Genomic DNA, 121,896 nt, shown 5'->3' on the forward strand with positions numbered 1-121,896 from the left:
GGAAGGGTTAAGGTGCACCCCTGAGCAATCCATTGCGGTGTGTTAGTATATTAATGCACATCCCGGCACGGGGTTCAAGAGCGTCACATTATTATATTATTATTATTATACAGGATTTTCACAGCGCCGACAGTTTACACAGAGCTTTACAATCTAAAAGGGAGACAATACAATAAAATACAAGAGGATTAAGAGGGTCCTGCTCAGAAGAGCTTACAATCAGATAAAGGCCGCCCATTCACACCGCGCGCTAGACATGTGCTCTGCCGAAAAAATTTGTTCGTTTTCATTTCATTCGTTTTGTTGGGTTTTTTTTTTTTCTTTTTTGGGTCATTTGAAACGATCGCAAATTCGAAAATCCGAAATAATAACTAAGTAACAAATAATAACTAACTATTAAATAAAATTATAGGTATCGAAATTTCCTTTCAAATTTGGCTGTTAGTGAACATAGCGAATACGAATTTATTCGAAGTTATGAATTATCCGAAATAACGAATGCCACATCTAAACGAATGGAACGTATCGAATTAATAATAATAAAAACAAAAACGTTTTATTATTGTTATTTATTACTATTAATTTGTTACGTTCCATTTGTTTAAGTGCGGCATTCGTTATTTCGGATAATTCGTAACTTCGGATAAATTTGTATTCGTTACGTTCACTGACAGCCAAATTTGAAAGGAAATTACAATACCTATAATTATTAGTTAGTTAGCTATTTCAGATTTTAAAATTTTCGGGTTTTTGGATTTTCGAATTTACAAATTTTTTAATTTACTAATTTTCCAATTTACGAATTCTCAAATTTTTGAAGTTTCGAATTTATGAATTTATGAATTTTCAAATATTAAAATTTACGAATATTCAAAAAAATTTGTTAAGCGGGTTTTCATTTATTCTGATGTTTCCCGAATTAACCAATTTGTCTAAATGAATTTGGAACGAAGCGAATTGCACATGTCGGCCGCACACCAGATGAAAAAATCTGCATGACCTGCGGTGTGACGCAACTCACGGTATGTGCGACGACTTGGCGTGCTGAAGTGCAGTTTGTTGGGCGACTCTACTGTGCAATGTGGAGCGTTACAACACACATATCTGTTTAAAATAGCCACATGTGCCTGTATTAGGTGTTGAGCCCCTCCCCCCCTCCAACAGGGCCATATAAACCATGAGCATAATCAATATCTAATCTAAACAATATTAAAATAATATATAAAAATTCACCAACAAGTATTAATCCACAGAAATAAATATTATAAAAAAAAAGAGAATATAATAGTTATATTAATAATATAAATAAATAATAATAATTTAAATGAATTAACAATTGTAATATTATATTAATAATACATTAATAATAATAATAATAATAATAATAATAATAATAATAATAATAATAATAATAATGTAAATTAATTAACAATTGTAATATTAATTGTAAATAAAAAATGAATTATAATTTAAAGCCTATTTGGTCTATTTAATGGAGGGTTTGTTTTTCTAGTATCAACTATATATATATATTTCCTATTATCTAAACAATAAAAAAAATTATAAGAATATTTATATAAGATTAGAAGAATCCCCCAACAAGGATAAACACATACACACAATATATATATATATATATACAGTGGGGACGGAAAGTATTCAGACCCCCTTAAATGTTTCACTCTGTTATATTGCAGCCATTTGCTAAAATCATTTAAGTTCATTTTTTCCTCATTATTGTACACACAGCCCCCCATATTGTACACACAGCACCCCATATTGTACACACAGCCCCCCATATTATACACACAGCCCCCCATATTGTACACACAGCACCCCATATTGTACACACAGCCCCCCATATTGTACACACAGCCCCCCATATTGTACACACAGCACCCCATATTGTACACACAGCACCCCATATTGTACACACAGCCCCCCATATTGTACACACAGCACCCCATATTGTACACACCGCACCTCATATTGTACACACAGCACCTCATATTGTACACACAGCACCCCCATATTGTACACACAGCCCCCCATATTGTACACACAGCACCTCATATTATACACACAGCACCCCATATTGTACACACAGCACCCCATATTGTACACACAGCACTCCATATTGTACACACAGCACCTCATATTGTACACACAGCACCCCATATTGTACACACAGCCCCCCATATTGTACACACAGCACCCCATATTGTACACACAGCCCCCCATATTGTACACACAGCACCCCATATTGTACACACAGCCCCCCATATTATACACACAGCACCCCATATTGTACACACAGCCCCCCATATTGTACACACAGCACCCCATATTATACACACAGCACCCCATATTGTACACACAGCCCCCATATTGTACACACAGCACCCCATATTGTACACACAGCACCCCCATATTGTACACACAGCACCCCATATTGTACACACAGCCCCCCATATTGTACACACCGCACCTCATATTGTACACACAACACCTCATATTGTACACACAGCACCCCATATTATACACACAGCACCCCATATTGTACACACAGCACCCCATATTGTACACACCGCACCTCATATTGTACACACAACACCTCATATTGTACACACAGCGCCCCATATTGTACACACAGCCCCCCATATTGTACACACAGCACCCCATATTGTACACACAGCCCCCCTTATTGTACACGCAGCACCCCATATTGTACACACAGCCCCCCATATTGTACACACAGCTCCCCATATTGTACACACAGCACCCCATATTGTACACACAGCACCCCATATTATACACACAGCCCCCCATATTGTACACACAGCACCCCATATTGTACACACAGCACCCCATATTATACACACAGCACCCCATATTGTACACACAGCTCCTCATATTGTACACACAGCACCCCATATTGTACACACAGCACCCCATATTATACACACAGCCCCCCATATTGTACACACAGCACCCCATATTGTACACACAGCACCCCATATTATACACACAGCACCCCATATTGTACACACAGCTCCTCATATTGTACACACAGCCCCCCATATTGTACACACAGCACCCCATATTGTACACACAGCACTCCATATTGTACACACAGCTCCTCATATTGTACACACAGCACCCCATATTGTACACACAGCACCCCATATTGTACACACAGCTCCTCATATTGTACACACAGCACCCCATATTGTACACACAGCTCCTCATATTGTACACACAGCACCCCATATTGTACACACAGCACCCCATATTGTACACACAGCACCCCATATTGTACACACAGCCCCCCATATTGTACACACAGCACCCATATTGTACACACAGCACCCCATATTGTACACACAGCACCCCATATTGTACACACAGCTCCTCATATTATACACACAGCCCCCCATATTGTACACACAGCACCCCATATTATACACACAGCACCTCATATTGTACACACAGCCCCCCTTAATGTACACACAGCACCTCATATTGTACACACAGCACCCCATATTGTACACACAGCCCCCCATATTGTACACACAGCCCCCCATATTATACACACAGCACCCCATATTATACACACAGCACCCCATATTGTACACACAGCCCCCCTTAATGTACACACAGCACCCCATATTGTACACACAGCCCCCCATATTGTACACACAGCACCCCATATTGTACACACAGCACCCCATATTGTACACACAACACCCCATATTGTACACACAGCCCCCCATATTGACAGAAAAACAAAGAATTGTTGACATTTTTGCAGATTTATTAAAAAAGAAAAACTGAAATATCACATGGTCCTAAGTATTCAGACCCTTTGCTGTGACACTCATATTTAACTCAGGTGCTGTCCATTTCTTCTGATCATCCTTGAGATGGTTCTACACCTTCATTTGAATCCAGCTGTGTTTGATTATACTGATTGGACTTGATTAGGAAAGCCACACACCTGTCTATATAAGACCTTACAGCTCACAGTGTATGTCAGAGCAAATGAGAATCATGAGGTCAAAGGAACTGACTGAAGAGCTCAGAGACAGGATTGTGGCAAGGCACAGATCTGGCCAAGGTTACAAAAACATTTCTGCTGCACTTAAGGTTCCTAAGAGCACAGTGGCCTCCATAATCCTTAAATGGAAGACGTTTGGGACGACCAGAACCCTTCCTAGAGCTGGCCGTCCGGCCAAACTGAGCTATCGGGGGAGAAGAGCTTTGGTGAGAGAGGTAAAGAAGAACCCAAAGATCACTGTGGCTGAGCTCCAGAGATGCAGTCAGGAGATGGGAGAAAGTTGTAAAAAGTCAACCATCACTGCAGCCCTCCACCAGTCGGGGCTTTATGGCAGAGTGGCCCGATGGAAGCCTCTCCTCAGTGCAAGACACATGAAAGCTCGCATGGAGTTTACTAAAAAACACCTGAAGGACTCCAAGATGGTGAGAAATAAGATTCTCTGGTCTGATGAGACCAAGATAGAACTTTTTGGTCTTAATTCTAAGTGGTATGTGTGGAGAAAACCAGGCACTGCTCATCACCTGTCCAATACAGTCCCAACAGTGAAGCATGGTGGTGGCAGCATCATGCTGTGGGGGTGTTTTTCAGCTGCAGGGACAGGACGACTGGTTGCAATCAAGGGAAAGATGAATGCGGCCAAGTACAAGGATATCCTGGATGAAAACCTTCTCCAGAGTACTCAGGACCTCAGACTGGGCCGAAGGTTTACCTTCCAACAAGACAATGACCCTAAGCACACAGCTAAAATAATGAAGGAGTGGCTTCACAACAACTCCGTGACTGTTCTTGAATGGTCCAGCCAGAGCCCTGACCTAAACCCAATTAAGCATCTCTGGAGAGACCTAAAAATGGCCGTCCATCAACGTTTACCATCCCCCCTGACAGAACTGGAGAGGATCTGCAAGGAGGAATGGCAGAGGATCCCCAAATCCAGGTGTGAAAAACTTGTTGTATCTTTCCCAAAAAGACTCATCAAAAGGGGCTTCTACTAAATACTGAGCAAAGGGTCTGAATACTTAGGACCATGTGATATTTCAGTTTTTCTTTTTTAATAAATCTGCAAAAATGTCAACAATTCTGTGTTTTTCTGTCAATATGGGGTGCTGTGTGTACAATATGGGGTGCTGTGTGTACAATATGGGGAGCTGTGTGTACAATATGGGGTGCTGTGTGTACAATATGGGTGCTGTGTGTACAATATGGGGGGCTGTGTGTACAATATGGAGTGCTGTGTGTACAATATGGAGTGCTGTGTGTACAATATGGGGAGCTGTGTGTACAATATGGGGTGCTGTGTGTACAATATGGGTGCTGTGTGTACAATATGGGGGGCTGTGTGTACAATATGGAGTGCTGTGTGTACAATATGGGGGGCTGTGTGTACAATATGGGGTGCTGTGTGTACAATATGAGGTGCTGTGTGTACAATATGGGGTGCTGTGTGTACAATATGGGGTGCTGTGTGTACAATATGGGGTGCTGTGTGTACAATATGGGGTGCTGTGTGTACAATATGGGGTGCTGTGTGTACAATATGGAGTGCTGTGTGTACAATATGGGGAGCTGTGTGTACAATATGGGGTGCTGTGTGTACAATATGGGTGCTGTGTGTACAATATGGGGGGCTGTGTGTACAATATGGAGTGCTGTGTGTACAATATGGGGAGCTGTGTGTACAATATGGGGTGCTGTGTGTACAATATGGGTGCTGTGTGTACAATATGGGGGGCTGTGTGTACAATATGGAGTGCTGTGTGTACAATATGGAGTGCTGTGTGTACAATATGAGGTGCTGTGTGTACAATATGGAGTGCTGTGTGTACAATATGGGTGCTGTGTGTACAATATGGGGAGCTGTGTGTACAATATGAGGTGCTGTGTGTATAATATGGGGTGCTGTGTGTACAATATGGGGTGCTGTGTGTACAATATGGGTGCTGTGTGTACAATATGAGGTGCTGTGTGTACAATATGGAGTGCTGTGTGTACAATATGGGTGCTGTGTGTACAATATGGGGAGCTGTGTGTACAATATGGGGTGCTGTGTGTACAATATGGGGAGCTGTGTGTACAATATGGGGGGCTGTGTATACAATATGGGTGCTGTGTGTACAATATGGGGAGCTGTGTGTACAATATGGGGTGCTGTGTGTACAATATGGGGGGCTGTGTATACAATATGGGGGGCTGTGTATACAATATGGGTGCTGTGTGTACAATATGAGGTGCTGTGTGTACAATATGAGGTGCTGTGTGTACAATATGAGGTGCTGTGTGTATAATATGGGGTGCTGTGTGTACAATATGGGGTGCTGTGTGTACAATATGAGGTGCTGTGTGTATAATATGGGTGCTGTGTGTACAATATGAGGTGCTGTGTGTACAATATGAGGTGCTGTGTGTATAATATGGGGTGCTGTGTGTACAATATGGGGTGCTGTGTGTACAATATGGGGAGCTGTGTGTACAATATGGGTGCTGTGTGTACAATATGGGGTGCTGTGTGTACAATATGGAGTGCTGTGTGTACAATATGGGGTGCTGTGTGTACAATATGGGGTGCTGTGTGTACAATATGGGGGGCTGTGTATACAATATGGGGGGCTGTGTATACAATATGGGTGCTGTGTGTACAATATGGGGGGCTGTGTATACAATATGGGGGGCTGTGTATACAATATGGGGTGCTGTGTATACAATATGGGGGGCTGTGTATACAATATGGGGGGCTGTGTATACAATATGGGGTGCTGTGTGTACAATATGGGTGCTGTGTGTACAATATGGGGGGCTGTGTGTACAATATGGAGTGCTGTGTGTACAATATGGAGTGCTGTGTGTACAATATGGGGAGCTGTGTGTACAATATGGGGTGCTGTGTGTACAATATGGGTGCTGTGTGTACAATATGGGGGGCTGTGTGTACAATATGGAGTGCTGTGTGTACAATATGGGGGGCTGTGTGTACAATATGGGGTGCTGTGTGTACAATATGAGGTGCTGTGTGTACAATATGGGGTGCTGTGTGTACAATATGGGGTGCTGTGTGTACAATATGGGGTGCTGTGTGTACAATATGGGGTGCTGTGTGTACAATATGGAGTGCTGTGTGTACAATATGGGGAGCTGTGTGTACAATATGGGGTGCTGTGTGTACAATATGGGTGCTGTGTGTACAATATGGGGGGCTGTGTGTACAATATGGAGTGCTGTGTGTACAATATGGGGAGCTGTGTGTACAATATGGGGTGCTGTGTGTACAATATGGGTGCTGTGTGTACAATATGGGGGGCTGTGTGTACAATATGGAGTGCTGTGTGTACAATATGGAGTGCTGTGTGTACAATATGAGGTGCTGTGTGTACAATATGGAGTGCTGTGTGTACAATATGGGTGCTGTGTGTACAATATGGGGAGCTGTGTGTACAATATGAGGTGCTGTGTGTATAATATGGGGTGCTGTGTGTACAATATGGGGTGCTGTGTGTACAATATGGGTGCTGTGTGTACAATATGAGGTGCTGTGTGTACAATATGGAGTGCTGTGTGTACAATATGGGTGCTGTGTGTACAATATGGGGAGCTGTGTGTACAATATGGGGTGCTGTGTGTACAATATGGGGAGCTGTGTGTACAATATGGGGGGCTGTGTATACAATATGGGTGCTGTGTGTACAATATGGGGAGCTGTGTGTACAATATGGGGTGCTGTGTGTACAATATGGGGGGCTGTGTATACAATATGGGGGGCTGTGTATACAATATGGGTGCTGTGTGTACAATATGAGGTGCTGTGTGTACAATATGAGGTGCTGTGTGTACAATATGAGGTGCTGTGTGTATAATATGGGGTGCTGTGTGTACAATATGGGGTGCTGTGTGTACAATATGAGGTGCTGTGTGTATAATATGGGGTGCTGTGTGTACAATATGGGGTGCTGTGTGTACAATATGAGGTGCTGTGTGTACAATATGAGGTGCTGTGTGTACAATATGAGGTGCTGTGTGTATAATATGGGGTGCTGTGTGTACAATATGGGGTGCTGTGTGTACAATATGGGGAGCTGTGTGTACAATATGGGTGCTGTGTGTACAATATGGGGTGCTGTGTGTACAATATGGAGTGCTGTGTGTACAATATGGGGTGCTGTGTGTACAATATGGGGTGCTGTGTGTACAATATGGGGGGCTGTGTATACAATATGGGGGGCTGTGTATACAATATGGGTGCTGTGTGTACAATATGGGGGGCTGTGTATACAATATGGGGGGCTGTGTATACAATATGGGGTGCTGTGTATACAATATGGGGGGCTGTGTATACAATATGGGGGGCTGTGTATACAATATGGGTGCTGTGTGTACAATATGGGGGGCTGTGTATACAATATGGGGTGCTGTGTATACAATATGGGGTGCTGTGTGTACAATATGAGGTGCTGTGTGTACAATATGGGGTGCTGTGTGTACAATATGGGGTGCTGTGTGTACAATATGAGGTGCTGTGTGTACAATATGGGGTGCTGTGTATACAATATGGGGTGCTGTGTATACAATATGGGGTGCTGTGTGTACAATATGAGGTGCTGTGTGTACAATATGAGGAGCTGTGTGTACAATATGAGGAGCTGTGTGTACAATATGGGGGGCTGTGTGTACAATATGGAGTGCTGTGTGTATAATATGGGGTGCTGTGTGTACATTATGGGGGCTGTGTGTATAATATGAGGTGCTGTGTGTACAATATGGGGTGCTGTGTGTACAATATGGGGTGCTGTGTGTACAATATGGGGTGCTGTGTGTATAATATGGAGTGCTGTGTGTATAATATGGGGTGCTGTGTGTACATTATGGGGGCTGTGTGTATAATATGAGGTGCTGTGTGTACAATATGGGGTGCTGTGTGTACAATATGGGGTGTTGTGTGTACAATATGGGGTGCTGTGTGTACATTATGGGGGCTGTGTGTATAATATGAGGTGCTGTGTGTACAATATGGGGTGCTGTGTGTACAATATGGGGTGTTGTGTGTACAATATGGGGTGCTGTGTGTATAATATGGGGTGCTGTGTGTACAATATGGGGGGCTGTGTGTACAATATGGGGGGCTGTGTGTACAATATGGGGCGCTGTGTGTACAATATGGGGCGCTGTGTGTACAATATGGGGTGCTGTGTGTACAATATGGGGCGCTGTGTGTACAATATGGGGGGTGCTGTGTGTACAATATGGGGAGCTGTGTGTACAATATGGGGTGCTGTGTGTACAATATGGGGTGCTGTGTGTACAATATGGGGTGCTGTGTGTACAATATGGGGCGCTGTGTGTACAATATGGGGTGCTGTGTGTACAATATGGGGTGCTGTGTGTACAATATGGGGTGCTGTGTGTATAATATGGGGTGCTGTGTGTACAATATGGGGTGCTGTGTGTACAATATGAGGTGCTGTGTGTACAATATGGGGGGCTGTGTGTACAATATGGGGGGCTGTGTGTATAATATGGGGTGCTGTGTGTATAATATGGGGTGCTGTGTGTACAATATGGGGTGCTGTGTGTATAATATGGGGTGCTGTGTGTATAATATGGGGTGCTGTGTGTATAATATGAGGTGCTGTGTGTACAATATGGGGCGCTGTGTGTACAATATGGGGTGCTGTGTGTACAATATGAGGTGCTGTGTGTACAATATGGGGCGCTGTGTGTACAATATGGGGTGCTGTGTGTATAATATGGGGTGCTGTGTGTATAATATGGGGTGCTGTGTGTATAATATGAGGTGCTGTGTGTACAATATGGGGCGCTGTGTGTACAATATGGGGTGCTGTGTGTATAATATGGGGTGCTGTGTGTATAATATGGGGTGCTGTGTGTACAATATGGGGGGCTATGTGTACAATATGGGGTGCTGTGTGTACAATATGAGGTGCAGTGTGTACAATATGGGGAGCTGTGTGTACAATATGGGGTGCTGTGTGTACAATATGGGGAGCTGTGTGTACAATATGGGGGGCTGTGTGTACAATATGGGTGCTGTGTGTACAATATGGGGAGCTGTGTGTACAATATGGGTGCTGTGTGTACAATATGGGGAGCTGTGTGTACAATATGAGGTGCTGTGTGTACAATATGGGGTGCTGTGTGTACAATATGGGGAGCTGTGTGTACAATATGGGGGGCTGTGTGTACAATATGGGGGGCTGTGTGTACAATATGGGGTGCTGTGTGTACAATATGGGGAGCTGTGTGTACAATATGGGGGGCTGTGTGTACAATATGAGGTGCTGTGTGTACAATATGGGGTGCTGTGTGTACAATATGGGGAGCTGTGTGTACAATATGAGGTGCTGTGTGTACAATATGGGTGCTGTGTGTACAATATGGGGGGCTGTGTATACAATATGGGGGGCTGTGTGTACAATATGGGGTGCTGTGTGTACAATATGGGGTGCTGTGTGTACAATATGGGGAGCTGTGTGTACAATATGGGGGGCTGTGTGTACAATATGGGTGCTGTGTGTACAATATGGGGAGCTGTGTGTACAATATGGGGAGCTGTGTGTACAATATGAGGTGCTGTGTGTACAATATGGGGTGCTGTGTGTACAATATGGGGAGCTGTGTGTACAATATGGGGGGCTGTGTGTATAATATGGGGTGCTGTGTGTACAATATGGGGAGCTGTGTGTACAATATGAGGTGCTGTGTGTACAATATGGGTGCTGTGTGTACAATATGGGGGGCTGTGTATACAATATGGGGGGCTGTGTATACAATATGGGTGCTGTGTGTATAATATGGGGTGCTGTGTGTACAATATGGGGAGCTGTGTGTACAATATGGGGGGCTGTGTATACAATATGGGGGGCTGTGTGTATAATATGGGGTGCTGTGTGTACAATATGGGGAGCTGTGTGTACAATATGGGTGCTGTGTGTACAATATGGGGAGCTGTGTGTACAATATGGGGGGCTGTGTGTACAATATGGGGTGCTGTGTGTACAATATGGGGTGCTGTGTGTACAATATGGGGTGCTGTGTGTATAATATGGGGTGCTGTGTGTACAATATGGGGAGCTGTGTGTACAATATGGGGGGCTGTGTGTACAATATGGGGTGCTGTGTGTACAATATGGGGGGCTGTGTGTACAATATGGGGGGCTGTGTATACAATATGGGGGGCTGTGTGTACAATATGGGGTGCTGTGTGTACAATATGGGGTGCTGTGTGTACAATATGGGGGGCTGTGTATACAATATGGGGGGCTGTGTATACAATATGGGTGCTGTGTGTATAATATGGGGTGCTGTGTGTACAATATGGGGAGCTGTGTGTACAATATGGGGGGCTGTGTATACAATATGGGGGGCTGTGTATACAATATGGGTGCTGTGTGTACAATATGGGGGGCTGTGTATACAATATGGGGGGCTGTGTGTATAATATGAGGAGCTGTGTGTACAATATGAGGAGCTGTGTGTACAATATGGGGGGCTGTGTGTACAATATGGAGTGCTGTGTGTATAATATGGGGTGCTGTGTGTACATTATGGGGGCTGTGTGTATAATATGAGGTGCTGTGTGTACAATATGGGGTGCTGTGTGTATAATATGGGGTGCTGTGTGTACAATATGGGGTGCTGTGTGTACAATATGGGGTGCTGTGTGTACAATATGGGGGGCTGTGTGTACAATATGGGGTGCTGTGTGTACAATATGGGGGGCTGTGTATACAATATGGGGGGCTGTGTATACAATATGGGTGCTGTGTGTACAATATGGGGGGCTGTGTATACAATATGGGGGGCTGTGTATACAATATGGGTGCTGTGTGTATAATATGGGGTGCTGTGTGTACAATATGGGGTGCTGTGTGTACAATATGGGGTGTTGTGTGTACAATATGGGGTGCTGTGTGTATAATATGGGGTGCTGTGTGTACAATATGGGGTGCTGTGTGTACAATATGAGGTGCTGTGTGTACAATATGGGGTGCTGTGTGTACAATATGAGGTGCTGTGTGTACAATATGGGGTGTTGTGTGTACAATATGGGGTGCTGTGTGTACAATATGAGGTGCTGTGTGTACAATATGGGGTGTTGTGTGTACAATATGGGGTGCTGTGTGTACAATATGGGGTGCTGTGTGTACAATATGGGGTGCTGTGTGTACAATATGGGGTGCTGTGTGTACAATATGAGGTGCTGTGTGTATAATATGGGGTGCTGTGTGTACAATATGGGGTGCTGTGTGTACAATATGGGGTGCAGTGTGTACAATATGGGGTGCTGTGTGTACAATATGGGGTGCTGTGTGTACAATATGGGGCGCTGTGTGTACAATATGGGGTGCTGTGTGTACAATATGGGTGCTGTGTGTACAATATGGGGGGTGCTGTGTGTACAATATGGGGAGCTGTGTGTACAATATGGGGTGCTGTGTGTACAATATGTGGGCTGTGTGTACAATATGGGGTGCTGTGTGTACAATATGGGGGGTGCTGTGTGTATAATATGGGGTGCTGTGTGTACAATATGGGGTGCTGTGTGTACAATATGGGGTGCTGTGTGTACAATATGGGGGGTGCTGTGTGTATAATATGGGGTGCTGTGTGTATAATATGGGGTGCTGTGTGTACAATATGGGGGGTGCTGTGTGTATAATATGGGGTGCTGTGTGTACAATATGGGGTGCTGTGTGTACAATATGGGGTGCTGTGTGTACAATATGGGGGGTGCTGTGTGTATAATATGGGGTGCTGTGTGTATAATATGGGGTGCTGTGTGTACAATATGAGGTGCTGTGTGTACAATATGGGGTGCTGTGTGTACAATATGGGGTGCTGTGTGTACAATATGGGGTGCTGTGTGTACAATATGGGGCGCTGTGTGTACAATATGGGGTGCTGTGTGTACAATATGGGGGGTGCTGTGTGTATAATATGAGGTGCTGTGTGTACAATATGAGGTGCTGTGTGTACAATATGGGGTGCTGTGTGTACAATATGGGGTGCTGTGTGTACAATATGGGGAGCTGTGTGTGTACAATATGGGGGGCTGTGTGTATAATATGGGGTGCTGTGTGTACAATATGGGTGCTGTGTGTACAATATGGGGAGCTGTGTGTACAATATGGGGTGCTGTGTGTACAATATGGGGTGCTGTGTGTACAATATGGGGAGCTGTGTGTACAATATGGGGTGCAGTGTGTACAATATGGGGTGCAGTGTGTACAATATGGGGTGTTGTGTGTACAATATGGGGTGCTGTGTGTACAATATGGGGTGCTGTGTGTACAATATGGGGTGCAGTGTGTACAATATGGGGTGTTGTGTGTACAATATGGGGTGCTGTGTGTACAATATGGGGTGCTGTGTGTACAATATGGGGAGCTGTGTGTACAATATGGGGTGCAGTGTGTACAATATGGGGTGTTGTGTGTACAATATGGGGTGCTGTGTGTACAATATGGGGTGCTGTGTGTACAATATGGGGTGCTGTGTGTACAATATGGGGTGCTGTGTGTACAATATGGGGTGCTGTGTGTACAATATGGGGTGCTGTGTGTACAATATGGGGTGCTGTGTGTACAATATGGGGTGCTGTGTGTACAATATGGGGTGCTGTGTGTACAATATGGGGTGCTGTGTGTACAATATGGGGTGCTGTGTGTACAATATGGGGTGCTGTGTGTACAATATGGGGTGCTGTGTGTACAATATGGGGTGCTGTGTGTACAATATGAGGTGCTGTGTGTACAATATGGGGTGCTGTGTGTATAATATGAGGTGCTGTGTGTACAATATGAGGTGCTGTGTGTACAATATGAGGTGCTGTGTGTACAATATGGGGGGCTGTGTGTACAATATGGGGGGCTGTGTGTACAATATGGGGTGCTGTGTGTACAATATGGGGTGCTGTGTGTACATTAATGAGGAAAAAAATGAACTTAAATGATTTTAGCAAATGGCTGCAATATAACAAAGAATGAAAAATTTAATGGGGTGTGAATACTTTCCGTTCCCACTCTATATATATATATATAGTTATTATAAAGAATTCATTATAAACAAAAAAATGCTGAATTCCAACTTTTTGGTCTAGTCAATAGGGGTCATTATTTCTAGTGCCATCCATATATATATATATATACATATTTCATTTCACATTTGTCAGACTTCTGTCTCTATAGAGTGGTGGGGGAGGGGGATTATAGTAGCAAAGTATCAGAAGACAAACAAAACAAATCAATAAATATGAATATATCAATAAATAGAATAATTGTATGGGAGGCACTGGTGAGGCACTGGTCTGGTGATAGGGACTCGCACAATCATCTGAACTCTTCCACTAGCTCTTATCAGCTAAATGAAAGCACCAATATGGTACCTGTTAAGTTGGGTGTACAAAGATGGCCGGACTCTTGTAGAACTCCAGTGTCCGCTCATGAGGAGCCATTTTTCTGGAGTCCATATGAAAGGCTACGCTTGACCGACAACAAGATGGCCGCCGATGAACAACGTCAGGGTACTCGTTCTCTAGTGAGCGGCAGGACCTTCTTCTGACACCGGAAGTGGATGTCTGATGACCCGGAGACGGAAGTGCGGTTTGAAGAGTGCAGTATTGATGGTGGAGAGAGCGGGGCAGACGAGGCAGAGGTAACCGGAGAGGTGAGAGAGGGGGCTGGAGGACTACAACTCCCAGCAGGTACTGTATACAGTACACCGAGGGGGGACTACAACTCCCAGCAGACACTGTATACAATACACTGAGAGGGGGGACTACAACTCCCAGCAGACTGTGCGTTTCCTTATATAAGGAGAACTACACATCCCAGCATTTCCTCCTTGTATCTCTATTGGGCGGACTATAATTCCCAGCAGGCACTGCTGCAGCTATGGGGGTCCTGTAGACCATGGCAGGGTGGGGGAGGGGGGGGGGTGGTCTGGTTGTCATCTCTGTTAATCTCCATTATATTACATACGTGGAGCGTCGTCCTCACTGGCTGGAGTGATATTTGGGTGCTGGGCTCCTCGCGGTGGAATCGGGGGGGGGGGGGGCTGGGCTCCTTGCGGTGGAATCGGGGTGGGGGCTGGGCTCCTTGCGGTGGAATCGGGGGGGGGCTGGGCTCCTTGCGGTGGAATCGGGGGGGGGGCTGGGCTCCTTGCGGTGGAATCGGGGGGGGGGGGCTGGGCTCCTTGCGGTGGAATCGGGGGGGGGGGGGCTGGGCTCCTCTCGGTGGAATCGGGGGGGGGGGGGCTGGGCTCCTCTCGGTGGAATCGGGGGGGGGCTGGGCTCCTTGCGGTGGTGTTTCGGGGGGGGGCTGGGCTCCTTGCGGTGGTGTCGGGGGGGGGGCTGGGCTCCTTGCGGTGGTGTCGGGGGGGGGGCTGGGCTCCTTGCGGTGGTGTCGGGGGGGGGGCTGGGCTCCTTGCGGTGGAATCGGGGGGGGGGGCTGGGCTCCTTGCGGTGGTGTCGGGGGGGCTGGGCTCCTTGCGGTGGTGTCGGGGGGGGGGGGGCTGGGCTCCTTGCGGTGGTGTCGGGGGGGGGGGCTGGGCTCCTTGCGGTGGAATCGGGGTGGGGGCTGGGCTCCTTGCGGTGGAATCGGGGTGGGGGCTGGGCTCCTTGCGGTGGAATCGGGGTGGGGGCTGGGCTCCTTGCGGTGGTATCGGGGTGGGGGCTGGGCTCCTTGCGGTGGTATCGGGGTGGGGGCTGGGCTCCTTGCGGTGGTATCGGGGGGGGGGCTGGGCTCCTTGCGGTGGTGTCGGGGGGGGCTGGGCTCCTTGCGGTGGTGTCGGGGGGGGGGCTGGGCTCCTCGCGGTGGTGTCGGGGGGGGCTGGGCTCCTTGCGGTGGTGTCGGGGGGGCTGGGCTCCTTGCGGTGGTGTGTGGGGGGGGGGCTGGGCTCCTTGCGGTGGTGTGTGGGGGGGGGGCTGGGCTCCTTGCGGTGGTGTGTGGGGGGGGGCTGGGCTCCTTGCGGTGGTGTGTGGGGGGGGGCTGGGCTCCTTGCGGTGGTGTGGGGGGGGGGGGCTGGGCTCCTTGCGGTGGTGTGGGGGGGGCTGGGCTCCTTGCGGTGGTGTGTGGGGGGGGGGGGCTGGGCTCCTTGGGGGGGGGGGGGGGGCTGGGCTCCTTGCGGTGGTGTGGGGGGGGGCTGGGCTCCTTGCGGTGGTGTCCGGGGGGGGGGGGCGGCTGTGCTCCTTGCGGTGGTGTCGGGGGGGCTGGGCTCCTTGCGGTGGTGTCGGGGGGGCTGGGCTCCTTGCGGTGGTGTGGGGGGGGGGCTGGGCTCCTTGCGGTGGTGTGGGGGGGGGGCTGGGCTCCTTGCGGTGGTGTGGGGGGGGGGCTGGGCTCCTTGCGGTGGTGTGGGGGGGGGCTGGGCTCCTTGCGGTGGTGTGGGGGGGGGGGCTGGGCTCCTTGCGGTGGTGTCGGGGGGGCTGGGCTCCTTGCGGTGGTGTGGGGGGGGGGCTGGGCTCCTTGCGGTGGTGTGGGGGGGGGGCTGGGCTCCTTGCGGTGGTGTGGGGGGGGGCTGGGCTCCTTGCGGTGGTGTCGGGGGGGCTGGGCTCCTTGCGGTGGTGTGGGGGGGGGCTGGGCTCCTTGCGGTGGTGTGGGGGGGGGGGGGGCTGGGCTCCTTGCGGTGGTGTCGGGGGGGCTGGGCTCCTTGCGGTGGTGTGGGGGGGGGGCTGGGCTCCTTGCGGTGGTGTGGGGGGGGGGGGGGCTGGGGCTCCTTGCGGTGGTGTCGGGGGGGCTGGGCTCCTTGCGGTGGTGTGGGGGGGGGCTGGGCTCCTTGCGGTGGTGTGGGGGGGGGGGGGGGCTGGGCTCCTTGCGGTGGTGTCGGGGGGGCTGGGCTCCTTGCGGTGGTGTGGGGGGGGGGCTGGGCTCCTTGCGGTGGTGTCGGGGGGGCTGGGCTCCTTGCGGTGGTGTGGGGGGGGGGGGCTGGGCTCCTTGCGGTGGTGTGTGTGGGGGGGGCTGGGCTCCTTGCGGTGGTGTGTGTGGGGGGGGGGGGGCTGGGCCCCTTGTGAATATATCAAACCATAAAGACATAAGTACATACTATACTTTTCATTTTATTCACACTTACATTGGCACTGTATAGGCTGACTTAGCATTCCAGAACGATTAAAAACAAAGGCACTGACACTGTCTGTCTATCCAACGTCTTCCTGATTGTGGTAAGTGGAGGTTTTTTAGCATATCCAAGATGTTATTACTTCATGCATGATAATGAAGATTTTCCTAGGTATGGGTATATATATAAGTAATTTGGTTCCTCAAAAATTGAAGGAAAACCCCAAAAATAAAGGGCATAAAAGAGTTTAGCACCTGAATCTCCACTGAGGCCGAAGGCGGGTCCTGCAAAATGTAATGATGTAATATGTGATGACCAATCATAGGCCAGAAACTATAAATGAATATAATTAAATTTGGAACATGTTCTCTAATAAGAGGTACAACATACCTGATAGGACTATTGTAGAGGGTAGCTGATCTAGGTTTGATACGTCTTGAATGGCTAGGAGTAATAAGAGAGGAGAGGGAGTATGGGGATACCATTAGGTAAATGGATGGTCTCTACAATAAGATAGGGGTATGCAAATATCTGAAAATATTACATTATAATGAAGGAAGTTACATTTCTGAGTCTCCGGATGTTTTCTTCTCCCACATCGCCATCTTTAATCCCAGGAATATCGGAATTTCCACAGAAGTGCCCCTCCCCCTATCCCTCCCCCTATCCCTCCCCCTCCCCCTCTCACTAGTGAGGCAGCACTACATTCCACACACAGAGATCCAGCTGGCGGTTCCCATATTTGCAGCACTTTCTGTCCGGCCGTCTTCTCGGATGTATAGAATGTTGTTGTCTGATAATTACTGTCACCTGAGCAAGAAATCAGAAAGTGACAGGAAATGAGGAGTTTACTAATAATAAAAAAACATTGATCTGTGATTATATAAAGGGGGGGAGGGGAAAGCTAATGAGAAAAAGTTTAAACAAATGTGAAAGTTCCTCTTTTTTTAACATTTCGTGATTTTCTTTTGATATTTCAGGTTATCCTTTTATTTTATTTCTCGGTGGGGAGGTAGAAGAACTCGGGAGCCATGGGGCGGAGATCCACGTCTTCCACCAAGAGTGGGAAGTTCATGAACCCCACCGATCAAGCCCGTGAGTATTCCACCAACCGCCATCACAGTCCGACACCGGGACAACCCTGGGACAGTCCAACACCGGGACGACACCGGGACATTCCTCCATCACAGTCCGACACCGGGACAACCCTGGGACAGTCCAACACCGGGACGACACCGGGACATTCCTCCATCACAGTCCGACACCGGGACAACCCTGGGACAGTCCAACACCGGGACGACACCGGGACATTCCTCCATCACAGTCCGACACCGGGACAACCCTGGGACAGTCCAACACCGGGACGACACCGGGACATTCCTCCATCACAGTCCAACACCGGGACATTCCTCCATCACAGTCCAACACCGGGACAGTCCTCCATCACAGTCCAACACCGGGACAGTCCTCCATCACAGTCCAACACCGGGACAGTCCTCCATCACAGTCCAACACCGGGACAGTCCTCCATCACAGTCCAACACCGGGACAGTCCTCCATCACAGTCCAACACCGGGACATTCCTCCATCACAGTCCAACACCGGGAGGGACATTCCTCCATCACAGTCCAACACCGGGACATTCCTCCATCACAGTCCAACACCGGACAGTCCCCATCACAGTCCAACACCGGGACAGTCCTCCATCACAGTCCAACACCGGGACAGTCCTCCATCACAGTCCAACACCGGGACATTCCTCCATCACAGTCCAACACCGGGACATTCCTCCATCACAGTCCAACACCGGGACAACCCTGGGACAGTCCAACACCGGGACGACACCGGGACATCCTCCATCACAGTCCAACACCGGGACAGTCCTCCATCACAGTCCAACACCGGGACATTCCTCCATCACAGTCCAACACCGGGACAACCCTGGGACAGTCCAACACCGGGACAACCCTGGGACAGTCCAACACCGGGACAGTCCTCCATCACAGTCCAACACCGGGACATTCCTCCATCACAGTCCAACACCGGGACATTCCTCCATCACAGTCCAACACCGGGACAGTCCTCCATCACAGTCCAACACCGGGACATTCCTCCATCACAGTCCAACACCGGGACAGTCCTCCATCACAGTCCAACACCGGGACAGTCCTCCATCACAGTCCAACACCGGGACAGTCCTCCATCACAGTCCAACACCGGGACAGTCCTCCATCACAGTCCAACACCGGGACATTCCTCCATCACAGTCCAACACCGGGACAGTCCTCCATCACAGTCCAACACCGGGACAGTCCTCCATCACAGTCCAACACCGGGACATTCCTCCATCACAGTCCAACACCGGGACAGTCCTCCATCACAGTCCAACACCGGGACAGTCCTCATCACAGTCCAACACCGGGACAGTCCTCCATCACAGTCCAACACCGGGACATTCCTCCATCACAGTCCAACACCGGGACAGTCCTCCATCACAGTCCAACACGGGACAGTCCTCCATCACAGTCAACACCGGGACAGTCCTCCATCACAGTCCAACACCGGGACAGTCCGCCATCACAGTCCAACACCGGGACAACCCTGGGACATTCCTCCATCAGAGTCCAACACCGGGACAGTCCTCTATTAGGGTCCAACACCAGGACAGTCCGCCATCACAGTCCAACACCGGGACAACCCCGGGACAATCCGCCATCATAGTCCAACACCGGGACAATCCCCATGTATCTTATAATAGCATAGGACATGGACACCTCTGGATGAGCAGAGATGCACTAATTAGCCCAGTGCTCTCTCTCTCCCCCCCGGGAGCGCACTGCACATGTGGGGGGTTTTTAACCTGACACTTAACACTCATACCTGCAGTGCTGGGGCCTCACACCTGACATACGGCACACTCTGACATCCAGGCAGGAGGAGAAGGGTGGGGGGAGGGGGGTCACACTTGGAGTTTTTTTGGCAGGCTTGGAGAAGGACGCACGCCCTACAGACATGACAGAGAAGGGATTTTTAATTTACTGGGGAGACTTGAATAACTGGGATTTTTTTAAAATTATTATATATGTTTATTGAGTTTTCACAATTCTACACAAAAAAAACCTCACCAAGTCCAAAAGAAAAAAAAAAAAAGAAAACAAAAATGCCATCAATGAACTTGGCAGGGGTAGATGGAAAGTTTTACTAGGAAGGTGAAGTCGGCCTTTAAAGCGGCAGATATAAAAGGACTGAAAATAACTTTGCAGAGACATAAAACACCGGGAATGTTTTTAGATTGGATGTAAATCTGATTTACAGAGGATGGGGGAGGGGGAGATTTCTGTGTGTCCTTTATATGATTCTCTATCTGTACTGACTGCTGTGTTGTGTTCTGTGCAGGAAAGGAGGCCAGGAAGAGAGAGCTGAAGAAGGTGAGACCTCCGACCTCCTGTATACTCTACGCTGCCCACCTCCCGTCTACGCTGCCCACCTCCCGTCTACTCTACGCTGCCCACCTCCCGTCTACTCCTACGCTGCCCACCTCCCCGTCTACTCCTACGCTGCCCACCTCCCGTCTACTCCTACGCTGCCCACCTCCCGTCTACTCCTACGCTGCCCACCTCCCGTCTACTCCTACGCTGCCCACCTCCCGTCTACTCTACGCTGCCCACCTCCCGTCTACTCTACGCTGCCCCACCTCCCGTCTACTCTACGCTGCCCACCTCCGCTACTCCTACGCTGCCCACCTCCCGTCTACTCCTACGCTGCCCACCTCCCGTCTACTCCTACGCTGCCCACCTCCCGTCTACTCCTACGCTGCCCACCTCCCGTCTACTCCTACGCTGCCCACCTCCCGTCTACTCCTACGCTGCCCTCACCTCCCGTCTACTCCTACGCTGCCCACCTCCCGTCTACTCCTACGCTGCCCACCTCCCGTCTACTCCTACGCTGCCCACCTCCGTCTACTCCTACGCTGCCCACCTCCCGTCTACTCCTACGCTGCCCACCTCCCGTCTACTCCTACGCTGCCCACCTCCCGTTCTACTCTACGCTGCCCACCTCCCGTCTACTCCTACGCTGCCCACCTCCCGTCTACTCCTACGCTGCCCACCTCCCGTCTACTCTACGCTGCCCACCTCCCGTCTACTCTACGCTGCCCACCTCCCGTCTACTCCTACGCTGCCCACCTCCCGTCTACTCCTACGCTGCCCCACCTCCCGTCTACTCCTACGCTGCCCACCTCCCGTCTACTCCTACGCTGCCCACCTCCCGTCTACTCCTACGCTGCCCACCTCCCGTCTACTCCTACGCTGCCCACCTCCCGTCTACTCCTACGCTGCCCACCTCCCGTCTACTCCTACGCTGCCCACCTCCCGTCTACTCCTACGCTGCCCACCTCCCGTCTACTCCTACGCTGCCCACCTCCCGTCTACTCCTACGCTGCCCACCTCCCGTCTACTCCTACGCTGCCCACCTCCCGTCTACTCCTACGCTGCCCACCTCCCGTCTACTCCTACGCTGCCCACCTCCCGTCTACTCCTACGCTGCCCACCTCCCGTCTACTCCTACGCTGCCCACCTCCCGTCTACTCCTACGCTGCCCACCTCCCGTCTACTCTACGCTGCCCACCTCCCGTCTACTGGAAACCTCCCCCCTCACCTTGTATGGGGATAATGGAGCCCCCTCCAGTATAGAGAATGTCCTTCTCTATACCCCTGGCTGTCCATTCTGGTGGAGATCGGCCTCTGGACTCCGGAGTCCCCGAGTTCTGCCTCACTGACCGGATCTCTATCAATGTTTTCCAGAACAAGAAGCAGAGGATGATGGTGAGGGCGGCCGTGCTGAAGATGAAAAGATCCCAAACAGATCATCCGAGACATGGAGAAGCTGGACGAGATGGGTGAGAATATAGAAGCTTCCAGTAATGGAGATCTATAGACCTCTGTGGAGCCAATGAAGATCTCATTCCTTTTATGTTTCTTCACTTCAATTACATAAACATTTCTTCATGAACTCCTCTTCCTGCAGGTCTACAGATGTACAGAGCTGACCTTTGTACTCACAGCTGATTGGATGCAGGAACTGTTCATCAAAAAATCCCCAAACAGAACCTGCTTCTAATCAGATCCAAACACTCTTCTGGTATTCTAAAAAAAAATCTATATGGTACCTGCCACGTACCTGGGCCAGGTGTGTGGGGAAGGGGACAGGGACAGGTAGGGGAAGGAACATACTAGGGCCATGTGGGGGGAGAGGACATAGTCAGGTGTGGGAGGTAACATACGTAGGCTAGGTGGGAGAAGAGACAGGGCCGGGTGGGGGAGGGGACATGGTCAGTTGTGGGAGGTAACATACCTAGGCTAGGTGGGGGAGGGGACAGGGCTGGGTGTGGGAGGGAACATACCTGAGATAGGTGAGGGAGGGGACAGGGCCGGGTGGGGGAGGGAACATGGTTAGGGGTGGGAAGTAACATACCTGAGATAGGTGGGGGAGGGGACATGGTCAGGTGTGGGAGGTAACATGCCTAGGCTAGGTGGGGGAGGGGACAGGGCCAGGTGGGGGGAGGTAACGTGGTCAGGTGTGGGAGGTAACATACCTAGGCTAGGTGGGGGAGGGGACAGGGCCGGGGGGGAGGGAACATGGTCAGGGGTGGGAGGTAACATACCTAGGCTAGGTGGGGGAGGGGACAGGGCTGGGGGGGGAGGGAACATGCCTAGGCTAGGTGGGGGGAGGGGACATACTAGGGCCATGTGGGGAAGGGCACATGGTCAGGTGTTGGGGGTAACATACCTAGACTAGGTGGGGGAGGGGGGCGGGGTGGGGGAGGGAACATGGTCAAGGGTGGGAGGTAACATACCTAGACTAGGTGGGGGAGGGGACAGGGCCGGGTGGGGAGGGGACATGGTCAGGTGTGGGAGGTAACATACCTAGGCTAGGTGGGGGAGGGGACAGGGCTGAGATAGGTGAGGGAGGGGACAGGGCCGGGTGGGGGAGGGAACATGGTTAGGGGTGGGAAGTAACATACCTGAGATAGGTGGGGGAGGGGACATGGTCAGGTGTGGGAGGTAACATGCCTAGGCTAGGTGGGGGAGGGGACAGGGCCAGGTGGGGGAGGGAACATGGTTAGGGGTGGAAAGTAACATGCCTAGGCTAGGTGGGGGAGGGGACAGGGCTGGGTGGGGGAGGGAACATGGTCAGGTGTGGGGAGGTAACATACCTAGGCTAGGTGGGGGAGGGGACAGGGCCAGGGGGAGGGGACATACTAGGGCCATGTGGGGAAGGGCACATGGTCAGGTGTTGGGGGTAACATACCTAGGCGGGGTGGGGGAAGGAACATGGTCAGGGGTGGGAGGGTAACATACCTAGACTAGGTGGGGGAGGGGACAGGGCCGGGTGGGGGAGGGCACATGGTCAGGGGTGGGGGGTAAAATACCTAGGCTAGGTGGGGGAGGGGACAGAAGCGAAGAAAAGCATGTAAACTGACACTGCACAATAATATAATACCTCCAGGGTTTGCACTGTGCTGTGTGATTGGTGGAAGGACCAAGCAATCAGCCTATGACGCTACCTGTAGAAGGCTCAGCCCATCCCCCCAGCCTACTGGCGGCTCAGCTACATCCTTGCAGCCATTTCTGTAAAAAAAATTGCATTGGAACTCCTTTGTTATTCTTGTGGTTTGTGGACTGAAATCTCCCGACTCGATCTTTCCGCAGAATTCAATCCCGTCCAGCAGCCGCAGCTGAACGAGAAAGTCCTTAAAGACAAGAGGAAGAAGCTGCGGGAGACATTCGAGCGGATTCTACGTCTGTATGAGAAGGAGAACCCCGAGACCTACAAAGAGCTCCGCAAGATAGAGCTGGAGTACGAGCACAAGAGGTCCCAACTCAGCCAATACTTCGATGCCGTCAAGGTAAGACCGGCCCAATCCTCTACCTATGTATATATAGGGGATGGTTTATATTTATAGAGTACTTTACATCTATATATTATACATTCACATCAGACCCCGCCCACGAGGAGCTCACAATCTAATGTCACTGACTCACATCCATATACTGGGCCCAATTTACACACTAGGAGTGTCCTTCACAGAGTCTGTGATTTAAGGCTGCCTAGGTGATCCACTTGACCTCTGGAAGGTTTTACCCCCCTTCGTGACCAGGCCATTTTTTTGCCATTCAGCACTGCGCTATTTTATATGGATTTTACGCGGTCATGTAACACCACGCAACTTTGTATCTTTTTTTTTTTTTAAGACAAATTGATATTTTTGGGTGGTATGTAAAGCGGAGGTCTGCCCAACACCCAGAGAAATGAAGTCAGCACCTACAAACACTGTGCTGCTGACTTTTAATATAAGGACACTTCCCTGTCCAGAGATCCCGAGGTGTCGGCACCCGCAACCGATCCTCACATGTTGGGTGCAGCAGCACCACCATTGTTGTTAAGGGTACCTGGTGAAGCCTTTTCAGCTTCACAGCCGGATTCCCAACCGCACTGCCGCTTTCTAATTTGCCCGGCGGCGGAGGAAGAAGGGGGGGGGGGCAGAACTTCCAAGAGACGGCCCCCCGGCTCCCTGTCTCCAGGAAGTGGGGAAGAAGGACCTGTCAAAAACAGGTCCCCCCTCCCCCCTGAAAGGTGCCAAATGTGGCATGGAGGAGACGAACAAGCGGAAGTTCCACTTTCGGGTGGAACGTCGCTTTAGGCCCCTTTCACACTGACGCAACTTAAAAGGTGTGCGATTTTACAGCCATAATTTTTGCCGTGATTTCAGGGAATGCCTGTGTAAACTGGAGGTCTATGGACCTCAACTCGCATGAAAATCTAAACCAAAGTAGTACAACAGGGGGAGGAAACCCGGGGCCCTCCAACTGTTGTGGAACTACATTTCCATGAGGCTTTGCAAGGCTGGCAGTTACAATTTCTCCCAGGAGGCATGATGGGACTTGTAGTTCTGCAACAGCTGGAGGGACCTCAGGTAGCCTCCCCCTAGTAGTACAGGGACTACTTTGAAGTCGGCCACAACCTTGAAGTCGCACAGATATGAATGGTTATCATTGGAAATCATGGAGGACAACTCGTCATGCAACTGTCACAGGACAAGTCACAGCATAAGTGTGAAAGGGGCCTAAATCACCACCGGGGTTTCTATTTTTTATTATATAAACAAAAAAAATCAAAAATGTTGAAAAAAAAACAAAAAAAAAAAAAAAACATTTTTTTTTACTTCTACAAAACAAATCCAATAATAAAAAAAAGAATCAAATTTCTTTCTTTTGGCCAAAACGTATTGTGCTACATGTCTTTGGTGAAAAAATTCACATAAGTGTATATTGATTGGTTTGTGTGAACGTTCCAGTGTCTACAAATTATGAGATTTTGCGCAGTACTTTACAACCCTGATCACTAGAGCTTACAATCTAATATATATATATAATTTTTTTTTTACTAGTGATGAGGGTGATCAATGACTTTTATAATGGGACTGTCATAGTGTAGATGTCACCCATGGTCCAGTCACGTGCCTCCTCTCCTCACTAATAGTGACCATCACCCCATAATCACAGTCCCCACCCTGAGCACCTAGATCAGTGATGGAGAACCTCGGCACCCCATATGTTTTGGAACTACATTTCCCATGATGCTCAACTACAATGCAGAGCGCATGAGCATCATGGGGAAACATCTGGGGCACCAAGGTTCTCCATCACCGAGTCCGCCATGTTGGATTGCGGCCCCTGCCCTGCCTGGCCGGTAATGTGATTTGTGTTGTGTGTTTGGTGCAGAACGCTCAGCATGTGGAGGTGGAGAGCATTCCTCTGCCGGACCTTCCTCACGCTCCTTCCAACATTCTCATCCAAGACATTCCTCTTCCCGGGACTCAGCCGCCCTCCATTCTGAAGAAGACCTCCGCTTATGGGTAAGATGAGACGTTTAATGTCCTATTGGGTCACAGGCTGCCCATCTCTACAGTACAAGCACCATTCCCCCCCCCCCCCCCCCATGTTTTATCCCTTCATACAATGCATCCAGGAAAGTTTTCACAGCGCTTCACTTAAAGCGCAACTTCACTCATTTTTTTTTTTTTCAACTTTCCATCTATTAAGTCTTCTGCCCTTCTTGTTTTATCTTTGGATAGTAAAACTTTTTTTTTCTGCCAGTAAATCCCTTATACAGCCCACTTCCTGTTTCCTGTCTGGTCATTATTCTAGGATTATGACATCATGCACAGCTCTCTCTCTCTCTTTCATGAGAGTTTGCCAGGAAGGGAGGGGGGATGAGTCATAAGAGGGCCAATGAGAGCTGGAGGTTTGCCTCTGTGTGTCTGTGTAAATCCAGGAAGTGAACAGGCAGGAGATTCAGCTGCCCACAGTTAAAATGGTTACAGCCAGACTCAGTGGAGGGAGATTTCTGCAGCATATTTGGCAAGTACAGAATCGCAGTATATATAAAATAATATGCAAAGTGGTTGGGAGGGAAGCTTCGGAATGGCAAAGATGTTTTTATTACAAATTATGTGAGCAGACTGCAATTCCTCTTTAAATGCATTATTGTCCTCAAAATTCTACAAACAATCCCCAATAATGACAACATGAAAGAAGTTTGTTTGAAATCTTTGCAAATTTATTGAAAGTAAAAAAGGAAACAATCCCATGTACATAAATATCACAAACTCCTCCCATGTATATAAACATCACAAACTCCTCCCATGTATATAAATATCACAGGCTCCTCCCATGTATATAAATATCACAGGCTCCTCCCATGTACATAAATATCACAAACTCCTCCCATGTATATAAATATCACAGACTCCTCCCATGTACATAAATATCACAAACTCCTCCCATGTATATAAATATCACAGGCTCCTCCCATGTACATAAATATCACAAACTCCTCCCATGTATATAAATATCACAGGCTCCTCCCATGTACATAAGTATATCACAGACTCCTCCCATGTACATAAATATCACAGGCTCCTCCCATGTACATAAGTATCACAGGCTCCTCCCATGTACATAAGTATCACAGGCTCCTCCCATGTACATAAGTATCACAGACTCCTCCCATGTACATAAGTATCACAGGCTCCTCCCATGTACATAAGTATCACAGGCTCCTCCCATGTACATAAGTATCACAAACTTCTCCCATGTACATAAGTATATCACAGGCTCCTCCCATGTACATAAGTATCACAGGCTCCTCCCATGTACATAAGCATATCACAGGCTCCTCCCATGTACATAAGCATATCACAGGCTCCTCCCATGTACATAAGTATCACAGGCTCCTCCCATGTACATAAGTATCACAGGCTCTTCCCATGTACATAAGTATCACAGGCTCCTCCCATGTACATAAGTATCGCAGGCTCCTCCCCTGTATATAAGCATCATAGCCTTTGCCATGACACTCAGAATTGAGCTCAGGTGCCTCCCGTTTCCACCGATCATCCTTGAAATGTTTCTACAACTTGATTGGAGCCCACCTGTGGTAAATTCAGGTGATTGGACATGATTTGGAAAGGCACACACCTGTCTATATAAAGGTCCCACAGGTAACAGTGCATGTCAGAGCACAAACCAAGCCATGAAGTCCAAGGAATTGTCTGTAGACCTCCGAGACAGGATTGTATGGAGGCACAGATCGGGGGAAGGGTACAGAATCATTTCTGCAGCATTGAAGGTCCCAATGAGCACAGTGACCTCCATCATCCATAAATGGAAGAAGTTTGGAACCACCAGAACCCTTCCTAGAGAGGGCCGCCCAGCCAAACTGAGCGATCGGGGGAGAAGGGCCTTAATCAGGGAGGTGACCAAGAACCCGATGGTCACCTTGACAGAGCTCCAGCATTTCTCTGTGTAGAGAGGAGAACCTTCCAGAAGAACAACCATCTCTTCACCACTCAGGCCTGTATGGTAGAGTGGCCAGAGGGAAGCCACTTCTCAGTAAAAGGCACATGACAGCCCACCTGGAGTTTGCCAAAAGTCACCTGAAGGACTCTCAGACCATGAGAAACAAAATCCTCTGGTCTGATGACACAAAGATTGAACTCTTTGGCCGGAATGGCAAGAGTCATGTCTGGAGGAAACCAGGCACAGCTCATCACCTGGCCAATACCATCCTTACTGTGAAGCATGGTGGTGGCAGCATCATGCTGTGGGGATGTTTTTCAGCGGCAAGAACTGGGAGACTAGTCAGGATCGAGGGAAAGATGAATGCAGCAATGTACAGAGACATCTTTGATGAAAACCTGCTCCAGAGCACTCTGGACCTCAGACTGGGGCGAAGGTTCATCTTCCAACAGGACAACGACCCTAATCACACAGCCGAGATAACAAAAGAGTGGCTCCGGGACAACTCTGTGAATGTCCTTGAGGGGTCCAGCCAGAACCCAGACTTGAACCCGATTGAACATCTCTGGAGAGATCTGAAAATGGCTGTACACCGACACTCCCCATCCAACCTGATGGAGCTTGAGAGGTCCTACAAAGAAGAAAATAGGTGTGCCAAGCTTGTAGCATCATACTCAAAAAGACTTGAGGCTGTAATTGGTGCCAAAGGAGCTTCACCAAAGTATTGAGCAAAGGCTGTGATACTTATGTACATGGGAGGAGCCTGTGATACTTGTGTACATGGGAGGAGCCTGTGATACTTATGTACATGGGAGGAGCCTGTGATACTTATGTACATGGGAGGAGTCTGTGATACTTGTGTACATGGGAGGAGCCTGTGATACTTATGTACATGGGAGGAGCCTGTGATACTTATGTACATGGGAGGAGCCTGTGATACTTATGTACATGGGAGGAGCCTGTGATACTTATGTACATGGGAGGAGCCTGTGATACTTATGTACATGGGAGGAGCCTGTGATACTTATGTACATGGGAGGAGTCTGTGATACTTATGTACATGGGAGGAGCCTGTGATACTTATGTACATGGGAGGAGTCTGTGATACTTATGTACATGGGAGGAGCCTGTGATACTTATGTACATGGGAGGAGCCTGTGATACTTATGTACATGGGAGGAGCCTGTGATACTTATGTACATGGGAGGAGTCTGTGATACTTATGTACATGGGAGGAGTCTGTGATACTTATGTACATGGGAGGAGCCTGTGATACTTATGTACATGGGAGGAGCCTGTGATACTTATGTACATGGGAGGAGCCTGTGATACTTATGTACATGGGAGGAGCCTGTGATACTTATGTACATGGGAGGAGCCTGTGATACTTATGTACATGGGAGGAGTCTGTGATACTTGTGTACATGGGAGGAGCCTGTGATACTTATGTACATGGGAGGAGTCTGTGATACTTATGTACATGGGAGGAGCCTGTGATACTTATGTACATGGGAGGAGCCTGTGATACTTATGTACATGGGAGGAGTCTGTGATACTTATGTACATGGGAGGAGCCTGTGATACTTATGTACATGGGAGGAGCCTGTGATACTTATGTACATGGGAGGAGCCTGTGATACTTATGTACATGGGAGGAGTCTGTGATACTTATGTACATGGGAGGAGCCTGTGATACTTGTGTACATGGGAGGAGCCTGTGATACTTGTGTACATGGGAGGAGCCTGTGATACTTGTGTACATGGGAGGAGCCTGTGATACTTGTGTACATGGGAGGAGCCTGTGATACTTGTGTACATGGGAGGAGCCTGTGATAATGTACATGGGATTTATTTCCTTTTTTATTTTTAATAATTTTTTGCAAAGAATTCAAACTTCTTTCACGTTGTCATTATGGGGGATTGTTTGTAGAATTTTGAGGAAATTTGAAAATATTCGGTGATCTGCCTGAAATCCATTGCGCTCCTAATTTTCTGTAATGAGCTAAAAACTTTGTACCTGCTACACTGAAATCCCAAGCTGTTTTATCACCCCCCCCCCCCCCATCTGAGTTCTCCTTAAACCCATTACAGTTTTTGCTTTTTGAATGACCATTAAATAGGACCCCAACAATAACGCCATAAATCATATCATTTCACTATCTATGCTCATCAAGCTTTTTTGCCTTTTTTTTCCCCCCTCCTTGCTCCTAGCTTGTAATGAAGCTCTAAGCCCGAGCATTAAATGAAAGAACATCCCTGGCATCCCTTTAGACATGCATGCTCCTCCCTGCTGGCTACTTGCTGGTGTAGACTTTTTTTCTGTATGATTTGCTGATCAGTTACTTGACTTGTACGATTATCAGATCCGCTTCTGGAACAGATTGCATAGCTCATGTATGCAACACCCAGTGGCCAGCAGGAAGTAACATGCACGTCTAAAGGAATGCCAGGGTTGTGTTCTTTTATATAACGCTTAGGCAGAGCTCAGCTTCATTCCAAGGGGAAATCTAGAACATGCACCACGATACAGTGCCTTGAAAAAGTATTCATACCCCTTGTGATCTTCCACATTTTTTCATGTTACAACCAAAAACATAAATGTATTTTATTGGGATTTTATGTGATAGACCAACACAAAGTGTCACATAATTGTGAAGTGGAAAGAAAATGATACAAATAAATATGTGAAAAGTGTGTGTGTGGGGGGGGGGCGGCATTTGTATTCAGCCCCCTTTACTCTGATACCCCTAACTAAAATTTAGTGGAACCAATTGTCTTCAGAAGTCACCTAATTAGTAAATAGAGTCCACCTGTGTGTTATTTAATCTCAGTATAAATACAGCTGTTCTGTGAAGCCCTCAGAGGTTTGTTAGAGAACCTTAGTGAATAAACAGTATCATGAAGGCCAAGGAACACACCAGACAGGTCAGGGATAAAGTTGTGGAGAAGTATAAAGCAGGGTTAGGTTATAAAAAAATCTCCCAAGCTTTGAACATCTCACGGAGCTCTGTTCAATCCATCATCCGAAAATGGAAAGAGTATGGCACAACTGCAAACCTACCAAGACATGGCCGTCCACCTAAACTGACCGGCCGGGCAAGGAGAGCATTCATCAGAGAAGAGCCAGGAGGTCCATGGTAACTCTGGAGGAGCTGCAGAGATCCACAGCTCAGGTGGGAGAATCTGTCCACAGGACAACTATTAGTCGTGTTCTCCACAAATCTGCCCTTTATGGAAGAGTGACAAGAAGAAAGACATTGGTGAAAGAAAGTCATAAGAAGTCCTGTTTGTAGTTTGTGAGAAGCCATGTGGAGGACACAGCAAACATGTGGAAGAAGGTGCTCTGGTCAGATGAGACCAAAATGGAACTTTTTGTCCTAAAAGCAAAACACTATGTGTGGGGGGAAAACTAACACTGCACATCACCCTGAACACACCATCCCCACCGTGAAACATGGTGGTGGCAGCATCATGTGGTGGGGATGCTTTTCTTCAGCAGGGACAGGGAAGCTGGTCAGAGTTGATGGGAAGATGGATGGAGACAAATACAGGACAATCCCAGAAGAAAACCTGTTAGAGTCTACAAAAGACTTGAGCCTGGGGCGGAGGTTCACCTTCCAGCAGGACAACGACCCGAAACATCCAGCCAGAGCTACAATGGAATGGTTTAGATCAAAGCATATTCATGTGTTAGAATGGCCCAGTCACAGTCCAGACCTAAATCACATTGAGAATCTGTGGCAAGACTTGAAAATTGCTGTTCACAGACGCTCTCCATCCAATCTGACAGAGCTTGAGATATTTTACAAAGAAGAAAAAATGTCCCTCTCTAGATGTGCAAAGCTGGAGAGACATCCCCAAAAAGACTTGCAGCTGGAGAGGGAGATGATGGGATAAACCAAGTACTTACTATCTAAAGATATAATAATGGAATAAACATTACAACAAACAATTCATTTTAGAGCCAACTGACACAAAGAAAAAAAGTTTGGGTTTAGTGTCAGTTTAGGAGGTCGGGTGTTCTCAGAAGTATCTTGACTTTTGAAGTGATAGGTCACCCTTTCCTTCACCCTGATTTTTATACCGTACCTTTTTTATATGTGTGAAATATTTAAGACAAACCTTTATATTTTTTTTCTCCAGACCTCAGGGGCGTGGCGTATCTGTGACCTATCCACCAGGGCACGGCGTTCCTCGCTTACCGCCTGGCAAGAAACCTCCTGGGCCACCCCTAGGTCCTCCCCCACCCCAGGTTCTGCAGATGTACGGGAGGAAAGTGGGCTTTGCTATGGACAACATTATGAGGAAGAAGGACGACGACGTGAGATACAGCCCTGATAGAGGTGAGGGGGGGTGGGGGGGGGGGGTATGGATCTTCCACAACATTGGAGGTCTATGGGGGATCATATCTACAGATCTTCCACAACATTGGAGGTCTATGGGGGATCATATCTATGGATCTTCCACAACATTGGAGGTCTATGGGGGATCATATCTATGGATCTTTCACAACATTGGAGGTCTATGGGGGATCATATCTATGGATCTTCCACAACATTGGAGGTCTATGGGGGATCATATCTATGGATCTTCCACAACATTGGAGGTCTATGGGGGATCATATCTATGGATCTTCCACAACATTGGAGGTCTATGAGGGATCATATCTATGGATCTTCCACTCTTCATACAAAAGCTTCTTCTGTTCATAAGAGATGATCTAACCGCTTGCCCCGTACAGTCTATAGTCAAATGACGGCCCGGGCGAGACCTTCGTCGTCTTGGGTGGATGTCCTATAATGTTCTCCCAGAACGATCTGTCACCAACCCAGCCAATGACTAATTAGTGCACCGGTCCCGCTGTAACCGATCACAGCAGGTGGGGGTCAGGGGAAGGGCCGGGATGGGGGTCGTGTCAGGGAAAGGGATGGGGGTCGTGTCATGTTAAGGTCTGGGCTGGGGGTCGGGTCCGGGGAAGGGATGGGGGTCGGGTCCGGGGAAGGGATGGGGGTCGGGTCCTGGTAAGGGATGGGGGTCGGGTCCTGGTAAGGGACGGGATGGGGGTCGTGTCAGGGGAAGGGACAGGTCTGGGGAAGGGCCGGGATAAGGGTCGGGTCTGGGAAAGGGCTGGGGGTCGGGTCAGGGGAAGGGTCGGGTCTGGGGAAGGGCTGGGGGTTGGGTCTGGGGAAGGGCTGGGGGTCGGGTCTGGGGAAGGGCTGGGGGTCGGGTCTGGGGAAGGGCTGGGGGTCGGGTCTGGGGAAGGGCTGGGGGTCGGGTCTGGGGAAGGGCTGGGGGTCGGGTCAGGGGATGGGCTGGGGGTCGGGTCAGGGGATGGGCTGGGATGGGGGTCAGGTCCAGGGAAGGGCTGGGGGTCGGGGAAGGGCTGGGCTGGGGGTCGGGTCTGGGGAAGGGCTGGGGATCGGGTATGGGGAAGGGCTGAGCTGGGGGTCGGGTCAGGGGAAGGGCTGGGCTGGGGGTCGGGTCAGGGAAAGGGCTGGGCTGGGGGTCGGGTCTGGGGAAGGGCTGGGCTGGGGGTCGGGTCTGGGGAAGGGCTGGGCTGGGGGTCGGGTCAGGGGAAGGGCTGAGCTGGGGGTCGGGTCAGGGGAAGGGCTGAGCTGGGGGTCGGGTCAGGGGAAGGGCTGAGCTGGGGGTCGGGTCAGGGGAAGGGCTGAGCTGGGGGTCGGGTCAGGGAAAGGGCTGGGCTGGGGGTCGGGTCAGGGAAAGGGCTGGGCTGGGGATCGGGTATGGGGAAGGGCTGAGCTGGGGGTCGGGTCAGGGGAAGGGCTGGGCTGGGGGTCGGGTCTGGGGAAGGGCTGAGCTGGGGGTCGGGTCAGGGGAAGGGCTGGGCTGGGGGTCGGGTCTTGGGAAGGGCTGAGCTGGGGGTCGGGTCTGGGGAAGGGCTGAGCTGGGGGTCGGGTCTGGGGAAGGGCTGAGCTGGGGGTCGGGTCTGGGGAAGGGCTGAGCTGGGGGTCGGGTCTGGGGAAGGGCTGAGCTGGGGGTCGGGTCAGGGGATGGGCTGGGGGTCGGGTCAGGGGATGGGCTGGGATGGGGGTCGGGTCCAGGGAAGGGCTGGGGGTCGGGTCAGGGGAAGGGCTGGGCTGGGGGTCTGGGGAAGGGCTGGGGATCGGGTATGGGGAAGGGCTGAGCTGGGGGTCGGGTCAGGGGAAGGGCTGGGCTGGGGGTCGGGTCTGGGGAAGGGCTGGGCTGGGGGTCGGGTCTGGGGAAGGGCTGGGCTGGGGGTCGGGTCTGGGGAAGGGCTGGACTGGGGGTCGGGTCAGGGGAAGGGCTGAGCTGGGGGTCGGGTCAGGGGAAGGGCTGAGCTGGGGGTCGGGTCAGGGGAAGGGCTGAGCTGGGGGTCGGGTCAGGGAAAGGGCTGGGCTGGGGGTCGGGTCAGGAAAGGGCTGGGCTGGGGATCGGGTATGGGGAAGGGCTGAGCTGGGGGTCGGGTCAGGGGAAGGGCTGAGCTGGGGGTCGGGTCAGGGAAAGGGCTGGGCTGGGGGTCGGGTCAGGGAAAGGGCTGGGCTGGGGATCGGGTATGGGGAAGGGCTGAGCTGGGGGTCGGGTCAGGGGAAGGGCTGGGCTGGGGGTCGGGTCTGGGGAAGGGCTGAGCTGGGGGTCGGGTCAGGGGAAGGGCTGGGCTGGGGGTCGGGTCTGGGGAAGGGCTGAGCTGGGGGTCGGTCTGGGGAAGGGCTGAGCTGGGGGTCGGGTCTGGGGAAGGGCTGAGCTGGGGGTCGGGTCTGGGGAAGGGCTGAGCTGGGGGTCGGGTCTGGGGAAGGGCTGAGCTGGGGGTCGGGTCAGGGAAAGGGCTGTTTGGGGTCAGGGGAAGGGGTGGGTGGGGTCAGGGGAAGGGGTGGGATCAGGGAAGAAGGGGTGGGGGGTTCAGTCAGGGAAAAGGGGAAAAACCATAATTGCACTTTGTTGTAAAATGCCCTCATCTTGTGATCTCCTTGTCTGAGTATAGATCCATGTTTGCCCCGAGCGTATCTAAATCTTGTTATTCTCCATATTGTCCGTGTTCCTTGCAGGTGACCGAGGTCGCCACGACGGCTCCAGTTCCAGCGAGGACGAGGGCTACCCCAACGAGATGGAGCAGGATAAGGAGGAGGAGGAGGAGGGGAGCAGCGACGAGGACAGCGACAGCCTTCAGTCGGATGGGCGGGACAGCGATGAAGGGGAGTACGCACAGCGGGACGATAAGAAGAAAGCTGCTGGCGGTGATAAGAAAGGAGGTGAGAAGAGGACCTGTCGTCTTCTTCTTCTATACAGATCTTTGGTGGTGTTTGTGGTCTCAGCTCTGTCTCCCTCTCCTCAGGACACAACGTACACTTCGCTGAGACTTCAGAGAAAACCCAGAGGAAGATGAAGAAGCCGGTGAAGGACATCACACCCCTTCAGGCCATGATGTTACGGATGGCAGGTAGGTGACCCTGATCTTTAGCAGTATTTCCAGTTTTGAGCAGAACAGGAGAGTTTTGATTGGTGGGGAAACCAAAAATTGTATTTAGACGATATCTGTGGAAGGATTCCTTCCGGCACCATAAGGGGTGTCACTGTCCACTCTCTGATGCACTCTGATTGGCTATGCATTGCGTTTTTGCATTGACGTCAACAAGGGTGGGTTGTTTTTGCACTAATGTCCACAGGGGGGTTGGGGGGGGGGGGGGGGGCGTTTTTGCAATGATGATCATTATCGGCACTTTTTTTTTTTATTGGCAAAACGCTGATAACCCTATTTTTGGCTGTCGATGTATCGGTGCATCCCTACTGCCACACATATATTATTTTATAATTAGCAGAGTTTCTCCTAGACTGCATTATGCAATACCTGAACATTCTCATGATGGGGGTCTGCAGGTCATGTGACTGGGGTCTCTCTCTCTTGCAGGTCAGGAGATGACTGAGGAGGACGATGAACACGAAGCTGAAGACTATTCATCTCCCTCGTCATCCGAGGACGAGTCTGAGCCGGAGAACGAGTCGCGTACTGAGGAGTCAAAAGGGGAGGGCACAGAATCCAGCTCCTCCTCTGCACAGGGGTCATCAGCACCGCCGCCCGTCACCGTCCCACCTCCACCCATGCAGATGCCGCCATCCATAATGTCAGGACCTCCTCCTCTTGGCCCACCACCTGTTCCACCACTACGGCCTCCTGGACCGCCTACAGGAATGCCGCCTGGACCGCCTCCAGGTAATACGTTGTGTCCGGTAATTGTAGGAACAGGTCATAGGTCTCTCTTCTTTTAAAGAGTACCTGTACTGCAGTCAGTGGAATGTCCTACTGTGAAGGAGGAGGGTAGGGAAGGTGCGAGGCAAGTGTCCTGGTTTTAAAGCGGTAAGCCATTGTGTGGCTTTTGATTTACTGAAGTTTCATGATTATACCTGTTTATCCAAATAGTGACTTCCTCTACTTGGTTAGTGGTGACACTGATTTGCCGGCCCATCTATCCTCTCCAACAATGCCAGCGCTTGTGCGCGTCCTCATGCCCGTCATTGTGCTCCACATAATAGAAAACTTCTTGTGTCTACTGCTCACTCTGCCTTCCTCTTTCATGATCTAAAGTAGAGTATGTGGATTCTGGTTGGGTGGCTGTCATTCTGGATTGGTAGGGGGTCCTTTTGGTTGGGTAGGGGGTCATTTTGGTTTGGAAAGATTTATGCCATAGCTTAGCTGATCAGTTGCTCGAAAATAAAGCAGTAAAAGGACAGCCAGCAAAGAAATTAGGTGGGTAGAGGTCCTTCTGGTTGGGTAGTGGGGTCATTCTGGTTGGGTAGGGTTTCCTTCTGCTTGGGTAGGGGTCATTCTGGTTGGGGTGGGGGTCATTCTGGTTGGGGTGGGGGTCATTCTGGTTGGGGTGGGGGTCATTCTGGTTGGGGTGGGGGTCATTCTGGTTGGGGTGGGGGTCATTCTGATTGGGTGGGGGTCCTTTTGGTTGGGTAGGAGTCCTTTTGGTTGGGTAGGAGTCCTTTTGGTTGGGTAGGAGTCCTTTTGGTTGGGTAGGAGTCCTTTTGGTTTTGGTTGGGTAGGAGTCCTTTTGGTTTTGGTTGGGTAGGAGTCCTTTTGGTTTTGGTTGGGTAGGAGTCCTTTGGTTTTGGTTGGGTAGGAGTCCTTTTGGTTTTGGTTGGGTAGGAGTCCTTTTGGTTTTGGTTGGGTAGGAGTCCTTTTGGTTTTGGTTGGGTAGGAGTCCTTTTGGTTTTGGTAGGAGTCCTTTTGGTTGGGTAGGAGTCCTTTTGGTTGGGTAGGAGTCCTTTTGGTTGGGTAGGAGTCCTTTTGGTTGGGTAGCAGTCCTTTTGGTTGGGTAGCAGTCCTTTTGGTTGGGTAGGAGTCCTTTTGGTTGGGTAGGAGTCCTTTTGGTTGGGTAGGAGTCCTTTTGGTTGGGTAGGAGTCCTTTTGGTTGGGTAGGAGTCCTTTTGGTTGGGTAGGAGTCCTTTTGGTTGGGTAGGAGTCCTTTTGGTTGGGTAGGAGTCCTTTTGGTTGGGTAGGAGTCCTTTTGGTTGGGTAGGAGTCCTTTTGGTTGGGTAGGAGTCCTTTTGGTTGGGTAGGAGGTCATTCTGGTTGGATGATGGTCATTCTGGTTGGGTAGGGGGTCATTCTAGTTAGATAAGGGTCATTTTGGTTGGGGAAGATTTATTCCATAGCTTAGCTCATCAGTTGCTAATAAAGCAGTGAAGGGACAGCCCACCAAGAAATTAATTTGATGGGTAGGGGTCCTTCTGGTTGGTTAAGGGTCCATCTGGTTATATAGGGGTTGTGAATAACTTATCTTTAGCAGTTGCTTAAAAATAGAGTGATCTGGCAGCCTGTCAAAAATTCATTGGTTAGGTAGGGGGCATTCTAGGTTGAATTGGGGCCGTTTTTCTTGGGTAGGGGTCATTTTGGTTGGGTAGGAGTTTTAAAGAATTTAATTCATAGTTTAACTCAGCAGTTGCTCAAAAATAGAGTGAAAAGGGACAGCCTGTAAAAAAAAAATGAATTGGTCGGATGGATAGGAGGTCATTCTGGTTGGGTGGGGGGTCATCATGGTTGGAAAGGGCATCATTTCAATTGGGTAGGGGGTCATTTTGTTTGGGTAGGGTTTATTCCATAGCCGGGTCTGTCAGCATTTGCTGGAAAATAAAGAGTGAAGGGACAGGTGGCCAGGAAATTAAGTGCATTTATTTCCCTCTTTTTCTTTTGTTTTTTTTTTTTTTCTCCTTTTTTTTTTTTCTCCTTTTTTTTTTTTCTTTTTTGTTTTTTATAATTACTATGGTTAATAATGCCTAATCCCTAATGCACATTTGTAAATGAATCCTAATATTTTCCATGGTAATCAATGTTAGCCCTGTGGGCTCTACTGTACATTTACATGCTGCTAATTGTTTGTTTTTTTTTTTCTCTTGTATATTTCTATAAATTTCTATGATGAAAATCTCAATAAAAATATATTAAGCCAAAAAAAAAAAAAAGAAATAAGGTGCATGAGCCATAAATGTTTTGCATATTTCCTGACCTCTTTATATGGAATAATAGTCTCTCACGGCTGTTGCTCTTTGTTTAATCCTTCCACTAAACGTCGTATTTGTGTTTTTTAGGAGCACCCCCGTTCTTGAGACCACCGGGTCTTCGTGGCCCACCACCACGTCTATTACCGCCAGGACCTCCACCGGGCCGACCTCCTGGCCCTCCCCCAGGGCCACCTCCAGGCTTACCACCAGGTCCTCCTCCTCGCGGCCCCCCACCCCGCCTGCCCCCACCGGCACCTCCAGGTAACTCCTCCTCTACTGGTTTCTTTATTTTTTTTATAGAATGTGGTCAGATACGTTTGATATGATGTAGTCGGGTTGCTCACTATCTCCCCTCGGTGGCTCTATAAGGATGTAATGCTGCGTCTAGCAATATATTTGCAGTAACTACTGGCAACCAGAATTTATCCGTCATGTTACAGCTGTATGGATGCTGCAGACTGTTGCAAAGAAAGTGAAAAACTGCATTGAAATAATTTACAGCTGAACCGCAGGCAGACATAAAAGACACAAATGAATGCAGTTCTGTAATCATTAAAGCCATTAATAAATGTAATTAGTATTAATACAAGCCGTGTAATTACCTGGATTTATCTGGTGTCAGCCTCTTGCAATCCCTGTACAGCAGAGCTCAGACTGGGAGATGCAGGGCAAAGACTGAAATGGAAATTGACGTGCCACACCACTGCTAAGAGTTCCAGAGACCACTTTATTCCAATGAAAGTTGGGACAATCCAAAGAGCAGCCAACATGTTTTAGGGGTCCAAAATGCCCCCTTCATTAGGGCTTGGTTGAAATCAATGTGAATCGACTAGGAACTAAATTAACCTTGTAATGTTATGGTTGGCTAGGGGCCCTTCTGGTTGGATAGGGGTCCTTCTGGTGTGATAGGGATCATTCTCGTTGGATAGTGGTTCCTTCCGGTTGGATAGGGGTTCCTTCCGGTTGGATAGGGGTTCCTTCCGGTTGGATAGGGGTTCCTTCCGGTTGGATAGGGGATAGGGGTCATTCTGGTTGGACAGTGATCCCTTCTGGTTGGACAGTGATCCCTTCTGGTTGGACAGTGATCCCTTCTGGTTGGACAGTGATCCCTTCTGGTTGGACAGTGATCCCTTCTGGTTGGACAGTGATCCCTTCTGGTTGGACAGTGATCCCTTCTGGTTGGATAGAGGGGTTCCTTCCGGTTGGATAGAGGGGTTCCTTCCGGTTGGCTAGGGGTTCCTTCCGGTTGGATAGGGGTTCCTTCCGGTTGGATAGGGGTTCCTTCCGGTTGGATAGGGGTTCCTTCCGGTTGGATAGGGGTCATTCTGGTTGGACAGTGATCCCTTCTGGTTGGACAGTGATCCCTTCTGGTTGGACAGTGATCCCTTCTGGTTGGACAGTGATCCCTTCTGGTTGGACAGTGATCCCTTCTGGTTGGATAGAGGGGTTCCTTCCGGTTGGATAGGGGTTCCTTCCGGTTGGATAGGGGTTCCTTCCGGTTGGATAGGGGTTCCTTCCGGTTGGATAGGGGTCATTCTGGTTGGACAGTGATCCCTTCTGGTTGGACAGTGATCCCTTCTGGTTGGACAGTGATCCCTTCTGGTTGGACAGGGATCCCTTCTGGTTGGATAGGGATCCCTTCTGGTTGGATAGTGATCCCTTCTGGTTGGATAGTGATCCCTTCTGGTTGGATAGGGATCCCTTCTGGTTGGATAAGGGTCATTCTGTTTGGATAAGGGTCATTCTGTTTGGATAAGGGGTCCTTTTGGTTGGGTAGGGGTTAGAGCTGCACGATTCTGGCTAAAATGGGAATCACAATTTTTTTTTTTTCTTTTTGCTTAGAATAAAGATGAAGATTCTCGTGGCGCAACATCAGCTTTCACATTATACAAAAAAATAGGGCTAACTTTACTGTTTAGTTTTATTCATTAAAGTGTAATTATTTCCAAAAAATTGCATTTGAAAGACCGCTGCGCAAATACAGTGTGACATAAAATATTGCAACAACCGCCATTTTATTCTCTAGGGTCTCTGCTAATTATATATATATATATATATAAATATATATGTGTTTGGGGGTTCCAAGTAATTTTCTAGCAAAAAATACTGATTTTAACTTGTATGCAACAAATGTCAGAAAAAGTTTTAGTCTTTAAATGGATAAACTGACCTCATTTAAAGACCAAAGTGTATTCATTTGATCCAAGAACGAAATGTTACAATGTTTATAGTTTATCTCCAATGTTGAGATAAACTTGGCAGGCTGCCTGGATTTCTTTTTTTTGTCAGCTTTCAGAAGTGAGCAGAGAACTCGCTTGTTACATAGAATCGGGAAAATGATGTTTTAAGATCGGGAGGGGAGTACAATCGCAATTTTGATTCTTTAACATTTAATCGTGCAGCTTTAGTAGGGCGCCATTCTGGTTGGGTAGGGCCCCATTCTGGTTGGGTAGGGCGCCATTCTGGTTGGGTAGGGCGCCATTCTGGTTGGGTAGGGCGCCATTCTGGCTGGGTAGGGTGCCATTCTGGTTGGATAGTGGTTGGTTCTGGGGTCATTCTGTTTGGTTCTGGGGTCATTCTGGTTGGTTCTGGGGTCATTCTGGTTGGATAGGGGTCCCTTCTGGTTGGATAGGGGTCCCTTCTGGTTGGATAGGGGTTCCTTCTGGTTGGATAGTGATCCCTTCTGGTTGGATAGTGATCCCTTCTGGTTGCCATTCTGGTTGGTTCGGGGTTCCTTCTGGTTGGATAGTGATCCCTTCTGGTTGGGTAGGGTTCCTTCTGGTTGGGTAGGGTTCCCTCTGGTTGGATAGGGGTTCCTTCTGGTTGGATAGGGGTTCCTTCTGGTTGGATAGGGGTTCCTTCTGGTTGGATAGGGGTTCCTTCTGGTTGGATAGGGGTTCCTTCTTGTTGGATAGGGGTCCCTTCTGGTTGGATAAGGGTTCCTTCTCTTCTCGTTGGATAGGGGGCCTTCTCTTCTCGTTGGATAGGGGGCCTTCCCTTCTCGTTGGATAGGGGGCCTTCTCTTCTCGTTGGATAGGGGGCCTTCTCTTCTCATTGGATAGGGGGCCTTCTCTTCTCGTTGGATAGGGGGCCTTCTCTTCTCGTTGGATAGGGGGCCTTCCCTTCTCGTTGGATAGGGGGCCTTCTCTTCTCGTTGGATAGGGGGCCTTCTCGTTGAATTGGGTAGGGGTTGGGAACAATTTTATTCCATAGCTTAATTTAGCAGTTGCTTGAAAATAAAGGGACAGCCTGCCAAGAAATGGTTGGGGGGGGCGGGGGGGGGGCGGTCATTCTGATTGAAAGGGTGGTAATTATGGTTCGGTAGGGGTCCATCTAATTTCTTCTATTTTGTTTACAAGCACAGGCTTTGTCAGCAACTGGTTTGGTCTGTGCTTGTAATCACACCTCCCCCCATTCAAGAGTCTTGTAGAAAAGAAAACATCCCCAGCATCCATTTAGATGTGCATGCTCCTTGCTGACCAGTTTAGCTCTGCAATCTGCTCATCAGTACACTTCCAAGTACAATCAAGCAACTGATCTGCAAATTGCATGACTAATCAGGAACATGCATGTCTAAAGGGATACTGAGGATGTGTTCTTTCTAGCTGTGATTGGGGGGGCAGGTTTGCTGGGAAATAAAAGTAATCTGTTTCTACACAGGATAGGACTTGCTACATGATAAGGTTATGACTTTATTAACATCTTTTGTCCTGTTACTTCTACAGGAATGCCCCCTCCTCCCCGGCCTATGATGCGCCCCCCAATGGTTCCTCCTCCTGGCACCGCTCCCCCCGGCATCTACCCACCAACCCCGCTGGCAAACCCGGGTGTGCTGAGTGCACCTCCCAGCTTGATACAGAGACCCAAATCAGACGAAAGCGGGGCCACCATTGAGAAGAAGGCCACCGCAACCATCAGCGCCAAACCCCAGATCACCAACCCCAAAGCTGAAGTTACGCGTTTCGTACCCACCGCCCTCCGCGTCCGCAGGGTGAACAAACCCACCACAGCCGGTGCTCAGTCCGTGAAGAGACACGAGGAGGAAGTGGTAATGCGGCCGGTGGCCAAACCCGGACCCAAGATGGGGTCACACGCGGTGGTAAAAACCAAGGACGATATGTACGATGCGTTCATGAAAGAGATGGAGGGGCTTCTGTAACGCGGATCTGTTGTAGTAAAATGTACTTTTATGTGGAAGTTTACCCGGTGACACGATACGCGGCGTCTGTTCCGAGGAGGCGAGACCCACGGAGAGCGTCTGTCTGCAGGCCGGGGTCCCGATGTAAAGATGATTCTTATATTTTGTCTGTTGACTACTGTGACTCCATGTTGTGTCCGGCCCGGGAATGCCATAAATCCATTTCATGTTTTCTTTTTTAATGTTCTGCGAGTAATAAAGTTATGTGACTTCCAGTATTTTCACCGGCGGTCTTTTTTATTTTTTGTCTTGTTTCCCCTTATGTGACATTTAATTGCCTTTGGTGCAGCGATAGGCAATCCTGGAGAGGTGCAAATCTACCAAGGCACGGTTCGGAGCCCAGTAGTAAGTAACTCAGGCTTCGGGGGTCAGGAGTAAGTAAGGCAGGGTTCGGAGGTCAAGAGTAAGTAAGGCAGGGTTCGGGGGTCAGGAGTAAGTAACGCAGGGTTCAGAAGTCAGGACTAAGGCAGGGTTTGGAGGTCAGGAGTAAGTAACGCAGAGTTCGGAGGTCAGGAGTAAGTAACGCAGGGTTCGGAGGTCAGGAGTAAGTAACACAGGGTTCGGAGGTCAAGAGTAAGTAACGCAGGGTTCAGAAGTCAGGACTAAGGCAGGGTTCGGAGGTCAGGAGTAAGTAACGCAGGGTTCGGAGGTCAGGAGTAAGTAACGCAGGGTTCGGAGGTCAGGAGTAAGTAACGCAGGGTTCGGAGGTCAGGAGTAAGTAACTCGGGGTTCGGGGGTCAGGAGTAAGTAAGGCAGGGTTCGGAGGTCAGGAGTAAGTAACGCAGGGTTCAGAAGTCAGGACTAAGGCAGGGTTTGGAGGTCAGGAGTAAGTAACGCAGGGTTCGGAGGTCAGGAGTAAGTAACGCAGGGTTCGGAGGTCAGGAGTAAGTAAGGCGGGGTTCGGGGGTAAGAAGTAAGTAATGCAGGGTTCGGGGGTCAGGAGTAACGTAGGGTTCAGAGGTCAGGAGTAAGTAACGCAGGGTTCGGGGGTCAGGAGTAACGCAGGGTTTGGGGGTCAAGAGTAACTAAGGCATGGTTCGGAGGTCAGGAGTAAGTAACGCAGGGTTCGGAGGTCAGGAGTAAGTAACGCAGGGTTCGGAGGTCAGGAGTAAGTAACGCAGGGTTTGGAGGTCAGGCCTAAGGCAGGGTTTGGAGGTCAGGCCTAAGGTAGGGTTCGAGGTCAGGAGTAAGTAATGCAGGGTTCGGGGGTCAGGAGTAAGTAATGCAGGGTTCAGAAGTCAGGAGTAAGTAAGGCAGGGTTCAGAGGTCAGGAGTAAATAAAGCAGGGTTCGGAGGTCAGGAGTAAGTAACGCAGGGTTCGGAGGTCAGGAGTAAGTAACGCAGGGTTCGGAGGTCAGGAGTAAGTAACGCAGGGTTCGGAGGTCAGGCCTAAGGCAGGGTTCGGAGGTCAGGAGTAAGTAATGCAGAGTTCGGGGGTCAGGAGTAAGTAAAGCAGGGTTCGGAGGTCAGGAGTAAGTAAGGCAGGGTTCGGAGGTCAGGAGTAAGTAATGCAGGGTCAGGAGTAAGTAAGGCAGGGTTCAGGGGTCAGGAGTAAGTAACGTAGGGTTCAGAGGTCAGTAGTAAGTAACACAGTTTAGAGGTCAGTAGTATTAGGGTTCAGAGGACAGTAGTAGGGAAATGCAGAGTTCACAGGTCTGTGATAAGGCAGGGTGCAGAGGTCAGTAATAAGTCATTCAGGGGTCAGTAGTAACCTAGGATTTACAGGTCACTAGTTGGGTAATTCGGAGTTCATTAGTATGTAATGCATGTTTAGATGTCAATAGAAAGGAACGTAGATAATAAAGGTGAGTAGTGTATGTAACCCAGAATGTAGAGGTCACTAGTAAGAAGTTCAGAGGTCAGTAGTAACACAGTGCAGAGGTCGGTAGTTTGTAACTTGGAGAATTTAGAATTATGTCATGCAGAGTTCAGAGGTCATTTAGTAACATGGGGTTCAGGCGCCAGTAATAATCATGTAGAATTCAGAGGTCAGTAGTAACAGAGTTTAGTAGTATGTAACTAAAAAGGCAGAATTAGTGAAGCAGAGTTCAGGGATCAGTAGTAGCGCCAAATTAAGGGGTCAGCAATATGTAATGCAGAGGTCAGTGGTAAGTAACACAGCATGCAGACGTCAGTAGTGAGTAACGTTCAGCTCAGGTGTCAGTAATAAGTAGCGCAGGGGTCGGTAGCATGAAACGCGTTGTAGTATGTCACTTGGAAGTCAGAAGTCATAGAGTTCAGAGGTCATTAGTAAGTAAAGTAACAGGATTCAGGCATCTGAAATACACTGTAAGCAACGCAAAGTTCAGATGTCAGTAGTACCACTGAATTCAGAGGCCAATAGTAAGTAACAGAGTTTAGAGGTCATTAGTAACTCAGTTTAAAGGTCATTATTATTTATTGCAGAGTTCAGGTGTCTAGTAAGTAGAGTACAAAGGTCAGTAATAAGAAACGCAGGGTTCAGATATCCTTAGTAACACACAGGTCATTAGTATGTAATGATGAGTATGTAGATGTCTGTAGTATATAATGCAGAGGTTAGTAGTATGTAATGTACAGTGCAGGGGTCAGACCAATCCTACTGACCACCCTGGTATGACCCTGGCTTTGGCTCCTGGCCACTCTTGTTACCTTCAATCCTTCTGACCACCCTGGTATGACCCTGGCCACTCTTGTTACCTTCAATCCTTCTGACCACCCCAGTATGACCCTGGCCACTCTTGTTACCTTCAATCCTTCTGACCACCCCGGTATGACCCTGGCTTTAGCTCCTGGCCACTCTTCTTACCTTCAGTCCTTCTGACCACCCTGGTATGACCCTGGCCACTCTTGTTACCTTCAATCCTACTGACCACCCCAGTATGACCCTGGCCACTCTTGTTACCTTCAATCCTTCTGACCACCCCGGTATGACCCTGGCTTTAGCTCCTGGCCACTCTTCTTACCTTCAGTCCTTCTGACCACCCTGGTATGACCCTGGCTTTAGCTCCTGGCCACTCTTGTTACCTTCAATCCTACTGACCACCCCAGTATGACCCTGGCCACTCTTGTTACCTTCAATCCTTCTGACCACCCTGGTATGACCCTGGCTTTGGCTCCTGGCCACTCTTCCATTCTACCAACCATCCATATAAGACCCCGGTTTGGCTCCTGATCTCAACGTCACCACTCCGGTTTTCCTGCTGGCCATATCCTGCATCACCTCTGTCTTCTGCGGGTGTCGGCATCTTCCCAGCTGCTGGGCCTGACCTGCTCTTCCACAGTGTCCCTTCTCAGACTCTCATCTTCCTGCCAGAGAGCTGACCTTCAGAAGCAGCCAGCAGAGAACAGGTCTATGGACATCGGTGCCCCCTTGTACCCTGCACTCCCTGTCCCCACCTCCAGGGACCACGGCCTTAAGGGAAGTCCCCTCTTCACTTCAGCCTCAAACCAGGTATAGGACACATGGGCTGTCCTGTTCTGAAAATGCTAGTTGCCTGGGTCTAATGCTGGCTCACACCTGTGTGATTACTTCGAGACCCTGGAACAAGTATACAGAGAGGAAAGTCTGACTTTTGAGTTCTAATCTCAGGTGAGTTAAAGCCGAAGTAGGGCTACTAAAGAGTAACTAAAGTAAAACATACACACACTTTATATTACCAAAAGTATTGGGACACCCGTAGGGTTCAATATTGAGTTGGCTCCGCCCTTTGCAGCTATAACAGCTCCACCTCTTCTGGGAAGGCTGTCCACAAGGTTTAGGAGGGTGTCTATGGGAATGTTTGACCATTCTTCCAGAAGAGCATTTGTGAGGTCAGGTCACTGATGTTGGACGAGAAGGTCTGGCTCACAGTCTCTGCTCTAATTTATTCCAAAGGTGTTCTATGGGGTTGAGGTCAGGACTCTGTGCAGGCCATTCAAGTTCCTCCACCCCAAACTCGCTCATCCATGTCTTTATGGACCTTGCTTTGTGCACTGGTGCTCAGTCATGTTGGAACAGGAAGGGGCCGTCCCCAAACTGTTCCCACAAAGTTGGGAGCATAAAATTGTCCAAAAGGTCTGATGCCTTAAGAGTTCCCTTTACTGGAACTAAGGGGCCAAACCCAACCCCTGAAGAACAACCCCACACCATAATCCCCCCTCCACCAAATGATTTGGACCAGTGCACAGAGCAAGGTCCATAAAGACATGGATGAGCGAGTTTGGGGTGGAGAAACTTGACTGGCCTGCACAGAGTCCTGACCTCAACCCCATAGAACACCTTTGGAATAAATTAGAGCAGAGACTGCGAGCCAGGCCTTCTCATCCAACATCAGTGCCTGACCTCACAAATGCTCTTCTGGAAGAATGGTCAAACATTCCCATAGACACCCTCCTAAACCTTGTGGACAACCTTCCCAGAAGAGTTGAAGCTGTTATAGCTGCAAAGGGCGGAGCCAATTCAATATTGAACCCTACGGACTAAGACTGGGATGTCATTAAAGTTCATGTGTGTGCGTGTAAAGGTAGGCGTCCCAATACTTTTGATAATATAGTGTATAAGCTTCAGGTTTCATCTTTCAGTTGTTTCTTTAAAGTTCTGTGTGCATTTTATCCCCATAAATAACTTCGTCCCAGAGATCCCCATCTCCATTCACTTCCTACAGTTCATTCTGCTCTCTCAATATCTCCCTTTGTAGTCACCCATTCAGATGAATTGAGAGCAGAGAATCAACATGATGAGTGATAAGCCTAAGTAAAAGAACGCATGCTTGGTATCCCTTTAGACAAGCATTTTCCTTCTTGCTGGTGCAGACTTTGTGAAAGAACACGTCCTTGGTATCCCTTTAGATGAGCATGTTCCTTCTTGCTGGTGCAGACTTTGTGAAAGAACACATCCTTGGTATCCCGTTAGATGAGCATGTTTCTCCCTGCTGAGCACTGAAGGGTGCAGACTTTATCTGAGCCCAAGTGAAAGAACACATCCTTGGTATCCCGTTAGATGAGCATGTTCCTCCCTGCTGGCCACTGGATGAAGCAGACTTGACCTGTGCTGATCAGTTGCTCTATTACATTTTATCAGACCTGCCTCTAGAACAGCAATCAAGCAACTGATGGGCAGACTGCACAGTTAAAGTCTACAGCAAAATGTACTAATGGAGATTAGGTCGTCCAGCACCAGCCAATTACCACCAAATCCCCCCCCCCCCCCAAATATATGAAAACATATCAAATTTTATTTATACACAAATAATACTTTATAAAAAAAAACTGGGAAAAGGATTTTTTTTTTTGTAGTGTTTAATACCAGAAGGTAAAAGTTCCACAGGAAAAAAAAATCTTGTGAAGGGCTTATCGAAACAGCCCAATTGGCTAATCATGTAGAACACTTTTTTTTTATCACTGAGGTTACAGCAATAACTAATATAATGACCACCTGCCTAATATTGGGTAGGTCCCCCTTCTGCAGCCAAAACAGCCCTGACCCGCCGAGGCATGGACTCCACTAGACCTCTGAAGGTATGCTGTGGTATCTGGCACCAAGCCGTCAGTAGCAGGTCCTTTAAGTCCTGTAGGTTGCGAGGTGGAGACTCCATGGATTGGACTTGTTTTTCCAGCACTTCCCACAGATGCTCCATTGGATTGAGATCTGGAGAATCAGGAGGCCAAGTCAACACCTTAAACTCGTCATTGTGTTCCTCAAACCATTCCTGAACCATTTTTGCAGTGTGGTAGGGTGCATTGGCCTGCTGAAAAAGGCCACTGCCATCAGGGAATACCGTTTCCATGAAGGGGTGTACTTGGTCAGCAACAATGTTTAGGTAGGTGGTACTTCCATCCACATGAATGGCAGGACCCAAAGTTTCCCAGCAGAACATTGCCCAAAGCATCACACTGCCTCCGCCGACTCCTGAAGCCATCTCTTCCCCAGGGACGGGACGCACACACGTCCGGTCATCCACATCATGTATAAAGAAACGCGATTCATCAGACCAGGCCACCTTCTTCCATTGCTCCATGGTCCAGTTCTCATACTCATGTGCCCATTGTAGGCGCCTTTGGCTGTAGGTCTGCATGGGCTCCCTGACCGATTTGCGTCTGCGCATCCCCAGACGCAACAAACTGCGATGCACTGTGTGTTCTGACACCTTTCTACGAGAACCAGCATTCACTTTTTCAGCAATTTCAGATACAGTAGCTCCTCTATTGGATTGGACTACATCAGCCAGCCTTTGCTCCTCACCTCCATCGATGAGCCTTGGGCATCCATGACCCTGGAGCCGGTTGACCGGTTCTCCCTCCTGTAAGCACATTTGGTAGATCCCAACCACTGCAGACTGGGAACATCCCACAAGAGCGGCAGTTTCGGCGATGCCATGACCCAGTCGTCTGGCCATTACAATCTGACCCTTGTCAAAGTCGCTCAGATCCTTACCCTCGCCCATTTTTTTTCTGCTTTCAACACATCCGTAATAACCTGAAATGATAAATACACAATGACAAACTCCAACCAAACATTATATCAAATATAAGTCGGTATAAACAGTCAGGTGGTGAATTTTACACCCAAAATGTAGGGCCCCCCACCAACGCGTTTCGTCTACAATGGACATCTTCAGGGAACAGCCTTGAAACATATAACAAACATAAGTTTTTATGAACAGACAAGGGGTGAACGTCAGCATAATAATAGAAAAGGATTACAGAATACACATGTGCATATCTTCCCCCCAGCCCCCCCCCCATCAATTAGCCTCCCCACCTCCATCAATGAGCCTCCCTCCCCCTCCTCCTTCAATGAGCCTTCCCTCCCCCACCTCCATCAACGAGCCTTCCCTCCCCCACCTCCATCAACGAGCCTTCCCTCCCCCACCTCCATCAACGAGCCTTCCCTTCCCTCCCCACCTCCATCAACGAGCCTTCCCTCCCCACCTCCATCAACAAGCCTTCCCTCCCCACCTCCATCAACGAGCCTTCCCTCCCCACCTCCATCAATGAGTCTTCCCTCCTCACTTCCATCAACTAGCCTTCCCTCCCCACCTCCATCAATGAGTCTTTCCTCCTCACCTCCATCAACTAGCCTTCCCTCCCCACCTCCACCAATGAGCCTTCCCTTCCCTCCCCACCTCCATCGATGAGCCTTCCCTCCCCACCTCCATCAATGAGCCTTCCCTCCTCCACCACCATCAATGAGCCTTCCTTCCCCACCTCCATCAATGAGCCTTCCCCCCCACCTCCATCAATGAGCCTCCCCTCCCCACCTCCATCAATAAGACTTCCCTCCCCACCTCCATCAATGAGCCCTCCCTCCACCTCCTCCATCAATGAGCCCTCCCTCCCCACCTTCATCAATGAGCCCTCCCTCCCCACCTCCATCAATGAGTCTTCCCTCCTCACCTCCATCAATGAGCCTCCCCCCTCCATCAATGAGCCTTCCCTCCCTGCCTCCATCAATGAGCCTTCCCTCCCCACCTCCATCACTGAGCCTTCCCTCCCCGCCTCCATCAATGAGCCTTCCCTCCCCACCTCCATCAATGAGCCTTCCCCCCACCTCCATCAATGAGCCTTCCCTCCCCACCTCCATCAATGAGTCTTCCCTCCTCACCTCCATCAATGAGTCTTCTCTCCTCACCTCCATCAATGAGCCTCCCCCCCTCCATTAATGAGCCTTCCCTCCCCGCCTCCATCAATGAGCCTTCCCTCCCCGCCTCCATCAATGAGCCTTCCCTCCCCGCCTCCATCAATGAGCCTTCCCTCCCCACCTCCATCAATGAGCCATCCTTTCCAACCTCCATCAATGAGCCCTTCCTCCCCCACCTCCACCAATGAGCCTTCCCTTCCTAACTCCATCAATGAGCCCTCCCTCCCCGCCTCCATCAATGAGCCCTCCCTCCCCACCTCCATCAATGAGTCTTCCCTCCTCACCTCCATCAATGAGCCTCCCCCCCCCATCAATGAGCCTTCCCTCCCCGCCTCCATCAATGAGCCTTCCCTCCCCACCTCCATCACTGAGCCTTCCCTCCCCGCCTCCATCAATGAGCCTTCCCTCCCCACCTCCATCAATGAGCCTTCCCCCCACCTCCATCAATGAGCCTTCCCTCCCCACCTCCATCAATGAGTCTTCCCTCCTCACCTCCATCAATGAGCCTCCCCCCCTCCATTAATGAGCCTTCCCTCCCCGCCTCCATCAATGAACCTTCCCTCCCCGCCTCCATCAATGAGCCTTCCCTCCCCGCCTCCATCAATGAGCCTTCCCTCCCCGCCTCCATCAATGAGCCTTCCCTCCCCGCCTCCATCAATGAGCCTTCCCTCCCCGCCTCCATCAATGAGCCTTCCCTCCCCTCCTCCATCAATGAGCCATCCCTCCCCACCTCCATCAATGAGCCCTTCCTCCCCCACCTCCACCAATGAGCCTTCCCTTCCTAACTCCATCAATGAGCCCTCCCTCCCCGCCTCCATCAATGAGCCTTCCCTCCCCACCTCCACCAATGAGTCTTCCCTCCCCCACCTCCATCAATGAGCCCTCCCTCCCCCACCTCCATCAATGAGCCCTCCCTCCCCCACCTCCATCAATAAACCATCCCTCCCACACTTCCATCAATGAGCCATCCCTCCCCACCTCCATCAATGAGTCCTTCCTCTCCCACCTCCATCAATGTGCTCTTCCTCCCCCACCAATGAGCCTTTCTCCCCACCTCCATCAATGAGCCCTCCATCCCCCACCTCCATCAATGAGCCCTCCCCACCTCCATCAATGAGCCCTTCCTCCCCTACCTCCATCAATGAGCCTTTCTCCCCACCTCCACCAATGAGCCTTCCCTTCCTAACTCCATCAATGAGCCTTTCTCCCCACCTCCACCAATGAGCCTTCCCTTCCTAACTCCATCAATGAACCTTCTCTCCCCTCCTCCATCAATGAGCCTTCCCTTCCTAACTCCATCAATGAGCCCTCCCTTCCCACCTCCATCAATGAGCCTTCCCTCCCCACCTCCATCAATGAGTCTTCCCTCCCCCACCTTCATCAATGAGCCTTCCCTCCCCACCTCCATCAATGAGCCTTTCCTCCCCACCTCCATCAATGAGCCTTCCCTCCCCACCTCCATCAATGAGCCTTCCCTCCCCACCTCCATCAATGAGTCTTCCCTCCCCACCTTCATCAATGAGCCTTCCCTCCCCACCTCCATCAATGAGCCTTCACTCCCCACCTCCATCAATGAGTCTTCCCTCCCCCACCTCCATCAATGAGCCTTCCCTCCCCACCTCCATCAATGAGTCCTCCCTCCCCACCTCCATCAATGAGCCTTCCCTCCCCCACCTCCATCAATGAACCTTCCCTCCCCACCTCCATCAATGAGCCTTCCCTCCCCCACCTTCATCAATGAGCCTTCCCTCCCCCACCTCCATCAATGAGCCTTCCCTCCCCACCTCCATCAATGAGCCTTCCCTCCCCACCTCCATCAATGAGTCTTCTCTCCTCACCTCCATCAATGAGCCTTCCCTCCCCACCTCCATCAATGAGCCTTCCCTCCCCACCTCCATCAATGAGCCTTCCCTCCCCACCTCCATCAATGAGCCTTCCCTCCCCACCTCCATCAATGAGCCTTCCCTCCCCGCCTCCATCAATGAGTCTTCCCTCCCCCACCTCCATCAATGAGCCTTCCCTCCCCACCTCCATCAATGAGCCTTCCCTCCCCACCTCCATCAATGAGCCAACTGATTGACAATTGCTGGCCAGGCAGAATAAAAGACATGAATGATGAGAGGGAAGGAATGATTTTTCCATGCTTTATGGCATATAGCATAGCAAAATCCTTTCTTTCCTCTCATCATTCCAGTGATTTAACTTAAGTATATACTATATGCTGCAACGCCCATCTTGGTACACCCTGCACTTGGCCGTAGTAAGCCAGCAGCAGACATCTTGTTACACCCAGCCTAGCCCGACCTAAACTATATTGGCTGGATGTAACAAGATGTCCGCTGCTAGCTTACACTGCGGCCAAGTGCAGGGTGTACCAAGATGGGCGCCGTGAGGTTTAACCTCCGACGGAGACATTGAACGTCACTTCCTTTACCGAATGTGACGGCTCCAGTCACCAATTTTAACGGAATACGCGGCTGCGCCCTGCACCCCGGCCCGCTTACTACTAGTTCCACGGCTGCCAGCCTGTGGACTCGCGCTCCGCCCGCTGACTTACAGTTTCCGCCCGCTGACTTCCGCCGCATTCCCAGGTATTGGATTAAGCATCGGGAGCATTTCTGCGAGTACAAGTACTGGTACCGGTATCAGGACAACCCTACATTCAAATGAACGGGCTGCTGTGTCCGAGCAAATGCGGGACGCACGGCCCGCCGCACTGGTGTGAACCGAGCCGAAGACCCCAATCACTTTATTTTTTATACTCACTTTCGTGCATTTTTAAAATATTTTCTTCTTGCATGTCTTTCGTGCAACAGCACAGAGCGTCCTATTCATGTGAACGGGATGCCCTAAGCAGGAGAAATGCACCGAAGAAGCTCCCGGAACATTTTTCGGGGGGCGCATCTTCTACCGCGCGACTGTCACGCATCGCACTGCATGCAAAAATTAAAAAAACACATTTCCTGGCTGCATTTGGGGGGCGTCATTAAAAGTTAGTGGCACTGCAAGCACGACGCCCTGTTTTTTTTTTTTTTTTGTGCATTGCCTGGATGTGGACGCACCCCGAAGGACCCAACAGCGTCTGCGTATTCCCCTAAAACACACGATAAACGTATGTCACACTTGCGTGGGGGGGCATTGTTAGGCAGCTAGAAAACACGTTTGTCGCAAGTTGGGGGCAGCACCATAAGAAATGCGCCAAAAAAAAAAAAAAACAGCGAATCTGCGGCGATACGCGAGGCGTTGACATGGACTAAGTTTTTATGAGGGAACCAGAGCAGAGGAAAAAATAAAAAATGGGACCTTCATACCTGCTACACTGACAGAGAGGAGCTCCAGAATAACAAAAATATCACTGGAGCTCTCCGTCCTCCCATCCAGGAGGATCCCAATGTTTCTGGCCCATCCCATCCCGGAAGTGACATCCCCTCTGGGACTAGGGCACGAAACAGGCTCTACTCCCCTAATAACAACCCCCTAACATGGGTGGGGTGGGGGGAGAAGAAAGCAGGCTAATTCCCCGCCAACCCAGCGCCTTATCCACCGGGGCAGCCGCATCAATCGCTAAATGCGTTCCACCGTGGAACGCAAGCCGCATCCCCCCCGCCATCTTGCCCGGCGCACAGGGAGAAGAAGCGCGGCGCCCCGCGATGATGTCATCACGCCGCCATGCAGGGCGGGTCGACCTTAAAGTAAACATTGTACAGGGAAGCCCCGGGCCGTTGCCTAGCAACCGAGGCAAAGGGCAAAAAAAAAAAAAAAAAAGGAGGAAAAATACAAATAAACAAATCGTAAATCAGATATAATATAATAAATTCAAATAAAAATATGATGCCAGGTTCTCCTTATCCCCTTCAAGACCAAAACAAGCCTTAACCACTCGCCCTCCGGAAGATTTACCCCCCTGATAGGGTTGTCACCTTTTCTTCAAGTCAAACCCGAACATTTTACCGCCACACAGCAATCTTTTTTCTAGTATAAACTATACAGATATTTTAAAATTTAAATAAAATTTTTAATCAAATTAAGGCAATCGAAAGAGTTCCCCTTTACATCAGAATCCACAGAGTTCCCCTTTTAGATCTAGGGTTGTCACCTCATCCCTTTAAACCCGAACACATAATAATTACATAGATTCTGTGACTGATTAACCATAGCTCCCAACTGTCCCTGATTTGGAGGGACTGTCCCTGATGTGGAGCAATGTCCCTCTGTCCCTCTTTCCTCCTCATTTGTCCCTCATTTTGGTCTGATCCATATAGTTGTATATAAAATGTTATAAAAAAAGTGTTTCCCAGCGCTAAATCTTTCATCCAAATTCTAAATTGCTGCATTTTTCAATGTTAAAAGCCAAAATAAAGGAATGGTAGTAGTAAAAAAAAGCTCTTGTGGATTTAATTAATCTTTTTTTTGTTATTTCCCCTTTAAGGGGGCGTGTCCTGTGCCTACATATGTTTGCTAGTAGGTGTCCCTCATTCCCATCTCAAAATGTTGGGAGGTATGTTAAGGTGGTAATTAAACTCACTTGGTGCCTTATCTGCATTAAACTATCCTCAGAATCTGTGTAATTCATATGTGTTTGGATTTAAAGGGATGAGGTGGTAACTCTATTTACATCTGAACTCATGGAATTCCCTTACACTGTACGGGGGGGACTCTGCAGACTCTGATGTAAGGGAGAACTCTTGGGACTCTGACACTCTGGGAACCCTGATTTAAGGGGGAACACTGAGAACTCTGATGTACGGAGAGGACTCTGATGTAAGGGGGAACACTGTGGCCTCTGGTGTAAAGGGGAACTCTGATGTAAGGGGTGCCCTGAGAACCCTGAATTACCTTAGTGTACTCACTTAGAGTCTGGAGAGAGAAGGGGGAAGGGGGGAGACTTCCGTCACAGACAGGGATGGATGGTGAGCTCCACTTACCCCTTGGCAGTCATCACCTCTCATCCAGATGTATCTGAGGCTGGACTTCAAATTTCTGGTCCCCACTTTCCTTTTCTGAGGCACAGCGCCATGGATTGAAGAGTTGGGCGCATTCACAGAGGGGTGGGGGCAGGAGGAAGAGGAGCAGATCGAGCCCTCTCTCCTCTCCCGTCTGTATCGGGGGGAGGGGAGATTGTTAGTGATGGCTTTTGGGCCGTGTGAGAGTGTAACAGACACTCTCGGCTTACACAGCTGCAGCCAGCAACCCTGCTGGGATTGCCATAGTCCGGTCTGAATAATGTGTCCGGGTTTCAGACAGTCTGAAACCCAGACGCATGATTCCAAACCCGAACTGTCCGGGTGAATCCTGGACAGATGGCAACCCTACCCCTTAATGACCAGGCCACGTTTTGTGATACGGCACTGCGTTTGTTTAAAGTGGTTGTAAACTGGTTTGTTTGACTTTTTCCTATAGGTAAGCCTAGAATAATGTACTCAGTTTTGTGAGATATTGTATCTTGTATGTTCCATCCACGCTTGCTGTTCCACATCAAAGAACAAGAGGAATCGTCCAGCAGTCACCTCTGGGCGGTACTCCTCCGGCCCCGAATCAAGATGTCCAATGGGATGTGTCAATATAAAGATAAACACCAATAGTGTAAAATCCTTAAAAATCGCCTTGATTTAAGTAACGCATAGCATGCCATTACATGGGTACAATCTTCCTCGGTCTAAAGACGAGAACGTTGGTTCAATCCAACTGGGATGACAGGAGATAAACCTTCTACCTGACCGGTTTCGTTACATTAGAACTCACGCCCCGGAAGAAGATCTATTGTAACAAAACCGGTCGGGTAAAAGGTTTATCTCCTGTCATCGCATTCGCATCGCATGTGCCTATCCCGGGGGCATCTGTCTGAGGGCCTATCCAGAAGCAGGAGAGCAGCTCAGGGTTGGGATTGCGGCTTGAAGTCCAACCAGAAGTGACGGTTCTGCCGGCCGGAGAACCTGTCATGGTCGGAGGTAGAGGGGAAGCTGTCGCCAGTAAAGGACCATCCACCTTATTACCGAGGACCACTGTGAGTAACTAAAGCAAGTACCGGAGCGGTGTTCTCACCAAACGGGGACGGTGAAGAATCATGAAACTTCAGTGGGAATCAAGTCAGGGACCCAACCAGCGGAGGAGACTCTTGAGGAAGATACCACCGTGAAGATTGGAGGAGCTCAAGGGATTCAGTGACAGTTGAATCAGAGGGTCTAGTGAGAGACCGGGAGCAAAGTGGGCTGAAGAACTACAAGGAGTGAAAGTGAAGGAACTGTTGAGCTTTGTGTTTGGAACTGTTAAAGACTGTTGCCGTAGGAGACAGCATTCCTACACATGCAGATGTGACGTCTTGCTGGAGGCCTTTCCCTGCACGGCTGCCCTCCTATTGAAGTCTCAGAGTCTGCCAATTAATATTGCAACTACCTAAGGGTGTCCTGGCCCTAATCCTCTCTCCCCCCCCAAAAAAAGCTTTGTTAAGAGAAATAAACTTTCTTTTGCATCCAAGAAGTGACTGGCACCCAATAACTTAAACTACTCTGCACCCACCACATATAGAAGGATGTTAGCTATCCCTGGAGGTTCTCATCAGATCAAAGGAGGCCTGGGACCTTGCTGCACAAGTTTAATACGTTTACACAAGCGCAGTTTACTTTCGTTTTCACAAAAATATATATAATGTTTGGGGGTTCTAAGTAATTTTCTAGCAAAAAATATGGATTTTAACTTGTAAGCAACCAGTCAGAAATAGGCTTAGGCACGGAAGGGTTAAATACCACCATTTTTGTGTGAAAACTGATAACCTGTAAAGGCTTTTAAAGGGTCTTATATGAAACAGAGAACTTAATCGTCCCGAGAAGCGGGTAAAAACCAGAGAAGCGCATTGTCTTTGCATTTTTTCTCCTTGTAATATACTATTACTATCACTTTACCTAACATCGGTGATAATAAAGATGTTCTATAGGTTTTGTAGTAACTGGATGGTGCTGATGGGCGGCAATGATGGGCACTGATGGGTGGCACTGATGGGCAGCACTGATGAGGAGGCACAGATTGGCATTACATGTGGGTACAGGTTGACATTACTGGTGGGGCATTGATGGGCATCACTGTTGGGCACTGTTGGGCACCTCTGATGGGTCTGCACTGATAATCAATGTGCTGATTATCAGCACAGACCCCCCCTGTCAAGAGAGCCACTGATCGGCTCTGTTCTCCCAGCACCTTGTCACGCAAATGGAGGAAAGTCGATAAACGGCACTTCCTGGTTACCCTGTGATTGGAGACAGCTGATCATGTGACAAAGAAGCAATGTCATAGGCTCTTTACCTAGATCGGAGATGCGGTGTGTCGGAGCGACACACCGCACCACCGATCGCCACGCTGCGCGCCATCCGGGGCACGCACGAGCGGCTTATCCTCCTGGACGTCATATGACTCCCAATCAGAATAACTGATCCCCGCTGCGGCCGTCATTCTGCTATAGGCTGGGCGGGATGTGATTAAAAAGCACTAATACAGCATTTTGGGTCAGTGATAAGTTCTCTTATTTAATAATATATTATTAAAAATATTAATGTGATATTACTACTCCTTTAAAGCAGCGCTCCTTCATATTTATATGCAATTGACCTCTCCATCCAAGTGCAGAAAGGACTTTGGGTATTGGTTGTCAGGCCTGAGCACTGCACCATGGCAATAAGTCACATGCCCCCCCCCCCCCCCCACCTGGAAATGGCGAAGTCACATGATCAACGGGGATGTCAAATCCCAACACACCAAAAAATATGCCATTTATTTTGAGCCAACAGTCATGAAGGAGAGTGGGCAAAGTAGTGGGATCTCTGAACTTCCACAGCCGGGGTTCCTCCAGAGGTTAGTAGGGTTTCCTTGAGAAGAGAGCAATGGTAAATCCATCTTCTTCTTACACTGACCACCAATGTAAAGAGTCACTTCTACACTGACCACCATTGTAAGGTGTCACTTCTACCCTGACCACCAATGTAAGGGGTCACTTCTACCCTGATCCCCAATGTAAGGGGTCACTTCTACACTGACCACCAATGTAAAGAGTCAATTCTACACTGACCACCAATGTAAGGGGTCACTTCTACCCTGACCACCAATGCAAGGGATCACAACAGTTTTCACTGTCTGTGTTTTTTTTCTGGGTATTGTTATTATTTATTTTATTTTATGATTATAAAGTGAATCCCATTTTCTATTGTAGTCAGGAGCCGGATGTATATATATATATATATATATATATATATATATATTCCATCCCCTGAGCCACATTCCTGAGAGACAGTCATCATTATCATCATCATCATCTTTTTTTCCAGGGTGGTGAGCGGGCAATAGCCCAACCGTATAGACACTGTATATAGACACCATTGTCTCCTGTATCATCTATCATCCTTAGTGCCAAGGATCTAGGTCAAACATCATGGACACTATATACAGACATCTTTACCTTCTATCACTCCACTTCTACTTGTAGTTCTTCTTTAGAGAGCAACATCTTTAACCACTTCCCGCCCGGCCTATAGCTAAATGACAGCCGGGCGGTGGTTCCGTTATCCTTACTGGATGTCTTATGACGTCTTTCAGGATAACGAGCCAGTCTGACACACCACAACACCGATCTCGGTAAAGAGCCTCTGACGTAGGCTCTTTACCACGTGATCAGCTGATCACGGTGTAAACAGGAAGAGCCGCGAATCGGCTTTTCTTCTGTCGCATCTGACAGACGCGACTAGAGCAGAGACAATCAGCTGCTCTCCTGACAGGGGGGGTCTGCGCTGATTGATTTTCAGTGCAGCCCCCCGAGGATGCCCACATAGGACCAACAGGGATGCTACCAAGACCACCAGGGATGCCCACCACTGATGACCACCAGGTATGCCGCCCATGGCCACCAGGGATGCCAATCTGTGCCCACAAATGATGCCAATCTGTGCTCATGAATAATGCCTGCCAGTGCCTCCTTAACAGTGATGCCATCAGTGCCACCCATCAGTGTCCATCAGTGCCACCCATCAGTGTCTATCATTGCCACCTATCAGTACCCATCTGTGCCCATCAGTGCCACCTATCAGTGCCCATCAGTGCCACCCATAAGTACCCATCAGTGGAGCCTTTTAGTGCCCATCAGTGTCACCCATAAGTGCCACTTATGAATGGCCATCAGTGCCGCCTATCATTGACTATAAGTGCTGCATATCAGTGCCACCTATCAGTTCCCATCAGTGCTGCATATTAGTGCCCATTAGTGCCACCTCATCAGTGCCCATCAGTGCAGCCTCATCAGTGCCCATCAGTGAAGGAGAAAACTTACTTATTTACAAAATTTTATAACAGAGACAAGGAAAAACTTTGTTTAGCAAACAATAAAAACCCCAGAGGTGATCAAATACCACCAAAAGAAAGCTCTATTTGTGGGAACAAAATGATCAAATTTTTGTTTGGACACAGCGTTGCATGACCGCGCAATTGTCATTTAAAAAGTGACAGCGCTGAAAGCTGAAAATTGGCCTGGTCAGGAAGGGGGGGGGGGGGGGAGTGCCTGGCATTGAAGTGGTTAAGTCAGGGATCACTGTGATTTCAGCTGCAGTTTGTTCAACACAGGAGGACCTTCTTCTTTGTTCATTACAGTGAATTGGTTTAGGTTGCTTTGCTCTGCCATTCAGAAATTTTTTGCACGTAATTGTTTTCAAGGGCTAGCTGAAGATCACCCGGATTGCCTCACAGTGATTCTGGACTACTTCTTACCTCCCTCCCCACTTCAGGGATTTGTTTCTACCGAGTTCACAGAGCTACAATTCACCACGAACTCTCTGAAAAAGCAGGCTGAATTTCAATACAGTTTCTGATCTGACTCTAAAGTTTCTAATATTGTATTTAGTATGCGGCATCTATGTGTTGAGGAACAGAAAAGAAGAGTTCTGACACCAATAACAGCCATTCCTCTGCTCTCCTGTAACCTGTTCACATAGGCATAGTATGTGCCTTGCTGTGTACCGAGATTATAGTCCTCACTGTTGAATGTTTGTACTGATATGTGATTGCCATTTAGTTACTGATAATGCTTCTATAAGAAATATCATTCTAAGCTGTAAACTTGTATTGATTTTTTCCTAATTATTTTCTCTTCATTAAGTAAACAAGTTAATCGGTTTCATCGATTCTAGTGTATCTATTTTATTGTTATCATCACTACAAGAGAAAATGTATGAACCCAGGGTGTCAGAGGTGGCGGAGGATTTGCAGGGTCAGGGCTGCCAGAGGGGTACTGATTTACCAAGCGACCCTCAGCGCTACATTTGGGGGCTCATCCGGGATACCCCTCATGGGAAGCCCAAGCAAGTCCTGTGACCAGTCCAGAGAGAAGGAGAAGATGTACTCAGTCACTGCCACCAGTTGGGCTTGGGGAACAAGGAAGTCAACTGGAACTGGCCACCGTGGTGAAAGTGCCCGGAATTGGATGGGCGGAAAGAGAGGTGAGAAAATTTATGAACCCAGGATGTCAGAGGTGGCGGAGGATTTGCAGGGTCAGGGCAACCAGAGGGGTACTGATTTAACAAGCGACCCTCTCGAGGGCAGCGCTACACTATTATTTTTTTAAAAGTCTTTATAATGTGCTAATCACACTAATGTACCATGAGCTGTAGATCCAATATTTTTAGTGGGGGGGTCCCCAAGACCTGAGGGTTCCTCCATAGTAACAAAAGTTTGAGAAATGCTAAACTTTTGAGTAGTTACAAATGTTAAAAAAAAAATGAATTCTATAAGCCAAAGTGATTGAGATCTTATTTTATTACGGGACATTTTAGGAGTTACAATCACTCAGATAGTACAAAGTATCAGGCAGCCTCCACAACTTGCACATTTCCTTTCTTAGAAAACATAAGCTCGCTCCAGTCGAAGACGTTCCCCTTTGTTTTCTCCTTTCCCCGGAACATTGACTTCAGGGTCTTGAGCGACAGAACTTTATTCCACATGTTCAGGTCTTTGATTTTTCCCACAAAGCTTTGCGATCTTTCGAAGTTGCTCCCAAGCTCGTCTTGGTCTTGGCCGAGCATGGCAATGCCTCCCGATCGCACCTGGTGCCCCCTACGATAAACCCCATTGGTGTATCTTCTCCCGTTCACCCACAGCTCGGTGCGCCCGTGCTTCGACTCCCACGTCAGGCAGATGTGCTGCCACTCTTTGCTCCTGTCCAGTCTTGGGAACATGTGGCCCTCTCCGCTCATGTAGAACCCCAGCTTCCCGGACTTTTCCTGCCATAGGTTAAGTTCATCAAAGTACAGAGTGCGGTAAGAGAATAAGATGGTTTCTCTGTTTCTTGAAACATTCAAAGACACTTTCATGCAGAGGGAGAAGGCGTTTAATTTCAGCGGCAGAGCAGGGGACAAGTCGACGTAACTGTTGTCACTTTCTTCGGGGAACAGGAAGTATTTTCCTGTAAGATCTGAAAAAGGAAGGTAAGTATTGGGATAATATTAGTCAAAATTATGCAAAAAAAAAATTACACTAAGCTGTCTATTAAAAAAAGTATTACTATGGTCTTATTTGCGTCCTCTCTGGACCTATCCTCTGCAGTACTTAAATTCAGCCACAAGATGTCCTCAGTTTTCAGGAGCACGGAGGACATCTTGTGGCTGAATTAAATTACTACATCAGACAGTGTTGGAGAGACGGCCAATAAAGCCATACCACTGATTTTTCAATGTACATTGGTTGTTGTCTACATCAAGACACATCAAGAGCGCCAAACATCCAAGAAACCAAGGTAGGTTTATTTATAAAATTAATTCATAGCTGAATAGAGCCAATGCGTTTCAGGGGCCAAACAAAGGACTAACCCCCAACCCTTGTCTATAGTGGATATAAAAAGTCTACACACCCCGGGTGGTAAAATGTCAGATTTATGTGATGTAAAAAAATGAGACAAAGATAAATCATTTCAGAACTTTTTCCACCTCTAATGAGACCTATAAACCGTACAACTCAGTTGAACCACAAACTGAAATCTTTTGGGTGGAGGGAAGTAAAAATAAAAAATGAAAATAATCTGGTTGCATAAGTGTGCACACCCTTACACTAATACTTTGTTGAAGCACCTTTTGATTTTGTTACAGCCCTTAGTCTTTTTGGGTATGAGTTTATCATCATGGCACATCTTGACTTGGCAATTTTTGCTCAAAAACACTCCAAATCTGTCAGATGGCGAGGACATCTCCTGTGCACAGCCCTCTTCAGATCACCCCATAGATTTTCAATGGGATTCAGATCTGGGCTCTGGCTGGGCCGTTCCAAAACTTTGTAGATTTGGATGTAAGCTTTGGGTCGTTGTCATGATGATAGATGAAGTTCCTGTTCATGTTCAGCTTTCTAGCAGAAGCCTGAAGGTTTTGTGCCAATATTGACTGGTATTTGGAACTGTTCATAATTCCCTCTACCTTGACTAAGGCCCCTTGTTCCAACGGAAGAAAAACAGCCCCAAAGCATGATACTGCCACCACCATGCTTCACGGTGGGTATGGTGTTCTTTTGGTGATGTGCAATGTTGTTTTTGTGCCAAACATATCTTTTAGAATTATGTCCAAAAAGTTCAACCTTGGTTTCACCAGAACATAACACATTTTCCAACATGCTTTTGGGAGACTTCAGATGTGTTTTTGCAAAATTTAGCCGGGCTTGGATGTTTTTCTTGGTAATAAAAGGCTTCCGTCTTGCCACTCTACCCCATAGCCCAGACATATGAAGAATATGGGAGATTGTTGTCACCACACAGCCAGTACTTGCCAAATATTCCTGCAGCTCCTTTAATGTTGCTGTAGGCCTCTTGGCAGCCTCCCTGACCAGTTTTCTTCTCGTCTTTTCATTAATTTTGGAGGGACGTCCAGTTCTTGGTCATGTCGCTGTTGTGCCATATTTTCTCCACTTGATGATGACTGTCTTCACTGTGATCCATGGTATATCTAATGCCTTAGAAATTCTTTTGTACCCTTCTCCTGACTGATACCTTCTAACAATGAGATCCCTCTGATGCTTTGGAAGCTCTCTGAGGACCGTGGCTTTTGCTATAGGATACGACTAAGAAAATGTCAGGAAAGACCTACTAGAACAGCTGAACTTTATTTGGGGTTAATCAGAGGCACTTTAAATGATGACCAGTGTGTACTGACTCCTATTTAACATGGGTTTGAATGTGATTGCTTAATTCTGAACACATCTACACCCCCAGTTATAAGAGGGTGTGCACACTTATGCAACCACATTATTACATTTTTTTATTTTTACTTCCCCCCTAAAAGATTTCAGTTTGTTTTTCAATTGAGTTGTACAGTTTATAGGTCACATTAAAGGTGGAAAAAGTTCTGAGATGATTTATCTTTGTCTTATTTTTTTTACATCACAGAAACCTGACATTTTACCACCCGGGGTGTGTAGACTTTTTATATCCACTTTATATCACTAACAGCCCAATGCTGGGAGCAGATCCAAAGGGGAAGAAGACCCCGTTCTCCATGTAGACTGAAGTGCCCCACCTAAACATAGTCATCCAGATACAGATTTATTCCAAGGTAGGATTAACCTCTTCTGGACCGCCCCATGCAGATATACTGCGGCATGGCGGCCCTCCTACGCAAAATCATGTACCTATACGTGATTTCGTGGACTGGGTCTGAGGTGCATGCGCGCGCCGCCGCCAACCCGATGTCGCTGTGATTGGACACAGCAGGAGCCAATCAGCGGGTCTGGCGGACCTGATGTTTGCCGTCACCGATCATTCTCAGGAGAGGCAGATCACCGTTCTGTGAAGTTGGCGTTCTTGTGTTTCAGCTAAGCAAGAACACGGATCTCTGTCTTTCCCCAGTTAAAGCACCTCCCCTCCCCCACACAGTTAGAAAGCACTCCCTAGGCACACAGTTAACCTTTTGATCGCCCCTGATGCTAACCCCTTCCCTGCCAGTGTCATTAGTACAGTGACAGTGCATATTTTTTAGCACTGATCACTGTATTAGTGTCACTGGTCCCCAAAAAAGTGTCAGTTAGTGTCTGCTTTGTCTGCCGCAATGTCGCAGTCCCGCTAAAAATCACTGATCGCCGCCATTACTAGTAAAAAAATAAATAAAAATTCCATAAAAACATCCCCTAGTTTGTAGACGCGAACTTTTGCGCAAACCAATCAATATACACTTATTAGGATTTTTTTAATATGTAGCGGAACACATATTGGCCTAAATTGATGAAGAAATTCGATTTTCTTACTTTTTTTATGTTTTATAACAGAAAGTAAAAAATTTTTTTTTTTTTTTTTCAAAATTGTTGCTGTTTGTTTGTTTATAGCGCAAAAAATAAAAACCTCAGAGGTGATCAAATACCATCAAAAGAAAGCTCTATTTGTGGGGAAAAAAGGACATCAATTTTATTTGGGTACAGCGTCGCACTACCGCGCAACTGTCAGTTAAAGTAACGCAGTGCCGTATCGCAAAAAATAGCCTGATCTTGAAGGGGGTTAAAACCTTCTGGGTCTGAAGAGGTTAAAACTTTATCACGCAGTCCACACGTTTCCGGGGGTCACCCCCTTCATCAGGGTCTGAAATGAAAGGTAGTAATGACTGGACTGATGCAAAGTATAAATGTTTTGCGACCAAGCTGTTTAAAAGAATGGTTCCTCCCCCCAGCTGCTGACGGACTTTTCTTCTCAACAGATTGACCAAAAAGTTGCATATTTTGCATCAGTCCGGTATATATTACGTAAGTCCTGATGAAGAGGGTGTTCTCTGTCCGCCCCAAAACGCATTGGATCTGTGATAATTTACCCTGAAATAGATCTATAACTGAACGACTAAGTATTGGGGTGGCGCCTCAATCTCAGATTCCTTTAGATATAGGACTGCCGATAAGGGGGGGGGGGCACCACTGGTCCTCCTGTACAGGGCCCAGGCCCCATCAGTTTAGCAGGGGGGCCCAGGCAACAGGAGGAATCAGATCATGGACAGGAGGGGGGTGACCGGTGCAGTAGAGGAGGGGTTGTGGAGGAATTACAGGAAGCGATCCCCTGTATGTCTCGCTCCCTGCAGCAGCTTCATCTCTTCTCCCTCCCACCAGCTTTCAGCTGCTGCAGGGGCGTAACTAAAGGGGATATTAGACTTGTAAGAGAGGATTGGAGGATTGAAGAACAAGGTTAGGACTCAGGGACTGGATTAGGGACATCCTCCGAAGGTCAAAGGTCAGCAGGCATGTCCCCAGAGGTCAAAGGTCAAGAGGCGTGGCTGACTCACCCCCACCAAAGTGTTCCGCCCACCCCAACTAAGTCAGGGAAAGAACAAGTTGGGAAAATGCCCCCCCCCACCACACTGATCAATCCTCCCGTACATAATCTCTTTCCCTCTGCTGCTGGACCTCCCCTGTTTGCCCCTCCAGCACCGCTGACGGTGTCTTCTCCTCTCCCTCCGGCCGGCTGCTGCAGGGTACGGGGGATCACTTCAGGATGGAGAGAAGGTCAGGTAGGTTGTACGGGGGGGGGGGGCTGTGATTTCTAACAGCAGCCCTGGTTACAAACCAAGGAGACAACGCAAGTCCTTTGGTGTGGAGAAGCTGCGAACCTCTAAGAATTTGGACATCCTATTCAAACACCCCTTTACCCCCCATAACAGAACAATCATGGGGGCAGATGATACAGAACTTTATTTTAAGCATACTTGATTAGGGTAAGGGTGCACTTTGCATATGCCTTAGCCGCAGTGCTGAATAATGACCAGCAGATGGCAGAGGTTCAAGGCTGATCATGGGACCAGCCTGAAGTCCTCCAAGAAAAGCATAATAAGGTATAACATATATTAGCGTGGAGTCCAGAGTTGGGCTTTAACCCCATTCACGCCGACACTACACTTATATGCAGCCTCACCGCACTGGGCTTTATCCTGTGGGGCCACATCTATGAGTATCTGTCTTTGTGCTGGGAGCGCGCCCGCAGAGACCGGGCTCTCACCGGGACCCTCGTGTCCCGTACCAATGATTGGGACCCCGGAAATTCCCTGTTCCGAGTCACATGATCGCTGTGATAGCCTCTGATTGGCTATCACAATGACCCAGGGCCGTCTTTAATATTGATTGGACCCTGGGCAAACACTTTCTTGGGCCCTCCCAAATCCACTTATCAATTATTTGTGGGCAGTTCCGGCTCAAGGGGCAGCTGTTTTGGGCCCCACAAAAATGAGTGGGCCCGGGGCAGGGAAGAGACATGGAGGCCGCCGGAGGAGATGCAGGGGACAAAGCCGTCGCCCCGGAGAGAAGCGCTGCCTGTTAGGTAAGTGCGGGGCTCATCGATCGACTGTGCTGGGTTGTGCTGGTGACCTGACCCGAATGACCCATGAGGGGGGGATTATGCGTGCGGCGGACCCGACCGGCCCATGGTGGGGACCCTTATGTGGTATCGCAGCGATCGTCGAGAGCAGGAGAATTTATTTTGGGTTGTTCTGTGGTGGTAGGTTATGGTAGTAACAAGAAATATACAGCAAAATGTTAAAAAAAATATATATATATTTTCTATTTTGGGACAGTTTTCCTTTGATAAAAAAAATCAGGAGATATCCAATATTATTTACCACCAAATGAAAGCCCAATTTGTCCTTAAAACCCCCCCCCCTCCCCCGGTATAATCCACCTGTAGGCACAGAGTAGCTGTGATGATATGTACAGTCTTACTACAGCATGTCAAAGTTGCAAAATTGTGCTTAGGCATTAACATTTGTTTTACCATCAGGCGGGAAGGGGATAAAGTAACTGGAAAAAAAAACAAAACATACCAGTCGTTATCGATTTATCAGACTCTTCACTGCCTGGGAGAAAGATATAAAAGAAAAAAAAATAAAGGTAAGGGATTAATGAGCAGGTAGACAAATACAGATAATTTCACATTTTTCAAAATATAACTTAAAACTTGTGCGGTTCCTAGGAGTAAATATAAAATTCTGTTTTACTCAGAGGGTCCATCAATAACAGTAAGTTACTTTTGCTGTATCTCAGTGGCGACCTGTCTATTAGGGGAGCAGGGGCGCGGCCCCCCCCTATCCATGCGTCCGGCCCCCCTAATCTACATGCAGGGACGCCGGACGCATAGATTCCAATGGTGGATTTTTTTTTTTACAGCACGTGATTAGATCCTGAGGCTCTAATAGGCTTCAAAATAGGGTGGGCTCGGGGCGCAGAGCACTGCGCCCCCCCCCCTTGTTCCCACCCAGTTGTGTTATAATAGCAAATGAATATTCACTATTTTCACACTGATTCTCCTCCCGGCCAATCAGGAAGCGGGTCTGAGACCCATTTACCAATTGGCCGAAAAGGAGAAGCGTTCTGATTGGCCACCGAGGAGGTGGGAGGAGATGTCATGCAGGGGAAGTCCGACCCTCCAGCTGCCACGGGGGAGCGCTCTGTGTGCTGTGCCCGCTGTACCCATCCCCATAGGCTTTAAGACAGAGAAGGGAGACAAGGAGGCCGGGACACGGAGGGGGGAAGCCGCCACTGGCGGGCCAGCACAAGGTAAGAGAGCTGGATGATGGGGGGGTGTGTATGGTGCACAGTGGTGGGCTGGAGCAATGGGGGGGTATGTATGGTGCGTGGTGGTGGGCTGGAGCAACAGTGGGGGGTATGTATGGTGCGCGGTAGTGGGCGGGAACAACGGGGGGGGGTATGTATGGTGCGTGGTGGTGGGCGGGAGCAACGGGGGGGGGGTGCATCCATGATGGTCAGTCTGCCACCCCCCGACCGATGGAGCACCAGCCGCCTCTGCTGTATCTAATAAACTACAACTTAGAACAGAACAAGAATTGGTAAAACTACTTACCTGCAGCTGCTGTGGGCTGAGGATCCGAGACAACTAAACAAAACAGAAGACAACAGAAGAGCACCTCAAAAAAAAACTGAAGAACACTTCAGGGAACATTCTACTATCTTGCATGCACCCAAATATTGTAGCAACTATTGTAAATACATTGTTACTGTTAAAATGCTTCAAGAATCATTGTGGGAGGGGGAGGGTGATATACTGTATTTCATGGGGAACCCAATCCAAACTCCAGACCTCCAAGAAAGCCCTCATTCTTATTGGGGTCTGCCCTCTCACAGACATGCAAAGTTTGTGTTACGGAATTCGGTGGAGCATCAAGAAACAGGAATGGGGAATGCTACAGCACTTTAATTTAACCGTACTTGATTAGGGTATGTGTGTGCACTGCAGTGCTGTGTAATGACCAGCAGATGGCGAGGTTCATGTCTGATCTTTACAGATTTATGTATGGAGAGGAAGGATGAGAAAGGAAAGCTGTAGGAATTAGTCCTGATATAAATCTTTATTCTTCACACAAAAGGATCTATCAAAAATTGACATCCCATGCGTCAGGGGTTATAGTTTATTAAACAGTTTGTTTTTTGTTTTTTTTTAGCAGTTGCTTTTCAAAATTGATGTTCATTGTTTTCTAAATGACTGAAACACTATAGATAAAAAGACATTTCAATTGGCTAAGTTCATCTGCCTGAAAAAAATGCGTTGGTGTCAACTTTTGACTTTTTTAGGGAAAATAAAAACACATATTTGGACCAATCTCTATGGCTTGGTGCTCTCATCATTTTTCTCCACACAAGTTGACTTTCTCAGACACCCCACTGTGGTCACAAAGGGTAATAGAGAGCTGCCATATTGTAACATATTGTTCCATACAGTTAGAACTACCAACAAGTTTTGAGTCCAGTTCTCCACCACCCCAATTCGTTAACAGATATATGTCCTCTACCCTGAACATATACAGATATTTGTCCTCCACCCTGACCATGGACAGATATACTGTATGTTCTCCATCCTGACCATGTACAGATCAATGTCCTTCATACTGTCCATGTACAGATAGATGTCCTCTACCCTGACCATGGACAGATATACTGTACGTTCTCCATCCTGACCATCATCCTCACCAATCTAAAACCTCCTTTGTTTTTTTGGGAGGCCCCTATCAGTTCCAAACAGAAGTTCCATACCTTTTTGTAAAGTATGAATAGAAATATTCCACCCCCCCAATCCCTCAAAAAACAATGAAATAGCTGACTTTTAAAAGACAAGGGCACTTATTAAATATCTGAAACAAAACACCTTTTGGGAATGACAAAATTCATCTTTTTATACCTTCTTGAGCAACAGGTTCGCCAAAGACTTGGACTTCACAGAGGGTTAAGTATTGTGTTTGGTTGGGCAAATTAATTGAAATGTACTGGCCCTCCATTCCTCTGCAGTTAAAGGACATGGTCTCTCCATAATTCATTTTGAATACAGTTTCGCATCTGCAAGACAGAATAAAGTGATCCTGTTATGATGGGAGCTGCAGTTCCGGACTTGCTTTACAAGCTAGAAATTGGGTTGTCGTCTTCCTTCTCTGGAGCCCATATCTGCCCACTTCAGGTTGATGGTTTCTGTGGCTTTTCCATGATGTTACCTATTACACAAACCTACCTGGGGTTGCCAATTCCACCATTTTCTTTAGAATTTCCAATATGGATCTCCGCACCATTAATTCTCTCTCTACAGCAGTCCTCCCGATTGGTGATGGCCACAGACTGGATGCGATGGGTGGATTTTAAATCCACTTTCCACCAAGAGTTCTTCTCAGACTTAGTGTGTGTGCACTGACGGCGCATGTAATTACTCTGCAGGGATCCATCAATGGCTCTACTCGGGGTATCTTTGGAGGTGTAATAGGATGATTGGGAGGGAAGGCCTTGTGGAGCCACATTCTTGACTTGTGCATAGAAAAAGAAAACAGTATTAGAATATACTTCTCGTGATCTCTCTCCTCTCATTCTCTCCTCCAACTCTCTCCTCATTTTCCCCCTTTGCTCTCTTCTCTCTCTCTCCTTTTCTCTCTCGCCCTCATTGATTCTCTTCTCTATCTCTCCTTTTCTCTCTCTCCCTCATTGATTCTCTTCTCTATCTCTCTTCCTCACTCTCCGTCTCTCTCCTTTACTCTCTTCTCCCTCCCTTACTCTCTTCTCCCTCCTTTACTCTCTTCTCTCTCTTCTCTCTCTCTCCTTTACTCTCTCTCTCCTTTGCTGACTCTCCTCTCTCTTCTCTCTCCCCTTTACTCTCTTCTCTCTCTCTCTCTCCCTCATTGATTCTCTTCTCTATCTCTCTTCCTCTCTCTCCTTCTCCCTCCTTTACTCTCTTCTCCTTCCTTTACTCTCTTCTGCCTCCTTTACTCTCTTCAGTCTATCTCTCTCTTTCTCTCTTCTCTCTCTCTCCTTTACTCTCTCTCTCCTTTGCTCACTCTTCTCTCTCTTCTCTCTCTCCTCTTTACTCTCTTCTCTCTCTCTCATCCTCGCTCTCTCCTTTACCCCATCTCGTCTCTCTCCTTCACTCTCTCTTCCCTCTCTCCTTTACTTCCTGTCTTTGTCTCATTTTCTCCTTTACTCCCTCTCTCTGTTTTTCTTCTTTACTCTCCTTCTCTTCTCTCTCTCCTTTACTCAATTCTCTCGCCCCCTCTCTATTTTTTTACTTTCTTCTCTCTCTCTTCTTTATTCTCTCTCTTTTTCTCTCTCTTTTTCTCTCTCTCTTCTTCTCTCTCTTTCTCTCTCTCTCATTTACTCTCTCTCTCTTCCCTCTCTCCTCTCTCTCCCTCCCTCCTCTCGCTCTCCTTTACCCTCTCTTATCTCTCTTTTACTCTCTGTGTCTCCCTCCCTCCCTCCTTTGCTCTCTCTTCTCTCCTTTACTATCGAAAGGGAGAATTTACTATTGTCTTTCTCTCACTTCCTCCCTTTTTCTCTCTCCTTCACTCTCAATCTTCTCTCTCTCTTCTTCTTTCTCTCCCCTTTACTCCCCCTTTCCTCTCTCTCTCTCTCTCTCTCTCTCTCTTCTCTTTCTCTCTCTTTATCTTCTCTCTCCCCTCTCTCTCTTTCTCTTATCTCTCCCCTCTCTCTTCTCTCCCCTCTCTCTTCTCTTTCTCTCTCTCTTCTCTTTCTCTCTCTCTTCTCTCTCTCTCTCTCTCTCTCTCCCTCCCTCCCTCTCTTCTCTTTCTCTCTCTTTATCTTCTCTCTCCCCCCTCTCTCTTTCTCTTATCTCTCCCCTCTCTCTTCTCTGCCCTCTCTCTCTTTCTCTTATCTCTCCCCTCTCTCGTCTCTCCCCTCTCTCTCTTTCTCTTATCTCTCCCCTCTCTTGTCTCTCCCCTCTCTCTTCTCTCCCCTCTCTCTTCTCTCCCCTCTCTCTTCTCTTTCTCTCTCTCTCTCTTCTCTCTCTCTCTCTCTCCTTTACTCTTTCCCTTTCTTTCCCTCTTTCTGCTCCTCCTCTCTCTTCTATACTCCTCTCTCTCTCCCGGTGGTCTCAATGCTTCTTAGGCTGGCCATACATTATACAATTTTCCTTTAGAATTACCGAAACCATATAATATGAGGTCACACCTAAACACTTTCAATTTGCATGCAGTCAGGCACGCCCTTGCACCACATATTTGAAGGTTAATTTAAATGAAATTGAGTAAGAAAATTGTATAATGTGTGGCCGGCTTATACTAAAGGCCTCTTTTGTGGCTAATTCCAATATATTGGATGACTTTTTACCTCCATGATGCTGTTTCTGGAGCTCAAGATCTCCATTCCAACCTTCACCTGAAAATAAAGACATAAATGAAGATTAGTGGTTGGTCTTTTACTATATACTGTAGGTACCTCCAGCAGAATTGTCTATTTCCACCTCTTTAATATGGCAGAAAGCTGTGCTGGATACAGCAGAATCCGGCATAGAAGTCCTATAACAATGGAAAGAAATGCGGAAACAGAGGAGCTTCAAAGTCTAGTAATGGATTTGGCCGCCAGTGGAAGGATACAAATAATAACAGTGTGACCTCCTACAGAATACAATGTTGCCCGTAGCCAGAGATTGTTACATCTGGCTGGGTAGGGAATGGTCAGGACTGAATGATAATTTCTGGAGGTTTGGAATTTTCCCAGCTGGGGAGGCGGACCTGTTGGTCAATATCTGCTATGGCCAATCCCCACTTGACAATGTCAGATGAAGGGTGGGATCAGAGGCCATACATTTTGAGGGCTTGCTCCTTCAAATTTGGACTTCTATGTTGCCAGGTTGGTCGGTAGGTTTGCTGGAGTTCATTTGAAAATGGTGTTTCAAGGAGTTTCTATTTCAGAGTGACAAAGAAACTTGCTCAGATCTGCATCTAATTAACAGAGTGAATGCGAGAGCTTCCCATATAGAAAAGTGACGCAGATTTCCCCTAGGTGTGACCTATTCTACGAATGTGAGCTAAACAGATCCCATCCCTCTCTCTGCTCATGCAATGATCACACTACACGAGCAGAGCCTGCAGAATTAAGAACCCTCCTCCTCCCTCCCAGTGTGGAAGTGGGTAGACGTGCACTGCTGAAAAATGTGTTCGTTTTCGTTTCATTCGTTTTTCGGGTCCTTCGTTATGATCGAAATTTGTTATTTTGAATACATTTCTAACTTATATATATAAAATTTTAATTCATTATGTTCCATTCATTTAGATGCGATATTCGAAAATTAAAAAAATTAAAAAATTTGGAAAATCGAAAATTTCGAAAATACGAAAACTCTAATATCCGAAATAATAACTTACTAACTAATAATAACTAACTATTAAATGATAGGTATTGGCTTTTCTTTTCAAACTTAGCTGTTTATGAACGTAACGAATACGAATTTATCCAAAGTTACAAATTATCCGAAATAACGAATGCCGCATCTAAATGAATGGAACGTAACAAATTAATAATAATAAATGATGATAATAATAATAAAAAGTTGTTATTATTATTATTTTAAATTATTATTTATTATTACTAATTTGTTACATTCGATTCGTTTAGATGCTGTATTTGTTTTTTCTGATAATTTGTAACTTTGGATAAATTTGTATCGTTACGTTCATATACAGCAAAATTTGAAAGGAAATTCCAATACCTATCATTTAATAGTAAGTAATAGTTATCATTATTAGTTAGTTAGTTATTCTGGATTTTCTTATTTTTGGATTTTCGTTCTTTTGAATTTTTGGATTTTCAAATTTTCCAATTTTTGAATTTTCGAGTTTACGAATTTACGAATTTTTGAATTTTCGAGTTTAGGAATTTACGAATTTTCCAATTTACGAATTTTTGCGTTCACAAATTTATGAATTTTTGAATTTATGAAATGTAGTTTTCGGAAAAATACGTTAAACGTGTTTTCGTTAATTCGAATATTTCCAAATTAACGAATTATGCAAAAAAAAAGAATTCAGACTGAAATTAATTGCACATGTCTAGAACACGGACAGGCAAAGGGATCCGAGGATGCAGCTCCAGCTCTCATGTTCTCTATGGTGCCTGTCACTGACACGGCAGAACAGAGAACTGCAGTGCTCACTCCTAATTAACGAAGGGGATTGCACCAGGTTTGCTAATCAGCAGCAGCAGCATCTACTCTGCTATGGGAAAATGGTGGTCGCAGAACTTCTGTCTCTGGATCTGTGGGCTGTAGCTTGTTTACATGATTGGCGAACATCCATATAAATGTAAATTTGGTGCCACCGGCCTCCTACTCATTCCCTGAAGATGTTCCATTGTCGACGAAACGCATTTGGTGGGGCTAGCAGCCTGTGACATCATCCCACCTGCCGGTGTTCAGCAGCGAGGGGTTATGTTCTGTTTACCTTGTAAGTATATTTTATATGCAATAAATATGGAGTATTAGCGATATCTATGGTTCCTTGTTCTTTTCTACCATCCCTGAGGAGAGTTATGTAACCTTATAAAGTGTGATGTGACCGGAGTGAAAACTTTGGAGAGGGGCAGCGGACTCTGGAGTGAACTTTTTTATGGGCCTATGCGCTTTTAATCTCTAGTCTTTAGGGATCATTAGAATGCGGTAAGGAGTTCACACTTTTGGCTATCTGGTGGTCCGGGAGCACTGCATGTGGAAATAAACACATCAACTTCAGGGACAACATGTTCATTTGCTGCCTAATATATCCCATCCACTTTCAGGTCAGGTGCCTTCATAACAAGATAATCAATATTATTCACTTGTCTGTGGTCATAGTGTTACGGCTTATCAGAGTATACACAAGTAATGACAATGTAATTGCTTGTAGCACTCTCCTAGTTAAGTGCTAGGTTTATGTAATCAGTGGAGCTGCTTGTGGTTGCTCTGGTCTGCTCTGAATTTCACAGGCTGTGGGTTTGGTTGCTTCCCCCTGCCTTCTGGATCGTTCTTGAAAGTAGTGGCTGGGACAGTACAATCTGAAATCTGAATATTTATGTGGTCCCAGCCAATCCCTGGGGGAGGGTGCCCAATAGGTGGCTGGGAGAGTGTATGAATAGTTTGAGGCCTGGAGCGAGCAGAGGGTTTCCTGTCCAGGAGGAGAGGATCCCAACGTGGGGGGGGGCTGTTGCCCTTCTGGGCAGTCCAGCTGTACTTCTCCATTTGCTGATATAGGTCCCAGTTGTGCTAGCTGGGGGGCTATTCTACTAAACTTTGCTGGAGCTGACTGAGGAACTTTTTTTGTGGGGGGGATCTGGTCTGAAGAGTTCATGGCAGAAATGTCTGGAAGATATTGGAAGGAGCCATCCAACTATCCAGAGACATTTGTGGGTACAGACTGGTGTCACCTGAACTAAAAGCAGACATTGCTCTTGGTGTCCCTGTCTAGCCCAGCTTATCATTTGCTGCTGCAACGACTGTGCTAGATATCTCCAAGAGGAAGCTAAAAGTCCTCAAGTTAATACTCGCTACTGGAATATCCCACAGTTACCCTGTACCCCATCCAAGTTCAAGTGAGCCAGAAGAGTGCTAGAGACTGTGTGCCTGGCTGCTAGTGCACTTGACAATGTAATTACTTGTAGCACTCTCCTACTTAGATGTTAGGTTAGGGAAATTTGGTTCTTTAGCTCTCCTGTAATCACTGAAGCTGCTTGTGGTTGCTTTGGTCTGCTCTGAGTTTCACAGGCTATGGCTTTGACTGCTTCCCCCTGCCTTCTGGATGGTTCTGGAAAGTGGTGGGCTGGGAGAGTCAAATCTACAGCATGACTACTTATGTGGTCCCAGCCAATCCCTAGGGGGGGAGGGTGCCCAGTAGGTGGATGTGAGAGTGTATAAATAGCTTGAGTCCTGGAGCAGAAGGTTCTTGTCCAGAAGGAGAGGAGCCCAGCCTAGGGGGGCTGCTGCCCTTCTGGGTAGTCCAGCTGTGCTTCTTCATTTGCTCATCAAGGTCCCAGCTGTGCTAGCTGGGGGAGCTATTCTACTGAACTTTGCTAGAGCTGACTGAGGAACTTTCTTTTTTGGGGATCTGGTCTGAAGAGTTCATGGGAGAAATGTCTGGAAGATATTGGAAGGAGACATCCAACTATCCAGAGACATTTGTGAGTACAGACTGGTGTCTGATAGCTGCTGCTATCGGAGTTAGCCTGTACGAAAAGTGGACATTGCTCTTGGTGTCCCTGTATAGCTCAGCCCATCATTTGCTGCTGCAAGGACTGTGCTAGGAATCTTTGAGAGGAAGACAGAAGTCCTCAAGTCAATACTTAATGCTACTGGAGTATCCCACAGTTACCCTGTACCCCTTACCCTGTAAGTTCAAGTGAGCCAGAAGAGTGGTAGAGATTGTGTTCCTGGCTGCTAGTGCCCTTATTGGGGAGAGGACCTTGGAACCAAATCAGAGGGCCCTTTAGCAGGAGGTGAGCACCACATACTAAATAAACAGGCCCATGATGTAAAGGTAAAAATGACTCTGCTCCACAGGGTTTGTAGAGGAGTGAGAGCAGAACTGGTTAAACAATACAGTAAAACTTACTGGGGGTATCAATGGAGAGGCCGAACACCTGAACTTCACATAATTCGAGACGTTTGTCCTTATCCGGAATGACGACAGTGACGTAACGCCCCTCCATCCCATCGCACTTAAAAGAGAACGTTGCTCCAGGGCCCATGGAAGACACCGTCCCACACCTGTTGGATAAGGAGGACAATGGTGGTGATTTCAATGTTTATATGGACATTTATGTCTTTATTACACTGTTTTGATGTATCACTCAAAAAAAGACTATCACTTTGTAAAGTACAGTGGATGTTGTTTGAGCTGACATTTTTTTTTTTCATCTGTAGACTTGCGCTGCCATCCAAAACCCTTGTAATGCACATCAACCAATTGAAAAACAGACTTTTTTGGCCAATGCGCATCAACGCCCAGTACAGATATGAATTGGCACCAATAAAACAATGACAAATGCCTCAATGTGCTTTATAAATCATGGCATAAAAGGGGCCTTGAAGCAAGACCTCCCCTTCAGTGATATGACATCCCCAAGCTCTCTCCCTGGCACCAAACTCTTCACCTGGGTTTGGGAATTTTGGCCGCGCCGAGATGACGTACCTCATTCCTCCCAAGAGATGTTGATATTATACACTGAGCTGTGTACATTGTAAAGAACAGCACCACAAGGCAGGTTACAATCCTTTACTGCAGAAGATTCTTAGGAGCATATTTAAAAAAAACAATATTTGCATAGATGTTCATCCATCCAAACTACAAGTAGTGTATATTCATTCTGTAAAAATAGGGCAACATCGAATGTTCTCATGCTATATTGTCTACAATGCTCTGAAACGCATTGTGTTCCTTTCCACTCTGTTGACGTCATACGCCAGCGAGCGCCTTGTCAGATCACAGGACTTCCATCCAGTCCAGCTGTTTGTTTCTCCTCACGGGGGACCGCGGCTACCCCTACAGGGTTACTCCATTGCTGATCCACGTCATGGACGTCGAGACCGTTCCAGGAGTTGTCCCCTTTCGGAGTTCTTCTTCTCTTAACTCCCTGTAAGTGTGGATTATATGCATTTGTAACCAATAAATACCTGCACTCAGAGGCGCTTTTCTCTTGTCTTTTTCCCATGTTCATCTATAGAGCTGACTTCGCTCACCTGAAAAGCTTGCCCTCAGCGCTGGTTTTTACACAGAGACATTCCGGTTATTTTGAACTACATTGACCAATTGTCATGGACATTTAAAATCCTTCATTAACTGCAGTTTTATCCTTATCCTTAGCTTGCTGTATTTTGAATTGCATCGTGTATTGCATTATCATTGGTCTTGTGGCATATGTATATATATTTGTCCAGTGGTGCCAGCTGGGGGGGGGGCTATTCTGTTGAACTTTGCTGATGCTGACTTATACCGCGTACACATGAGCAGACTTTTCGACCAGACTGGTCTGACGGACCAAATCCGGCGGACAATCCGACCGTGTGTGGGCTCCATCGGACCTGCAGCTGACTTTTTCGGTCGAAAATCTGATGGACTTTAGATTTGGAACATGTTTCAAATCTTTCCAATGGACTCGAGTCCGGTCGAAAAATCCGCTCGTCTGTATGCTAGTCCGACAGATGAAGACCCACGCTAGGGCAGCTATTGGCTACTGGCTATCAACTTCCTTATTTTAGTCCAGTTGTACGTCATCACGTACGAATCTGTCGGACTTTGGTGTGATCGTGTGTAGGCAAGTCCGTTCGTTCAAAAGTCCTTCGGAAGTCCGTCAAAAGTCAGTCGAAAGTCCGTCGGAAAGACCGTCGGACCAATTTGGTCGAAAAGTCCGCCCGTGTGTACGCGGCATTAGGGATTCTCTTTTTTGGGATCTGGTCTGAAGAGTTTATGGAAGAAATGTCTGGAAGATGTTGGAAGGAGGCATCCAACTATCCACAGACATTTATGAGATTCCAGTGACTGTGTGCTACTGCTGTTCCTCTTGTATCAGAGTCAGCTTGTACTAAAAGTGGGCATTGCTCTTGGTGTCCCTGGCTTTGCTGCTGCAAGGACTGTGCTAAGAATCTTTGAGAGGAGGAATAGGAGTCCTCAAGTTACTACTTAACTTTACTGGAGTATCCCATGGTTGTCCTACACCCCATCCAGGTTCAGGTTTTCAAAAGGATACCCCTAGACTAATTATTGAGCTAGACAAATGACTGAGACTGTGCGCCTGGCTGCTAGTGCACCTATTGTGGAGGGGACCCTGGGACCAAATCAGCGGGCCCTTTTGGGGGTGAGCACCACAATTTGCGACAGCCACCATCTTATTCTTCAGGGCTTCTGCTTTCAAACAATATACATTTGGGGGGAGGGGTTCTATGTCATTTTCTTGCAAAAAAATGCAGGTTTTAACATGTCAGAATCGGCCCAGGCAAAAAGTGGTTAAAGTTTTCGTTACGTTGCGTTACGTTGTGCTGCCTTGGTGATAAAAGGGTCATGCGCGTTTTTTTTAATGCGTTATGGTGTGTTGGCAGCACTTGGTGCGAACGACCTGTAGTGTCTCATGAACACCCTTCACTTTCATAGCTAAAATAAGTAGTGATTGAATGTGAGACGTACACTGGGTTCTTCTTCCAGCCCACAGCTGAGTTTCCTACGTGGATCTCGGCTCCTTCAAGACTTTCGGGGTCGGAGTTCTTCTTACTGGTCAATGCGATGAAGAAGACTTTGTGGGTGGATTTCAGGTCCAGAGTCAACCAGGGATCTCTTTCCTCTGTGGTCCGAGTACAGGTGGATAGGAGGCCATCGATGGCTTTGCTGGAGTCACCTCTATCTGTGCTGGACTGGGAGGTCTCACCGCTAGGGGCTACATTGGGTGCTGAAGAAGATACAAAATATCTATTAATATTATTAATATTGGTGAAATTATTATTATCATCCGAAACTTTAAACTTATGATGGAAAATTCCAGTCTAAGAATACAAACGGAGACAACTGATCTCTTAAAGTTTATCTAAAACCAAAACCTTTTGTTAGAACCCAGTCAAGTTTAATTCCTAATAGTTCACCAAATAGCGAGGAGCACCGGACAACCCCGTACATATTAAAAGATACATTGAAGTCAACTTGGACTTCAGTAGGTGTGTTCAATAGGGGGAAAGTAAAAAGAAAGAACATTATTTATTGTAAATTCAATTTTTTTTAATATAATTGTATCCACTTTAAAGTGTTTCTATGGCCTAAACATTTTTTTACCTTAACCACTTGCCGACCAGCCGTCGCCATCATACGGCGGCAGGTTGGCATATTCCCGCAAATTGTCATAGCTGTACGGTGACTCCCTTAAGAGCCATAGCAAGCGCGCTTGCTGCATGGTGGGGGACGCAATGCGCATGTCTGCCAGCCACCCGCGATCATGGGCCCCAGAACCAGAACGGGGATTTGTGTATGTAAAAGGAAAGGAGAGAAGAAACAGATCGTCTGTTCCTACTAAGTAGGCAGGGAAGGGGTTAACACTAGGGGGCGATCAAGGGGTTAAATGAGTTCCCTAGGGAGTAAGTAGGAACAGCGATCTGGCTCCTCCTCTATTCAGTCCCCCCCCTCCACAGTTAGAAACACTCCACTCTAGGGAACTCATTTAACCCCTTGATCTCCCCCTAGTGTTGACCCCTTCCCTGCCAGTGACATTTATACAGTAATGAGTGCATTTTTATAGCATCGATGTATCGCTGTATGAATGTCAGTGGTCCCAAAAATGTGTCAAAAGGGGCCGATTTGTCCGCCGCAATTTAGCAGTCCCGATAAAAATCGCAAATCGCCGCCATAACTAGTAAAAAAAGAATTAAAAAAATAAAATTGCCATAAAAATGCCATAAATCTATTCCCTATTTTGTAGACGCTAAACCTTTTGTGCAAACCAATCAATATACGCTTATTGCAATTTTTTTTTACCAAAAATATGTAGAAGAATACGTATCGGCCTAAACTGAGGAAGAAATTTTTTTTTTTTACATTTTGGTTTTTTGGATATTTATTATAGCAAAAAGTAAAAAATATTGTTTTTTTTTCAAAATTGTCGCTCTTTTTTTGCTTATAGCGCAAAAAATAAAAACCGCAGCGGTGATCAAATACCACCAAAAGAAAGCTCTATTTGCGGGGAAAAAAAAGACATCAATTTTGTTTTTGTACAACGTCGCAAGACCGCGCAATTGTCAGTTAAAGCGACGCAGTGCCGTATTGCAAAAAAATGGCCTGGTCATTAAGGGGGCAAATTTTCCGGGGCTAAAGTGGTTACAATCATTTCACAATAAAACACCTTAAGCCTTTAGAACCACATTAAGTATTATTTGATCGATTAACCATTGTACAGCTGCTGAGGGACTACTAGTCTCAGGAATTGCCGCAGGACTTGCTGGGACTTGTAGTCTCCCATCAGATGCGGAAGAGATTTTATTCAATCCTTACCAGCACTGGAATGCTTCAGAATATTCTTTAACTCCTTGGCACCTGCAATAAAGAAATCAGATACAAAAAATATTAGAGGATGTTGAGGCGACATTTAATGAACTGAATGAAAGTTGAATCCGATCTTTATATCATTCGCTGCAACAAGATTCAGATTTAAAGTTGAAGTTTAATCTGCTTATATTTTGTCTTCCCTCGTTCCCACGTTGCTCTCATCAAGCTGGCCGCCCACATCTCCTCTGGATGGTATCAGAGCGGCGGCTGCTTGTCCTGAGGGCTCCCCTGTCAGATGACATAGTGCTTGACTGTTGATTGGGGGGATTATTCTCTAAGCATTCTGTTCCCTCTGCTTCTCACTATTACCAGTTATGGGAAGTCTATGGGATTGACTCCCTTGGTTATCATTTGGATGCATTGTGAATATCAATATTCCTCTATATCTCATCTCATAGATGTTATTGGCTGTATAGCTAGAATTTTGTACCAGCACACATTTGCTGAGGGGTTGTTTTTGGCTCCTGAACAGCTGCCCTGCCTTACCTGTTTTTAACTAAATGCCGACATTATGGCTATACATTGCCTTAAGCTCCTGAAGAAGTGATCGGCACGCAACACGTGGAGCGAGTCAAGATACATTACATAGTTACATAGTGGGTGAGGTTGAATAAAGACACAAACCTCTTTTCTTCTAATTTTAATGAGTGGCCACGAGTCTTGTTAAACTCCCTTCGGAAAAAAAGTTTTCTCCCTATTGTGGGGTCATCAGCACGGTATTTATACATTGAAATCATATCCCCTCTCAAGCGTCTCTTCTCCAGAGAGAATAAGTTCAGAGCTCGCAACCTTTCCTCATAACTAATATCCTCCAGACCCTTTATTAGCTTTGTTGCCCTTCTTTGTACTCGCTCCATTTCCAGTACATCCTTCCTGAGGATTGGTGCCCAGAACTGGACAGCATACTCCAGGTGCGGCCGGACCAGAGTCTTGTAAAGTCACATTACGCCACGTCTCTACAACACATCAAGCACTCTGGAAATAACTTTACCGTATAGAATGATTTATTTTTCTGTGTAGTGCATTATTCTGATGTATGAGTGGTGATTACCTTATTATACAAGTAGTATACATAGCGTGAATTTCAAGCCCAATTATGTGTCTATTTTTATAATATGTATTAAAGTTATTTTCATTTTAACATTGTGTACTAGTGTGCCTATAAAGTCCAAGTTCTATGATCTATCATCAATTTCTTATTCCTGACATGACACTGGAGCAAGAGGCACTAGTGGGGGGTACCTAAATACCCTCCCAGCAGCCAGCATCCGGTGGAAATGTATTTCTGGGATCTGCTAGTTGCTGGGAGACACCTGCTGGTGGATGCTCAAACTACATAATTTGGCTCTGGGAAGCACAGCAGCACCAGCAGGTGATCTACGTACCGACAGTACCCTAATGTCTTCTTTTACTGCTCCTTGTATTCTGAGAAACATGTTTTATTAATAATAAAAAAAACGAACAAGAAACTTGGAAGAGGATGGACACAGAACATACACGTAGATGGGATGGGTCCAATTACAAACACATTGCTGATTGCTAGTATAATTCTGAATACAAATGGTGCACTTACTCTCCTGTTCTGCACTCTCGGAGGAGTCCCTGTAGACTGGAATGACTAAAAGAACAAAGTTATTATAATATTAGGATGGAAAAGATATTTGTAGATAAACTATTACATATTTGATACTTTTCCTACCTTCATAATTATCTGGGAGGTCTTTGCCATAAACTTTCACTTCGCACAGTGTCAGATAGCCGGCTCTTCCCGGTATGGTAACCGTGACGTACTGGCCAACCATCCCGCACACGTACTCTTGCTCCTTACCCAGTCCCAAAGATGTAATTTTCGCACACCTGAGTGAAAGAGTTGTGAGTTTGCTGCAGATTATTGATTTCCAGTTTTTTTTGTTATTCTTTATAGTAGATAAAAAAGTCCAAACAACAGTATTTTATCTTCTTGTATAGGGTAGAGACCTTGTCATGATACACAGGTGAACTGCCCAGAGTTAACTTCATACAAATTCCATACTTCCTGCTATAATGAAGTTATAGTCATAAAAATAGTGATTACACTGATGTATGAGAAGATGGCAATCAGGTAGACACCGAACATACCTTTACTACAAAGAGAAGAAGGCTAAAAAAAGACATTAGATGACCTAAGCAAAATATGCACAAGATTGATATAATTTTCCATCAAGAAAAAAACAGCAAAGGGAGCGCTGTCCCAATGAGTTTTGGTGGACACAACCATGTTCAAACCAAAAAACCAGTGCTGTTTTTTTCTTGTCCCTCATTTGGTCTTATAAGTTGGGGAGCAGCGGCCGGGGTTTCACCCTTCCCTTTTCACAGGCCACTTTTGGATACACCTATGCGCCTGTTTTTTTAAATTGTTTTTTAGATTATATTTGGTGTCTTTGAAATTGTAATTTCATTCTGTTCAGTAATATGTTGGTTGTCAGATTTCAAAACCTTGACAGATGGAAATGTACTGTAGATGCATTTAGAAACATTGGCATTTAGGTTCTGTCTGCTGAACATATAAAACGCTTTAAGACCCCTTAAGCACACATCTCAGACCCTTTGATTGATTATATTAATTCTGTAAATGCTCTCTTCAGAGACCAGAAAAGATGGATATTTTGCAGCTCAGCAGCTTTTCCTTACCATCAAAACTACAGTATGAAGAAATGCTAAGGGTCATTTATGAGAGCCGATACATACATCACATTGTACTCGCTCTGCAGTGGACTGGACTTTTCTGCAAATAGTTATGCACCGTTTTTATTTTCTACTTTCATTAAAGTAAAACTATAGGCAAAACTTTTTTTTTTTCATTTTGGATAGAGTAAGGGAGGGTTATAACCCCTGTAAGGTTTATTTTTTGCCATCTGTGTTCCATTGTGAAGACTTCCCCTCACTTCCTGTCCCATAGCCAAATTAAGGGAAACTTTTGGGGACCCCAGGTCACCAGAACTAATGTCCACATTGGAAGATTTAGCATCTATTACTTTTTTGGGGACAACCCAAAATATGGTATTTTTTTTTACTTTCACTTTCAATTATAATGGTAAACAGGACAAATAGGATGGATCTCCGTAATGGGGGCACAGACAGCAATAAAAAACTGTTAGGGGTTCTAATCCATCTCCCCTCTATCCAAAACTGGAAAAAATGATTAGCCTTTAGTTATACTTTAAAACAATATTTTAAAATCATGAGGCTGAATCTCGAAATGGTTTAACCTGAAATAAAAAAGAACGTATTGCCTCTTTGGAGAAGCTACCATATTGTAGACTCTGTTACATTCCTGTCTGGGTGTGGGAGCAAGTGATGCTGTGAATGATGGGTGTTTCCATTAAAAATTATGTTGGCAGCTACCATTTTGTGTGTGTAAAGGGTTAACTGTGGAGTTAACTTGCTCCAGTGATGATCATTCTCAGTCTGCTCATGCTTAGATTGTTGTCCCATGAACTGTAAAATCTCTGTGCAGATTGAGCTACATAATGAATACATACTGTTACTGCAATTTATATCTTCCTTGCCAGCTCAGTTTTTAGTGCACAGTCTCACAAGTAAGTCTTTATATAACTAGGCCCCAACTCAAATCACATGATATTTTCTCAAAAGAAATTAGGAAAGATGTTGGGAAATTCTATCATGGCTCACAACAAAACCAAGTTAGAATGCCTCACCTTGGGTTTCGTGTGCCACCTCTCTGAGGAGATGTTCCAATTCTGAGCTCTGCCCCTTCTATCCGTTCTTTACAGCAGTCACCTCTGTTTAAGATTTTTACTTTTGTGACATTGTAGACTTTCGTGAGGTCCACCCTCCACCAGGGTTCTATGTCCAGGTCAGTGTGGGAGCAATGTTTTGACATGTAATTGGTATTCGTAGAGCCGTCAATGGCATTTTCTGGAGCTCCCAATTTATCATAGGTGCTGGACTGGGAACTGATTCCTCGAAAAGCAAGATTCTCCCCTTAAAAGAACCAAATATTATTTATGTGGACACATGAACCTTCATGCCTAAATCATCTAGTTGAACATCCCATTGAAAAACCATTGAAATACCCCTTTGTGGCCATAACATCTTCCACTCTTTTAGGAAGACTTTCCAAAATATTTTGAAGTGGGTCTTTGCAAATTTGTGAGGTCAAGTACTGATGTAAGGATTGCCCAATTAATCCCCAATGGGTTCTACTGGGTTGGGATACAGGCCACTCATGTTCCTCCAGACCAAACTGGTCAAATTTTGTCCTTATGGAGCTGGCTTTGTACACAGGGGCACAGACATCCTGAAGCAGGCCTTCCCTAAACTGCTATCACAATTGTCTAAAATGTCTTTATATGCCATAGCATTAACCACACACTTCACTGGAAACATATGAACTCATAGTTGTAAATGAATATTGAAACGGCAACAACATTGAGGGTATGGGCTATGAAATACACCCATCACAGTTCCCACGTGTATTATAAATAATGCCCTACAAAAGAAAACAGTAACTGCAATCTACTTTCTATGATTATTTCATTTCACTTAAACATCTGTAAGCTGTTAAATTTACAGTTTTAAAGCTTTATCCAGCTTACCTTCATCTTCTGTAGTCTTGGGTATATAGTAGGCGTGATGGTCAGGTGTCCACAAACTTTTGGTCATATATTGTAACAATTTATTGAATAGCATTAGCTCAAAGTTCAGTTCACACACAACTCATATTACAGTTTCAGATGAATATTGAAAAGGTAACATCGAGGATGTGGACTATGGAATAAACCCATTGCAGTTCCTATGTGTAATTAAAACAATGGCCTACAAATCAAGACAAGATCTACAATCTACTTTCCATAATTCTTTCATTTCACTTAAACATCTAAAATATGTTAAATTTGTAACTTTAACGCTTTATCCAGCTTACCTTCATCTTCTGTACTCTGTTTGGCTCGAAATGCTGAAAATCAGAAAAAAATCTTTTTTATAAGCCTAATGCAATTTGCAATGTTTTATTGCTAAATTTTCTCTTCTTTTCCAAGCCTGCTCCTGTCCTTTAATTCAGTTTCCTAATTCCTTCAAAATCAGCAACCTGTGTCTCCTCTTACACAGCAGGTCAACTTATCCTTTAAAGGCTAAGTTTATGTACTGTAATGAGGATACCACTCAGATACCAAACATGACTAGAACACAAGGTTCAAAAAATGGGTTTAGCTCAGCAACACCATTTAAGAAGGCCAATAACTCTCCCAACATCAGATTGAACTTAATATCATCACAATACCAATTCTGTATTGTACGGATGACCAGGGTGACTTTACTTAAAACAGAGTTCCACTCAAAAGTGGAACTTCCACTTATCCATCTCCTCCCCCCTCCGGTGCCACATTTGGCACCTTTCAGAGGGAAGGGGGGAATGGACACCTGTTTTTGACAGGTACCATTCACCGCTTTCATGAGAAAGTGGGGAACGGTACCTCCTTCCTCCGCCGCTGGACCCATTAGAAAGCACAGCACACTTCGCGCATGCGCAGTTGGGAACTGGCTGTGAAGCCGAAAGGCTTCACTGCCGGGTTCCCTTACCAGGAATGCCGGCAGATGCACCCCACCGATCTGAAAATCAACTGCCCACCCTTTGCAGCTATAACAGCTTCAACTCTTCTGGGAAGGCCGTCCACAAGGTTTAGGTGTGTGTCTATGGGAATGTTTGACCATTCTTCCAGAAACACATTTGTAAGGTCATGCACTAACCTCTACCTGATAGAATACCTTTGGGATTAATTAGAGCACAGACTGCGAGCCAGGCTTTCTTTCCAACATCAGTGCCTTACCTCACAAATGTGCTTCTGGAAGAATGGTCAAACATTCCCATAGACACACTTCTAAACCTTGTGGACGGCCTTCCTAGAAGAGTTGAAGCTATTATAGCTGGGACTGGGATGCCATTAAAGTTCATGTGCTTGTAAAGGCAGGCGTCCCAATACTATTGGTAATATAGTGTAGCTTTGGGCATATAGTAGGCGTGATGGTCAGGTGTCCATAAATGTTTGGTCACTAATTGTAACAATAGACAACAATAGATAGATAATACCGAAATTCTGAAGCAGGAAAGGACCTTCTCCAAACTGTTACCACAATTGTCTAAAATGTCTTTGTATGCCATAGCATTAATAATACCTTTCACTGTAAACATCTGAACTAAGTTATTTTGAGGGGTGTCTACAAACCTTTGGAGATACAGTAGGTGAGATGGTCAGATGTCCACAAATATTATAACAATATATTGAATGGCATTAGCTCAAAGTTAAAGTCACAATTTTTATTGCAGTTGTAGATGAATATTGAAAAGGTAACAACATTGAGGACGTGGACTATGAAATACACCCATTGCCGTTCCCGTGTATTATAAACAATGCCCTACAAATGAAGACAGGAACTACAATCTACTTTCCATAATTCTTTAATTTCACTTAAACATCTGTAAGTTGTTACATTTGCTATTTTAAAGCTTTAACTGGTTAACCATCATCTTTTGTAGTCTTGGGTATATAGTAGGTGTGATGGTCAGGTGTCCACAAACTGTTGGCCATATATTGTAACAATTGATTGAATGGCATAAGCTCAAAGTTCAGTCCACACACAGCTTATATTCACAGTTGTAGAATACTGAAAAAGTAGCATTGAGGATGTGGACTATGGAAGACACCCATCGCAGTTCCCATGTGTATTTAAAAAAAAGATCCACAAATGAAGATGGAAACTACAATATACTCTCCATAATTCTTTAATTTCACATAAACACCTGTAAGCTGTTCATTTGTAGCTTTAAAAACTTTATCTGGCTTACCTTCATCTCCTGTAGTCTCTCTGGCTCCAAATACTGAAAAGACAATGAAGGTAGAGTTTATGTGTAGCCAAATTTTTTTAAGTTTTGGATGCAGCCTGATTGTTTATTATTTGTGTTCCGTGTCCTTTTGGGAATTTTCCTTTCACTTCCTGTCCCAGAGATGCAACAGGAAGTGAGAGGAAATATCTACAGATTGAGGAAAACCCCCACTTAGACATTTGTAATTGAAACCGGTGTCCCCTTTGGAAAATGTCCCCTCTATTCCTCTATTTTACTGACAACTCTAAAATGACATTCTGCCTTGAGGACAATGGTCATCAGAACAAACATAAAGAGTCAATTTTTGCAGCAGGGACTGTGTTAGCTAAAAAATTTTACAAGTATGTGAAGCAGTGCAACAAATCAAGCGCTAATCTGCATGCTTAGCTCAATACCTCTCATTCCACATATGCTCCCAGAACAATCCCACCCCTAAAAAATCCCCCTTCCTAGCACAAATCCTCTGCCCCTCAAATCCCCCTTCCCAGCACAAATTTCCATCCCTCAATCCCCTATTCTAGCACATATTCACCCCCAAGTCCCTCCCTAGCACAAATCCCCTTCCAAAAACAAAGTTCCCCCCAGCACAAATCTGTCCCCACCACCACCATATTACCTTTTCTAGCACAAACCCCCAAACCCCCATCCTAGCACAAATCCTCTTCCCCCATCCCCATTCTCAACACAAATCCCCCCAAATCACCACTCCTAGCAAACCTCCTCTAATTTCCCCTCCTAGAACAATTTTTATCTCCTGCCACCCCCCCTCCGAATTTCTCCTCCCAACACAAATCCCCTCCCCCAATCTCCTTGTGGTGCCCCTAAACCTCACATGATACCACAGTGCCCAGCGCAGCCGCCCTTCCTGCCCACCCCTTGTCCTTGTGGTGCACCTGAACCTCACATGATACCACAGTGAGCAAAAAAATAAAAAAATATTTTTAAAATACAATAATCCAGGGATGAAGAAAACACTAGGGTAATGTCTCCTATAAATGATGCAGAGCACAGAGAATGTCCAGATATTAAACATGAATCCACCAGGCAAACGTGATATTCACAGCAATGATGTGTGGCTGATAGAAGGACCCTTCACCAAAAACCGGATGGCCTCTCACCTGGTAACCAGGACCCTTCACAGAAGAGTCAAACGAGCATTCCCATAGGGATCAACAAAGTGAAGATAAAGATCCAATGGCAGAAGACTCCTCCGGATAACCACGTAGCAGGGGGTCAGCGTGATTCATATAAACAAAAAGGGGACAGACATAGTGCTCTCCGTATAGTATACTTTATTAAAGGAATATAAAAAACTCACTTACATAACAGGCACTTCACAAGTGCCAGAACGCTGACAAAGAATACACACAGCAGAGTGAGTGCGAGCGGTGGAGCATGCGCAGTAGCCGCGGATGACGTCACGACATCACGTTCTGGACGCGTTGCGTCCCAGTGGGCGGGGACTTCCTCAGCAGATGTCGTGACTACGTGGGCACCCGCGCTATAAGGAGGTGAGGTGTTATGGCAACACCAAACAACAACGAATGACGTGTATCTGATGGGGACCGGCTCCGGAAGTGTCTCCATACACATCATTCGGAGTAAACGGAACCCAATCAGATTATAAAGGCTCATATCTGCACATACTCAAAGGATTAAAAATAAAAATAAATGATCTGGTGATAAAGCACTAAGAGACACATAGCAAAGTGTAATCTTAACAGAACAGACAAAAACACCTAGATCACATAAAAGATAAATGTTTAAAATATTTTAAATTTAAAATTGTTAATATAACTTTCCGTCATCCGCGACCACCGACTACTCCCAACAAGACAATATCAAAAAGATATAAAAATCAAATAAAATTATAATCTTTGATAAAAAATATATAAATGTAAAATTCCTACCGATCAGATATAAAACAATTAGTGTCGAACTCTACATTTAACCCATCGGGGCACATTACTCCTGTCTCATAAATCCAATGGGATTCTCTTTTGCTTAACTGTCTGATGAAATTTCCCCCTCTCCAGTGCTTTGTGACCCTTTCAATGCCCCAGAATTTCAGATACTTAGGGTTTTGTTGATGAAAGATCTTAAAATGTCTGGACACATTGTGGGTAGGGATGAGCTTCGAGTTCGAGTCGAACTCATGTTCGACTCGAACATTGGCTGTTCGCAAGTTCACCGAACAGCGAACAATTTGGGGTGTTCGCGGCAAATTCGAATGCCGCGGAACACCCTTTAAAAGTCTATGGGAGAAATCAAAAGTGCTAATTTTAAAGGCTAATATGCAAGTTATTGTCATAAAAAGTGTTTGGGGACCTGGGTCCTGCCCCAGGGGACATGGATCAATGCAAAAAAAAGTTTTAAAAACGGCCGTTTTTTCAGGAGCAGTGATTTTAATAATGCTTAAAGTCAATCAATAAAAGTGTAATATCCCTTTAAATTTCGTACCTGGGGGGTGTCTATAGTGTGCCTGTAAAGGGGCGCATGTTTCCTGTGTTTAGAACAGTCTGACAGCAAAATGACATTTTGAAGGAAAAAACTCATTTAAAACTACCCGCGGCTATTGCATTGCCAACAATACACATAGAAGTTCATTGATAAAAACGGCATGGGAATTCCCCAAAGGGGAACCCCGAACCAAAATTAAAAAAAAAAAATGATGTGGGGGTCCCCCTAAATTCCATACCAGGCCCTTCAGGTCTGGTATGGATATTAAGGGGAACCCCGGCCAAAATTAAAAAAAAAAAATGACGTGGGGTTCCCCCTAAATTCCATACCAGACCCTTCAGGTCTGGTATGGATTTTAAGGGGAACCCCGCGCCAAAAAAAAAAAAAAAAAACGGCGTGGGGTCCCCCCAAAAATCCATACCAGACCCTTATCCAAGCACGCAACCTGGCAGGCCGCAGGAAAAGAGGGGGGGACGAGAGTGCGGCCCCCCCTCCCTCCTGAACCGTACCAGGCCACATGCCCTCAACATTGGGAGGGTGCTTTGGGGTAGCCCCCCAAAACACCTTGTCCCCATGTTGATGAGGACAAGGGCCTCATCCCCACAACCCTGGCCGGTGGTTGTGGGGGTCTGCGGGCGGGGGGCTTATCGGAATCTGGAAGCCCCCTTTAACAAGGTGACCCCCAGATCCCGGCCCCCCCCTGTGTGAAATGGTAAGGGGGTACATAAGTACCCCTACCATTTCACGAAAAAAGTGTCAAAAATGTTAAAAATGACAAGAGACAGTTTTTGACAATTCCTTTATTTAAATGCTTCTTCTATCTTCCTTCATCTTCTGGTTCTTCTGGCTCTTCTGGCTCTTCTGGCTCTTCTGGCTCTTCCTCCGGCGTTCTCGTCCAGCATCTCCTCCGCGGCGTCTTCTATCTTCTTCTCCTCGGGCCGCTCCGCACCCATGGCATGGGGGGGAGGCTCCCGCTCTTCTCTTCTTCTCTTCTTCTCTTCTTCTTTTCTTCTCTTCTTCATTTTCTTCTCCGGGCCGCTCCGCAATCCATGCTGGCATGGAGGGAGGCTCCCGCTGTGTGACGGCGCTCCTCGTCTGACAGTTCTTAAATAACGGGGGGGGGGGGGCGGGGCCACCCGGTGACCCCGCCCCCCTCTGACGCACGGTGACTTGACGGGACTTCCCTGTGACGTCACGGGGAATGCCACAGGGAAGTCCCGTCAAGTCACCGTGCGTCAGAGGGGGGCGGGGTCACCGGGTGGCCCCGCCCCCCCGTTATTTAAGAACTGTCAGACGAGGAGCGCCGTCACACAGCGGGAGCCTCCCTCCATGCCAGCATGGATTGCGGAGCGGCCCGGAGAAGAAAATGAAGAAGAGAAGAAGAGAAGAAGAGAAGAAGAGAAGAAAAGAAGAAAAGAAGAAGAGAAGAAGAGAAGAAGAGAAGAGCGGGAGCCTCCCCCCCATGCCATGGGTGCGGAGCGGCCCGAGGAGAAGAAGACAGAAGACGCCGCGGAGGAGATGCTGGACGAGAACGCCGGAGGAAGAACCAGAAGAACCAGAAGAGCCAGAAGAACCAGAAGATGAAGGAAGATAGAAGAAAGAAGAAGCATTTAAATAAAGGAATTGTCAAAAACTGTCTCTTGTCATTTTTAACATTTTTGACACTTTTTTCGTGAAATGGTAGGGGTACTTATGTACCCCCTTACCATTTCACACAGGGGGGGGGCCGGGATCTGGGGGTCACCTTGTTAAAGGGGGCTTCCAGATTCCGATAAGCCCCCCGCCCGCAGACCCCCACAACCACCGGCCAGGGTTGTGGGGATGAGGCCCTTGTCCTCATCAAAATGGAGACAAGGTGTTTTGGGGGGCTACCCCAAAGCACCCTCCCAATGTTGAGGGCATGTGGCCTGGTACGGTTCAGGAGGGAGGGGGGGGCCGCACTCTCGTCCCCCCCTCTTTTCCTGCGGCCTGCCAGGTTGCGTGCTCGGATAAGGGTCTGGTATGGATTTTTGGGGGGACCCCACGCCGTTTTTTTTTTTTTTTTGGCGCGGGGTTCCCCTTAAAATCCATACCAGACCTGAAGGGTCTGGTATGGAATTTAGGGGGAACCCCACTTCATTTTTTTTTTTTAATTTTGGCCGGGGTTCCCCTTAATATCCATACCAGACCTGAAGGGCCTGGTATGGAATTTAGGAGGACTCCCACGTCATTTTTTTTTTTAATTTTGGTTCGGGGTTCCCCTTTGGGGAATTCCCATGCCGTTTTTATCAATGAACTTCTATGTGTATTGTCGGCAATGCAATAGCCGCGGGTAGTTTTAAATGAGTTTTTTCCTTCAAAATGTCATTTTGCTGTCAGACTGTTCTAAACACAGGAAACATGCGCCCCTTTACAGGCATACTATAGACACCCCCCAGGTACGAAATTTAAAGGGATATTACACTTTTATTGTTTGACTTTAAGCATTATTAAAATCACTGCTCCTGAAAAAACGGCCGTTTTTAAAACTTTTTTTTGCATTGATCCATGTCCCCTGGGGCAGGACCCAGGTCCCCAAACACTTTTTATGACAATAACTTGCATATAAGCCTTTAAAATTAGCACTTTTGATTATTCATGTTCGTGTCCCATAGACTTTAACGGTGTTCGCATGTTCGAACGAACTTTTTTCCTGTTCGCATGTTCTGGTGCGAACCGAACAGGGGGGTGTTCGGCTCATCCCTAATTGTGGGTCTTAAGACCTTTCTTAATATTGTTGACATGTTCGGCCAATCTAACATGTAAGGGTCTTGAGGTCCTACCAACATACTGGAGCCCGCAACTGCACTCCAGCATGTAGACCACCCCAATGGTATCGCATGTGATTAGCTGTTTTATCTCGTACTCTTTATTAGTGGCCAAAGCTAAGAATTTTTTCCGTTTTTTAATATTTCCCTTGGAGTGCCTGCAGGGGACACATCTACCACAAGCATAAAAACCTCCCAAGAAAGAGAAAAGCCTATCTGAGGCAGGTATTGGAGGATTAAGAACACTGGGCGCTAAACGATCCCTTAGTGTGGGGGCTTTTTTGTAGATAAACTGAGGTCTATCCGGCAGTATAGGGCCTAAGACTCTGTCTTGCTTCAAAATAGCCCAATTTTTTTGAATAATTTTCTCAAATTTCCGGTATTGTATGTTGTAATCTAATACCATTTTGAAATTATGACTATCGCTAGTCGGGACCTTGGAGGAATTAGCAATGAGTTCATTTCTTTCCAGTGACATGACTTTGGACACCTCTTCATCTAATATGGCCCGATTATATCCCTTCTGTTCAAACCTGGAAGTAAGGATTTTAGATTGGCTATAATTAGTAAGGATAAACTGATCATTGTACATGATCAGTTTATCCTTACTAATTATTTCAAGCCCACTGACCGCAACTCTTATATCCCCCTGGGGAGTTGCCATCACAACTCTTGGCTGTGTAACATCCCCAGGGGTCAATATATTAGATTGCGTCGTAATTGCACCACTGTTGAGGATTTTGTTAGCCAATCTAAAATCCTAAAATTGCTAATCCCTCCAAGGTCCCGACTAGCGATAGTCATAATTTCAAAATGGTATTAGATTACAACATACAATACCGGAAATTTGAGAAAATTATTCAAAAAAATTGGGCTATTTTGAAGCAAGACAGAGTCTTAGGCCCTATACTGCCGGATAGACCTCAGTTTATCTACAAAAAAGCCCCCACACTAAGGGATCGTTTAGCGCCCAGTGTTCTTAATCCTCCAATACCTGCCTCAGATAGGCTTTTCTCTTTCTTGGGAGGTTTTTATGCTTGTGGTAGATGTGTCCCCTGCAGGCACTCCAAGGGAAATATTAAAAAACGGAAAAAATTCTTAGCTTCAGCCACTAATAAAGAGTACGAGATAAAACAGCTAATCACATGCGATACCATTGGGGTGGTCTACATGCTGGAGTGCAGTTGCGGGCTCCAGTATGTTGGTAGGACCTCAAGACCCTTACATGTTAGATTGGCCGAACATGTCAACAATATTAAGAAAGGCCTTAAGACCCACAATGTGTCCAGACATTTTAAGATCTTTCATCAACAAAACCCTAAGTATCTGAAATTCTGGGCCATTGAAAGGGTCACAAAGCACTGGAGAGGGGGAAATTTCATCAGACAGTTAAGCAAAAGAGAATCCCATTGGATTTATGAGACAGGAGTAATGTGCCCCGATGGGTTAAATGTAGAGTTCGACACTAATTGTTTTATATCTGATCGGTAGGAATTTTACATATATATATTTTTTATCAAAGATTATAATTTTATTTGATTTTTATATCTTTTTGATATTGTCTTGTTGGGAGCAGTCGGTGGTCGCGGATGACGGAAAGTTATAGTAACAATTTAAAATTTAAAATATTTTAAACATTTATCTTTTATGTGATCTAGGTGTTTTTGTCTGTTCTGTTAAGATTACACTTTGCTATGTGTCTCTTAGTGCTTTATCACCAGATCATTTATTTTTATTTTTAATCCTTTGAGTATGTGCAGATATGAGCCTTTATAATCTGATTGGGTTCCGTTTACTCCGAATGATGTGTATGGAGACACTTCCGGAGCCGGTCCCCATCAGATACACGTCATTCGTTGTTGTTTGGTGTTGCCATAACAACTCACCTCCTTATAGCGCGGGTGCCCACGTAGTCACGACATCTGCTGAGGAAGTCCCTGCCCACTGGGACGCAACGCGTCCAGAACGTGACGTCGTGACGTCATCCGCGGCTACTGCGCATTCTCCACCGCTCGCACTCACTCTGCTGTGTGTATTCTTTGTCAGCGTTCTGGCACTTGTGAAGTGCCTGTTATGTAAGTGAGTTTTTTATATTCCTTTAATAAAGTATACTATGCGGAGAGCACTATGTCTGTCCCCTTTTTGTTTATATGAATCACGCTGACCCCCTGCTACGTGGTTATCCGGAGGAGTCTTCTGCCATTGGATCTTTATCTTCACTTTGTTGATCCCTATGGGAATGCTCGTTTACTCTTCTGTGAAGGGTCCTGGTTACCAGGTGAGAGGCCATCCGGTTTTTGGTGAAGGGTCCTTCTATCAGCCACACATCATTGCTGTGAATATCATGTTTGCCTGGTGGATTCATGTTTAATATCTGGACATTTTCTGTGCTCTGCATCATTTATAGGAGACATTACCCTAGTGTTTTCTTCATCCCTGGATTATTGTATTTTAAAAATATTTTTTTATTTTTTTTGGTTTGTGTTTTTGTTTTTAGCGCTGCACCTATTTTATCTATTTGATCGTTAGGGATTTGATCGTTTGACCCTGGTGTTCAGCTGCTTTCAGGTCTTGGCATACATGCGCTGATACAATTTCTACTTATATGATACCACAGTGCCCAGGGCAGCCGCCCTTCCTGCCCACCCCTTGTACCGGCCCTGGTGTGATGATAGTGAGGACTGATGAGTCCCAAACTGGAGAGAATTGGAGATGTGGTACTAAACACAACAACATCCTTATTTGAACATTTATATTAAAATCTTCTCTCTGTGTTAGGCAGCCAAGGAAGATGGTACATCTGATGGTAAATCTGACAAATCCAGTTGGAAGGAATGCAGAGATACCATAAGCTTCAACTAGACAAGCTCTTCAACGGGTTTATGAGGAAGCCCTGTCATAAATGGAGTGCAGTTTAAACACTTCAACATCCAGAAAATGTACCCCCCTTCGTGCGACGCTGTACCCAAATAACATTTATGACTCCCCCCCCCCCCACATATAGAGCTTTCTTTTGGTGGTACTTGAAAACCTCCGCGCTTTTTATTTTTTACATTATAAACAAAAAAAGACCGACAATTAAAAAAAAAATATATATATTTTTTTTTTAATTCTGCTATAAAACACATCCAATAAAAAATGGAAGAAAACGAATTTCTTTATAAATCTAGGCTAATATGTATTCTGCTACATATTTTTGGTAGAAACGTATATTGATTGGTTTGAGCAAAAGTTATAGCATCTACAAACTATGAAATATTTTTTATTCATTTTTATTTATTTATTTATTTACTAATTATGGTGGTGATCAGTGACTTATAGTGGGATTGCGATATTGCGGTAAAAAATTGGACACTAACTGACACTTGTGATTGTAAAACAGTGATCAATATGCACTGTTACTGTACTAATGGCACTGGCTGGGAAGGGGTTAACATCAGGGGCGATCAAAGGGCTAACTATGTGCCTAGCCAGTGTTTTTGTACAGTGTGGGAGGTGCTTTTATTAGGGGAAAGCGTGGATCCTAGTCTCTGCTTTGCAGAGACACAGGATCCATCCCTTCTCTCCTGTCAGAACGGCGACAGGAATGTCTTGTTTACATAGGCAGCAGTGGCGGCGGGTCCATTAGGGGCACCTGGGTGCCGCCCCCTCTATCCACGGCCACCACCCCCTGTGGTGAATAGATTTATTCATAGCAGGAGCTCTATCCACGGCCGCCGCGGCCACCCCCTGTCAATGCGTCCGGCCCCTTTCAGGCGCATGAATTACAGTGGCGGGGGTGTTTTTTTGAAGTACGTGATTAGAGCCGGAGGCTCTAATAGGCTTCAGAATAGGGTGGGCTCGTGACGCAGAGCATCGCGCCAGGAGCCCACCCAGGTTGTGGTACTGTTTGCCGCCCCCCCAAAAAAAATTCCCACCGACCGTCACTGATAGGCAGACCGCCGTTCTGTGTCTCTGAAGGAGGATTGGCGGTGCTGGCAGACATCTTGTCCACGGTACCCAAAGATCAGCCCCCTCTGTGTATATTCACAGCAGGAGTGAGCCGCCGGCGGTGCACATTTGCGTCCACTACCCAGAAGAGTCGGAACAGGACAATTAAAGTAACGGGAGCACAGACAGTAATAAAAACTGACAGGGGGGTTCTAATCCCTCTTCACTCCATCCAAAAATAAAAAATAAAAGTTTTATCTTTAGTTATACTTTAAGTTTTATACAGAATAAGTTCCACAATTCTTACAGTAATTGAAGTGGAGTTCCACCCAAAAGGGGAAGCTCTGCTTCCTTGCACCGTTCCCCCCTCCGCTGCCACATGGTTAGGTATCTGCTCCCACTTCCGGCTCGGTGGGCGCGGCGATCTAAATAGTGCGTGTTTCTGCTAAAACATGGTGGCAGCTACAATGTGTGTGTGTAAAGGGTTCACTGTAAAGTAGACCTCCCCCCTGCGACGATCACTCTTGGCCTGCTGGCACTTAAAGTGGTTCTAAAGGCTCAAGGTTTTTTACCTTCGTATATTCTATGCATGAAGGTAAAAAACCTTCTGTGTGCAGCAGCCCCCCTAATACTCACCTGAGCCCCATCGCGATCCATTAATGTGCACGGGAAGCCTCGGCTGTCCGGGGACTCTCCCTCCTCATTAGCCAAGACAGCAGCGGGAGCCATTGGGAAAAAAGAGGGGGTGGGGCCAAGCCGCGGCTCTGCGTCTGAATGGACACATAGAACAGCAGCATGGGAGCAAGCCTGCTCGGGTACCTCCACAGCAAGCTGTTTGGAAGGGGAAGGAAGGAGGGGCCAGGAGCTACAGAGGGGGACCCAAGAAGAGGAGGATTGGGGCTGCTCTGTGCAAAACTGTTACACAGAGCAGGTAAGTAAAACATGTTTGTTATTTTAAAACAAAAGTGTATATGTCACAAAGGGTTCTATCCCTTCTACCCCTCAACCAAATAAAAAAAAATACTCACTGTCATCAGAGTAGTCAAAGTCATCATCATCATCAGTGAACTGACCCCAGAGATAGTCAACTGCAAGAAAAACACGGCAAGTTAGCAGCAGGTTCCTTTGAACCAGTTTGCTTTATTTTGAAATTGTGCAACTTACCAAATCATTGCCATGCCTCTTTTTCTTTCATACTAAAGGGGTAGGTCACCCCAGGGGGTAGGTGCAGTGCAGAATTACACATTATGCCAAATGCACTAGAGGCATGCAAAGCATATGGCTTACCGCTCAAGCTCCTTTGTCCAAATCCAGTGGGCTCCACTGTGGGTGCCGGCTAAGCCCGTCCCGGCTCTATGTATTCAACAGGGAAAAAGTCAGTCCCGATCGCCGCACACCAAACAAACCGGGCCGTTATACAGGTATTAGCAGCCTCAGCCTAGCTCTGCCCAAGCCCCACCCCCGATACGCTTTGCCCCAAACACAGGGCTTAGTTATGGGGGCTGTGAGCGGGGTGAAACGCGTCAGTAGTATGGCTTAGATGGAGCCAGGCTGAGGCTGCTAATACCTGTATAATGATGTGCGGCGATCAAGACTCTATTTTTCCCTGTTGAATGCACTGGAGGTATGTTGCAGAACAAGTGCCCCTTCTACCTTATGTTACCGTGCAGACAAAAAACAAAAGTGAGACTCCAGACAAACTTTTTAAAAACATTTTGCATAGGTCCTCTGCATTGCTGTTGGTATTGGTATTTCCCTCACTTTCCACCCTGGAGATACAACAGTCACCTCCTTTCACCACTCCATGCTAAACTACGGTTTGCCCGGAGATTCCCTTTAATACCCCACGGGTGATGAATTGTTCAATGTGCAGAAATAGGATTTTATAGAACGAAGTCTTACATGTCCATTTCGACGCTTCCGAGATACCCGCGAGAGCTGTAAATAGATACATATATTAGCTAAGATCACATTTTGCAACAATGAATATACACCAATCAGCCATAACTTTATCACCACTGACAGGCTAAGTGGATAACATTGAGTACCTGGTTATAATGGCATCTGAAAGTGGGTAGGATATATTAGGCAGAAAGTGAACATGTTGAATATGTACGTAAGTGATATAACTTAAGGTTTGGTGGGCAAGGTATGTCGTTTTGCTGATGACACAAAGGTGAGTGATGGGGTTGATATCCTTGGAGGGGTCTGTAACATGGAACATGATTTGACATTGCTGGAAGATTGGTCAAAGCAGTGGAGACTGCAGTTCAATGTTTCTAAATGTAAAGTAATGCAAATAGGGGAAAATAATCCCCTGAGAGAATACAACATTGGTGGGTACAGTGTTAGCCAGCACTACAGAGGACAAAGATTTAGGGGTACTTATTTCAGATGATTGAAAAATGAGCAGTGTGACCAGGCAATGGGAAAACTGAATATAATTCTAGGGTGCATCACTAGAGGGGTCACCAGCAGGAGAAGGGAGATCCTGATTCCTCTATATAGATCTTTATATCTCTAGAGGGATCACCAGCAGGAGGAAGGAGGTCCTAATTCCTCTATATAGATCTTTATATCACTAGAGGGGTCACCAGCAGGAGGAAGGAGGTCCTGATTCCTCTATATAGATCTTTATATCACTAGAGGGATCACCAGCAGGAGGAAGGAGGTCCTAATTCCTCTATATAGATCTTTATATCACTAGAGGGGTCACCAGCAGGAGGAAGGAGGTCCTGATTCCTCTATATAGATCTTTATATCACTAGAGGGATCACCAGCAGGAGGAAGGAGGTCCTAATTCCTCTATATAGATCTTTATATCACTAGAGGGGTCACCAGCAGGAGGAAGGAGGTCCCGATTCCTCTATATAGATCTTTATATCACTAGAGGTGTCACCAGCAGGAGAAGGGAGATCCTGATTCCTCTATATAGATCTTTATATCTCTAGAGGGATCACCAGCAGGAGGAAGGAGGTCCTGATTCCTCTATATAGATCTTTATATCACTAGAGGGGTCACCAGCAGGAGGAAGGAGGTCCTGATTCCTCTATATAGATCTTTATATCACTAGAGGGGTCACCAGCACGAGGAAGGAGGTCCTGATTCCTCTATATAGATCTTTATATCACTAGAGGGGTCACCAGCAGGAGGAAGGAGGTCCTGATTCCTCTATATAGATCTTTATATCACTAGAGGGGTCACCAGCAAGAGGAAGGAGGTCCTGATTCTTCTATATAGATCTTTATATCACTAGAGGGGTCACCAGCAGGAGGAAGGAGGTCCCGATTCCTCTATATAGATCTTTATATCACTAGAGGGATCACCAGCAGGAGGAAGTAGGTCCCGATTCCTCTATATAGATCTTTATATCACTAGAGGGGTCACCAGCAGGAGGAAGGAGGTCCTGATTCCTCTATATAGATCTTTATATCACTAGAGGGGTCACCAGCAGGAGGAAGGAGGTCCTGATTCCTCTATATAGATCTTTATATCACTAGAGGGGTCACCAGCAGGAGGAAGGAGGTCCCGATTCCTCTATATAGATCTTTATATCACTAGAGAGGTCACCAGCAGAGGGAAGGAGGTCCTGATTCCTCTATATAGATCTTTATATCACCAGAGGGGTCACCAGCATGAGGAAGGAGGTCCTGATTCCTCTACATAGATCTTTATATCACTAGAGAGGTCACCAGCAGAGGGAAGGAGGTCCTGATTCCTCTATATAGATCTTTATATCACCAGAGGGATCACCAGCAGGAGGAAGGAGGTCCTGATTCCCCTGTATAGATCTTTAGTGCCTGCACAGGTCAGGGCTGTTTTGGGGAAAAGGGGGGACCTACTCAATATTAGGTGGGTGGTCATAAAGTTATTGCTGATGAGTGTAAATAGTCACACAATCTTGTTTTTCCTAGTATTGGAAAATATAAGAATTTAAAGGACAAGATTTACATGCATAAATACATAAATGAACTTACTGTTTTCTATCACAAAGGTGTAATCTAGGAATATAAAAAAATAAATGAAATAAGTTATTAATAAAGTATAACAAAGACTTTAATACTCAGTTCTTTAATGCTTCCTCTGGACTGCATTAGAATGATGATATCATCTCATCCTCAGCGATGTCACTGAATGGATCTCAAGGATGGGGTTTTAATGATTAAAGGTCCAGATCCCTCTATACAGGTATCTTTATATCACTATATAGATCTTTATATCAGTAGAGGGGTCACCAGTGGAAGGAAGGAGGTCCTGATTCCTCTATATAGATCTTTATATCAGTAGAGGGGTCACCAGTAAGAGGAAGAAGGTCCTGATTCCTCTATATAGATCTTTATATCACTAGAGGGGTCACCAGCAGGAGGAAGGAGGTCCTGATTCCTCTATATAGATCTTTATATCACTAGAGGGGTCACCAGCAGGAGGAAGGAGGTCCTGATTCCTCTATATAGATCTTTATATCACTAGAGGGGTCACCAGTAAGAGGAAGAAGGTCCTAATTCCTCTTTATAGATCTTTATATCACTAGAGGGGTCACTGGCAGGAGAAAGGAGGTCCTGATTCCTCTATATAGATCTTTATATCACAAGAGAGGTCACTGGCAGGAGGAAGGAGGTCCTGATTCCTCTATATAGATCTTTATACCACTAGCTGAATCACCAGCGGGAAGAAGGAGGTCCTGATTCCTCTATATAGATTTTCAGTGCATGGACGGGTCAGGTCTGTTTTGGCGGCAAAAGGGTGACCTACTCAATATTAGGTGGGTGGTCATTGATCGGTGTGAATAGGACAAGATTTAAATGAATGAATACATAAATGAACTTACCGTCTTGTATCACAGGGGTGTAATCTAGGAATATAAAAAAATAAATGCAATAAGTTATTAATAAAGTATAACAAAGACTTTAATACTCAGTTCTTTAATGCTTCCTCCGGACTGCATTAGAATGATGATATCATCTCATCCTCAACGATGTCACTAAATGGATATCAGGGATGGGTTTTTAATGATAAAAGGTGGAGCTTTTCTGAAAAGTAAGACCTGTTTCTGTACTTTATGACTAGGGATTAGAGTTGCCACCTCATCCCTTTAAACCCGAACACATATGAATTACATGGGTTCTGAGGCTAATTTCATGCAGATAAGGCACCAAGTGAGTTTAATTATCACCTTAATCAGCCACAGAACCTGTGTAATTAATATGTGTTTGGTTTTCACTGGTGCGACAAACGCTCCGACATTGGGAGCTCATGTCGCATGACGTGTGAAAATCAATGTTTCCCTATGGGAGCCGTCTTAACTGGTCTGACACAAGTCGGTCCGACTTTGAAAATGCTTCCTGTACTACTTTGGTCTGACTTTGAGCCTACTTCAGCCCATTGGCTATCATTGAAGTCGGACCAAAGTCGGATCGCCGTCTTGCAGGATCCGACTTTGGCATGCGACTTGTGCTCTGATGATCTTGAGGGGGAACTCGGCGCCAAATTTTAAATAAAAAACTGGCATGGGTTCCCCCTCCAAGAGCATACCAGGCCCTTCGGTCTGATATGGATCTTAAGGGGAACACCCTACGCTGGAAAAATGGCGTGTTGGGGTCCCCCCAAAATCCATACCAGACCCTTATCCAAGCACGCAGACTGGCCGGTCAGGAAAAGGGGTGGGGACGAGCGAGTGTCCCCCCTCCTGAACCGTACCAGGCCTCATGCCCTCAACATGGGGGGGGTGCTTTGGGGCAGGGGGGTGCCCTGCGGCCCCCCCACCCCAAAGCACCTTGTCCCCATGTTGATGACAAGGGCCTCTTCCTGACAACCCTGGCCGTTAGTTGTCAAGGTCTGCGGGCGGGGGGCCCCCAGATCCCGGCCCCCACCCTATGTGGATGAGTATGGGGTACATCGTACCCCCACTCATTCACCTGGGGAAAAAAGTGTCAATAAAAAAAAAACACACTAGACAGGTTTTTAAAATAATTTATTAAGCAGCTCCGGGGGTCTTCTTCCGACTTCTGCTCTTTTGCCCGCTCTTTTGCTAGCGGTGGCCTGGTCTTCTCTGTCGTCTTCTTTCCTCCGGTATTCTTCCGATGTTGACACGACGCTCTCTCCCGCTGTAATGCCGTGTGCTCGGTGCGCAATGACTTATACACCGACATCACCGGTGACCACGCTCATGCCTATATAAGTCGTTGCGCACTGCACACACGCCATTACAGTGGGAGAGAGCGTCGTGTCAACATCAGAAGAAGACCGGGGGGAAGAAGACAACGAAGAAGTCCGGGCCAACTCTAGCAAAAGAGCAGAAGATAGCGGAGGAGCCTGGCAGAAGACACCGGAGAGTGGGAGAAGAGGCCGGAGAGCGCGGAGAAGTCGGAAGAGACACATCGAAGTCGGAAGAAGACCCCCGGAGCTGCTTAATAAATTACTTTAAAAACCTGTCTAGTGTGTTTTTTTTTTGACACTTTTTTCCCCAGGTGAATGGGTAGGGATATGATGTAACCCATACTCATCCACATAGGGTGGGGGGCCAGGATCTGGGGGCCCCCTTATTAAAGAGGGCTCCCGGATTCCGATAAGCCCCCCGCCCGGAGATCCCAGACAACCAACGGCCAGGGTTGTCAGGAAGAGGCCCTTGTCCTAATCAACATGGGGACAAGGTGCTTTGGGGTGGGGGGGCCGCAGGGTGCTCCCCTTCCCCAAAGCACCCACCCCCGCATGTTGAGGGCATGCAGCCTGGTACGGTTCAGGAGGGGGGGCGCTCGCTCGTCTCCACCCCTTTTCCTGACCGGCCGGGCTACGTGCTCGGATAAGGGTCTGCTATGGATCTTGGGGCGACCCCCACATTGTTTTTTTGGTGTAGGGGGTTCCCCTTAAAATCCATATCAGACCGAAGGGCCTGGTATGCCCAAGGAGGGGGGACCCATGCCGTTTTTTAATTTAAAATTTGGCGTGGGGTTCCCCCTCAAGATTCATACCAAACACAGTGCCTGATATTGGCGGGGATCCAAATTGGATCCCTGTTCATTGAAAGTCAGACGTATGTCGGCTTTAAGTCGCAGGGCAAAGTCGGAACCAAAGTATGACGGCTGTCGTGTCGCACCAGTGTGAACCCGGCCTAAAGGGATGAGGTGGCAACCCTACTAGGGATGAGCTTTCACTTTGGACCGAATTTTGCCAGTTTGGCCGTCCTTCTGAACCCTCAACTTTTTTGCTCATTTGGTGGGAGACAAATGTCATACTGTATATATATATATATATATATATATATATAGTAACAGTTTTTCTTCCGTTACTATATATGACCTGTCAATGGTTAAGGAAGCATCAGGTGCCGGAACCCGCCATATCCCTACCAACCAGGGAGTTTAGAGTAGTGTGGTTGTTTTGCAACTCTACTTTTTGAAAGTTTGTGTTTATACTATGCTTTCTATGAAAAAAAATTAAAATAATTACCGGAGATCTCACTCGGTAGTCCAAAAACTTGGACCTCACAGAGAGTTAATGACTTATTTTTTCCAGGTATGAAGATGGTCACATATTGTCCAACCATGCCATCACACTCAAAGGCCAGGGTCTCACCGCTTGCCATTGTTGGAATTATTCCACATCTGGAAATTGATAAGCAAAGAGAAAGAGGAGGCAGCATTAAAATACATCAGGGTGAAGTTACACAAAAGTTTCCAGTTCTTAGGTTTTAGACTTATCAGTGATGAGAATATGTTCATTCTTGAGGCGTTTTTGTATACAGCTGGGGCAAACCCTCAAAATGGAACAAGAAGAACTTGAGGGAATTATCTTTCCCATCTATCCTGAGAATGCCTTGGGGCTGTTTGGGAAGAGCTGGAGTATATGACCATTCCTTGATTGACACTCGAAAAACTGCACTCAAAGCTAAAGCTCTTAGTTAAAGCTTAAAAAAAGGGATAATAGCTGACCATGAAGAGATAATATATCCGGTTTTTCTAAAAGGGATTTGCTATGTTAAATGTTTTATTGTTGTTTTTCTGAGCTCTAACTACTGTATATTTGCCTGTCCGTGCATTCTAAAGTGAGACTGATTTTTTGGGGGTGGTGGGACCTTAAAGGCAAGGAATTATGCTGCTGGACAGGATTTCCCACACTTTTCAGGGGAACTCCGCCCACTCCTGTTCACATTAATAAAGGGCTCCTTGAGCCCCGGGGAGTTTGGAATGTCATCACTCAGTGCCCCTCACAGGAGCCCAGTCAGGGTTCCTGAAGGGCCAGGATCTGTTTTGGATTTACAGACTTTCGCTACCAGATTATGGACTATTTTGGATCATTGCTGCTAGTTATGGATTTAATTCCAATAATGGAGTCTTGCCTTACAAAGGACTTTCAATGGATTTTACTACCTTAGCAAGTAGCACTTAGAGAACTTTGTCAGAAATGTATGGGGAGATGTCTAGGAGAACTTTGTTATCTTCAGTTACTTCAGTAAAATAATTTCAATGTTTAGTTTAACTGGCAGGTCAAGTCATTAAAGGGGTACAAGGCAAGCATGGCATAGCAAAGAACAGGGCTTACAGAAGGGGACAAGAGACGTTAGAGAAGATACAGTAGACGGGTCTAACAAGCAGAGAAGCTGTCCTAAGTAGGCTGTATTGCCATTGCTAATAACTACCGTACTTGTGTCAAATGCCTTGCAGCCAACCAGCCAGGAAGCAGGTGACATGGCAATGGTGACGGAGACTCTGGTAGTGAAGGGGTTTCATGCTTGGCCCCTTCTCTGGTGACCAGTTCCCCACATACTGGGACCATCCTTGCAGCACAGGGTACCTAGGGGCCTAGGTAAAACCAGAGGAGCGCACTGGCCTAGTGCATTATCCAACATAAACTTGATTGAAGATTAAAAAAAATGTAACTACTCACAAGTGTAGGTAGTAAAATCACTCATAAAGCCACTACAAGTGACTACAATCTCCCAGATTTGCCAAAGCCTCTAGCCCAAGGAGGACCTCAACAGGGTCCCTGTCGGCTGACGTGTGTCGAAGGATGACCTTATTCATCCGAGCCGCTCATAAGTGTAGATATTAAAATCGTTCATCAAGCCACTGCAAGTGGCTACAATCTCCCAGCTTTGACAAAGCTTCTAGCCCAAGGAGGACCTCACCAGGGTCCCTGTCGGCTGACGCATTTCAAAGGATGTCCTTCTTCATTAGAGCCACTCCTTGGGCTAGAGGCTTTGGCAAAACTGAGAGATTGTAGCCACTTGTAGTGGCTTGATCTTGATGAGCGATTTTACTACCTACACTTGTGAGTAGTTACATTTTATTTCATCCTCAATACATTTTATGTTGTATAATGCACTAGGCCAGTATGCCCTCTGTTTTTATCTATTTCCCACAGTGTTCCGAGGACAACCCCATATCTCCCAACATTTTGAGATGAGAATGAGGGACACCTACTAACAAACGTATATAGGCATAGGACACGCCCCCCTGCCACACCCCCTTAAGGGAGAATTAACCAAAAAAAAATGGTTATTTAAATCCACAAGGGCTTTTTTTTACCATTACTATTCCTTTATATTGGCTTTTAAAATGTACAAATGCAGAAATGTATAATTTGGATGAAAGGTTTAGCACTGGAAAACACTTTTTGAAAGATAAAAAGTGGATTTTATATACAACTATATGGATCAGACCAAAATGAGGGACAAATGAGGAGGACAGAGGGACAGAGGGACATTGCTCCAAATCAGGGACAGTCCCTCCAAATCAGGGACAGTTAGGAGCTATGCAACCCCAATACTAGAGGGCAGCAAGTATGAGTAGTAATATCAACCTGTGACCACAGAATTCTCTTCTGAACTTGGACTATCACAGCAATGCTCAGGAAAACATCGATGTTGTTACCTAAGGAACTAGCCTGGGTGTCAAAAGTGTGCTTTCTGTTTCCAATAGCAACATACAGGTTGCGGTCACTGGGAGTGAGGTGATGGGACTGTTGGGTTGGTGCTACGGTACCGACTCAGAAATGCTGAACACCTAGAGGGAGGTGAAGTCTTACAGAAGTTGTGTTCGTAGTGTATATCCATCAAGAATGTAGAAGTTTGGCCACAGACTACAGAGAGTTAACAGAGCTCTCATGGGGGGAGTCTTGATTTTAATTTAGAGTGCTGCCTTAATGCTGAATCCACGTGACTGCAACATCTGCCCGCCACTATCAAGAGCTTGCTCCGGGTCCCCACAACTGGGCACATTAAGTCCCCCCCCCCACACACACACACAATTATGGCTGCTTTGAACAAATTTGAACCTTTCACGTCACTTTTGCACTTTGAAGTGTACCTGTGCTCAGGAATCACCATCTAAATCAGCAGCAACTGACTCCACAAAATTCGTATCAGAGCCCATTGTACTGGGGTAGGCTTAAAGGATAACTGTACTCTTAGCCTATTGGGCCACAAAGAGCTAATTAAAAATAATCTCTCACTATCCACAAGGGTTTTTGTTTGGGTACGTCGGACGTCCTCATATAGCCTGACAACTGTCACTCAAATAACTGTTACCCTGTCATATGCCCCCCTGGAGAGGACTAAAGTGGTTCTACAGGTTCAAGATGTTTTAACCTAATGCAATGTGTGCATTAAAGTGTAAACTTCAGGCATTTTTTCAACTTTCCATCTATTAAATCTTCTGCCCTTGTTGTTGTTTTAACTTTGGATTGTAAAATTATTTTTTTTCTACCAGTAAATTCCTAATGCCACGTACACATGGCCGGACTTGCCAACGGACTAAACTCCGTCGGCATTTCCGACGGAAAGATTTAGAACATGTTCTATATCTGAGTCCGTCAGAAATGCCGGCAGAAAAAGTCCGATGGGGCATACACACAGTCGGAATGTCTGACCGAAAGCTCCCATCGGACTTTTTCTGTCGGGAAGTCCGGCCGTGTGTACGCGGCATTATACAGCCCACTTCCTGTTTCTTGTCTGGTCATTAGCCTAGGCTTATGGCATCATGCACAGCTCTCTCTCTGTGTTTGCCAGGAAGGGAGGGGGGATGAGTCATAAGGGGGCCAATGAGAGCTGCAGGGCTGCAGAGCTGGAGGTGTGACTCTGTGTAAATCCAGGAAGTGAACAGGCAGCAGCTTCACCTGCCCACAGTTAAAATGGTTGCAGCCAGACTCAGTGGAGGGAGATTTCTGCAGCATATTTGGCAAGTACAGAATCACAGTATATATAAAATAATATGCAAAGTGGTTGGAGGGAAGCTTCAGAATGGCAAAGACGTTCTTATTACAAATTATGTGAGCAGACTGCAGTTCCTCTTTAAGGTAAAAAAACTCTTCTAGGTGCAGCCCCCCTTATACTTACCTGAGCCCCATCTCGATCCAACAATGTGCATGAGAGCAGCAGCTCTCCCGGGTCTATCTCTCCTCATTGGCTCATACAGCAGTGGGAGCCATTGGCTCCTGCTTCTTTCAATCACAGCCAAGCCGAGGCACGCTGTGTGTGTGTGTGTGAATGGACAAACAGAGAGTTGCTCAGGAGCAAGCCTGCTCGAGTGCCCCCCGTAGCAAGAGGATTGCTATTAGGGGCACTTAGCATGGGGGAGGAGCAGGGTGGAGGACCCAAAAAAAAAGAGTATTGGTGCTGCTCTTTGTAAAACCATTAGAGAGCAGGTAAGTATAACATGTTTGTTATTTTTTTTTTCATTTCTTTCCTTTAGAATCACTTTAAGAGTGACCATAGGAACACGCATTATAGAGACATGGTCCATCAGGTCTCAAAATGTATTAGGAAGCCGGTAAAGAGCAACGATGTGCAGCCAATGCCTGGGAGAGAGTGCATGTAGACGGGAGAGAGTGCACGTAGACAGGAGAGAGTGCATGTAGACAGGAGAGAGTGCATGTAGACGGGAGAGAGTGCATGTAGACAGGAGAGAGTGCATGTAGACGGGAGAGAGTGCATGTAGACAGGAGAGAGTGCATGTAGACGGGAGAGAGTGCATGTAGACGGGAGAGAGTGCATGTAGACGGGAGAGAGTGCATGTAGACAGGAGAGAGTGCATGTAGACGGGAGAGAGTGCATGTAGACGGGAGAGTGTGCATGTAGACGGGAGAGAGTGCATGTAGACGGGAGAGAGTGCATGTAGACAGGAGAGTGTGCACGTAGACAGGAGAGAGTGCATGTAGACAGGAGAGAGTGCATGTAGACAGGAGAGAGTGCATGTAAACAGGAGAGAGTGCATGTAGACGGGAGAGAGTGCATGTAGACAGGAGAGAGTGCATGTAGACGGGAGAGAGTGCATGTAGACAGGAGAGAGTGCATGTAGACGGGAGAGAGTGCATGTAGACAGGAGAGAGTGCATGTAGACGGGAGAGAGTGCATGTAGACAGGAGAGAGTGCATGTAGACGGGAGAGAGTGCATGTAGACGGGAGAGAGTGCATGTAGACGGGAGAGAGTGCATGTAGACAGGAGAGAGTGCACGTAGACAGGAGAGAGTGCACGTAGACAGGAGAGAGTGCACGTAGACGGGAGAGAGTGCATGTAGACAGGAGAGAGTGCATGTAGACGGGAGAGAGTGCATGTAGACGGGAGAGAGTGCATGTAGACGGGAGAGAGTGCATGTAGACGGGAGAGAGTGCATGTAGACGGGAGAGAGTGCATGTAGACGGGAGAGAGTGCATGTAGACGGGAGAGAGTGCATGTAGACGGGAGAGTGTGCATGTAGACGGGAGAGAGTGCATGTAGACGGGAGAGAGTGCATGTAGACAGGAGAGTGTGCACGTAGACAGGAGAGAGTGCATGTAGACAGGAGAGAGTGCATGTAGACAGGAGAGAGTGCATGTAAACAGGAGAGAGTGCATGTAGACGGGAGAGAGTGCATGTAGACAGGAGAGAGTGCATGTAGACAGGAGAGAGTGCATGTAAACGGGAGAGAGTGCATGTAGACGGGAGAGAGTGCATGTAGACGGGAGAGAGTGCATGTAGACAGGAGAGAGTGCATGTAGACGGGAGAGAGTGCACGTAGATGGGAGAGAGTGCATGTAGACAGGAGAGTGTGCACATAGACAGGAGAGAGTGCACGTAGACAGGAGAGAGTGCATGTAGACAGGAGAGAGTGCATGTAGACGGGAGAGAGTGCATGTAGACGGGAGAGAGTGCATGTAGATGGGAGAGAGTGCATGTAGACAGGAGAGTGTGCACGTAGACAGGAGAGAGTGCATGTAGACAGGAGAGAGTGCATGTAGACAGGAGAGAGTGCATGTAAACAGGAGAGAGTGCATGTAGACGGGAGAGAGTGCATGTAGACGGGAGAGAGTGCATGTAGACAGGAGAGAGTGCATGTAGACAGGAGAGAGTGCATGTAAACAGGAGAGAGTGCATGTAGACGGGAGAGAGTGCATGTAGACGGGAGAGAGTGCACGTAGACGGGAGAGAGTGCACGTAGACGGGAGAGAGTGCATGTAGACAGGAGAGAGTGCATGTGGACAGGAGAGAGTGCATGTAGACAGGAGAGAGTGCATGTGGACAGGAGAGAGTGCATGTAGACGGGAGAGAGTGCATGTAGACGGGAGAGAGTGCATGTAGACGGGAGAGAGTGCATGTAGATTGGAGAGAGTGCATGTAGACGGGAGAGAGTGCATGTAGACGGGAGAGAGTGCATGTAGATTGGAGAGAGTGCATGTAGACAGGAGAGAGTGCATGTGGACAGGAGAGAGTGCATGTAGACGGGAGAGAGTGCATGTAGACGGGAGAGAGTGCATGTAGACGGGAGAGAGTGCATGTAGACAGGGAGTGGGTTTAGGAGGCTGAAGGAGGTCAGCAGCACTGAGATGCAACAAAGGATGAGAAAAAGTAAAAACATTAAAAAACTTTGGATGTGTTTATGATGTACAGTGAGCTAAAGGTCGTCCGGGGGAAGGGTATCTACATCTACTCCGATAAATTCATTTGTAATTGAGAATTATTTTGTCTTCAACATTTCACCAAAGACAAACGTACTTTGTATATTTGTAAACGCCTACTCGGTCAAACAGAAGAAGACCTTTGGACTTTTTGTTTGGTACAAAGTCTGCAGTGATCTAGCCAAGGACGGTTTACATACTATAAGGTAAATAAACAAAAAATGTCTCACATGGGGTTGCTGGTTCCTCCATGTTCAGCTGAGTTTCCAATCCTTATCTGGGCCCCGTTGATCCTCTCTGAACAGCAGTCTCCTCGATTGGTCACCGCGACAGTGAAGACCTTAAACTTTCCCTTGAGATCGGCCATCCACCAGGGGTTGTCCTGCTCCGCGGTGCCGCTGCACTGGACGTAAAGGTAGTTGCTGTCTAGAGAACCGTCAATGGAGTTTTTGGCTTCTCCATACATATTATAGAGGCTGGATTGCTGAGCGACACCCTTGACAGCCACGTTTGGAGCTGCAAAATTTCAAACTTACTGTGAAGATCAAATCACATTTTTCTGAATAATACAAGTCAGTGGCAGCTGGTGCTCTATTTTTTTGGGGGGCGGCACCCCCTCTCCCCGGTAGGTCGGTCGCACCCACCCTCCGTTGCTCGATCGCTAGCCCACCAGCCCCGCATTTACCCCATCTAGGTTGCAGGCAGCGCTTCCTCCTCCTCGGCTTCACCCTGCGTCTCCTCCTCCTCAGCTTCACGGCGGCTTCCCCTGCATCTCCTCCTCCTCCTCGGTGGCAAATACAGTCGCTTCTCCTCTAGGCCACTCGGATCTCAGGATCTGCTTCCTGATTGGCCGGGAGGCGAATCAGGAAGACAATAACAAATATTAATTAGCTATTGTCACACAGCTGGGTGGGCTCAGAGCGCAGTGCTCTGCGCCCAGACCCCACTCTTTTTTGAAGCCATCTAGAGCTCCAACCCTTTGGAATCAATGCATCTGGTGTCCGACATGTAGATTACTGGATGCATGGATGGGGTGGCACCCCTTCGCCACGTATGGACCGGCCACCACTGATAAAAATGATTAACATGAGATATCAACAGATAGAAACACAAGCCAAACAATTCAACTTACCTCCATTTGGAGTCTTTAAGACTTCTGGGACCGTCGCTTTATCTAGAGTAATGGCGGAAAGAGAATTTTGAATAGTTCATTTCCATTTTTATTAACCTTTTTTATTATTTTTCTTTTTTTTTTTGTGTGGGAAATCCTGCGCCTTACCTTCACTGCCTGCTGGAAAGCCAAAGACCTGGACTTCACACAAGACGAGATGTTCAGCCCGTCCCGGGATGGTGATGGTCACATATTGGCCGGTCATTCCTTGGCAAGAGAAGGAGAGAGTCTCCCCAGATTCAATGGATGAGATGACACCACAACTGAAATGACAAGAGGACGTTTTCTTAACCACTTGACCCCCTTCATGACCAGGCCATTTTTTGTCATTCGGCACTGCGCTACTTTAACTGCCGATTGCTCTGTCATACAACACTCTACCCAAATTAAATTTTTTTATATATACATATTTAATCATCACTGCTTTTTTTATTTTGCTATATATATGAAAAAAAAATTTGAGAAAACATGTTGAAAAAAAATAAAAAAATCTTACTTTTTGTAAAAATTTTTTGCGAACAAATGATCTTTCTTTATAATTTTTGGCCAAAATGTATTCTGCTACATTTCTTTGGTAAAAATAACCCAAATCAGTGTATATTATTCAGGTCTGGCTCACACTGTTGTGTGGAGCGGCTCACAGCGGGGCTCCGGTGCGTCCCTGTTCGCTCATCCATGTCTTTATGGACCTTGGTTTGTGCACTGGTGCGCAGTCATGTTGGAACAGGAAGGGGCCATCCCCAAACTGTTCCCACAAAGTTGGGAGCATGAAATTGTTCAAAATGTCTTGGTATGCTGACGCCTTAAGTGTTCCCTTCACTGGAACTAAGGGGCCAAGCCCAACCCCTGAAAAACAAACTTACACCATAATCTCCCCTCCACCAAATGATTTGGACCAGAGCACAAAGCAAGGTCCATAAAGACATGGATGAGCGAGTTTGGGTTGGAGGAATTTGACTGGCCTGCACAGAGTCCTGACCTCAACCCGATAGAACACCTTTGGGATAAATTAGAGTGGAGACTGCGAGCCAGGCCTTCTTGTCCAACATCAGTACCTGACCTCACAAATGTGCTTCTGGAAGAATGGTCAAACATTCCCATGGACACCCTCCTAAACCTTGTGGACGGCCTTCCCAGAAGAGGTGAAGCTGTTATAGCTGCAAAGGGTGGGCCAACTCAATATTGAACCCTACGGACTAAGACTAGGATGTCATTAAAGTTCATTAAAGTTCAATACTTAATATAGTGTACAGCTATGAGGATACAGAACATGAGTGCCTAGGCACAGGAATAACTGGAAGAATTGAAAACACAAGATGCATCTTTCATGGTAGTGTTTAGCAAATTCTAGATGTCCCCCATAAGATAGCACATCTTCTCATTTCTGAGTTCTGGTCCACTTTAAGCAACTACAGCACAATGTACAATTTATAATCACCTATTCTGAGCGCAGTATTTCTTCTCTTTTATACAATTTATAAAGAGAAACAACTGAAAATATAACAAATAAACATAAAGGTAACCAATCATTTGTTCAGCAGAATGGACTCCTACAAAGTCCTTTGTATTTCGTACTCTTCACCCTTTACTTTATTACCCAAACATGGAATGTTCACCTGGGGTTTGATGTTCCTCCTTTGCTCGGATCATTTCCAATTCGGATCTCTGCCCCAAAAATCCGTTCCCTGCAACATTCCAGGATACGGTTGGTGATGGCCACAGACATGATCTTGTGAGGCTTTTTAAGGTCCACCATCCACCAGGGTCCCTCGTCCTGCTTTGTATAGGAGCACTGAGCCCTCAGGTAATTCCTGGCCAATGAGCCGTCGTTGGAGTTCTGCGCGCTTCCATAATAAGACATGGTGCTGGATTGGGTGGGAATGCCACGAAGAGCCACATTCGGAGCTGTGATACATAATAACAATGTGTGAGGGTTTATTATATACACAGTAACTCTGTAATCATACTGTTATATCCATCATATCTATAAAGGTCCACTGTGTACATTGTAACTGTTTGTAGTCATTTCTTGGGTTCATTATTACTGATGGTTTTTATTGGAATCAAACTGATCCGATCATGTGATTGAAGCTCACCAACTATAGAGAAGAGGTGGGACGATACAGAGGAGTGACCTCTATAGATGGGACGTTATATCGCCCCCATTCCAGGAGTAGTGAGAGCTCCATTGTCCTATCACAGATCAATAGAATCATCACTACAAGATCATTTCTTCTACTCAGATTGTCCAACAATGAAACATAATAATAATAATAATAAATTTTGTGGATACATGTACTGTAAGTGACCCTAAGAATGGTCAAGTGGGCCAGATGGCAAGTGGCCGTAGAAGGAGGGGGGGCTCATTTTCCTACATGTTTCGCCATGTTTGTGCATGTAAATCCTTCCCAACAGGTTCCCACCCTAGCGGAAATACAAGCCCTCGAAGAATTAATGTCACTTTGGGAGGAGGGGTGCACTGATGGTGACGACTCTCTCGATCCTACCAATCTTGAGGCCGCCGCCCTTGGTGCTCCCCCCTTCCCCCCTCCTGTTTCTTTTAAACCCAAATCTGTGAATTTTCCAAATCTTTCTACAAATCCCAATATATGGGCCTTTGTACAACAGGTCATTAACACCATCGAAGGCTTAAATTTCAACTCCGCGTATCCCTCCAACCTAACTTTGGCTCAGATTAGGGCCATCAAATCCCTACAAAACCATCCTGAACTCACCATTAAGCCAGCCGACAAGGGTGGCAATGTGGTGGTGATGGATGTGTCCTTCTACGAACAAATGTGCCTGGATATTTTAAACAATCGCGAGTGGTATAGACCAATTTCTAAAACACTCATTGCTAACTATATATCCGAATACCAACAGCTGATATTTGCAGCTTATCAAAAAGGCATTATAGACTCCAACACATGGAAATTTCTTTATGTTAAAGAACCCACTACCCCTACCTTCTATTCCCTCCCGAAATTGCACAAATCTCTCGACCATCCACCTGGTCGCCCAATTGTGTCTGGTCGTCAATGCCTCACAGAATCTGCCAGTGCTCTGGTAGATAAATATCTGGCACCCCATGTTGTAGCTTTGCCTTCATATATAAAGGACACTATCCATCTCCTTCGTATATTAGATGGCCAATCCCTGCCCAGTGGCACATGGTTGGTAGCCCTAGATGTGGAAAGCTTATACAACGTAATCCCCCACAATAGAGGTATCTCAGTTATCAGCAAACTCATTCGTGCCAGAGGCCCCCAATATGATGAATACGGGGACTTTGTCCTCAAATTATTGAGGTTCATACTCACACGCAATTATTTCATGTTCGGCTCCTCCCACTTCCTCCAGGTGCAGGGTGTGGCTATGGGGACTAAGTGTGCCCCTGCCTATGCCAACCTGTACCTGGGGGGGTGGGAGAGGGAACTTTTTGACTCGATTCACTTCAACCCCTACCTGTCCAGGATTATATCCTGGTACAGGTATATCGATGATATACTTCTGTTTTGGGCCGGTACTAAGGAAGAACTTTCCTCATTTGTACAAAGCCTTACTGACAACACATACAATCTAAGATTTACCATGGAGTGCAGCCAGTCTCAGATCCATTTCTTGGACCTCCAGATTGGTGTACAACCCAATGGCCAAGTCTATACTACTCTATACCGCAAACCCTCTTCGGGCAATACAATCCTACATGCCCAGAGTGCCCATCCTGAGCCCCTCCTTCGAAGTATACCATATAGTCAATATGTCAGGATTAAACATAACTGTACCCGCGATGAAGATTTCTTCAGGGCGGCACACGACCTCTATAATAGACTCTTAGATAGAGGCTACAGCCACTCTCTCTTAAAGAAAGCATTCCATAAGGCAAAAAAACTCAACCGTAAAGACCTGGTCTTCTCCGACAAACCATTGGATTCTAAACAACCCACACGACTTATCACCCAATTCTCCAATCAGCATACCCAAATCAAAGACGTCCTCAAACAATTTTGGCCCTTACTCACATCTGATCCTACTATTGCCAAATACATTAACACTTATCCTGATATTACCTATCGACGCTCTCCCTCTCTCCGCGATCGTCTGATTCATAGTCATCATTCTACTGACACTGCACATAGGCCCACTGCCACCGGTACCTATCAATGTGGCAAATGTGACATATGTACATTCGTTGCCAACTCTCAGGTTGTTAATCTACCCGATGGAAACACACACACCATCAGACACTATGTCACCTGCGCCACTGTTGGGGTTGTATACCTGGCCCAATGCCAATGCGGCGCATTCTATGTTGGCAAAACCAAGCGCCCCTTTCAGACCCGTATCCGGGACCATATCAAACCACTATACAAGAACACTACCACTACGGCCATTAATAGGCATATCGCTGCCCAACATAACTCCGATCCCCATGTTATTTTGTTTTCCGCACTTGAACATATCCCCTCACATGTAAGAGGCGGTAGTACTGATAATTCACTATTACGACTCGAAACCAAATGGATTCATATATTAAATGCTACCATCTTCCCAGGACTCAATGAATATATTAGTTTTAAGCCCTTCCTTTAAGTTTTTCTTTTCCATGCCCCTTCCCCAGACAACGTCGTTTGTGGTTTTTCCTCTCTACCCTATCCTCTTCCATCCCTCCCCCCCCCCCCCCCCCCTCTATTCCCTTCTTAGTTTCTCATTCTCCTGTATTCCCTGTCTCTTTTTCCCTTTGCTGCCATGGCTCCACCCGGTATTTCATCCATATAATGTTTTTTTGACATGGACTAATACCTTGCCTTCTACATTGATTACAAATGCCTTTTTCCTTTTCTGAGACAAGCTGGCAAATTGACTCAATATATCTTATATCCCAGTATATTCTATAAGTGTATATTGCCTGTATTTATTTGCGACTTAAAACTCTTTTTTGTCATTATCGAACAATATTTTTCGACACAACTGTTGCAATACATATACTGTGTGTTTCCTTTTTTATATATTCTTTTCTATATATTGTTTTTGCATTGTATTTTCAATTTTTGGTTGCAGGTTTCACTGTCGTACTGGGACCCAGTGGTTCTCTATGCACACTGCACACATTGTGGCTGGATGTCGTGTGCTGACACACAGTAATTCCCACCTTCCCCAGTGGCCCCTGTGGATCGTTGGGCAACCTTTGGGATATCCTCCCATCCTGTGTCTCGGCGCACTACACTTCGTGCCCCGTTGTTCCCCGCCACTGGACTGCGGTTGTCCCTGGTGCCTTGGCTAGCCCCACGACTGGGGGGATTATCTGTGGCGTGGGTGGTGGGCGGCGGCTCCGCGGGCTCTCCCGGTTTGGGGGTGACATGGCTAGCGCTGTCTTTGCCTGTACGGACGCCAAGGCGCAGACAACTGTCTGCCCCTGGGTGCCCACGTCTGTTCTCAGACCCTCTGGTCCTTTATTCCATCGGCAGATTGGGTGAGATGACACCTTGGTACTTTTCATTCCAGGGGTGTTCGCCTCTCCAATCGCCACACGGTCCGTGAGATCTGAGCATGCGCGCGCGTTGCATGATGGAACTCGTAGTTCCTAGGCACCGTGCAGTGCACAGCCGTGGCTACCCCTCGTTTAGCGTCCGCACACCTGATCATCATCTGATCAGGTGTGGGGGGTATATGAGTAACCGGCCAGTCCCTCAGTTCCCATGGATGAGGGACGTGCCTGCATTCGCTCTGCACACAGCTACAAGGTAAACTTCTGCCTTTCAAAACACCCTGACTTCATGTTGTTTACATGAATTATTTATTACTCCTTTACATACTTTTTAGAACTTACTTTGGACCGGCCTCTTACTCTGGTGGTTAACACTGATTTTCTCAAGCAACACGGTGTGCTTCATGATGAATTAGGTAATAGACTCCTTTTCACTAGCCTCACCTGTGCCCAAGTACATTTTAAAGCTTCCATTTCCCTACCTTTCTGATCCTCCTTTTTTCCTTTATATTTCATATAGGATCCACTGTTACTTTTATCCCTTTTTCATCCCAGCACCGGCACTATATACCTGTGAATGTACCGCTATGAGAATCTTTTCTTACAGCAGATACCATCAAGTAAGTATAGGCATAAACTACCATATCTGGCCCCAGTTAACAACAGCAAGACCCCTAACACTATCCATTTTTCTAATTAGGCCTGCTTTAAGTGGTCTGCAGATATGGTTCAACCTTGATGTCCTTTCCTTGCTGTGTGCATACATATATCACAGGCACTTCCTGACCTTGTCTCTCTACAGCTTTTAGATATACATGTAAGTCCGCACCTTTTCCAGAGATATAGATACATTTATACCTATTTATATACATATATTTTTTGTTCTCTTTTTAATACAATGCACATATGCGCAACCCTCTATTCCTGGAATAACTACCACAGTGCATTATGACACATGACTATCTTTACATTCCTTTGCCAGGTCTACTGTATGCCCCCTGCAGGCATAATTTACGGCGCGGTCTGCCTGCTCCCCTGTGGGGATCTCCTTGGGTGGCTGTGTTCCCCCTCTCCCTCTCTTCCCTCCCGTCTTGGGCACTGACGCCCCAGGTATGTCCGCAGTTCCGTTTAGTAGTGTGGAGCTTAGGGTCGCATGAATGTCCAGCCACAGTTGCAATGTGTTATTGTTTTTACTATGCAGTGTTTGGTCAAATTAATATTTCTAACATGTGTTTTCATGTCCACCACACAGAATTTTTTATATATATCCACCCTATGAGCTCCTGTTCCCTGAAGAAGCCAATGTTTTGGCGAAACATGTAGGAAAATGAGCCCCCCCTCCTTCTACGGCCACTTGCCATCTGGCCCACTTGACCATTCTTAGGGTCACTTACAGTACATGTATCCACAAAATTTGTATAATTACTGTATGAATTGTTTATAATGTACATTGTATTTATGATAGACTATTAATAAAATTTGTAATTTTAGTATTTTTTGTCTTATCTTTTCTTCTCTAATCTTCCTGACCCTAGCACCGCTATAATCCCTTGTCCACACACCCATTTAACGTTTGATTATTTAGGGGATGAGGTGCTGTATCCTCTGGTACCATCTAGCCATCTTTACTTTTTTTGAATAATAATAATAATAATAATAATAATAATAATAATAATAATAAAATGAAACAAATACAATTCTCTTACCTGGTTGAACAAATCCCTCACTAGGGGGGCTTACCGCATCTAGAAAAAAATAACACAATAGTATTATAGATCTATCTATCTATCTATCTATCTATCTATCTATCTATCTATCTATCTATCTATCTATCTATCTATATTTGGTCTATAAGTCTATCTATCTATCTATCTATCTATCTATCTATCTATCTATCTATCTATCTATCTATCTATCTATCTATCTATCTATCTATCTATTTATCTATCGTCTATATATCTATCTATATTTGGTCTATAAGTCTATCTATCTATCTATCTATCTATCTATCTATCTATCTATCTATCTATCTATCTATCTATCTATCTATCTATCTATCTATCTATCTATCTATCATAGGCAGTCACTGACCTATATTTGCCCCATACAGAGCAGTCAGAAGAAGAAGTCTCCAGATGGTGGAGGAGGTCATGGTGCGGAGCTGTTCCTGAAGCTTCTGGTGATTTGTATCTTTAGTTCTCTCCACTTTTATGTGTTTTGTAAAACAAACATTCCGCCCTCAGAAAAGGGCAAAGTAGCAATCCGTCTGTTGAAATTCAGTTTGCACTCGTTGTGTCCAAAATCTTTTTTTAAAGCCATTTCTGCCACTATGGACCCTTCATTATCTCCGGTATCACTGAGGACACTGAGACAAACCTGCAGAACAGGTCCTCTGTCTTTCTGGAACATTGCATTCTGTTTATACAGATTTATAGTTTCCTTCTTCACAGAGATGGGAGTGTATTTACAGCCAAAACGGTTTGTTAACTTTAGGATAAAGGAGGGAAGGGTTAAATCCCAGGTCTTTTTTCTTCTGTGTCTTTTTTGGAAGATTTCTCCTCACTTCTTCTTCTGGAGACTCAACAGGAAGTAAGAGGAAATCTCTACAAGCTGAAAGGGAATCCCCACTTAGATGGTTGTCACCAGAACACCTGTCCCTGTTGGAAAATGTCACCTCTTTTCCTGTTTCAGTGGTCTATTTGGCTAAGCTTAGTATTTGTTCTTTTAAGTGTCCAGTAGGGGGTGCTCCACCATCATTCTGGCCTTTTGGTAGGAGTGGCTGCCTGGCTGTATAGTATCTCTGCTGGTACAATGGTGCTGTTTGGTATTACTTCCTTGGAGAGTTCTGAGGGGCCCAGTGCCTCCCAATTTCTATGGTGCTAGCTGATCTGGTCATGGCATGGGAAGGCAGAGAACCCCCAGGAGTTGGTAAACCCAGGCTGGTTCTCAGTATCACTATGGCCCTGGGAAACCCACTGTGAGAACCAGCACATGGTCACGGCACCTCTCTTTTTTTCTGCGCTGCGCCTCTTGGGCTGGGCCTTTTGGCATTTCTTGTTATAGGGCTGCAAAGCCTAGCCAATCCACAGTCACCAACACTTATTTATTTTTCTTTACGTTTGTGCCACTTTGCACTCATGTACGCATAGCTCCCAACTGTCCCTGATTTCGAGGGACTGTCCCTGATTTGGAACAATGTCCCTCTGTCCCTCATTCCTCCTCATTTGTCCCTCATTTTGGTCTGATCTATATAGTTGTATATAAAATGTACTTTTTATGTATCAAAAAGTGTTTCTCAGCGCTAAACCTTTCATCTGATTTCTAAATTGCTGCATTTGTAAATTCCAAGAGCCAATATAAAGGAATAGTAGTGGGAAAAAAGCACTTGTGGGTTTAACCAATCTTGTTTTTTTGTACAATTCTCCTTTAAGGGGGGCGTGGCAAGGGGTGTGTCCCCTATGCCTGCATACTTTTTCTGATAGGTGTCCCTCATTCCCATCTCAAAAAGTTGGGAGGTGTGATGTACGTGTTTCTTTCTTCACTAGGATGGGGGGTATGGGTCCTCGGGCCTACTCTGAAGTCTGGGTAGAGGATATGTGGCCATTGGGTTCCTTTCTCTCCTGAACCAAGGGGCCTATCTGGAGGAGAGCCGCTCATTTAGTACTCGATGGTCAGCTTCAGATGACCGCATAGAGAGAGGTCCGCCAGGCCTTTTGGCTTCATAGTAAAATGTTGAGAATAGGGATAACCTCAAGGTTAAGTCCAAATACAAGTTCAAACCAAACTTTTGCTTTTCAGTGGTTTGTCCAAATGCTGAATTTTTTGCTCATTTGGGGGAGTCGCACTTGATATACAGTAGCAGTGGTATTCTACAATGGTTCTTAATGGCTCTCAATGGTGGTTAAGGAAGTGGCGGGGGTGGCACCCGCTGCCTCCTTATCTACCAGTGATATCACCTGACCCGATTCATTTACTGGCCAGGAATCCCTGGCCATGTGAACAAAGGGGTAGGGATAGCAATGATATCACTGATCAAATATGGCCACATGGGAGACCCCACCCCCTATGTTTACATTCAGTGACAGGGTGTCACGTACCTGGTAAGTAGAGCCCGGAATGCAGGGAACGGCCTCTCGTATACCTCCGACTCGGGAACCCCTGATAGTGATGACAGGAGCTCGGGAGAGCGAAGGGGCACAAGTGCCTGACTGGAAAGCTGGATCAGAGAGCTGAGTCTGGTAGTCAGCTGGGAGAAGTCCTGTAGTCCAGCAGCAGGATGATGAACAGCAGGGAGGTGTACTGTAGTCCAGCAACGGGATGAAGACAGCAAGCAGGGGTACTGTAGTCCAGCAGCAGCAGGCAGGTGTCTTTATAGTCCAGCAGCAGGGTACAGGCAGGCCGGGTCAAACACAGGCAGGCAGATCAGGTACAGAAGGTAAATCCAGGAGAATAGTCAAAGTCCAAAGCCGAGATCAGGGCAGGCAGCAAGCAGAGTAATCAGGAACAATCCAACAGGTTATCAGGTAAGCAGATGCAGAGTACAAGGTAACAGGGCAGTAGGGGTCTTCAGGAACGCTGTAGACCGGACAGCAAGGCAGCAATGGAGCAGTTCTCTTTAAATAGCCTGTCTTGGCGCCAAGTGTTGTCACAGGGGGCGCGCGCGCGCACCCGTGCGTGCCCGTGCGCCGCTATCGCGCATGCGCGTACGCCCGTTCGCGCTATTGGCGCTGTTGCGCATGCCCGTTCGCGCTATT

The 121,896-nt window shown here is 46.8% G+C and overlaps 2 protein-coding genes and 1 long non-coding RNA gene across 3 annotated transcripts; 1 reads left to right on the forward strand and 2 right to left on the reverse strand.

Moving 5' to 3' along the window:
• The first annotated feature begins 14,617 nt into the window (after positions 1-14,617).
• WBP11 (WW domain binding protein 11) lies at positions 14,618-42,876 on the forward strand. Its single transcript, XM_073591553.1, is given in 13 exon segments — positions 14,618-14,765; positions 18,097-18,211; positions 20,513-20,544; positions 21,919-21,963; positions 21,965-22,013; positions 23,827-24,023; positions 25,900-26,033; positions 32,122-32,321; positions 35,004-35,207; positions 35,291-35,395; positions 35,864-36,166; positions 38,548-38,721; positions 42,186-42,876. Coding segments are annotated over 12 exon segments (1,941 nt in total). The 5' UTR covers positions 14,618-14,765; positions 18,097-18,147; the 3' UTR covers positions 42,620-42,876.
• Positions 17,130-17,768, reverse strand: LOC141102350 (uncharacterized). Its single transcript, XR_012235086.1, has 3 exons — positions 17,681-17,768; positions 17,507-17,560; positions 17,130-17,400 (listed from the first exon to the last, which is right to left on the reverse strand). It is a non-coding gene; the product is annotated as an uncharacterized lncRNA (long non-coding RNA).
• An 18,149-nt stretch (positions 42,877-61,025) lies between the features above and the next one.
• LOC141102650 (uncharacterized) lies at positions 61,026-119,384 on the reverse strand. The gene is made up of 25 exons (XM_073591557.1): positions 119,234-119,384; positions 118,849-118,887; positions 113,271-113,559; positions 111,763-111,917; positions 111,616-111,657; positions 110,714-110,999; positions 104,060-104,214; positions 101,442-101,465; positions 100,591-100,614; positions 98,516-98,551; positions 97,642-97,701; positions 87,399-87,431; positions 85,479-85,511; positions 84,253-84,538; positions 82,254-82,411; positions 82,128-82,172; positions 80,501-80,542; positions 78,656-78,914; positions 76,088-76,242; positions 71,838-71,885; positions 69,742-70,027; positions 69,418-69,572; positions 68,086-68,118; positions 67,049-67,081; positions 61,026-61,698 (listed from the first exon to the last, which is right to left on the reverse strand). The coding sequence occupies exons 1-25, from the start codon at positions 119,292-119,294 to the stop codon at positions 61,091-61,093; spliced, it is 3,345 nt and encodes a 1,114-aa protein (XP_073447658.1). The 5' UTR covers positions 119,295-119,384; the 3' UTR covers positions 61,026-61,090.
• Between the last annotated feature and the right edge of the window lie 2,512 nt (positions 119,385-121,896).

Source organism: Aquarana catesbeiana, linkage group LG07 (assembly GCF_042186555.1).
Source record: "Aquarana catesbeiana isolate 2022-GZ linkage group LG07, ASM4218655v1, whole genome shotgun sequence".
In the NCBI taxonomy this organism is placed as follows: Eukaryota; Metazoa; Chordata; class Amphibia; order Anura; family Ranidae; genus Aquarana; species Aquarana catesbeiana.

Excerpts from the sequence above, each read along its gene's own strand:
- LOC141102650 (XM_073591557.1), bottom strand. The coding sequence starts at position 119,294 with ATGACCTCCTCCACCATCTGGAGACTTCTTCTTCTGACTGCTCTGTAT. Across the intron at positions 101,466-104,059 it reads ACTACCGAGTGAGATCTCCG|ATTACACCCCTGTGATACAA; the intron begins GTAATTATTTTA and ends TTATATTCCTAG. Across the intron at positions 87,432-97,641 it reads CTTTGACTACTCTGATGACA|TATTTGGAGCCAGAGAGACT; the intron begins GTGAGTATTTTT and ends TTGTCTTTTCAG.